The sequence below is a fragment of the Scleropages formosus genome, chromosome 6 (genome assembly GCF_900964775.1).
Source record: "Scleropages formosus chromosome 6, fSclFor1.1, whole genome shotgun sequence".
Lineage (NCBI taxonomy): Eukaryota > Metazoa > Chordata > Actinopteri > Osteoglossiformes > Osteoglossidae > Scleropages > Scleropages formosus.
In genome coordinates, this window is record NC_041811.1 from 3,073,784 (window position 1) to 3,183,101 (window position 109,318).

The window sequence follows — 109,318 nt, forward strand, 5'->3', positions numbered from 1 at the left end:
GTAAGGCCAGAGGGGGAGGGGACACACCCAGGACGGGACGCCAGTCTGCCACAAGGCACCCCAAGCAGGACTCGAACCCCAGGCCCACCAGAGAGCAGGACCCGGTCCAACCTACTGCGCCACCGCGCCCCCCCAAAAGTTTAATAAAACATATAATTATTTAATGGAACAGAAATGCATTAAAAATTTTCTTTAAAATAAATTATGTTGTTTTTCTAATTTTGCATTACTTCAACACTGCAGTTATTTGAGTTAGAGGGTGTGTAGGGGTGACAGAAAGGGTTAGTATCACTGACAGGGGAACAGTTGTACTCTCAGGAGTAGCTTGCCCGCTTTGGTCCCCACCTAATGCTCAGCTCTCATCTATGGCTCCAAGTAGCTGTTTGCATAAAACAGTGGCCACACCCCAGAAACTGCTTCGACTGGTGGGCTAAACCAGGTGAGGGTAGCCGATGGGTCTGAAACCCTCTGTAAGTTAGGGCTTGTCTATCTATACATATGAAGACTGTATCCGGCAGACCAAGCGGAGGAAACCTCAGTGGTTCAATGGTTAGGATGGCGGTGACAGCAAGCGTTGTGGAGCGTTCAGAGCACGACAACACACGTAAGGTGTCCTGGTCATCCACTCCACCCAGACCTATCTCCAGCCATCTCAACTTTTGTCCTGCCACTGGATACAGTTGGAACTGGGAAGAGAGAGTGAGGCTCTATGGACCACAGTCTTCTGGGAGTTCTCACATCCTGAGTTTAAATAGCACTACTCTCATTACAGAGAAGACACAGATCCTCCAGAGACAGGCTGAACACTTTGAAGCCATTCTCAATTGCCCTTCAATCATCAATGATGAGGCCATCAACACGATGCCCCAGATCGGTGTCAATGACTCTATGGATGTGTCACCAGGAGAGGGCAAAGAGAAAAAAGGTTATCAATCAGCTATCAAGTGATAAAGCTCAAGGTTAAGATACTATACCAGCAGAAATCTACAAAGTCAGTGGTCTCATGCTGTTACGGAAACTCACCAAGCTGTTCCAGTCCTTCTGAAAGCAAGCAGTGGGTTGGACTGGGTCCTGCTTTCCGGTAGGTCTGGGGTTTGAGTCCCGCTTGGGGTGCCTTGCAGCGGACTGGAGTCTCGTCCTGGGTGTGTCCCCTCCCCCTCCAGCCCTACACCATGTGTTGCCAGATTAGGCTCTGGCTCCCCACGACCCTGTATGGGACAAGCGGTTCAGACATTGTATTGTAACGACCTGTGTTACTGTTTTAGGAGGGAAATCTTTGTAATGTAAATAGTTGCATTGTGGGGAATAATGTTAAACATGGGTGTGCAACCACTGGGGGCACTTAGGGGAAAAATGATGGGGTGACTGTGCCTACCACTCTGTTGGGGGCAAGAGCTTGGGGGTGTTAAGCAGGCTGGGAAGATTGCCTGTAGGCGCAGGTTCTGAAAGAACCGGGGTCCTTGGACCGAGAGCATTATTTTTCTGGTGTTCAAATAAATCGTTTGTGATAAACGCTGCCTCTCTGTCTTTCTTCACCCCATCCAAACCCATAGTGCTGCAGTATTAATATTATTTGTTACTATAAGGCCATACTATATATTAAAAGTTATTTTTGCTTTAAAAAACTGTGATCTACGCATCTTAGCATAGGTGTGCCACACATCTTTCTCTTTCTCGGCAACAAGCCTCACTCACACGTTAGATGTCTTTGTGACCATGGCATCTCACATTTCTCGCAGTAACTAACTTTTTAAACTTTTCAGTGCAGTTAATAAGATGGCGCAGAGAATGGCTGCCGTGTTGCATGCTCCAGCGCACACAGCAATGCAGTTTTTTGCTCATTTTATCTATTTTAGCTATTTATTTATTGTTTTTAGTAGTAGAAGTAGTTAGTTTAATAACGTATGACAGAGATACACTTAAGAATAAGCCATTCGGTTGCTCACCGTAACCGGACTTTAATTTCCTAAACGCTGACGCTCTGTTTACAAACAATAGAGCAGAGCTCTCTGTCTGGGAGACCCGGCGGCGCCGATGGAAACGCAGCCGGAGAAGGGGGAAGAGAGCCGGCGTCCTCGTACGACTGACTGAGACAGCGAGCCTTCCGTCCTCCATTACCCACCATTCTGCTGGCCAACGTACAGTCTCTGGAAAACAAGCTCGGCGAACTGGGGGCGCGGATTAGTTACCAGCGAGAGACGAGGGACTGCTGTGTGATCTGTCTCACGGAGACCTGGCTCCGGAGAGGTTCCGGACTCAGCCATCGAGCCCCCGGGCTTCTCGGCGCACTGCGCGGACCGGAGGAGAGCGCTCTCGGGGAAGAGCAGAGGAGGAGGTGTGTGTTTCATGGTGAACAAATCGTGGTGTGACCGAAGGAACATACATCTCATCAAGTCCTTCTGCTCCCCTGACCTGGAATACCTCATGCTCCTGTGTCGGCCATATTGGTTACCGAGGGAGTTTACAGCGGTTATCATCACAGCTGTCTACATCCCCTCCCAGGCCGACACGGAGCAGGCGCTCAAGGACCTGTACGGGAGGATCAGCGAGCAGGAAACCGTGTTTATTGTTACTGGGAACTTTAATAGAGCTGACCTCAGAACAATAGCACCCAAACTCCACCAGCACGTAACCTGCAACACACGGGAGGACCGGGTCTTAGACCACTGCTACTCCCCCTTCCCGAACGGCTACAAGTCCCCGCCCCCTCTTCGGTAAATCGGACCACTGCTCTGTGCTGCTCCTCCCCGCCTACAGGCATAAGCTGAAGCGAGAAGCGCCCGCCCTCAGGACGATCCGCTGCTGGTCGGACCAATCAGACTCTGTGTTACAGGACTGTTTCAATCACGTCGATTGGGAGATGTTCAGGTCCGCTTCCGACGGTGACGTCGACGCCTACGCAGACACCGTGACGTGTTTCATCCGGAAGTGCATAGACGACGTGGTCCCGACCAAAACAATTCGGGATTACCCGAACCAGAAACGGTGGTTCAATAGCGAGGTCCGGGCAGCTTTAAGAGCGGGAACCTCAGCGTTCAGCTCTGGAAGTGTGGAGGAGTACAAACGAGCTGGCTACGCCCTCCGCTCAACCATCAGATCCGCCAAACACCAGTGCCCCGCAGGGCTGCGTTCTGAGCCCTCTCCTGTACTCCCTCTACACTCATGACTGTGTAGCTACGCATAGCTCCAATGCCATCGTGAAGTTTGCCGATGGCACGACTGTTGTAGGCCTGATCACTGACAGTGATGAGGCGGCCTACAGGGAGGAGGTGCACACTCTGACACATTGGTGTCAGGAGAACCACCTCTTGCTCAACACCACCAAGCCCAAGGAGGTCATCACACACACACACATCACACATGGACTTCAGGAGGCAGGAGAGGGAACACACCCCTATTACCATCAGCGGGACACCGGTGGAGTGGGTCACCAGCTTTAAGTTTATCGGTGTCCATATCACCGAGGATCTCACGTGGACCAGTCACACTGATGCAGTGGTGAAGAAGGCCCATCAGCGCCTCTTCTTCCTCAGACGGCTGAGGAAGTTGAGGATGAACCAGAACATCCTCAAAGCCTTCTACACCTGCGCAGTGGAGAGCATTATTACTGGCTGTATCACCTCCTGGTATGGTAACAACACTGGCCTCAACCGTAGGTCTCTCCAGAGGGTGGTGAGGACAGCCAGACACATTGTGGGGGTTGAGCTTCCCTCCCTCCAGGATTATCTACAACAGATGGTGTGTGAGGAAGGCACGTAAGATCATTAACGACCCCAGCCACCCCAGTCACGGACTGCTCTACCTACTCCCCTCAGGTAGACGGTACCGGAGCATCCAGTCCAGCACAAGTCGGCTGAAGGACAGTTTCTTTCCTCAGGCCATTAGACTGTTAAATGCGCAGGACGGAGACCAAAAATCAAATCCGCTGTTTTATTTCTCTGTATTCTTTGTACATACATATAGATAGTTTGTTTGTTTATTTATTTATTTATGTATGTATGTATGTATGTAGAAGAGGGGGTGCGGTGGCGCAGTGGGTTGGACCACAGTCCTGCTCTCCAGTGGGTCTGGGGTTCAAGTCCCGCTTGGGGTGCCTTGCGACGGACTGGCGTCCCGTCCTGGGTGTGTCCCCTCCCCCTCCGGCCTTACGCCCTGTGTTGCCGGGTAGGCTCCGGTTCCCCCGTGACCCCGTATGGGACAAGCGGTTCTGAAAATGTGTGTGTGTGTATGTATGTATGTATGTATGTATGTTTCTGTTGTATATTTTGCGAATACAATTTGTATATATACTGTGTTTTAACGTAACTTATGACATACTCTCAATACTGCATTTTCTGGAGCTGCACTAAAGATTTTCACTCTTCTCTACATGTTATGTTGACGATGATGTGACAATAAAGCTTGATTTGATTTGATTTGATTTTAATTATTTTTAGTAAGAGGGGGGTGCGGTGGCGCAGTGGGTTGGACCGCAGTCCTGCTCTCCGGTGGGTCTGGGGTTCAAGTCCCGCTTGGGGTGCCTTGTGATGGACTGGCGTCCCGTCCTGGGTGTGTCCCCTCCCCCTCCGGCTTTACGCCCTGTGTTGCCGGGTAGGCTCCGGTTCCCCGTGACCCTGTAAGGGACAAGCGGTTCTGAAAATGTGTGTGTGTGTGTGTGTGTGTGTGTGTGTGTGTGTGTGTGTGTGTGTGTGTGTGTGTGTGTGTATTTTTAGTAATGTGTCCAAAATGTAGTGCTCCCAGTGCTTCTGAAAGTGTTCCTAAGAGGAAGAAGACTGTGATGACTGACACAAAAGATAGAATTGCTAGATATGCTTTGTAGTGGAAAGTCTATGAGTGTGGTTGGTCACCAGTACAGGATAAATGAGTCGATCGTTATGTATATTAAGAAGCAAGAGAGAGAAATTTGCAAATTTTCACATTCGATGGGGTCTTTTGGCCCTAACCCCCGAATGTGAAGGGGTGACTGTAATACCTTTTTTTCTTGGGTAAAAAAGCAATGTTTCCAGTAATATATTTCACAATTTTCAAGGATAATTTATACTTTGATGTGTCTGTTTTCAAAGATTCCGTGATCCCGGAACATCACCCTCAGAATGAAGAGGTAAGTACAGAATGGAAACACTGAATCATCTGAATTCCTATTGATGCTCCTGAGAACGTTTCTTAAGTCAGGTGGCTTCTGTTGTTATAGTGAAACTTTCTTTTCCCACAGCAAAAGCAGAACAATGAGACAGAGGTTTGCTACACTATCATATTGTACTTCATGTCACAGAAACTGGATATCAACCCCAAGGATGACAATGCCACTGTGTTGAACATCATCCCTGACACAGATTTTGGTACCGTGATGGTATACAACGCATTTTGAGATTCAAATAAGCCCACTTCTCACAGGAAATTACCAATAGAGATACACACACACACACACATTTTCAGAACCGCTTGTCCCTTACAGGGTCACGGGGAACCGGAGCCTACCCGGCAACACAGGGCGTAAGGCCAGAGGGGGAAGGGGACACACCCAGGACGGGACCAATAGAGATACTACCACCAATTACACCTGTGTAATGGCACACAGTGGACGACAGGAATGAAAGAAGTATACAGCTGTCAGGGCTGCTATTACAGGAAGAAATTTCAGGAATTATCATTCTTTTATATAACAAAAGAAGTTTAATATTCAACCAGAAGAGGTCGGAGTTCTTTACAGCTCCTCTGTATATGAACATATGGTGAGAAGAAGAAACTGTTACATAAGTGAAGTCCTTTGAGTTTACTGTAAATTCTTGAATATACAGACATTGAGTTGAAGAAATGTATTCACTGGTTAGCTTCTTACATTTGTCTTCAACCAGGGTTGGGCTGTCTTCATTACAAGTCTAGTATGTAGAACCCGACGTCCAAAAGAGTTGGGATGGTATGTAAAATGCAAGTAAAAAAATCAAAAAAACTGATTTGTAGAAGCTCTTTTACCAATATTTATTAGAAAATAGTACAAAGACAAGAAATTTAAAGTCTGAACTAATTAACTTCACTTAGTTTGGAAAATACAGTGTACACTCACTCTAAATGTTATATATATATGATATGCCTACAATACCTGCTCATCCAAGTCGCCCTGTGACTAATCCCAGAGACGGGACATAAAAGCAGCTAGTCCAATGTACTTGGCCGGGGAACACACACACACACACACATTTTCAGAACCGCTTGTCCCTTACGGGGTCACGGGGAACCGGAGCCTACCCAGCAACACAGGGCGTAAGGCCAGAGGGGGAAGGGGACACACCCAGGACAGGACGCCAGTCTGCCGCAAGGCACCCCAAGCGGGACTTGAACCCCAGACCCACCGAAGAGCAGGACTGCGGTCCAACCCACTGCGCCACCGCACCCCCCGGCCGGGGAACATCAAACTGAAAAGATGCACTCCTCAACCACACTCTAAGACCTCTATGACCCTCTGCTCTTAGATTGTGAATAATAATTTAGATATTGTCATGCCCACCACTTCTCCCCTAATGAGGACACCTGAGGTCAATCAAGACCAGCAAGATTTAAGGCACTGAACCACCACTCTCTAGATGTGGAATTGCACTCACCCTGAGGCAGCTTTTCCCTCTGTGCTCTGAAATCTAGCCTTTTTAATCCCTGATCCTAAACCCTTTGTTTCCTCTTCCTCTTGTAGACTCCTGGATACAACCGCCTGCCTAGCCCATGACCTTATCTTTGGACCTTTGCCTTATCCCTACTTGCCCATTGTCTGACCAGACACCTGTCCCTGACTACAAAAAAATTTTCAGGTGCATAGCTTTACTATGCTCCATATCTTTACATAGAACTACATGTGGGTGGTGAGCCCCGACCCACTTGGCCCAGATATCTGGTCGGTCGCTGCTGCATCCATGTCCATGGGCTCGTGCTGCACGGCAATGTCAGGTGCGTGAGAAGTCGATGGTTGCGGCTCCAAGGCCGCCAGAGTCGATTTTGCAGCCTCCCGGGCACGCTGCTCACACTTTCGCTGAGCCGGTGTCTTGGCAGGTGTCTTTCAAATCCCAGAGGCCTCAGCTTGGTCCCTAAGTGCAGTTCGTCAGTTGCGATAGTACTTTGCGTCGTGTTTGTTGGGCATCTTTGAAATGTTTAATTCGATGATCCGCCTTCGGGCCCCCTACCTCGGTCTAAATGAAGGTTTTCCTGTTGGCCCGATACATGTTCGATAGTGCAGCTCACTAGCGACAAACTGAGGTTCTGACTTCAATGCTATGACATGTGGTTCGAACGTGGTGACATGTAGTGCAATGCATGGCAACTCCATAACAAGCAAAATGTGGAACATTTTCCCAACGTTGCCAGCTAACTCAGGCTGAACCGCCAGCGGCCGTTCATATCTCGTTTGATGTGGTGTTCCTTCCTCCGTCCAACGGTATATGTACTATCCCCCTGTGTCTTTTCATTTGCGAGCAGTAGCAGTGAGAGGGGGTTGCATTTTTACTTGACGGGGTGCATTTTTATGTGATGGTCAGTTCCCAAGTTACCCCCCCCACCTAGTGAGGAGAAAGACGTAGTTCTACATCAAAACCTGCCTAGTCCTCCAATGTTCAATGAAGGATTCTGCATTTGGGTCCAGCTTACCGAGTCCATGCAGGAAGTCTTGAGCCTGCTTCGGTATGAGGGGGATGGGGAGTCTAGAGGAGCCACCACAGCAGAGCCTGCACCAATATCTCCTTCAACAAGCACCGCCACTGTCCCTGGGATAGACCTCTGATTCGCCATGACACCCGATATGACGGAAACCCAGAGAAATGCCAGGGCTTCCTGCTGCAGTGCAAGCTAGTTTTCTCCAGTCTGCCACATGTTTACCTCACTGATTCCAGCCACATCATGTACCTGGTGTTTCTGCTCACGGACTTTTCTTTGGACTGGGCCACAGTGGTATGGAAACATCACATGCCCATGTTTTATGCCCTGTTCAGCAAACGATTTGAGGCTGTCTTTGATCACCCTGTTACTAGAAAGATGGCCAGCAGTCGCCTGCTGATGTTACAACAGGCCAATCAGTCTGTCTCAGATTATGCGCTCCAGTTCTGGACCCTTGTCACTGAAACTCAGTGGGAGTGCACGGCACTGCTGGCATGTTTCCAGCAAGGACTGAACCGCTGGATCCAAGCTGAGCAATTGAGCTAAGCAATTGAGGGGAAGACTGGACCCTGGATCAATTTATAGAAAACGCCATCACCTTGGACAGCCTGGCTAGAGAATGTCTCTGATGGGTCCTGACAGACCCTGGGCATGTCCTTGAAACCCCAAAGCAGATGCAGATCGGTTGAGGACTACTGACCCCTGCTGACTGACAATGCCGGCTTCTGTGGCTGCCCTGGTCACTTCCAGCTGACATGTCCTGAGCGACCCCTAAAGCAACTACTTAGAAACAACAATGGGTAAGTGAGCCCTTCTGACGAGTATCACAGTTCACTGTGCTGATTATGCTATCATGGGGGAGTAACCGGGTAACCACTCAGGCGTTTGTGAATTCAGGGGTGCTCAGTTGCTTTACGGATATAGCTTTTGCTAACTTGCGCGGTATTGACATTTGTGAATATGATGTCACGTTATGAGTCAGTGCACTTGGTGGGCAACCACTAGGAACAGGCATAGCTGAGTCCTGCACCGAGTCCCTGAGACTCCAGGTAGGGGGCATGTCACCAAGAATGTTTCCCCTTTTCCTCATTACGTCCCCTGACAACCTGATCATTCTGGGGTACACCTGGCGCACTGAATATGACCCAGTGTTTTTGTGGAGCACCCGGGAGCTTGTCTCCTGGGGAACACAATGTGCCACCTCCTGCCTGGCACTGCCCTGCAGAGCCACCTCTGTAGAGAGCCCTAAGCCCGCACGGCCTCCGCCAATGCCAGAGGAATACAGAGACTTCAGTAATGTCTTCAGTAAAGCAAGAGCATGTGCCCTGTCCCTGCATTGCCCGTGTAACTGTGTCATAGATCTTTTGCAGGGGATCACCCCACCAAGAGGCCGCATATACCCATTGTTACTACCCGAAAAAAGGGCTATAGAGGAGTAGGTGACCAAGGCACTGGCCTCAGGTATCATCCGACACTCCACCTCCCTGGCTTCGGCAGGATTCTTTTTTGTGGGACTGTTCGTTTGGGAGCTATTCTTTTTTCTATTCTTTTTTGTGTTCTGTCACGCCCTCCACTGCTCCCCTAACGAGGACACCTGAGGCCAATGAAAACCAGCAAGATTTAAGGCACTGAGCCACTACCTTCCAGTTATGGATTCTCACTCACACTGACACAACTGCCCCCTCTGTGCTCTCAAGTTTGTTCTTGTTACACCCTGCTTCTAAGCATTTTACTTTCTTGTCCCCTTGTACTACTCCTTGTGGCCTCCTGGATACGACTACCTGCCTAACCCATTACCTCTTCTGTGAGCCTTTGCCTTAGGCCTGTTTGCCCTTTGCCTGACCATACGCCTGGCCCCAACTATGAAAACCTGCCTAGCCCTCCAACATTCAATGAAAGATCCTGGACTTGGGTCCAGCTTTCCCTGTGCTGTCCGTTTGCCATGACAGATATTTAATATGATGTAATATTGTAATAATCTTAATGATTTATTGCTGATTATCAGTACAGTTATAACTCTGAAAGTATCCTTGAAAGAAAAAATGGTTCATTCTGCACAGGTTTGTTCTTTTGGTCATTATCTGCAGAACTGTCACTGCTGATGGTGGCTGGAGGCCTAATCATACTCTATTTAAAATACAGTACATTACCATTCACAATAAGCTATGTGAAAGAAGAAGTAATAACAAATACATTTTATGCTTTTAGTCATGTAACCATAGTATATTATTTCTGAAGTTCAACTAAAATGGGAAGTAAAATGCAATTAATCAATAAGATATGTAAGCAGTTGGGGGTGTCTCATGCTCATTTGTGAAAAGTCTCCATTCTGACCAATCTGCATCTTCAAGCACTGCATGCAGTACGTACAGTATACTCCCTATATATACTGCATCAAGGGAGTGTGTGTGTCGAACTGTTTTAGTACTACTGCTAATGAAAGCTAGTGGACTCTGCAATATTGAAGTGTTTCATATTAATGAAGTCTTTTTAAAAAAAGTCATACATTTAAAGACATGGAATTGAAAACTTACTTCAGGTTCATGTTTATTTTGATACTTTTCATTGCTGTTAGAACTGATTATGATTGGGTGGGCATATGATTGCATGTTTCATTTCACAAAATAACAATTCTGAAAAGTAAGCTAGATTTATGCATATGGTGAACTTTTACTCGTAATTTTTTTTTCCTTTTTCTTTCAAACTCTTTTAGGACCGAATCCCAAGGTACTGACATAATTCAGCTTTTTCAGTCTGACAAATACCCAGCTGTCAGGCAAAAATGTTTAGTTTTTGAAAATCTGTCTTAAAATATTGATAGAGATTTTATTTAATTAATTTATCTGGCTTTTTAAGATTCCATCATATCCCAGATTCCATCACATCATTCACAAAATCACATGATAAGTGAATGCTGTCATGTATTTACCATTTGCACAGTATTGTTACGGCTATATGTGGTGGCGCAGTGGGTTGGACCACAGTCCTGCTCTCTGGTGGGTCTGGGGTTTGAGTCCTGCTTGGGGTGCCTTGTGACGGACTGGCGTCCTGTCCTGGGTGTGTCCCCTCCCCATCCGGCCTTACGCCCTGTGTTACCGGGTAGGCTCCGGCTCCCCGTGACCCCGTATGGGACAAGCGGTTCTGAAAATGTGTGTGTGTGTTATGGCTATAGTTGATCTTTACTGCTGGCCAGTCTCAGAGACATTCTGGCTTGCGATCACTGCATTTAAACAGTTGTGCTGAATTTGCTCATTGGGGTGGTCCTTCACGTCGGGCTTTTCTCCAAAGCAGGAGGAGCACCCAAAGACAGAGATATGCTATGCTGCAGTGGTATGCCCTGAGACCTGGAAGCTGGATTCCAGTCCCGAAGATGAGTAATCCAATGCGGTATACTCTCAGTCTCAGAGGCTGAATTTCTACCCCAAGACCTACTCCAATGCAACAGTGGAGGACAGAGTTCATGAATAAGACCAATGCACAGTTTTCACTCAAGGGACATCAAATGAAGATCGATATTATGGCCAGCAGAGATGGACAGTTAGTTGAAACTACTTCTCCCGGGGCAGGACATGGCCCATGTAAGATATCGAGATCAATGTGACATGTAGGCAACATTAAGACAATTAACTGCATACCATTTATGAACGTGTCTTTGCACAGTAGCTGGTATCTGAGCTGCAATAATCACATTTTCACTTCTTTTTTCCATTTGTATACTCATCATTGCTGCCTTAGTTTGAGCACAAGTTTCCTTCGGTTCTTAGGTGTGGTAAAAATGCGCTAGCCAGAATCAACTACCTCATGTCAGTTCCTGTTTTCTGCATTTAAAAATTTGCATATTGCATCTGCTCTTTTTTTAGATTTCTTGCTTATCTCTTTTAAAAGTTCTCAATATTTCTGTTTGCTTGAAGTACCTGTTTTCTTTTGTTTTCATGCTGATCCTTTAGTTTTTCATTTTTTTTTTTTCATTACGAGGGTGTTTGGGAAAAGAATCTGCAATAAAAATCTAGTCAAACAAATTATTGCTTATACTTTTTGACTTATATGTACATATGCTTTATTTGTCATTTTTACATATACATAGTACAAATAGTTTGGTGGGAATTAAAGTTTTAGAAAAAAAAAAGAATGTCCCATGAATGAGGCGATGGGCCTACAGACAATAGCCTTTATAATAGAACTGCCACAATATGAAAATTGAACAAAAAAAAACAATAATTCCAAGTTACAATTTTGAGAAATAAACATAAAATTAATACCTGTTTTTTAATACTGTCAAAAAAATGTGCAGAATGAATGAAAAAACATGCAACTTTAAACATTAGAAGATAATGTAAAACTGTCACTCTGAATACAAGCACTAAATGACGGCATGGGCCATTAATATTCAATGGGAGGTTTTATCACCTCTCCATAAAAACTGAAAGGCACTCTCCAGTGAAAAAGAGACTAGATTTATTTAGCTGATGCTTTTCCCCAAAGTGACTTACAATGTCAGTCTACCTACAGTTTTGTACCCATTTATACAGCCAAGAAATTTCACTGGAGCAATTTAGGGTAAGTATGTTGCTCAAGGGTCCTACAAGTAGAAGTAAGATTCAAATGTACGATCTATGGAGTTAACAGCAGCAACTCTAACCACTACACTACCAGCTGTCCATTAAGTGCTAATGGGTTAATCTTTTAATTGGAAATGTGAAAAAACTGCTTCGCACATTTCATGTATTTCACAAAAAGTGTTAAAATATGTGAGCTTATTGTGAGAGAGAACCTTTTATCTTTATCTGTCTGACTGATGGTGGACTGACCAAAGGAGAAGATGGTGGAGGACAGCCCTTCCTTTTCCCATCCTCGAAACAGACTTGAGTGAGTTGCCTTTCACACACTGAAAATACCAGGTTGAAGGTATTTTCAAATCAGAAGTGAAGGGTCATGTCTTTCCGAAATGTGCTGTTCCACAGGGTGGCCAAACCCAATTCTTAGTAAGCCGTTGCCTTGACTATATTTCCCTAACATTGTGCCTTGCTGTTCATTGAGAAATGAGTCTGAATAAAATGTTGCAACAGCAAAACCGCAGTGAAAAACAACACAACAAATCATGCTTATTTTCTTGCAATAAAATGTGGAAATAGCTCTCACCTGAAAATGTCTGGAAGATATTAGAACTTCAACACAGAGACCACAGATACCATAAAAAACAGATCCCACATTAATCAAATCAGTATAACAATCGAAAAACTGGATGGGAAACAGAGGCAAAGGATCACTGGCATCCGTATAGAGCAGGGGTGTCCAAAGTTTTTTTGGTGAGGGCCAAATACAGAAAAATAAGCAAAGGCCCGGGCCACACACAAGAGGTGACATATTGACACATGATTACTGTGTGTATTTCTAACTCACTTCTTTAAAGAAATATTCATTTTCCCACCGTGTTTGAAATCTTCTACACTCACTTGCTATCTTGCGTTTCTTCGGTGCTGCCATTTCTGGTGACTCGTGGTAAATATTTTTCTTTGCTTAATTTTGTTTAGTGGAGAAGCACCTTTTCTGTGACTGGCTCCATCTAGTGTTGAAACTGAGAAGTGCAACAGAGTTGAGCTCAAGCGCCATGTGCGGGCCATATTCAATTATATTTTCAGAATTTGCTGCGGGCCAATAAAAACTGACCCGCGGGCCGCAGTTGGCCCGCGGGCCGTAGTTTGGACACCCCTGGTATAGAGAGTGGGTACCAGTCCCACATCCTTCCAGGGTATATTTTGCATCTACCAGGCTGAACATGTCAATCAAACATAATGGCAGCGTCCTCCAAAAGCTGTCCAAGCGTGACCCTGTGCGACTCCTCCCTGTGATCTCTGTGTCTCACTACGGCATAACAAACTTCATCAGAAGCTGGGTGTAGCATGCCAAGACGGCGGGGAAGGGGGGCGGAGCCCTAGGTAAGGCAGCCACAGCTGGGACTGATTGCTGTCTCTGTTTCTTCCCCGGACCTGTCAGTGAAGAGAGAGAAAGGAGAGAGAGACAGAAACCCCGAGAGACCCTGACCGACACACCCTATCCCTGAGCACAAGCACGCCCGAAGCCCTGATCCCGAGCCCCCAGACGACGCCGCCGTCTCTCGGAACACTGCCCAGACCCATCTGTTCCCCGTTTCCCCGTTCCCTCCCTTCTTTGTCTTCTCCTGTGCACCCCTGTAAATAAACACCTGCTGCAGCCATGCACCGACCTGGGTCCGCCTCCGTCTGTTGCACTGGGTTATCTGGGAGAGGATATAATATAAAAAAACATTTACATATAAACTGTTCTTATGTAACTGTACTTTTGTGCTACAGAATCTGAACTGTTTTCGGGAGCCCGTTTCAGTGTGTTTCCACCTTTGGTTTGGTGTGGTCCACTGACTTGTCCTTTTTCCTATTGGGGATACTCGTAATGGTGCTGCCTGTTCAAAGACATTCATCATGAGCAGTTTACTACATTGTGTTAATAGATACAGATATTACAGAATGAATTTTCCAGCACGATTAAACTTAAATAGAAAGTTTTGCGTTATGGCTCAGCTCCTCCTTCACCACTACAGTCCTGTACAGCGACTGCATTACTGTTGCCAGTGCTCCCAGTCTGCAGCCGATCTCACGCTCCCTCCTCCCTTCACTTGTGAACAAGACCCCAAGATACTTAAACTCCTCCACCTGGGGCACATTTTCTCCCCTTACCTGAAGGGGGCATGCCATCCTTTTCTGTGAGAGAACCATGGACTCACCTGGAGGTGCTGATCCTCATACCAACCGCTTTACACTCGGCTGCAAACCGTTCCAATGCCTGCTGGAGGCATCTGTGTGATGGTGCCAAAAGGACAACATCATCCGCAAAAAGCAAATGTCTGTTTAGATCTTTTAATTACCGCACAACCTGCTGAACAATTACGTTAAGTATGCTGATGGAATTAGTTTTTCAGCATAAGCTGCACTGTCATGTTAGCAGCAGGCTAGAGACAGGTAGGTGGTGGACCCAGTTGCGGGTTGGTTTTAATCTTACAGCGAGGTTCATAGGACTGAACGTAAACGAAGTCAGGGACAGGCGAAGGTCTTGCAATTCACGAACGTCACAATACAGGAAATCCGAAGGTCAGTAGTTAAGAAGAACGGGAAAGAATCAGAAACCGCGAACAAGCAAGGCAAAAACTCTGATACTGCAAAACCACAAAGGTGTTTGCAAGAATCCGCATCATGGTGTGAACTCAGAGCTCCTTATATCCCAGTGGTTCAATTAACTGCAGGTGCTTCGCTCGTTCCCGGGGGCGTGACAGTACCCCCCACCCTACGGGCGCCTCCTGCCGTCCCCCAGGGCGCTGGGCAGCCCCGGTGGTCTCGGTGAAACGACGTGACCAGGTCCTGCTCCAGAATGTCCCATGCGGGCACCCAGCTGCGCTCCTCCAGACCGTACCCCTCCCAGTTGATGAGATACTGTAACTGACCATGACATTGCCGAGAGTCCAGGAGTCCATCCACTTGCACTGGCAGAGAAGGGAGACATGGAAAGTAGGATGGATCCGGAGAGACTGAGGTAGATGCAGACGGTAAGTCACCGGGGTTACCTGGCAGACAACCTGATATGGGCCTATATATCGGGGGCTGAGCTTTTGGGACGCGAGGAGTACTTTTAGATTTCTGGTAGACAACCATACTCACTTGCCAGGATGGAAGGTGACTGGACGGTGGTGGTGGTCAGCCTGGTGTTTGTATTGGTGAGCGCTGTGGCATAACCTGGCCGTCACTGCTCTCCAGGTCTCCTCGCTGTGCTGGTACCACTCATTGACTGGGGGGATCTCCGTCTGCTCTTGAAGTAGGGGAAATAGAAAAGGATGCATTGGAAGATGCCAGGGGGGTGCGGTGGCGCAGTGGGTTGGACCGGGTCCTGCTCTCCAGTGTGTCTGGGGTTCGAGTCCCGCTTGGGGTGCCTTGCGACGGACTGGCGTCCCGTCCTGGGTGTGTCCCCTCCCTCTCCGGCCTTACGCCCTGTGTTGCCGGGTAGGCTCTGGTTCCCCGTGACCCCATATGGGACAAGCGGTTCTGAAAATGTGTGTGTGTGTGTGGAAGATGCCAGTAGTGCCACCTGGCTCCAGCTGCTCTTCTCAGCTAAGGTCTGGTACTCAAAGGCATATGCGGACATGGTCCGGTTCCCCTTCTGGATTCTCATCAGTCACTGTCTGCACACGCTGACACCTGGTGGTCAAACACAGCCTGAAATTGCTCTAGAAAATGCACATACGTGATCATCTCCTTCTTATACCACAGTGCCGCCACCCAGTCTAACACGGACCCCATCAGCAAAGAAATCAAGTATTTGATGCGGCTCATATCTGATTGACATACTTGAGACTGACTCGTGAACACCAGCTCACATTTTAACAGAAATGCCCGGCATTTCTCAGGCGAGTCATCATACCTTTCCAGTGCAGCGAACCGGGGACCAGTCACAGGCAGGAGTGGGACGACTGTCGATGACGTGGGCGGTGTGGCGGAAGTGGTCGCAGGCCTACTCCTGGTGGCAGGCTCCCACGTCATGGCGGTGCGGAGATCAGCAGTCTCTGTGTCAGTTTTTGGAGCTCCTCTGCGATTTGCTGCAGGGAAAGCTCATGTGCATTCAGCAGGGCTTCTTGAGCAGACACTGCTTCCTGCAGACGTTCTAACTCCGCTGGATTCAGGGTGAAGGAAGATTCTTTTGTCATGTTTAACACAAGCAGGCTAGAGACAGGTAGGTAGTGGACCAATTGCAGGTTGGTTTTAATCTTTCAGCAAGGTGTAGGACTAGACATAAACAAAGTCAGGGACAGGTGAAGGTCTTGCAAGGCACGAACGTCACAATACAGGCAATCCGAAGGTCAGTAGTCAGGGAGAATGGGTGAGAGTCGGGAACACGGGAACAAGCAAGGCAAAGACCCTGATACTGCAAAACCACAAAGGTGTTTGCAAGAATCCACATCATGGTGTGGACTCAGAGCTCCTTATATCCGAACGGTTCAATTAACCACAGGTGCTTCGCTCATTCCCGGGGGTGTGGCATGCACTTTAAACTTCTGGTAACATCTGCTATAGCTCAACATGACTGCATGGAGAGTTTCCTAGCAAACTGCTAGGGGTTACTTACTACTGCCAGCACTATCAGACAACTATTCAAAATGCAGCAGCAAAAATGAACTGAACACAAAATGAACAGGCATAAGAAAAATATTTTCAGTAATATCTACCTTTGTCCATGCTGTAAGTAGTGATGTTGATGCTGAAAAAATAACACGTGAAAGCTATAAAAAAGTTGTTACAACTCCATTAAAAGCTGCTTTTGTAAATGAATTGCAATGTTGTAGGGGTCAGTCTTGAACAGAGTCATTACTCACTTGCAGTGAAATTTAAAACTTTTGGTGTTTTCAAGTCTGCAGGATATAACAACTCGTGAAATTATATACTACTTAACTTTATATTGTGCTAGTCTTCAAAAAAAAAACCTTTAAAAGTATTTTATGGATTTTGCAGTTAAAATGTATTGCTTATTACATCTGTCACTCTTGGTGCGCCCAATTACGCATCTAACAACCACGTGCTTGACAACCACCTTGACCCCCCCCCCGATGATGACCCAGGGGATGCTGTATAAAAGCACATGCTCCAATGCACCTGGCCGCGGAACCTCCAATTGCGAGATGTTCTCCTCACCTATCTCTTCTGAGGCTGACTGGTCTGCTCTGTTCTCTGGGTGCAACCCCTTGTGATACAAATTAAGCGAGTTAGCATCAGCACTTGAGTCTACTTTCTTAATCCTCCGCACACTGCGTGACAACATCATATTCATTGTTTATGTAAGAATCATCATGTCTTTGCAAAAGAAATTATTGAAAAAAAAATGTATGCATATATAGGCTTTGCTCAGGCTGTCCTCTGCAAGAGTGGAGAAACTCTGACCTCTGATGAGGACATTGTTGGGAGGTCGAAGAGCACTTTGAGGAACTCTGAAACCCAAGAGATATGTCTCCTTTACAGGAGTCAGGGCCAGAGGCTTCCGGGCTGTCAGAGTCCATTTTCCTGGTGGAAGTCATGGCCACCATGACGATCGAAACATTCCATGGCGAGCTGGGGATCCAAGATGCCATTTACCAACATTTTAATTACTTGTTACACACTGGCTTGCAAATTGTTACTTTCTAGAATGCCCAGGAGGGGTGGGCAACCACTGGCCCGTGGACCCCCAGAGTTTTTCTTCTCCCTCAACCTTCAGTTTGGAGTTTTTGTTCCTTTCCCCAGTGTCCAGTAGGTATACTTATAGCTCTATTATTTTTTCATTATGGTAGCCATTGGTTGACTGTCTTCTTTGTTTGTATCAATTTTTCTTGCTGTATGCCTGTGTTAAAGCGCTCTGTGTCATTGTGTGAGAAGAGCGCTCTATAAAAATAAAGCCACTGAGGTAGTTGGTAAGCTCCATGGTGGCAAAGCACCGGGGTAGATGAGATTTGCCTGGACCCTCGGGGACAGTGCCTTTGAATTGGCAAACTGGGGTGGTGGTCCCTATCTTTAAGAAAGAGCACCAGAGAGTGTGTGCCAACTATTGGGGCATCACACTTCTCAGCCTCCCTGGGAAAGTCTATGCCAGGGTGCTGGAAAGGAGGCTTCGGCCGGTGGTTGAACCTCGGATTGAAGAGGAACAATGCGGATTCCGTCCTGGCCGTGGAACAGTGGACCAGCTTTTTACCCTCTCATAGATAATTGAGGGGGCATGGGACTTCGCTAATCCAGTCTACATGTGTTTTGTAGACTTGGAGAAGGCCTACAACCATGTTCTCCAGGAAATTCTATGGGAGGTGCTTAGGGAATATGGGGTGCCAGGGTCACTACTGCAGGCCATTTGGTCTCTGTACACATGGAGCGAGAGCTGTGTCCGCATACTCGGCATTAAGTCAAGCCCGTTCAATGTGGGTGTTGGACTCCGCCAAGGTTGTGCCTTTTTCCCCACTCCTGTTTGTGGTTTTTATGGACAGGATATCAAGGCACAGTCAATGTCAGGAGGGCATTCTATGTAGGAGTCGGAAGGTGACATCTCTGCTTTCTGCAGATGATGTTGTCCTTTTGGCACCGTCACATGGTTGCCTCTAACACACACTATAATGGTTTGCAGCCAAGTGTGAAGCAGTTAGGATGAGGATCAGCACCTCAAAGTCTGAGTCCATGGTTCTCTCATGGAAAAGGATGGCATGCCACTTACAGGTAAGGAGAGAGAATTTGCTCCAGGTGGAGGAGTTTAAATATCTTGGGGTGTTGAAGGGAGCAAAGGGAGCATGAAATTGGCTGCAGACTGGGAGCAGTGGCAGCAGTAATGCAGTCGCTGTACCATACTGTAGTGGTGAAGAGGAAGCTGAGCCATAAGGCAAAGCTTTCCATTTACTGGTCGATCTGTCCCTACCCTCAACTATGGTCATGAACTTTAGGTAATGACCGAAAGAATAAAATCGCGGATACCAGAGGCTGAAATGAGTTTTCTCCGCAGGGTGTTGGGACTCACTCTCCGTGATGGAGTGAGGAGTTTGGACATCCGGGAGGAACTCAGAGTAGAGCCGCTACTCCTCCACATTGAGAGGAGCCAGTTGAGGTGGTTTGGGCATCTGATAAGGATTCAATTCAATTTATTTTTATAGAGCGCTCTTCTGACGCAGTGACACACAGCACTTTAACACAGGCATAAGGCAAGAAAAACAGATACAAACAAAGAAGACAGTCGACTAATGGCTACCACAATAAAGTACTTTTATAGAGCTATAAGTATGCCTACCGGCCACCGGGGAAAGGAGAAAAAACTCCCAGCTGAAGGTCGAGGGAGAAAAAAACCTAGTGCTTGGAACTCCACTGCCCTCCTGGCTATTTTCTGTGCTGGCCTGCATCCCTTTATCTAAGCCAAGCTGGCCTATCGAGGAGAAGACTGGGACCTGAATCGGTTAATTGAGAATACAGTTATGGTTGACAATCTGGACCAAGAACACCGCCCGCAGCTGCGGCCGATTCCTCCCTTCCTGGAGCCCACCTCAGATCGTCCTGAAGCGATGCAGTTAGACCGGGGTCAACTCGCACCAGAGGAGAGGAGACAGACTGTGGACATTACAGACCAGACTGCCTGCAATGGCCTGCTCCCCAGACACTCACCCCCATTGATAATATTACATGTGACGTCACCCGGATCCATGTAGCTGGCCCCTGTACGAACAACACAAATAAAGATAAACACATTTTTTGTTTGTGCTTTCTTTTTTTCGGATTGTGCCATTTGGAGATAATAGAGGTTGTTTACATAGCATGTGAGATCACGTGTCCCTCTACGACGCCACAAACATTCGGAATTGGGCTCATTTGTTTCTACTACATTTGTGCCATTCAAACCGGAGTTCAATCTCTTTTTCTTTCTTAAATATAAAGGATGTTACACGTGATGTCACCCAAATCCGTGAAGTTGTCCCCTACAAATAGCACAAATGAAGAAAAGCACATTTTTCATTAGTGCTACATTTGTGCCACTTTGTGCCATTCAAACCATGCTTGTACCTCATACTTTTGCTAAAATTTACTGTAACTTTGAAGCTTCCCAATCATGTAAGACCTTGTACTTTATTTGTGTAGAATAATATTTGCTTTAAGCAATTTTCCAGCAGATTTTTATTTATATCTTGACGTTTTCTGTAAAGCTGTGTGGAATTTTGTCGGTCACCCTGTAGGAGGCAATAAAACTCACTCTGAGTCAGAGCATATTTTCTCATAACACTGGCCGATGGGAGAGCCCCTAAGTGGAGGGACTCTCTTCGATCAGATCCTTGATGCTCTTTTTATTCATGCAATCATTTACATATTCAATAATGGGCATTTACATTGTATTTTTCCCAAGCTGGGCTCTGTTTTACACACGTACTCTTTCATCTAGTTTCGTGCCATGTCTTGACTTCCTCTTTTCACGTCACAGCTAGATATTTCCCCTTTTTTTCCTCAGTGTTGCCTCAACCTTAATCTCTCGTGCATGCAAAAAAGTACTCTTTTCAACTTTTCTAGGCTTAAACACATGTGTCAACATACTTTGTTTAGCAATCTGGATTACACACTTTCTGCAAGCACAGGATATATATCTTTGCAAGCAATGGTCACAACGACCCATTTACTCAATCATAGCCTCTAGCATAGTAATGCCTTTAAGTTTAATGCACTTAGTTTAACTCCACAGCTGGCATTGTTTTACAAAAAAAATACATGTACACTGCTCAAAAAAATTAAAGGAACATTTTGAAAACACATCAGATCTCAATGGGGGAAAAAAAATCATGCTGAAAATCTATACTGATATGGACTGGGTAATGTGTTAGGAACGAAAGGATGCCACATTGTTTGATGGAAATGAAAATTATCAACCTACAGAGGGCTGAATTCAAGGACACCCCGAAAATCAAAGTGAAAAAATGATGCAGCAGGCTAGTCCATTTTGCTGAAATTTCATTGCAGCAACTCAAAATGGTACTCAGTAGTTTGTATAGCCCCCACGTGCTTGTATGCATGCCTAACAACGTCGGGGCATGCTCCTAATGAGACGACAGATGATGTCCTGGGGTATTCCCTCCCAGATCTGGACCAGGGCATCACTGAGCTCCTGGACAGTCTGAGGTGCAACCTGGTGGTGTTGGATGGACCGAAACATAATGTCCCAGAGGTGTTCTATTGGATTTAGGTCAGGCGAGCGTGGGGGCCATTCAGTGGTATCAATTCCTTCATCCTCCAGGAACTGCCTGCATACTCTCGCCACATGAGGCCGGGCATTGTCGTGCACCAGGAGGAACCCAGGACCCACTGCAGCAGCGTAGGGTCTGACAATGGGCCCAAGGATTTCATCCCGATACCTAATGGCAGTCAGGGTGCCATTGTCTAACCTGTAGAGGTCTGTGTGTCCCTCCATGGATATGCCTCCCCAGACCATCACTGACCCAGCACCAAACCGGTCATGCTGAACGATGTTACAGGCAGCATAACATTCTTCACGGCTTCTCCAGACCCTTTCACGTCTGTCACATGTGCTCAGGGTGAACCTACTCTCATCTGTGAAAAGCACAGGGCGCCAGTGACGGACTTGCCAATTCTGGTGTTACACGGCAAATGCCAATCGAGCTCCACGGTGCCGGGCAGTGAGCACAGGGCCCACTAGAGGACGTCGGGCCCTCAGGCCACCCTCATGAAGTCTGTTTCTGATTGTTTGGTCAGAGACATTCACACCAGTGGCCTGCTGGAGGTCATTCTGTAGGGCTCTGGCAGTGCTCATCCTGTTCGTCTTTGCACAAAGGAGCAGATACCGCTCCTGCTGATGGGTTAAGGACCTTCTACGGCCCTGTCCAGCTCTTCTACAGTAACTGCCTGTCTCCTGGAATCTCCTCCATGCTCTTGAGACTGTGCTGGAAGACACAACAAACCCTCTGGCAATGGCACGTATTGATGTGCCATCCTGGAGAAGTTGGATTGCCTGTGCAACCTCTGTAGGGTCCAGGTATCGCCTCATGCTACCAGTAGTGACACTGACCCTAGCCAAATGCAAAACTAGTGAAAAACAGTCAGAAAAGATGAGGAGGGAAAAAATGTCAGTGGCCTCCACCTGTAAAACCATTCCTGTTTTGGGGTCGTCTCATTGTTGCCCCTCTAGTGCACCTGTTGTTAATTTCATTAACACCAAAGCAGCTGAAACTGATTAACAACCTCCTCTGCTACTTAACTGATCAAATCAATATCCCAGGAGTTTAATTGACTTGATGCTATACTCTGATTAAAAAGTGTTCCTTTCATTTCTGGAGAACACCTTAAGGGGGAAACTTTCTCAAGTTTCAAACAGAGGTCTTTAAAGCTGTTGGATTGCTAAACTGGAGGAAAACAATGCAGACAGAAGAAGAAGAAGACAGTCACAGGTCAGTATTCATCACTATTCAAATGTAAATAAGCTCCTGTAATGACTTTTATCAGCAAAATGTAAAGCGCATTAATTTATGATCCACAAGTGCATTTGCAGTAAGGATTGCTAAAGATAAAACGAATCTCAATGTAGACGAAGCAACTCGAGTTTGATGAGAAGCCCAAAGACCAACTCAGTGTCACCTGGTGTCACCTGAAAGAAACTCCAGTGAGGACGGAAATGTTCCAGTCCAGAGCCTATATGGTCTCTCTGACTGGCAGGGAGATACTGACAAAAACTGTTCATCAGAGTGAACTGAAGTTGAACTGAGTTGTGATGTTGAACTAAAAAGGGACAAAATTAAGTGATGTTTTCAGTATGCAGTAAAGAATTCAAAGTTTTCCAGGATCAGAGCACAAAAGGCAGGAGTAGGCAGGACAGGCACTCAGAACTGGAATATAAACTCCATTGGAACAAAACTTGGGAAACAGTTAGCTAATGATCCTCAAGAGAGCACAATGGAATGCCAATTAAGAATTTGTGATCTATTCATGGCCGCTTGCTCCTTTTATACCCTACTAACCACCAGACTGTGAACAGGTGCATGGGTCTGTGCTAATGGCACTGTGTTAGGAACCTGGAGAATTGGTGCCAGGAGAACAACCTCATCCTGAACATCAGCAAAAGAATGGAGTTGATAGTGGACTTCAGCCAGAAGTACGACAGGAGCTATCACCCCCTTAAAATCAATGGGCCCCAGTGGAGAAGGTGGACAGTTTCCACTACCTTGATGTTCACATCACAAAAGACCTCTAGGGTGCTGAGGAATTTTAACATCTGCACCATCAAGAGCATCTTGATGGGAAGCATCACAGCCTGATTTGGGAACAGCACCAAGCAGGTTATGCAGGCTATGCAGGCTGTCCAGAGGGTGGTGAGATCAGCTGAGTGCATCATCCACACTGAGCTCCCTGACCTGGAGTTGTCTCACTATGTGGTTTCTGCACACAGCCTTGTGTTGTACTTCACAGCGGCCTGATACAAACCAGTCTCTGCCTCCTGCCCCAGGTAACCTGCTGTGATGAACATGGACTCAGCAGCTGGTTTTATATAAATAGGCCTCAGCTAGGTGAGAAACACTCATACGTGAGGCTCAAAGTGAAGACAGCAGATACTGAAATAACTGCACATGAAACACAACCCAGACTGAAGACAGATATGTAAGAAGTTAACCAGTGAATAACCATTTATTCACTCCAATGTCTATATATGTTCTGATGTTCAGTAACTTACACTAAACTCAAAGGTCTTCACCCCATGATGGTTTCTTATTCTAGTTTTGTACACATGTACAGAGTAGCTGTGAAGAACACTGCCCTCTACTGGTTAAATGTTCAACTTTTTTTTAATAGAGTGATAAGTCCTGATGTCACTTCCTGTAAGAGCAGCCGTGTCAGCTGTTGACTTGTCTCATTCCTCTTGTCCATGGCCATCAGACTGGTGTAGTTTGTGGTGGTGTCTCTACTGGTCATTTCCTGTTAGATGTGGACTTATTTGAAAACTGAGATGTGCTGTGAACGATCACAGTGGTGTAGTCAGTCTCAGGTTTGTTCTTTTGCCTCACTGACTTAGGGCTCACCACAAGGCCATAGTCACCCTTAGGACTGATACCCAATTTCTGTGACCTGGAGAGCACTACAGTGGTGTAGCACACCTCTTTCTCAGAGTTCTGTTCCTGCTTTAGAGAAAAGAAAGTTTCAGTGTAACACCAGCCACCTGATCTCAGAAACATCCTAAGGAGTAACATCAGCAAGTCACATGATTCAGTATTTCCATTTAAAACTTACTTCTTCATTCTGAGGCTGATGTTCTCGGATCGCAGAATCTTTGAAAACAGACGTAAAGCATAAATTATCATTGAACATTTTCAGATAAATTACTGAAGACATAGTTTAAATGAAAAAACTGCACTTGTCTGACTTACAAATCTGCATTGGGTCAGTGACTTGTGCACGAGCCCTGAATAAGATTTAAAAAAAAAGAAAAAATTAGAACACAAAATACAATTAAACTGTCTTTTACTAAATTCACCAGGAAATTTTTACCTCTGATTGGTTCTGTTAATTTTTCCTAAAGAAAGAAAGAAAGCTTGTTACTGTACAGTAGTTCACACAGCTTATCCATCAAGCTATGAGTAACGTACCGTGTTTGAGATAGAGGATGACCAGGACTCCAGTAACCATTAGCACCAATAATCCCCCGATAACTGACCACATGAGCAAACCTGGAAGGCATTTGAAAAATCCAACATTATATCTGTGAAAAAACTCATTAAGCTTAATATAGTAAAGTTTTAATAAATATAGTAATATAGTAAAGACAGTAAATATAGTAAAGATTTTAAATCAACAAACAATTTTACAGTTCTTATTTTTAGTTGTAAATTAGCAGTTTAACAACAAAAAAAAGACAATTCTTTGTAATATCTCACCAGAAAAGAAAAAAATTACTGGATTTTACAGTAATGGTACAATTACAGGATTAAAGCCAGAAACTGAAGAAAGTTTAAACCACACCATACCGCTGTGTGATTTAATATTATTAGTATCACCTGCTGTTGTGGGATGGGTCACACCTGGAGAAAGACCAATAAGACCAGATTTATATGTTCTATTACGTGTACAACATGGGATGAATTACTTCAGCAGCTTCATTCATATATATTTTCCTCTTCTTTTAAACATCGAGAAAGTCTAATTTAAAGTCAAGTCTACAATAAAAAACTATTGAGAAAAAACAGTTTTAAAGTGAAACAGTTTTAAAGTAACAGTTTTAAAGTGAAAAAACAGTTTTAAAGTATCTAGTTATACACTTTTCTGTGCTGTGGTTATTTGTTATGAATTGCTCTATCTCAGCATTTACTTGTCTTTTGTCTTTGTTGCAGGCTGGAAAAGTAAAAATATTGAACAGGGCAGTGGTAAGATTGTTTTAAATTAAATTTACCAGTGGTGCTGCTCTATATGTTGCTTCTCAGCTACTCTACTGCCTCATTGTCTTGCTGTAAAAGAACCAGGAAATGGTTTGCTACCCTGCAGAGGGATCTGTGTTAACTGAAAATGGAAAGTAATACAAAAGAATTGTTTTTATACCTACTGAAAGATGTAGAAGAAAATACTGTTCAGTATACAAACTAGCAAAGGGGATTCCTGCTGACTAAGAAAGAACACAAAAGTTGCTTAAAGCGCAATGAATATCAGTCTTACTGTGCATTATGAGCGCTCAGATTACCAGAATTTGCACTGATAAGCACATGTAATGTGCACCCTGAAATTTGTATGGCCAACTTACATTCATTAAAAAAGACTTTTGGACTTTTGGTTCTTTTACAGCAAGACAATGAGGCAGTAGAGTAGCTGAGAAGCAACATATAGAGCAGCACCACTGGTAAATTTAATTTAAAACAATCTTACCACTGCCCTGTTCAATATTTTTACTTTTCCAGCCTGCAACAAAGACAAAAGACAAGTAAATGCTGAGATAGAGCAATTCATAACAAATAACCACAGCACAGAAAAGTGTATAACTAGATATAGTCTGCTAATGACCAAGTCTGTTATGTAAATGAAAACTAGTTGTCATATTAACTCAGAAGTTCAAATATCACCTAAAATGGAACTCACATAATTACAGTGCACAGTAATGGAGTTTTAGAAAACAATCATGTTTTATTTACACATACACACTTTCTGAACCGCTTGTCCCATACGGGGTCGCGGGGAGCCGGAGCCTAACCTGGCAACACAGGGCGTAAGGAGACACACCCAGGCCGGGACGCCAGTCCTTCACAAGGTACTCCAAGCAGGACTCGAACCCCAGACCCACCGGAGAGCAGGACCCGGTCCAACCCACTGCACCACCGCGCCCCCCTGTTTTATTTTCATTTGAATTTTAATACATATTTCTATTCCATTTTAGATTTATGTTTTTAAGTTATATTTTGCTTTGGGTATGAAAATTTAAAAAAGAAAAATACATAAATAACAGCATATATGTATAATGAAATGAAACTTGAGATTTAAATAAATTTTGGTTACCAGTTAAGACACCAACTTGGCTATTGTAGATTGTTTTTTATGCATACTGAGATATCATCATTAGCATCTTTCAAAGAAATACTTTATTAGCATATACTTTTCCAGACTGGAATAACATAGTGAAGTACACACACACACACACAGTCTGTCAATCCGTCGCAAGGCACCCCAAGCTGGACTCAAACCCCAGCCCCACTAGAGAGCAGGACTAGGCAAGCCTGCTGCACCACCGTGGCCCCCATAGTGAAATAGTGGTTATTCGTTTACTAAAAGGGTGATTTACTTACTGTGTACAAATATTCTGACCCTTCTGCTGCGTACTAAGGAGATCACTTCTTTTTTGTCCTGTTTCAGTTCAACAACACAACTCAGCTCAACCTCTGTCACTTCACTCTGATGGAAAGTTTTTGCCAGTATCTCCTTCCCAGTCAGAGAGGCCATACAGGCTCTGCTCCGGAACATTTCTGTCCTCACTGGAATTTCACTCTGGTCAGTGTAGAAATGACATAGAGTTCCTCTTTGGGCCTCACATCGAACTCGTGTTGACTCTTCGACACTCATGTTCATTTTATCCGTTGCAATCCTTACTACAAATGGGTCTGTGGATCATAAATAAATGTGCCTTATGTTTTGTTAATAATGTCACTAGAGAAGTTTATTCACATTTAAACAGTGATGAAGACTTACCTGTTACCGCCATCTTCTTCATCACACTTCGCTGTGAGAGATGTGTTCCTTCAGTTGAGTTCAATAAAACAGCACAGCTTAAGAACACCTTTGTTTCAGACTGCAGAGGTATTTCTCCAGAAAGTTGTTCTCCAGATAAATGAAATTGGCAGGCTTTATACAGTGTGTTATATTTCACTGTATGGAAAGGAACTTCAGAGGAGTTCATGTAGAAGAGACAGTGATCTCCATTCTGGGCTCCACAGAAAATCTTCACAGCAAATTGTTTCACTAAATTAAATTTTTGAGAGACTTCAATAATAGGTGACATGATTGTACCTGTTTCATCATTGAAAAAAGAGATTGCATCATGTTATCTGATGCTGTGCTCATTTCATCTTAACTGTATTGGTTAAACCAGTGACACTGACAGAGCTTATAACAGTAAATTATAATAGTGAATTTGTAGGTCATATTAAAATATAAAAATCAATTTAAAAAAACAAAAAATACATAGATAGCGACATACCAGCTTTTGTTTCTTCAGGTGGTAATAGGGCTACAAAATTTGTGAAATATTACTATTTCCGTAAAAAATAATGATTCAGTTATTTGTGAGCTCACGTAGCCTTTGTAAATGTAAATTAGCTATGGCAACTTTGTAGTCATTTTATAAATAGAAAAAAATTACCTCTGAGTAATAAACATGTGTATTATATAATGTTGTTTTACAAATGACCTATGAGTATAACAGAATAATATAGTTTTTAAAACAGTCTTTTTCCAGGTTTATAATTTTTTAAAGAGTAAAGACAATTTACCTTTCACCACCATTTTCTTCATCTCACTGTGCTTTGAGATACACTTTGGTCTAGAGTTCAGTCCAACAGCACAGTTTAGAAACACTTCTGTTTCAGCCCAGAGAGATATTTCTTCTACAAAATCTTTTCTAGATATATGGTAGAGACAAACTTTATATTGACTGTTATATTGCATTTTCATGAACGGAATTTCACTGGGGTGTTTGTAGAAAAGACAGTAATCTCCATTCTGGGCTTCACAGCGAATCTGTTCCTCTTCAGATATGTAGATTATTTCAGGCACTTCAATAATTGGGGTCATAACTGTATGTGTGCAGTCATCTAAACAGAAATTGCATTACATTTAAACAGAGCTCTCTCTTAAATAAATTTTTCTGTATAGATGAAATTTATTTCATTTACTCAGAAACAGTGCATGAATTTCACATGTGAATAAAAGGGATTTAAAATACCTGAAAAAGATGTCATCACTCCAAGCTGGAATAAAGCTGCAAAAAGTGGAAAGCAGCAGCTTTCATTCAATCTTCTGTTTAATTTTTTTTTACATTTCAAATATTTTCTTCCTGTTATTTATTTGCTTTTACAAGTACTTTAATTTTTTTATACAAACATACTTATTGTAATATCAGTACAAAGTCCTAAGTTAGAGTTATAAATTAATGTAAAGGGTATATAATAAAAACAGTATTACTTACTCAGTGGAAGAAGCAAAGTGAAGAGAGCCATGGTTACACTATTGAACTCTGCTAGAATGAAGACAGAGAATGAGAACAGCCAATAAGATTAATGGGCTGACATTGCTTTTAAAGTATGCAATATTTGTGAATTAACTTTTTTTTTGTTGTTTTTGTATGGCTAACAAAATATACTTAACATTTTCTTACAAAAGTAAGCAAAAAATACACACACACACACACACACACACACACACACACACACACACACACACACACACACACACACGTTTTCTGAACCGCTTGTCCCATACGGGGTCGCGGGGAACCAGAGCCTACCCGGCAACACAGGGCGTAAGGCCGGAGGGGGAGGGGACACACCCAGGACAGGACGCCAGTCCATCGCAAGGCACCCCAAGCGGGACTCGAACCCCAGACCCACCAGAAAGCAGGACTGTGGTCCAACCCACTGCGCCACTGCACCCCCTTCTGCAAAAAATACAAAACTAAAAATTTCAGTTATGTGTTATGGATTGGGGGGGGGGCGGTGGCGCAGTGGCGCAGTGGGTTGGACCGGGTCCTGCTCGCGGGTGGGTCTGGGGTTCGAGTCCCGCTTGGGGTGCCTTGCGGTGGACTGGCGTCCCGTCCTGGATGTGTCCCCTCCCCTTCTGGCCTTACGCCCTGTGTTACCGGGTAGGCTCCGGTTCCCCGTGACCCCGTATGGGACAAGCGGTTCTGAAAGCGTGTGTGTGTGTGTGTTATGGATTTTCTGTGGGATTTAATCTGTGACTTCATGTCACTCAAGGAGTTTGATTCTTTTTTAAACCATTCAAGAGTAGCTTTAGTTTTGCATTTTAGGTCATTGCCTTGCTGAAGCTCTCCAACTTTCAAGTCTTTTTCAGGCTATTCAAGATTTTATTCAAGTATCACAACATATCTTTTCTGAATTTTATGTTCTATTTTGACATTCTAAATCCCAAAAACCAGAGTTGGCGCCCGAGGTTTGGGTCGGCTAAGCACTCGGCCCCGACCACCGCCCAAATCACAACGCACCGGCCCCTTACGGGCTCTCCAGCAGGTGGTGAGCCCACCGAAGAGCGGCTCCACGTCATGGCTTTGGGTTGAGCCAGGCCAGGCCCCGTGGGCATAGACCTGGCCACCAGGCGCTCGCATGCAAGACCCCCCCAGGCCTGGCTCCAGGGTGGGGCCCCGGTGGCCCTATACCGGGTGGGGTAAACGAAAACCTCTATTTAATAGTCATCATAAGGGGCTTTTGAACCACACTTTGTCTCGTCTGTCATCCAGGACCTGTTTGCCATGGGAGACCCTACCAGGGGCATATAGCCCCAGGCAACATAGCTCCTGAGATCATTCAGGCACTCAAACCCCTCCACCACGTTAAGGTGGCAGTAGAAATGAGTTTTCTCCACAGAGTGGCTGGGTGCACCCTTAGGGATAGGGTGAGGAGCTCAGTCACCCGGGAGGAGCTCGGAGTAGAGCTGCTGCTCCTCCGCATCGAGAGAAGCCAGTTGAGGTGGCTCGGGCATCTATTCCGGATGCCTCCTGGACGCCTCCCTGGTGAGGTGTTCCGGGCATGTACCACTGGGAGGAGGCCTCGGGGCAGACCCAGGACACGTTGGAGAGACTATGTCTCCCAGCTGGCCTGGGAACGCCTTTGGGTTTCCCCAGAGGAACTGGAGGAGGTGTGCGGGGAGAGGGAAGTCTGGGGGACTCTGCTTGGACTGCTGCCCCCACGACCCGGCCCCGGACAAGCGGAGGAAGGTGGATGGATGGATGGATTTTCAATTTTGGCAAGTCTACCAGTTCCTGTCTGTGAAACATCATCACAAAATCATGCTGTCATCACCCAGTTTTTGTGGTTGATGGTGTTTTATAAATCATGAACTTTGCTCTTTTTTGCCACACAAAGCACTGGGCATTCAGACCAAAAAATTTTTGTTTTGTCAACATGACCATACAGCACAAGTTGGTAGGATTCTAGAACAACTGATAAGTGATTCAGTTATCCCTCTCTCAGTTATGACATGTTGCAAATCTTTCCTGTTGACACCTGTTTTTGTGTTTTTTCCTGACAAGTTTTCTTCTTGCTCACCTGCTCAGCTTTGGCGGAGAATTCACACACATACACACACACACACAGAGGCTGAAACCGCTTTTCGCAAGCGGTGTTGCAGCGAACCAGAGCCTAACCCGGCAACACAGGCCCTAAGGCTGGAGGGCGAGGGGACACAATCAGGACGGGACGCCAAGTCATTGCAAAGCACCCCAAGCAGGACTCTAACCTCAGACCCGGCCAGACCCACTGCACCACCGTACCCTAGGTGAGAACCTTTTCTTTGAAAATAAATCTTTTTATGTGTTCTCCATTTCCTGATAATTATTTTTACCATGTATCTTGGGAGGAGGATGTGGTGGTGTGGTTGCACAGTGGGTTTGGCCTGTGCCTGCTCTCTGGTGGGACTGGGGTTCAAACCTACACAAATAGAGAAAGTTGGAAACTGGGCTGTACTTTTTCACAGCACTGTAGACTCACACACACACTGTTTGAAACTGCTTGTCCCAAGCAGTGTCGCAGCAAAGCGGAGCCTAACCTGGCAACACAGGGCACAAGGCTGGGGAGGAGGAGGGGACAAACCCAGAACATGACACAGTCCATCGCAAGGCACCCCAAATGGGACTTGAACCCCAGACCCACCCGAGAGCAGGCACAGGCCAAACCTGCTGCACCACTGCACCCCCACTGTATAGACTCACAAACTATAAAAAGTGTCTGTACTTCTATGGTATCCGATGTAAGATTATTACATGCTTATGCACAATCTATTTCTTTAAATTCATTGTGTGAGTTCTGTGCTCCTTGTTTTATACACTTTGGTAAACAGGCAATGGCAATGTCTCAAGTGGGGTTGCGGATAGCCAGAGCCTACCCACCAATGCTGGGCGCAGGGCCGATGTGGGAGAGGACACACCCTGGGCAGGATGCTAGTCTGCCACAAGGCACCCCAAGCAGGCCTCAAACCCCAGATCCATCAGAGAGCAGGCACAGGCCAAACCCACCTGCACCACCACATCCCACCTTTGTAAAGAGGGCCAAAACCAAAATTTCATTAGTACTGTCTAGGTCCTGATGTTGTGGAATGAGGTCCCTCTGTCCCTCAAATCTACTGAATTCCTCCTAGCATTCAAGAAGGTTCTTAAAACCCCTTTCCTGAGTGATACCAGTGATACCAATATACTAGTATAAGATAAACAAGCTGTGCTTTGTGTCTGCATGAAAAGCTTGGTGTCCATTGTTGATGCACTTTTATTTACTCTGAGTTGTATATCAGTCTGGGATAGGGTGATGCACATTATATTATGGTCTTCAAAAATACTGGAAGAGCAGAATTGCTGTTTCTCTGCTTGTTCCACCATATCTTCTCAGAGATGGACAGTGTATTTCTGTTCAGCAGCACATGTCATGAACATCAGAAGTTCTTAGTCCCTCAGCGCAACCCCTTCGCTCTGTGGTTTTTGCACACAGCCCTGTATTGCAAGTCGTAAAGACCCCGTGCAAATCTTGCCTTCTGCTCCAGGTCACTTCCTGTGATGAAAACACACTCGTCTTTGCAGAAATAGACCTCATCTTGGTGAGAAACACTTGTACGTGATGCTCAGAGTGAAGACAGCAAAAACTGAAATAGTCGCAGCTAAGAATAAAGCACCAGTCCCTTTTCTTCAGCCGACCACAACTTAAGCCCTTAAGAGTATCTTTAAACATCTCACATTGTCAAGATGAAATGACATATTGGAGAGTTGTGCAATGATAAGATTGCAGTGAAACAAATGTGAAAAGGGCTGGTGAACAGTTTTGTCCACTTTCTAAAAAATAAGAAGAATGGATATAGCAAGCATATTTGTGCTTTTCATATCTAAATGTTCACCAAACACATGAATGCATGTCACAGAAATATGGATTTTATATTTTCCTACTTTTTCACATTTATTTCTTTGTTACTCAGATGAGCCCAATTTTTCCAAAAAAGCTCATAGGGGCAAAGGGTCAACCATTTGCAAATATTTCAATTTTTCTAAGGTCAAAAAAGACACACACAAACAATATGATGGTCTCAAGTGAATTTCTGACACTTTGTTTGCAGTTGTGAAAAAGGGGGGTGCGATGGTGCAGTGGGTTGGACCACAGTCCTGCTCTCTGGTGGGTTGGGGGTTCGAGTCCCCCTTGGGGTGCCTTGTGACGGACTGGTGTCCCGTCCTGGGTGTGTCCCCTCCTCCTCTGGCCTTACACCCTGTGTTACCGGGTAGGCTCCGGTTCCCTGCGACCCTGTATGGGACAAGCGGTTCTGAAAATGTGTGTGTGTGTTTGCAGTTGTGAGGCTACGTCTTCGGACGCTCACTAGCACTCTGGCTGTTGATCGCCTGACCCTTCATCTGTCCCTACGAGTTTCAGCTTTGCCTTTCACCTTCAGATGAACTTATCTGCGCTTAGTCCAATCTCCTTTGTGTCCTCTCTTTAGTTTGACAGCTGTGAGGCTCCTAAGGAATGAGTTGAAGACAATCCAGAGGTATCTCACTCAGGATGATCCAGCATTCTTTGAGCACCAGGATGACAATGTACTAGACAATGACATCCAGAAAAGCCTTAGCAGAGAAGATGACACTGGCGTTGAATATGACACTGGACATCCTGAACAAATAAACCAAGAGGATCTTGCACACAGAGCTGAGAAGAGTAAAAAGAGTAAAAATGATTCTATGATAGTATTGTCCCAGCATGAAAAACACATAAAATCAAGTTAACAAATGTAATATGAGAATGTCAAAAATGTTACAAAAGCAATAATTTATGGCAATTCATAAACAACTCCACTATTTAATTATCTAGAAAGTTCAGTAGAGACATGACTGCCACCCCTTATTCATTGATTTATAGTAGACATTTCATTTTAGTAAAGTCTTAAATACACACAATTACACTCTCTGTTGATTAAACAGTTGTATCATATGCTCAGGCCAGCCTAGAGCCTATCCAAAAAGAACAGGAAATGAGACAGGGTATACTCTGGATAGTACTCTGTCACGGTTGTGCGTAGCGCGGACGGACTCAAGTGCAGAGAGTTCGGATCGACGTGCACGGAAGCCGAATCAGAATCCATAATCGTGGTCGTGGGGCAGGCGAGGGTCAGGCGATCAGCAAACGTCGTGGAAAGGGCTAGGCAAAGAACGTGGTCAGGAAGAAACAGGCAAAGGGTCGATGTCGGAATGGGTCGTTCAGTAATATGGTTCGCAGGGAAACAAGGAGGCAAAAGCAAGGTTCCGCATCTGGGCTTCCTCGGCTTCCCTCTTTATAGTCGTTCCCATCAGGGAACGGTAGGTGTCACAGATGTGCCAGATGCGGAGAACGTGACAGTACCCCCCCCCTCCACGGGCGGCTCTGGACGCCCTGGGCCGGGAAGGAGGGCGCCCCCGGGGGCACGGAACCGGGCACTCGGGATGGTCCCTATGAAAAGCGACCACCAGGTCGGGGTCCAGGATGTCCGAGGCAGCTACCCAGGAACGCTCCTCTGGACCGTACCCCTCCCAATCGACCAGATATTGCAGTTGACCTCTCCGTCGGCGGGAGTTTAGCAGGGCTCGGACTGTGTAGACATCGTCCCCTGCGAGGGGTAGTGTCAACAGTGGCGTGGTTTCCACTGGTGGCTGGTGTAAGGACACCCCAACCGGTTTCAGGAGGGAAACATGGAATGTTGGGTGCACTCAGAGGTCAGGAGGTAACTGAAGGCGGTAGGTAACCGGCGTGACACGACGTACTACCTTGAAAGGACCTATGTAGCGGGACCCGAGTTTCTTGGAGGGGGTCTTCAGGTGAAGGTCTCGGGTGGAGAGCCAAACTCTTTGCCCAGGCAAGAACGAAAGGGTGTGCCGGTGCCGGTCAGCCTGACGTTTGTGGCGTTCCGCACTGCGGAGCAGGTGGGCCCGGACCGTCCTCCAGACGTGGGTGCTCTCCTTATGCCATGTCTCCACAGCCAGAACAGGACTTGGAGAGGTCTCACTAGGGAAAAGGACAGGTTGGTAGCCTAGCACACACTGAAAGGGCGACATACCTGTGGATGTGTGAGGCGCGGAGTTGTGGGCATACTCTGCCCAGGCCAAGTAGCGAGCCCAGTGGTGGGGTTTTTGGGAGCAGTAGGCTCGGAGAAACCGTGCAACATCCTGTTGCAAGCGTTCTACATGGCCGTTGGCTTGCGGGTGGTATCCCGATGTGAGGCTGACCGTTACTCCGAGCCGGCCCCAAAAGGCCTTCCATACCCGAGAGGTGAACTGGGGTTCTCTATCGGACACAATGTCTTCGGGGAGTCCGTAGAGTCTAAATACTTGTTCGAACAGAATCTCCGATACCTTGAGAGCGGTAGGCAGCTTTGGAAGGGGCACCAGTCTGCAAGCCTTGGAGAAACGATCTATGACGGAGAGGATCACGGTCTTACCCTCTGAGACCGGTAGGTCCACTAGGAAATCCAGCGCCACATGGGTCCATGGTCGAGTCGGCGTAGGCAAGGGTTGTAGGAGACCCGCTGCCTTTTCGGGGATGGTCCTGGTCTGAGCGCAGGTGGCACAGGCCTGGACGAAGTCCCTGACGTCATCGGACAGAGAAGGCCACCAGAACCGTCCCTGGACCAGGGAGACGGTACGTCGGATCCCGGGATGCCCGGCCTCTGGAGCCTCATGGGCCCATTTCAGCACCGTTGCGCGGAAGGAACTGGGGACATACACACGGTCAGTTGGCCTCCCGGGCGGTTCTGGCTCGCTGTCCTGGGCTTCTTGGATGTCCTGGAGGAATTGCCACTGGACCGGGCCCACCACGCATCCCTGGGGTAGGATCTCCTCTGGGTTGAGGGGCCGTGGTTCTGGGTCATGAACCCGCGATAAAGCATCCACCTTCCCATTCTTGGAACCTGGTCGATAGGTAACAGTAAAGCGGAAACGGGTGAAGAACAGGGCCCATCGGGCCTGGCGGGAGTTCAACCGTTTTGCGGTCTCTAGGTATTCCAGATTTCGGTGGTCTGTGAGTACCACGATGGGATTGACTGCACCCTCTAGCCAGTGATGCCACTCCTCAAGTGCGAGCTTGATAGCAAGGAGTTCCCGGTTCCCAATGTCGTAATTCCGTTCGGCAGGGGTCATCTTCCTGGAAAAGAAGGCACAGGGATAGAACTTGGGAGGGTCCCCTTGCCGCTGCGACAGGACTGCACCCACCCCTACCGAGGAGGCGTCGACCTCCACCACAAATGGCAAAGAAGGGTCCGGCTGTTTCAGCACTGGGGCGGAGGTGAACCGTGTTTTTAACTCCTGGAAAGCCTTCTCCGCCTCCGCCCCCCAAGGGAGTCTTCGGTCTTTGCTTGCAGTTAACGCGGTAAGGGGTGTGGCGACTGTGCTAAAATTACGTATGAACCGCCGATAGAAATTGGCGAACCCAAGGAAACGCTGGAGCGCCCTTACCGTGGTAGGTCGAGGCCAGGAGGTCACTGCACCCACCTTCCTGGGGTTCATGGAAACTCCCCCCTGGCTCAGGATGTAGCCCAGGAAGGAGATTTGGCGTTGATGGAACTCACACTTCTCTGCTTTCACATACAATCGATGTTGCAGGAGTCGTCTGAGGACCGCCCGGACCTGTTGGATGTGCTGCTCTGGGGTCTTCGAATAGATTAGGATATCGTCTAGGTAGACGATGACACAGTGATGCAGGAAATCGCCCAACACATGGTTGAGAAAGGCTTGGAAAACCGAGGGGGCATTAGCTAGGCCAAAAGGCATGACCCTGTACTCGTAGTGACCTAGTGAAGTGGAGAAGGCCGTCTTCCATTCATCCCCCTCACGGATCCGGATGAGGTTATATGCACTGCGGAGGTCTAATTTTGAGAACCAGGTTGATCCATGGATCCCATCCAGCGCCGAGGTAATCAACGGTAAGGGGTGCGGGTACTTGACCGTTATGGCATTCAACCCTCGGTAATCTATGCACGGCCTCAGTCCCCCGTCCTTCTTACCGATAAAGAAGAACCCGCCGCGGCTGGTGATGTTGACGGCCGGATCAGGCCCGCTTCGAGGGCCTCCCTGATGTACTCCTGCATGGCCCGTTATTCAGGTAACAACAGGGGATACACCCGGCCCCGAGGTGATGTGGTACCTGGCAAGAGGTCGATAGAGCAGTCCCAGGACCGGTGAGGGGGCAGTTTGGCGGCGCGGACTTTGCTGAAGACCTCTCGTAGATCCTCATAGTCCGGGGGTAGGACCGGCGGGGGAAGGCCCTCTAAACCTTCCACCGACGTTGCCCGGCAAGGAAGCGTGAGGCAGGATGCGCGACAGGCTCCCCCCCAAGAAACCAGCTCCTTGGTACTCCACTGAAAGACGGGGTCATGTCGTGCCAACCAGGGGTAACCTAAAATGACAAGGGTGTCTGGAGCTCGGATCAGAAAGAAGGTGAGTTTCTCGTGGTGACACGCGCTCGTTTCGAGCACGAGAGGTGCCGTCCGGGAATCAACCACCCCATCACCCAAGGGTTGACCATCCATGGCTTTCACACTCAGGGTGACCTCACATGTTTTAATAGGGACATGGTGCGCTTGGGCAAAGCCTACATCCATGAAACAGCCCGCGGCTCCGGAATCTATGAGGGCGTTCGTCTGCACCCGGCTGGCCCCCCAGGAAAGACTCACCGGCAGACGTAGCTGTCCCCGGTGCTCCCCTGGGCTTGGCTTCGTTTCTGCGGAGATCCCCTGAGGTGGTCGTTCGGGGCACGCCGCACGGAGATGCTCCGGGGACCCACAATAGAGACACAGTCTCCCCACCTGGCGCCGTCTCCATTCCTCTTTCTTGAGCCGGTCTTCCGCTGGGCTGGTCCCCAGGGGTTGGCGACTTCGGCCAAGATTGTCGATAGCGATGGCTGTCTCCACAAACCGGTCGAAGTCCCCCTCCTCACCCCTATATGTGAGCTCGTCCTGGATCCGGGGATTCAGCCCTTCGAAGAAGCAGGTGAGGAGGGCAGGGGAGTTCCAGCCACTCTTGGCCGCGAGGGGTCTGAACTCAAGAGCGTACTCAGCCATGCTTCTACTCCCCTGGGTGAGACGCATGAGATAATTACCCGCCGCGCGTCCCGCGTGCGGGTGGTCAAAAACCGCTTCGAACTTTTCACGGAAAATGTCATAGGCGGTTCTGGGGCGAGTGCGCCACCCAGCGGCGGCCCACGCCCAGGCTGGACCGGTTAATAACGGCAGGACAAAAGCGATCTTTGCTGCGTCCGTCTGATACATGCGCGGAGAACATTCAAAAACCAACTCGCATTGCATCAGAAAGTCCTGACATTGATCTGGCGAACCGTCATACCTCTCTGGGGTCGCGATCTTTGTGACCGTCCCCGAAGCCTCGGGGGGTGTGGGCGGGACAGGCTCAGCAGGAGTCGCGGGTGCACCCTGGAAGGCGGGGTTGAGAATACCACCGGTTTGGAGAACCTGGATTAATCCGTCGACCATTTCTTGTATGCGCTGCAATGACTGGGAATGCGTTCCCAAAAACTTGCCTTGCTTGGCGAGCGCTGCACGCAGGTGCGCATACTCTGCTGAGTCCTGGTAGCAGGCGGAACCTTCTGTCACGGTTGCGCGTAGCGCGGACGGACTCAAGTGCAGAGAGTTTGGATCGACGTGCACGGAAGCCGAATCAGAATCCATAATCGTGGTCGTGGGGCAGGCGAGGGTCAGGCGATCAGCAAACGTCGTGGAAAGGGCTAGGCAAAGAACGTGGTCAGGAAGAAACAGGCAAAGGGTCGATGTCGGAATGGGTCGTTCAGTAATATGGTTCGCAGGGAAACAAGGAGGCAAAAGCAAGGTTCCGCATCTGGGCTTCCTCGGCTTCCCTCTTTATAGTCGTTCCCATCAGGGAACGGCAGGTGTCGCAGATGTGCCAGATGCGGAGAACGTGACAGTACTCCAGCCCATTGTATGGCAATCAGACTGAGATTTACAAACTGCAGGCAATTTTCGAGTCAACAATTCACCCAAACAGTGTATCTTTAGAGAGGGGAAGGGAACTTGCAGGAACATTGGGAAAATATGCAAATTTTGAGGAGTGATTTAAAATTACACTCAGATGCTTGCTTCTTACTGAAACATTCTGCCATGGTACATACAGTAACTTAGCATAACAAAAAGTATAACAAAGACACAAACATGTACAGGTTTCCCTTATATACAGAAGGCTCCCTTTACAGTATTACAAGTAGCAAGCAAATGTAATTTATACCATTAAACTTTCATAGTAAGCTGCTCATTTGCATCAAGAACATCTCAAGATATTTAAATTCAAAATACAGCCTTCCCTTTTCAACAAGTGTACTTTGTTCTTGCTTGAAAAGCTAATTAGTAAAAGGAACTCTTCATATCCATTAATTTCAATGGGAAAATAATACACTCTGAAGCCACAGCATTCACCTGACTTGTTCACTTATCCATTGTCCAGTCCTAATTTTGGACAATTTACTTTGTTCCACACAAATAATTTTTTTCCACTTGTCCCATTTGGGGTCACGGGGAGCCAGAGCCTAACCTGGCAACAGAGGGAATAAAGCTGGAGGGGGAGGGGACACACCTAGGACAGGACGCCAGTCTGTCACAAGGCACCCCAAGTGGGACTCGAACCCCAGATCCACCAGAGAGCAGGACCCGGTCTAACCCACTGCGTCACCACGCCCTCTGTCACACAAATAATATTCTTTTTAAATCTAGACATCAGCAATATTTTTTGAATTGCCAGTTTTCACCATTCTGCACCTGATTTTTCCCTCTTCATTAGAGAGAGCAATAATACTTTCTCACTTTAAATCATAAACAAATGTTAACCTTTTTTTTTTTTTTTTTAAAGTTGCTGTTTTTACATTTTCTTAGATCTTCATGTTAATTAGCTATCAGCAGAAACTTAATTTTCATCCAGGAACAATGGAGGGATTTTGCACTGACATGTCACGTGAAGTGTATATAAAATAGACAAACTTACTGTCAGTGTATTTTCACTGGCTTCAGGAAGACAAAGACTGCATATGACATGTAAAAAAACAAATTAGGAAAGTAAAGTGAAATACAGTGCAAAACAGAGGACCAAACCACAAAGATGAATATGTAAGCAACATCGCTTAGTGTCAAAACAGAACAGAGGGTGGGTATGCAGTTCCCACAATACTGTAGGTGCAACAATCTCTCACAAAGCTGCTTGGAAGAGTTTTTAAATGTTATCTGTAGTCAGTTGTGGGGGAGAGGCAGCCACAGGGCAGGACCAAGGCAAGATGCAGCAAAACTTTTACTCACACTGTTCAGAGATATACAATATCTCTGTGACTTGTCATGTTCTCAGTACAACAGGTGTTGTGTTCTCTGTACAGGTATTCTACAATATCGCTGCAATATTTTTTCTCGATAAACCAGGGTGTGCCCCCTCCCCCTTCAGCCTTGCAACCTGTGTTGCTGAGTAGGCTCCAGCTCACCGCGCCCCTGCTCAGGACAAGCAGCTGTGAACAGTGGTCGGATCATTCATTTAGCAGACACTTTTCTCGTGATTCTTAAGTACAGTTAGTTGTTACTTTCCACCATATGAACCAATGTACATTGCACAAGTAGCTGCATGAAACTTTATCCAAATATTGATGATTCAATTCAATTCACACACACAAACATTTTCAGAACCGCTCATCCCATACGGGGTTGTGGGGAACTGGAGCCTCCCCGGCAACACAGGGCATAAGGCAGGAGGGGGCACACCCAGGACAGGACGCCAGTCCGCCGCAAGGCACCCCAAGCGGGACTCGAACCCCAGACCCACCGGAAAGCAGGATCTGGTCCAACCCACTGCGCCACCATGCCCCCCTCAATTCAATTCAATTCAATTCAATTCAATTCAATTCAATTCAATTTATTTTTATAGAGCGCTCATACACACACACACACACACACACACACACACACACACACACAAACACAACATTGTACTCTAAAAACAATATAAATGTCTATATCCTATAACACAGGAGGTTTGATCAGAACTGTTATATAGCTATGCAGTCCAAATGTCATTGGGCCTACTGCGTTTTCCTTTAACGTGACCATAAGTCTGAGAACAAGCATTTCAGGAATAAAATTTATCAATTAACATTTGAACAGAAACCAATGAAAAAGTTCGAACTTTTGTGTTGCCATTAGTTTAAACAGTGATTAAAAGATGATGATTAATGATTAAAAGAGATGCTTCAAAATAACACAAAACACAGTTTTTATGGCTGCATTCTACAAATCATTTTTTTACTGTGAGACGTTTTCAGCCATGTTGCCAAACCCATAGCTAATAATCAGAATCGAAACGTATCTTTCGCAATTGTGTTTATGGCTATATTAGTATATTGTCTGCATTATTTTAATAATTTTGATGATAGATAGATAGATAGATAGATACTTTACTGATATGCTAGTAGACTGGTAGAACATCTCCAGCAGCTTGCTACACACATCAAAGAACTTGAGCCTCTTAAAAAAGTAGTCTGCTCTGAATTTTTTTTGTACAGCGCTACTGTGTTGTCTGACCAGTCCAGTCCAGTTTGTTGTTTAAGTGTACCCCCAGGTACACCACCTCCACCTTCTCCTCATTTATGGTGACTGGTCTCCACCATGGTCCACCATCAACTCGTTTGTCATGCCGATGTTGAGGTGCAGATGGTTCTCCCCATACAACATTAAAAAGTCCTTCACCAATTTCCTATACTCTGATTCAATCTTTATCCTGAATCCTTTTTGATGCACGTCATGATGGAGGAGTCATCGAACAGCTTCTGAAGATGGCATGAGCTATACCACTATATATCAGTATTTCTTTATATTATATACATTACGATTTGATTAATCTAATACAAAATTCCTTTACTGTATTTCCATTTTTGACATATTTATTTACAGTATTGTATGTGGTAGGTTCTAGAATATTAGGGAAAATATTGTTTGTTGTAAGGGGCTGTGGTGGTGCAGCAGACTTGGCCAGGTCCTGTTGTGTGGTGGGTTTGGGATTCGAGTCCCGCTTGGGGTGCCTTGCGGCGGACTGGCGTCCTGTCCGGGGGGTGTCACCTCTTCTTCCAGCCTTGCACTCTGTGTTGCTGCGTTACGCTCCGGTTTGCCATGACCTCACTTGGGATAAGCGGTTTCAGACAGTCTGTGTGTTGTTTTTTTGTTCTTCAGTTTTTTCTTTTTAAATTTTTGTAATTTTAGTTGGCTAATAAATATATATATATATATATTTCTGTTTTCCGTACCTATTCATTTAAATTTGCCTTTCTATATCAAGGAGGGGGTTTGGCCTGTGTCTACTTTCTGCTGGATCTGGGGTTCAGGTCCCACTTGGGGTGCCCTCCGGCAGACTGGCATCATGCCCTGGATGTGTCCTCTCCCCCTGCACCCTGCGCTGCTGGGTTAGGCTCCTGTTCTCCGCGACCTCACTTTTGACAAGTGATGCCAGTCAATGTGTGTATGTATATCCCATCCTTTCTCAAAGAGTGAAAAAAATACCACTTGTGACATTAGTAGAAACTACTAATAGTAATTTAAAACTGGTTTGCCAAAAGTGCCAAAGGACACGAAGGGATAAAGTACCTCTCCTCCAAAGGCCGGTCCAGTTTAAAATGATCATCAGTGATCTACAGGATTAATGTCATGTTAGAAATGTGGTTTATTAGCACAGTTATACTAATAAAGAGAGGTCTTGTTGTCAGAGAGCCAGGAAAGAAACTTGATGAAGAACAGCCTACAGTGCCAATAGGTGTCATAAACTTACTGCACCACTAGAGGATGGTACTGTATGAGAGACACTACTTGAAAGAGTCATGGTTTTGGTCCTGCATGTTTGTAAATCCTCAGTTTGCCGTGAACCTTTGGTGTTGGGGAATAAAAGAAGTTTAGAAGACAAAAAAGCCACAAATCAGTTAATTGAATGTTAACACTTAATAATGAGCAATGACAAATAAATGCTTAATTAAGAATCAGTACAACTTTAGATATTTTCGCTTATCTTTACCAAATCAGACTTTTGTATAAACAAAACATTGTATTGAAGTATTAAAGCAAACACTTGGGCACACCCAGCTGTGAATCGTAGCGTGGGTGGCATGGTGGCACACTGAGTAGTGCTGCTGCCTCACAGCGCCTAGGTGGTGTTTGTGAACATGGGCTCAATCCCTGCTCAGTCTGTGTGGAGTTTGCATGTTCTCCTTGTGTCTGTGTGGGTTTTCTCTGGGTGCTCTGGTTTCCTCCCACAGTCCAAAGACATGCTGTTCAGGTCCCCCTTAGTGTGTGAGTATCACAGAGAAAGTGTGTTTCACTGGTGTGTGGATGAGTGACCTGTTGTAAGTAGTGTATCTAGTACTGTAAGTCACCTTGGTGAATAAGGTGTGTGGGCTAGTACACTACATAGTATGTGTTGTAAGTGGCTTTGGAGAAAAGCATTTGCTAAGTGAATAAATGTAAATATGCCATAAAAACTCCCAGCAAACCCTCCACCTCTCTTTTTGTCAAGTGGTGTTCCAGTAAGCAGGGAGTGAACATGGTGCGAGTCATTCAGTGGATTCTAGGTTCAAGTGGAATGTACATTAATCACCCACTGAAGTGCACAACCTTGTATATCTTCAGTAGGATTTATTTATGACAAAAATTGTCTACACACACACACACACACACACACACACACACACGCGCACACACACACATACACACAAACACACACCATCTGAACCACTTGTCCCATACAGGGTCGCAGGGAGCCGGAGCCTAACCCGGCAACACAGGACATAAGGCTGGAGGGGGAGGGGACACACCCAGGACAGGACACCAGTCCATCACAAGGCACCCCAAGCGGAACTCAAACTCCAGGCTCATCGGAGAGCAGGACCCAGTCCAACACACTGCGCCCCCCGAATAAGGCAAAAATAATAATAATAATTTGTAATGATTGACAGTATGTGGGTAGAGGGGTTGAAGGTGCAGTGCTAAGAATTCTTATCTATAGTATTCTGTACTCCCTTTTCCACGTGAAAATATTCCAAAAATTGGTCACAGATCTCATATAACACTGTTAAAATTAATTTTTAAAACATGAAACAGCCTAATTATGTCAGGCCTACTAAAAGCACCTCTCGGAGGTGAGGCCAGCACACATAAACATATTTAGATGAAGTAGAAATAGAAGGGGTCCACTACAGGGAAGCTGCAGAATTGCACCAGAGCATATATTCCTAAACCTGTGCTTGGTGCTGATTATCATTCCAAGACAAAAGTATTGACCCAGTTTTGTCCTCAACAATGTTTTTTCTGTTCCGGAGAATTCTGATCCTGGCTTCGACCCTGTTTGTCCTAAGACCACAGTTTATTCAGATCCCAAGTTCTCCATAAAGACTTTGACCCTGCCCATACCTGATCTTGATCCAGACTGTACACACAAAAATTTCCTTGGTCCTGACCTGTTTCTGCCAAATGACACCAATCTTGTTTTGTCCTTCTGTCATTAAAATCAGCACTTGGCTCCATCTGCAGCTCAGCCTCTGAGTGTTTAGAACAAATGATATTTAAATATAAAACTTTAAATATCTGAAATTTCTTTGATCATTTTATTGAATATTTGTTGAGGTATACAATTGTCTGGAAAATCTGAGAGTTGTTGACTTAAAGGAATTTGTTCCCTTTTCTTCTGAGAGCAACAAACAAAAAAAATCTAAATAAAAGAAACCCTCAACAAAGTCTGTGTTGCAGGGTTAAATTACTCTGAGTCCAGCTGACCTTAAAGCTGAACTTGTGGTTCATTAAAAATAAAAAAAAAAGAAACAGACACATGACTTTTAAATGCGGAAATAGTGACGAATTACTATTATTCATTTATTCTATACTTTCAGTTTTCGCATTTCATAAACTTTCCAGAATTTTCTAAAAAGAGATTTTGTTTTGAAAAAAATGCAATATACTTTTTTAAACTATTGCCAAATTAAAATGGTGCTATTTTGCACACCTGAAAGGTCAGTGATGAACATCCTTTTTTCGGTGCTCTAGTTTCCTGTGTATAAGAGAGGAAAATCCCTATTGTCCATATTCACTTAACTACAGTGAAACAGAGCGTAACCATGACTCTCTACATACTGCTTCTCACATTAAGTAAGTAATACTGCTTTTATTATACATTTTAGCTCAGTGGCTCACAAATAAAATGGATTTAAATGATATATCTCAGTGAATGATAACAGTAATGTTTTTTTTTAATATTTTGCAGCCTTATTGCAGGTTAAAGTAACCAGCACTTATTCAGGTATGTTGTCCTTTAAACACACACATACACTAACTGTATACATACATATATGTGTGTGTGTGTGTGTGTGTGTATGTATATATATATATGTCTGTATACAAGAACCTTTTGAGGATTGCCCATTCTCTCTAACACAATGCAATTTCTCTTCAGAAAATTACAAGGGACCAAACATGGCCCCAAAAATTATAGTAGCTGGAAAGATAAACATATTAGATGATGTGACAATACGCTGTGAATCCCAGAATGGAGATTTTTGTTACTTCTACAAAGACCCTGGAATAGTTCATTTCAAGACAGTGGAATATAACACACATTACAATCTTTGTCAGTTTCATATACCTGGAGAACACCTTGTGGAAAAGCTTTCTCTCGAGTCTGACACAGAGGTGTTTTTAAGTTGTGCTGTTGGATTGAACTCAACTGGACGAATACATCTCTCACAGCGCAGTGAGATGAAGAGGATGGTGGTATTGACAGGTCAGTCTTCATAACTGTTAAAATGTACATAAACTTCTATAATGACTTTTTCTTGACAAAATATCAATTGCATTTATTCTCCACAGATCCATTTGTAGTAAGGATTACAACGGAGAAAGACAACATCGCTATAGAGGAGTCTATACGAGTTCGATGTGAGGCACAAATAGGAACTCGGTGTCATTTGTACACCAGCCAGAGTGAAAGTCCAATAAGGACAGAAATTTTCCGGTCCAGAGTCTGTATGGTGTCTCTTACTGGAAAAGAGATGCTGGCAAAATCAGTTAACCAGAGTGAAGTAACAGAGATTGAACTGAGTTGTGCTGTTGAGCTAAAAAAGGACAATAATGAAGTGATCTCCTCAGCACGCAGTAAAAGAGTCAAAGTTATTGTGTCGGGTAAGTAATGAAATGAGAGACAATTAACCAGCGGAGTAAATTTTGGATAATTTTGTCATTTAACTATATATAATTGTATATATACACAGTGGGGGTGCGGTGGCGCAGTGGGTTGGACCACAGTCCTGCTCTCCGGTGGGTCTGGGGTTCAAGTCCTGCTTGGGGTGCCTTGTGACGGACTGGCGTCCCGTCCTGGGTGTGTCCCCTCCCCCTCTGGCCTTATGCCCTGTGTTACCGGGTAGGCTCTGGTTCCCCGTGACCCTGTATGGGACAAGCAGTTCTGAAAATGTGTGTGTGTGTGTGTGTGTGTGTGATAGTGAAGCAGTAAAAGTATGTATTTTGCATATTGACATTATTGGTAGAATAAAAGGAGTGAAATTTGTTTGTTGTTTCAAAGTGTGATAGTTACAGCTGCTGTCTTTGGATCAGAAGGTTGCAGGTTTGAATCTCACCTGCTGCTATAGTACACTTGAGCAAAGTACTAACCTTAAATTGCTCCAGTAAAAATTATCCAGCTGTATAAATTAATGAATAATTAGTTCAGCATTGCTTTGGATAAAAGTGTCAGCTCAGTGAATAGATTTACAGTCCAGTTCCCTTTTACATCTCCTGCAGGATGGGAGGTTAAAAACACACAACCACCATCCAGTAAGTAAAACATTATATTTTCTATTATTGTGAAGTTCATGTTTACTACTAATTCTCATCCAAAACCATTAATGTTTCTGCTGTTTGGGTGCTCAGTATTAAACAATTAAAGCTTAATGAGTTGATATGATTTGCCATGTTTTTTTTAATCTTACTCCAGCTGTGACACACCCTACGGTAGGAGGTGATGATAACAATAACAAGTCACACAGAGGTATCTGTGTCACTTTCTGACTATAACTTCACAACATGAATTCGATTTCTGAGTCTCATATAAATATTGAAAATTATTAGATATTTGTTAATATAATGTAATATCATAATAATCATACTGTTTTCCTGCTGGTTATCAGTACAATGATTATTCTGATATTCTTACAGCATCCTCAAAATGCAAAAATGGTTAATTCTTTACATTCCTCACAGGTTTGCTCTTTTGGTCACTAACTGCAGGATTGTCGCTGCTGATGGTGGCTGGAGTCCTAATCATACTCTACTTAAAATACAGTACGTTGTCATTCACAATTACAATAAACTATGTGGAAGTAGAAGTACTGTAAAAACACTTGCATTTTATGCTTTTAGTCATGTAACCACTGGAACTTCAGCTGAAAGGGGAAGTAAAATGCAATTATCAAGAAGATATGTAAACAGCTGGGGGTATCTCATGCTCAGTTGTCTATGTATTTTTTTCCATACTGACTAATCTGCATCTTCAAGCACTGCATGTAGCACACACACACACACACACACAGGGTGCAATGGCACAATGGATTGGACTGGGTCTTGCTCTCTAGTGGGTCTGGGATTCAAGTGCTGCTTGGGGTGCCTTGTGACAGACTGGTGTCCTGTCCTAGGTGTGTTCCCTCCCCCTCCAGCATTATGCCCTTTGTTGCCGGGTTAGGCTCTGGCTCCCTGCAATCCTCAATGGAAAAAGCGGTTCAGACAGTGTGTGTGTGGGTGTGTGAAGATATACATATATATATATATATAGAGAGAGAGAGAGAGAGAGAGAGAGAGTGTGTGCGTGTAACTGTTTCAGTACTACGGCCAATGAAAGCTAGTGTTTTCTGCAATATTGAAGTGTTTCATATTAATGAAGTCTTTAAAAAATAATCCTATATTTAGAGAAACCAAATTGAGAACTTAACTCCGGTTCACGTTTATTATGATACATTTTATTGCTGTTGTTACGATTGAGTGGTCATGATTGGATGGGAATATTATGATTGTGTGTTTCATTTCAGAAAATAACAACAACAATACTGAAAGGTAAGCTTTACTAAGTTTATGTATATGGTAAATCCTTTTATGTATTTGTTAACTTGTTTTTTTTTCTTTTGCCAAACTCATTTAGGACTGAACCCCAAGGTACTGACACAATTCAGCTTTGTAAGTCTGACAAATATCCAGCTGTCAGGCAAAAATCTTTATTTTTGAAAATATGTCTTAAAATATTCATAGAAATCTTATTTCACTAATTTATCTGGCTTTTTAAGATTCCATCATATCCCAGATTCCAATAGATCATTCACAAAATCACATGGTAAGTGCCAAACGAATACTGTCATGTAATAAATTACCATCTGCACAGTATTGTTATGGCTATAGCTCATCTTTACTGCTGGCCAGTCTCAGAGACATTCTGGCTTGCAGTCATTGCATTTAAACTCTTCTGCTGAATTTGCTTATTGGGTTGGTCTTTTTCTCCATAGCAGGAGGAACACCCAGCGACAGAGGTATGCTATGCTGCAGTGGTACGCCCTAAGACCCGGAAGCTGGATTCCAGTCCTGAAGATGAGTACTCCAATGTGGTATACTCTTGGTCACAGAGGCTGGATTTTCACCCCAAAACTCACTCCAGTGCAACGGTGGAGGGCAGATCTCATGAATAAGACCAATGCACAGTTTGCATTGAAGGGACATCAAATGAAGATGGATACCATGCTTGGCAGACACAGACAGTTAGTTGAAACTACTTCTCCCAGGGCAGGATGTGGACCATGTAAGATATCAAGATCAATGAGACATGTAGGCAACAGAGAATTAGCTGCACACTGTTTATGAATGTGTCTTTGCACAATAGCTGCTCTCTGAGCTGCAATAACCACATTTTCACTTCCTTTTTCCATTTGCATACTCATCATTGCTGCCTTAGTTTGAGCACAAGTTTCCTGAAAGACACCGAACATCGGTTATTAGGTGTGGTAAAGATGTTCTAGCCACACTCAACTACCTCTCATGTCACTTTCTGTTTTCTGCATTTAAAAATTACCATATTGTTCCACCATCCACTTATTTTTTTAAATTTCCTGCTTATCTATTTTAAAAGTTCTCAACATTTCTGTTTGCTGGAAATAGCTTTTTTCTTTTGTTTTCATGCCTTTTTTTATTACGAGGGTAGGTGGAAAAAGTATCTGCAATATTAAAAATCTAGTCAAACACAAATTCTTGCTGACACTTTTTGACTTACACTTACAATTTATTTGGCATTTTTATGTATTTAGAAGATACAGTATATAGTACAAATAGTTCCGTGGGAACTAAAGTTTTCAATCAAAAAAATGACTGTCCTATGTACAAGACGATGGGCATACAGACAATATTTTTAATGAGATTAATAATGACAACTTATATAAAAACTATGAAAGTAATGTTTACCTTTGTATCTTCCTTTTTTTTCTGTAATGTAGATACTCCTGAAAAATCAATTTTTTAAATGTTTTTTGACTCCTTTTATTTGAAAATGAGATTCATTGTAAGGGGGTGCGGTGGCGCCGCGGGTTGGACTGGGTCCTCCTCTCGGGTGGGTCTGGGGTTCAAGTCCCGCTGGGGGTGCCCTGTGATGGACTGGCGTCCTGTCCTGGGTGTGTCCCCTCCCCCTCCGGCCTTATGCCCTCAGTTGCCGGGTAGGCTCCGGTTCCCCACGACCCCGTATGGGACAAGTGTTTCAGAAATGAAATATTCATTGTAAACTTCACAGAAAACAGCACATTTCATTACCCAGTATCATATTCATAGCCTTTATAATAGAACTTCCACCCCATTAATTTTTAAAAAAAATCATTAATTCCAAGTTACAATATCAAGAAACAAAAATAAAAGAAAATAAATTTAGTATTAGATTTTTTTAAATACTGTTAAAAAATGTGTTGAAGGAAGTGAGAAGAAAATTTACAGCTTAAAACATTAAAACATAAAACTGCCACTCTGAATACAAGCACTAAATGACAGTCATGTCATCTTACTGTTGAATGGAAGGTTTTATCATCACCTCATCCTAAGGTCACATACAACAATTGAAATACACTGTCCAGTGAACAAGACACTACATTTACATTTATTTATGAGCTAATGCTTTTTCCAAAGAGACGTACAATGTTAATCTACCGAGAGTTGTTTACCCATTTATACAACCAAGTACTTTTAATGGAGCAATTTAGGGTAAGTACCTTGCTCAAGGGTCCTACAGTTAGAAGTGAGATTCAAACCTGCAACCTTTGGCATTGGAGCCAAACGCAACAGCTCTAATCACTACACTACCAGCTGCCCATTAGGTGCTAATGGGTTAATATTTTCATTGGAAATGTGAAAAAACTGCTTCATACATTTCATGTATTTTACAAAAAAGTGTTAAACTATGAAAACTTATCATGAGAGAGAACCTTGTATCTCTATGTGTCACACTGATAGTGGCCACCAAAGGAGAAGATGGGGAGGAAACAGAGACTTAAGTGAGTTGCCTTTCACAAACTGAAAGGAGGAAGGGAGAAGTTATTTTGAAAGCACAAATGAAAAGTCATGTCTTTCAGAATCGTGCTGTCCCACAGGCCAGCCAAATGCAATTTATACTCAAACATTGCCATGCCTACGCTTTCCCATCATTGTGCCTTGCTGATTACTGAGAAACAACAGTGCATAAGATGTTGCAGCAGCAACACAACGGTGTAAAATACACAACCAAATTATTCGGTGATGCTTTTTTCCCTCAGAACGCTCCTCACACACACAGCTTAATGGAATTTAAGATTCAAATTTGTTGTGTAAACAATGAAAGACTTCTAATTGGAACTTGTGTTTTTCTCAACTTAGGAAAAAACTGAACATTTTCTTAAAATTTTAATTTTTTTTTCTGTGTTAAATTAAACTAGATTACAGGAAACAGATACAAAATACAGTTATTCATATTATACATACATATTATATTGGCTAATTATGAAAATGTTTAGCTGGGTTGATCACTTGTGCTGTTCATGTCAACCTTTCTAGGTTTTACTGTGGATTGAGGCAGCACTTGGATCATTCTTTCTGCAAGAATATGTTAATAATATTTATGACTTCATATTTTTATGCTCTTTGCTGTATATGTATGTATCTAACATGCATGTGACTTTGAATAAAAGCATCTACTAAATGAATAAATATGCCAATGTGAAAAAACAGAGAAGGCTTATCAATAGTAAATGCATTTATATTCTCATGTTCATATTTTTAGAAAGTGGCTGGAAATTGTGACAAGCTTGATTTCAATCAAAAGCCAACACCATTTGAACATCAGTATTCTGGGTTTTAAATCTATAAAAGTCAGAGAAAAGCTGCCCTGCACCATCACACCTATAAAAATATAAATATGGGTTTTTTTTCTTACAATGAAATGTGCAAATAGCTCTCACCTGAAAAAAACATGGAAGATCCATTCAGAACTTTCCAGAAGCTGGAAATGGCCATTTGTGTGTATAAATACGGAGACCACAAATGCCATGAAGAAGAGATCACACATTCATCAAAACAGTATTACAATCCAAAAACTGGATGGGAAACAGAGGCAAAGGATCACCGGCATCTATATAGAGACTGGGTACCAGTGCCACATCCTTCCAGTGTATATCCTGCATCTTCCAGGCTGGACATGTTAATCAAACATGATAGCGGCGTACTCCGAATTCTGTCCAAGCATCCTGTGCGACTCTTCCCTGTGATCTCTGTGTCTCACTGCGGCATAACAAACTTCATCAGAAGCTGGGTTATTCTGGGAAAAGATATAGCATAAAAAAACATTTACACATAAGTTGCATTCTTATTTAACTGCACTTTAGTGCTGCAGAATCTGAACTGTATTCAGAGCCCATTTGAATAACTTGTTTCCACCTTTGGCCTGGTGTGGTTCGCTGGCTTGGTGCGGTCCGCCGGCTTCTTTTCCTTTTTCCTATTGGGGGTACTCATAACGGTGCTGTCTGTTCAAATACATTTATCATTAGCAGATTGCTACATTGCGTTAATATATATTGATATTACGGAATGAATTAGCTAGCACCACTAAACTTACAGATGATTGTGTCCTCACTGTTATGAGGGTCATGTTGGGGTGTCTTAATACTGCAGGCAGGAACAGACAAGATATTCAGACAAAGGCTTTGAACATGCATTCATAATGATTAAATATGTATGAAGGACAGGAGTCTTACTTTTCACTAACATCTTGCACACGTCCTGAAAAGGAGGAAGAAGATTCATGAAAAGAGCTAATGCAAAACACATATGGTTATTAAAAGTGATGCAGTTGTTATACTCCTATGATATAGCATTCTCATGGTGGTCCACGTACTTCGTCGCCAGCACAGGAAGCAAATGACAAGCAGGATAACCAGAAGACTGCCAGTTATCAAGCTTACATACAGCATTGTCCTATGTCCTGCCATGCAGAACAGAGAAATGTCTGTTTAGATCGATTAATTACTTCACAACCTGCTGAACAATTAAATTAAGTATGCTGATGGAATTAATTTTTCAGCATGAATTGCACTTTCAGCTTCTAGTAACATTTGCTACAGATTACCATGACTGCATGGAGAGTTTCCTACCAAAATGTCAGGGATTACTGACTACTGTCAGCACTATCAGACAACTATTCAAAATGCAGCAGCAAAAATGAACTGAACACAAAATGAACAGGCATAAGAAAAATATTTTCAATAATATCTACCTTTGTCCATGCTGTAAGTAGTGATGTTGATGCTGAAACAGAAAAACATGTGAAAGCTATAAAAAAGTTGTGACAACATTAGAAGCTGATTCTGTAAATGAACTGCAGTGTTGTAGGAGTCAGTCGTAAACAGAGTCATTACACACTTGCAGTAGTATTGGAAGCTTTTGGTGTTTCCAAATCTGCAGAATATAACTGCTCATGTAAAATTATACTTAACTTCACATTGTAGAAATCTTCAAAAAATAAACTTTAAAAGTATTTCATGGGTTTTCTAATACTGATCTGAAGTAAAGCAGAAGTGAAACTACCAGAGAAAATATTTATTTGCCAAGAAATGTAATTTCTCTTTTTCATGCAGTGAGTCCCTGTGACTGTATACTTACTAAGGACAGCAGGGGATGGAATAAATAAGTATGGCTTATTACATCATATTTTTATGTCTGTAAGAATCATGTCTTTGTAAAAGAAATTATTGAAAGAAAAATGTATGCATATATAGTTCAAGCAGTGTGTTCTTCAGGGCTGATGCTAAACCTTTAAGTAGATTATATTTATCTATTCAGTTGATGTTCTTCAAAGTAATTTTTAATTTGAAGCTTCTGAGTTTTTACAATAAGATACCTATTCATACAGCAGGGTAATTTTTACTAGAGCACTTTAGGGTTATGTACTTTGCTCAGGGGTACTACAGCAAGGGGTGAAACTTGAAACTGCAAACTCCAAGGACACAGGTAGGAGCACTAACCTCCACAGGTAACATAATGCTAGAGTTGTGGTTTATGAGAGACATGACCATCAACTGAACTCTGATCAATGTCTTAGACTTTTAACAGGAACCTGTTAGATAGCATCAAAATTCATATGATTTTCAAAACACAGTCCAATTGAATTTATTTATCTGACTCTTTCCTACATAGTGATTTTAGTGCCTTTATAGAGTTTAGTAATTTTCAATGGATTAGTACTAAATCAATACATTTATTAAAACTAAAACATGGAATTACTTCTATTTTTTCTTCTTCAGTTACAGCAAGAGAGAGAAAAAAAAGAAAATACTATGTACTCGAAGAATGACACCTCACATAACAAGCAGATATATTTTGGTCAAGCATTTGCTCGGAATAACAGTTTTCTGAGACTGAGGGGCTGGATCCAAAAAAACATCCTACTGTTGCAATTCGAAAAGAAGCTGAATGATCATGATCAGTGTTAATGCACTAGCTTTGCTGTATGACCCTAATGCTGTAGCATTACCCGTATCTCAAAAAAATTACATATCACAAAAGTTAAAGTAACCATGACACTTACAGGCTGCAAGGTAGAGCCTGAGCTCAGCAATGATGGCAGGCTAAGGCTGAGGAGGTGGGCTGGACCGATGGAAAGAAACAGAGGAAACCAATCTGAAGTGAAGCAGAAGTGAAACTACCAGAGAAAACATTTATTGCCAAGAAATGTAATTTCTCTTTTTTGTGCAGCGAGTCCCTGTGAGTCTATACTTACTAAGGACAGCAGGGGATGGAAAAGAAGAAGGTTCTGCGGCTGGGAGAACTGAAGTGAGATGGCTGCTCATATCTCAGCATCATGTCAGCACAAATCGTACATGCGACAGCACAGTCCATCCCCCTGCTCTGCAATCCCCACCTCCAAGCTATGAAACTGTGAATGTCACAGGTCCAGTTGAACAGAGACAAAAAAAAAGACTGAAATAGCAGAAGCATCTGGAGAGTGAGAAGGAGCAGAAACTCGTTACAGCTTTTGGGTTCAAGTCTCTGAGCACAATAATGTGTGTTGCAGTCAAAACTGATTTTATTCTGATGTATTGCTCCTAGAGAGACAAGGAATATCACACACTGTTAGAATGGTAAAGCACCTAAAGAAGAAACAAATAAAAAGCAGTCAACTCAAGGACTACATTCCAGGATGGATGCTATGGACACATCTGGAAAAAAAAAAAAAAAAAGAATGTTTCTCCTTCAGGTTTTTCCTTCTAGTTTTATTGGTTCCCCATCAAATGGTAAAAGTCTTGACGACCACCTGGGACAACAGCACACTTAGCCCCAGTTGATTTGTTGACCTGCTCCCATTCCTAAAAAAAGAGCTGAGGTCACGTAGGTGGTTTGCGGATTCTTAATGGGCGCTTTACTGCTTTTTTGTAAGGTCTGACTAGCGACGCGCATTCACTGGCCAGTTTCCCAAGTTCTGCTCCAGTCCAGCATTCCCGTCCAGGTCTTGTACTCCACCTCAGTCCATGTCTCGTCTCGGTGCAGTCTTGTGCACGTAAACTCATTTCACATACTGTTAGAACTCTCTGTGGTCGCGTTGTTCTGTGCTCATCATTTCACCCATGCTATTAGTTTCTTAATTCGCACTGTGCACTTTGTACAATCTGCTATTGAGGTTATTGTACTTTACATCCGTGTCCATTTCACGTCTGAACAACATTGCTTGCGCAAATAAACAGTTTGAAAAAGTCATCTGACCAAATGCATGAGCATATCTAAGCACTACGATGGAAGCATAATTCGGAGAAGACTCACGTATAAAAGGAATAAACAACTGATGCAAGATTGCCAATCCTTAATCAGCGGTCTATTGTTAATTCCTAGGGAACCTTAGTCACTCACCTGTTTCCTGTGTCTTGTTTGATAAGTGTTTATGTTTTAGTGCCTAGCCTGTCTGCTCCTGGTTCAGAGCTCCAGTCAGGTATTTCGTCATACCCGTATTCAAGTCTCCCTGACAGATTCGTGGTTCACTTTTCATCTCAGTAGAATGCACTGTTTGTCCTGTGTTCTTTGTTTTATCTTTACCCTGTACTTTACTGTTTACACTGTGTACTTATAAATGCGCTTTGCACGTGGGGTCATATATTTTTACGTTCGTGTCCGGACATTACAGCAACTCGTCAGTTTTGTTCTGCCAGTTCGCACGCGACAACTTGAACCGAGGAGGAGTGAAATAAATTGATAGAAACAACTTGAGAATTTCGATTAATCAAAAGCTGATTCAGTAGTTGGCCTGGATCAAAAAGCTGAGTTTTATCAAGTGAAAGTCTGCAAGATGGAAATCCAGAATAGATGCAATAATTGAAAAACCGTAGGGATGCTGAAGGGAGTACTTCTTTTGCAATAGAACAAGTTCTTTTCCTGCCTGTTTGTGGTTGGATTCTCCTCCAACTGGGTTTTTTTTTTCTTCCCCCTACAGATACTCTACCAGTCACACACAATCACACTGGATTGATTTTAGTGCTGCTCCACTAACGGAGACATTGCAAGAGCTACAGTGAAAGAGCACGTATCCATCTGGGTTCTCTTTTGTGATTCTGTACCAATTCAACATTCAACAAAGATATAATGTAATCAGCACTGTGTATCTTAAGGCTCTGTTGTTGCCATAAACCATGTGCAGAGTTTCACTGATGCATTAAGACATGGGAGTGTGGAAAAAAAATACCGAACAAGAAGACACAGACCTTGGACAAATGCTGAATAAAGCCAAGGTGGGACTTAAACACAAAGTAATCAAAGACGATGGACGTAGCACTGTCCATAGCGAGATTTGTATGGAAACTCTGTGATGGCTCCAGGAGACAGTGCTAATGCTATTGTTTTCTAAATCTGTATTGAGCTTATTGTGGTCAGGAGCAGTTTCTTGCGGTAAGACCACCTCCGGTGGGTGTGACAGTGTATGCACTTCAGCCAAATGCAAAATTTTGTTTCTTTTGCCAAGTCCTGCTTAGATGGTGATTAATGACAGGGAAAAAAAAATCACTTTTTGATAGCCCAGAGCTGGCAACTGTAGTTCTCACAATTTTGGAAGACTGAGAAATCCTCATATAAGTATCTCAAAGATCTGAATTTCTTTCCATTTCTTTTTTCGTTTTAAATTGAGTTCTGTGCACATTAACTTATTGCAGCAATTTAAGTACCAGTGTTATATGGTTGTACTTCCTAGGTCTTGTAACTATTCTGGCAGCAGCATTCTGTATTAACTATAACCTGGGTACAGTCTGGTATGGATGGCCTAACAACAGAGTATTAGACTAGTGCAAACTACTCAAAACAAAAGCATGAACCAGTTTCTCAGCATGGCTGCCTACATAAAAATTAGCCTTAATTAAGCCATATTTCTTAACTGAGACAGAAACATGAGACACAAATAACAGCTTTCAGTCCAACAAAACACCCAAGTTACTTCACATACACACACATTGGCTGAAATCGCTCGTCCCAAGTGGGGTCGCAGAAAACCGGAGCCTAACCTGGCAACACAGGGCACAAGTCCAGAGGGGGAGGGGACACACCCAGGACAGGATGCCAGTCCGTCGCACGGCACCCCAAGCAGGACTCAAAATATTTTAACACCACTACCCACCACAAGTACCTCTGTTTTACTGGTGCTAACTTAGTCACCATCAGAGTGGTGTGGAATACCAGGCCTCTCATTAACTGTACTAGTGCCTGCAAAGGCTGACACCAAGTTCAACAGCACAGAAGCATTGGGACTGTCACGACCCCATCTGCCAGCACATCGGCGACACCTGCTGCTCCCTAATGGGATAGCAGATAAAAGGCAACACCAATGGGTCCTCAATGCGGAACCTTAGTATTGAGTGACTGGTGTGGCCTGCTTAACCCATGTTTACTACATCACCCTTTGGATTACCGACTTTCTGCCTGTTTCCTTCTCGACCTTGATTCCTGTCTTGTCCTTTCAACAACGTTTGCCGATCACCAGACCCTCGCCTGTCCGTTGACCATTCTCTTGCCTGCTCCCTGTTTTCCAATAAAAAGGAAAACTCAATCTGCGCTTGTACCTTCCTGAGTCCCACCGCCATGACAGGGACACAGAGTCCAACAAGCTTTCTATCTCTCTAACAAATCACATTCTTTATTGACCCTTCTAATCTCTAACTTTCTGCACCAAGTGATTATTTGCTATGCATTTTGAGTAAATGAGATTAACAATTTCATCAGATGCAACTAAGCAACACAAATTAAATAATGGTTGATGGTATTGGAAGCTACATGTGACTACAGCCCAGATATTTTCTGATCAGTAATTACCTCCCCAATTTATGCAAAGTTAAGTACATTTCTGCACAGAAATGTTTTTCATGTCCAGTCCTGATGACCCAACAGACTACACCTTTTGCTAAAACTCAAGCTCCAACTAGTCAACAGGTTGAAAACCAGATGACTAAATCAGTAACATCTTTTGGGAACTGGAATTTAACAAAAATTTTTATCCTGAGAATGGGACCAGATAATCAATTCTCTTGTAGTTGTTAATAAATGCATCTTTACCTTGTGTACAGCCACCATTGAATCCTTTTCCTCAATGGGTGCTTCCTTCTTCTCCTACTCTGGAGGAGACTTCTTCCCAAACCTGTTCAGAGGGGCAACCATCTATCATCTTGACTGAGGTTTTCTTGGTCTCCTGAACTGAATTTAGTTGTTAACCTTTACCCTCACTCCATGCTGTTGTGATCGTCACTGGGGAGCCTTTGCCTGTACTGCTCTTTCCTGTCTCTGCTGTTATCTTTGAGCCTTGACATCTAGCCTTGCCCTTAATTTTTATTTATTTATTTATTTTTTTGCATCTGCTAATAGTGTATTTGTTAATGCTAGTGTTCAAATTGTGTGTATTTTTTTCATGTAGGAAGGATTTTGCTGAAATCTGTACATCTGTTACTGAAAAAAGATAAGTTGCAAAAAACCTACAATAAGTAAAAATAGACAGCACAAGAAGAATTGTGTTCTCTGAGAAATCCACAAGACGTTCAAGTTACTGTGTGAGAGAATAGTTTATGCTGGCTATTTGGTCTTGGGCTGCAGAAGTCATGTACAAGTGGCTACTTTGAGCCGAGATGTTCTGGCTCCATCTTCTTTTTACCCTATTTCCCTGTCCCTTGTGATATATCCATGTTCTGTCTTTCTTCTGTTGTCATACACATGAATGTCCTCATACTAAGCACAATGTTTTTGAAACTATCTTCATTTTAATAACTAAGTTATGTTATGCTAAAACTTTTGACTCAATCACACCAATCCTTACCACCAGTGGTAAAGCGTATAGAATGTGTGAAGAACTTGGGTGTTTTGTTGGACGGAAGCCTCTCAGTTCTATCTCATATGGCTACATTGACTAGGTTCTGTTCCTTCACTTGAGAAACAAAGCTAAACTAAGGTGATTCCTGTGTAGGCAAGATGCTGAAAAACTGGTTCATGCTTTTGTTTCAAGTAGGCTGAACTATTGTAATGCTTTGTTATCGGTCTGTCCATACCAGACTGCATCCAAGGCTACAGTTGGTACAAAATACTGCTGCGAGAATTGTTACTAGAATAAGAAAATATGATGATAAAACACTGGTATTTAAATCAGTGCATTGATTTCCAGTTACGTTTAGAGTTGATTATAAAATCTTCTTTCTGACCTATAAGGCACTAAATGGCATTGCTCTGGCTTACCTTTATGAGATTATTGATTATTATATTCCAAGATGGAATATAATCCTCCTCCTCCTGGGAAGAGTTCGGTGAGGCCATGGAGGAAGACTTTCGGTCGGCCTCAAAGAGATTCTGGCAAACCGTCCGGTGACTCAGAGGGGGGAAGCAGTGTTCCGCCAACACTGTTTACAGTGGAAGTGGTGCGCTGCTGACCTCAACTGAGGATGTCCTCGGGCGGTGGAAGGAGTACTTTGAGCATCTCCTCAATCCCTCCGACACGCCTTCCGTAGAGGAAGCTGAGGCCGGGGACTCGGAGGGGACTCGTCCATTACCCTGGCTGAAGTTGCTGAGGTAGTCAAAAAACTCCTCGGTGACAAGGCTCCGGGGGTGGATGAGATCCGCCCCGAGTTTCTCAAGTCTCTGGATGTTGTGGGGCTGTCTTGGCTGACACGCCTCTGCAGCATTGCGTGGAGCTCGGGAACGGTGCCTCTGGACTGGCAGACCGGGGTGGTGGTCCCTCTTTTTAAGAAAGGGGACCGGAGATTGTGTTCCAACTATAGGGGGATCACACTCCTTAGCCTCCCTGGGAAAGTCTATGCCGGGGTACTGGAAAGGAGAATCCGACCGATAGTCGAACCTCGGATTCAGGAAGAGCAATGCGGTTTTCGCCCTGGCCGTGGAACACTGGACCAGCTCTATACCCTCACTAGGGTGTTGGAGGGTTCGTGGGAGTTTGCCCAACCAGTCCATATGTGTTTTGTGGACCCGGAGAAGGCATTCCACCGTGTCCCTTGTGGCATCCTGTGGGAGGTACTTCGGGATTATGGGGTTTGGGGCTCGCTGCTACGGGCTGTTCATTCCCCGTACGACCGGAGCAGAAGCTTGGTTCGCATTGCCGGCAGTAAGTCAGACCTGTCCCCGGTGCATGTTGGACTCTGCCAGGGCTGCCCTTTGTCACCGATTCTGTTCATTATCTTCATGGACAGAATTTCTAGGCACAGCCAGGGAACGGAGGGTGTCTGTTTTGGTGGAGGCAGGATCTCTTCTCTGCTTTTTGCGGACGATGTGGTCCTGTTGGCTTCATCGAATCAAGACTTATAGCGTGCGCTGGAAATGTTTGCAGTCGAGTGCAAAGCGGTGGGGATGAGAATCAGCACCTCCAAATCCGAGACCATGGCCCTCAGTCGGAAAAAGGTGGATTGCCCCCTCCGGGTTAGGGGGGAATTGCTCCCTCAAGTGGAGGAGTTTAAGTATCTCGGGGTCTTGTTCACGAGTGAGGGAAAAATGGAGCGGCAGGTTGACAGACGGATCGGTGCGGCGTCCGCAGTAATGCGGTCATTGTACCGGTCTGTTGCGGTGAAGGAGCTGAGTCGTAAGGCGAAGCTCTCAATTTAACGGTTGATCTACGTTCCTACCCTCACCTATGGTCATGAACTCTGGATCATGACCAAAAGAATGAGATCGCGGATACAAGCGGCAGAAATGAGTTTACTCCGCAGAGTGGCTGGGCGCACCCTTAGGGATAGGGTGAGGAGCTCAGTCACCCAGGAGGAGTTCGGAGTAGAGCCGCTGCTCCTCCGCATCGAGAGGAGCCAGTTGAGGTGGCTCGGGCATCTGTTCCGGATGCCTCCTGGACACCTCCCTGGGGATGTGTTCCGGGCATGTCCCACTGGGAGGAGGCCTCGGGGCAGACCCAGGACACGTTGGAGAGACTACGTCTCCCAGCTGGCCTGGGAACGCCTTGGGGTTCCCCCAGAGGAGCTGGAGGAGGTTTGCGGAGAGAGGGAAGTTTGAGGGGCTCTGCTTAGACTGCTGCCCCCGCGACCCGGTCCCGGATAAGCGGAGGAAGATGGATGGATGGATGGATGGATATTCCAAGATGGTGTCTTCATTCATTGGATGTGGGTTACCTTAAAGTACCTCTGATCAATAATATCTCAATAGGAGGGTGTACTTTTAGCAATAGAGCACCTGAACTGTGGAATAGTCTACCAGTTACTGTCTGAAATGTCTCATCTGTCTAAGCCTTTAAATCCTGGTTAAAGACATGTTCACTCAGGCATATTAATAACCAGTGAAATTCTTGTTGGCTTGGCTTTTTCCATCTGTATTAACCTCTCTAATCTCATTAAGTTATTTGCTAACAATTTCTTTCTTGTTGACCATTGTTACCATGTGATAAGACTTGAGGAGGCCAGCCAACCATAATACATTTATTTATTTATCTGACACTTTTCTCCAAAGCAACTTACAATTATTTACCCATTTATACAGCTGGGTAATTTTACTGGAGCAATTGAGGGTAAGTGCCTTGCTTAAGGATTCTACAGCCAGAGGTGAGGCTCAAACCTGTGAGTCTAAAGGCAGTTGTTCTAACCACAACAGTACAGGCTGTACCAGCATCCCCTGCTGAATGTAACTGATGCCTGCCTGCCATGATGGATGAGACATACCTGTGTGAACTAGGACATCAAGTTAACACTAAGATACAATGTCATTATTTATTGTAGCTTGAATTAAGTCTTTAAAATCTAGAATGCCCAGGAGCGGTGGGCAGCCACTGGCACTTTGAGCTGCAGAAATCTTTTCTACCCTTGACTTTCATTTGGGAGTTTTTTGTCCTTCCCTTCATGGCCAGTAGGCATACTTATAGCTTTAATAACTGCATGGATAATGTATTACTCTAGTATAGTCAACAGTTTTATTTGTTTGTCTTATCCCTTTGTTCAGCATTCTGTGTCACTGTGAGAAGAGTGCTTTATAAAAATGAATTGAATGTTGTGTAAATGTGACCAATGACAAGTTGTTTGTGGCTTACGCTGACTCCAAATGTATTTAAGGAGAGAATGCTTTTGTTCAGGAAGCTCTGTTTCCCCAGCACTCGTTTGAATGCTGAACTGCTTTCCAATGATCAGTTGAATAAAAATGAATTACTTTTATTTGTTGGAAAAACCTGACAGCAGTGTGTTTGTAATCAGATTTATGTATTTTTCAGGTGTTTCTCTCCAAGATGATGGACAACTCATAGTAAGGAAAAAAACATTTTCTAAATAGATGAATGGCTCTTTACACACATTCAATTTTCTCTGAGATTTGGGGGAAAAACATCTGCTAAATGAGTAAATAGAAATATTTTCTTTCCATTAACTAAATATTTACAGCTGGCAGGACGATTTTTCTTCAAAGTCTGACCCTTGTGTTTCTAAAGGCAAATGAATTTTGGTGGTAATGCAACTAGCATGTGATGTGCTCATTATACTGCCTTGTATACCATTTCTGAAGCAGGTAACAAGAAACAACAGATAGGCAAAGGAAACATGACCACATAGTTCAGAGTTCATCTCTTGGGACAACAGCTGCTCAATTCTTCTTCACAATGAATTTGGACTACTTTCGTATGTATAAACATTTCATTCTCGTTAACTGTTGTTGAGTCATTGTCAGTTCTTGGTGACCACATAAACAGGGCATTTCCGGATTGTTCTGTCCTCAATTTGTATCCTCAGACTGGAGAGGGTGGATCCTATTGTCACAGTGATTGAGTCCATTTTGCTGGTTTCTTTTTGTGCTTTTCTTCTTTGTTCTCTTACTTATCACTAAGAGAATCCCCTGTTTGTGTCTAAAGCATGATCATCTCATTTTCACCATTTGTCCTTTTTTGACTTGATCATTGTACATACAGGCAGTAATTGTTCAGATATGACAGATCGAGGTAAACCACACTAAAGATAATCAATTAAAATCACTAGCACTTGGATCATGCTTGCTGTTAGGTTCTGTATGCTTTATACCTTGTTTTAAAACTTTTATTTTTATGTATTTGCTGTATTTTTTTGCTTTTAACCTGTTGGCCACTTTAAATAAATGCATCTAATAAATGTAAAAGTGAAAAAATACTAGGTAAGTCTGTGCATTCTGTGCATATCAATAATAAACATACACTCATTTTCAGTTGCTGATCCTTTTGCAAACTGGGTGAAAACAAACTGACAAGTGTGGTTTCATTCAAAAACCAACACTGCTTAAAACACACTATTCTTGGTGTTTGATGTCTAAAAGCCATGCAACTATAAATATTGATTTTCTCTTACAATGGAACATGTACAAAGGAACTCTCACCTTATTCAAAATGCAAGCCTATTTAAAACCAGTATTCTTTGTGTTAAATTTGTAAAAGTCATGCAACAATAAATGTGGTTTTTGTTATTTTAGACAACCACTGCAAAGAAGCTCTCACTTGCATATGTCTGGTAGAACCAAGCAGAACTTTCCAGAAGCTTGTGGTGCAAAAATGGAGATCACAAATGTCATGAAGAGATAAAACAATCATCACAACAATATTAGAATCCAAGATTTGATAGAAGATCGAGGCAAACGAATCACTGGCTTTCATAAAGAGACTGAGTATTACTCCCACTTCCTTTCCGGGACATTTCCTGTAGTTCCGAGGCTTGACCTATCAAAGACAATGGCAGCATACTCCGAACCCTGTCCACACCTGATCCTGTGAGGCGCTTCCCTGTGATCTCTGTGTTTCACCGAGGCATAACAAACTTCATTGGAATCTGGGTTCTGTAGTGAGAGGATAAAAAATAATGAAAAAAATATTGTTTTTAAATATCAGTGAACCTGACACTCCATCATCCAGTAAAGAACTGTATTTAATTGCTGGGAAATTTTAACTGACAAATCAGATCCTATTTGATAATGTTTGTCCACCTTTGACTCAGTGCTGTCCATCGTGATGCAGTTCGTCTTTTCCCTATTAGGGACACCAGCAATGTTGCTGTCTGTTAAATGGCATTCATAAGATACAGATTATTACATTAAATATCAAATAGGGTACTGGAATGGCCACAGATATTAAAAAAAATGAATGTGTCTGCATGACTAAACTTACACATGGCCACACCCTCATTGTCATGAGGGTCACACTGGGGTGTCTCGGAACTACTGACAGGACACAGAGAGAACAATCAGAAAATGGTTATGAACATGTGCTCATATTCATTAAATGTGTATGAAGGACAGGAGGCTTACTTTTCCCTGGCATTTGGAACACATCCTGAACAAGAAAAAGGAAATTCATTGAAAAAGCAAATGTAAAACACACTTATGGTTATTAAAAGTGATACAGCTGTTATACTGCCACAACAGAGAGTCCTTATGATGGTCCACGTACTTTGTCGGCAGCACAGAATGCAGAGGATGACCAGGATAAAAATGAAGATGCCAATTATCAACCATGTGTGGGTGGTGTAGTTAGTAAATAGCTGACCTGGGAAAAATGATGGTGAGAGATGTGGATGAAGACAGTTTTTGGTTCCCTCTTCAATGGTCATTTAACTGTTCTTTCATGAGTATGAGACTCGGAGGCAGATCTCACTCTGATACAGCATTACACAGTTACACTTACTTATTTAGCTGACACTCTTCTCGAAAGCAGCTTACCCTGCTAAAATACTCACAGCTATTCACTGATCAGTTGAGCTGGGTAGGTTTTAAAGGAACAATTCAAGGTAAGCACATTGACTGAAGCTATTACAAGATATGAGATTCAAACCTCCAACCGGAAACCTTCTATTACGAAGAAGGCAGCTCTAACCTGTATGATATACCTACACTGATGAAAAGATGTTGTTCAGTTTTTAAACACTTATTTTCACCTATACAGAACATTAAATTATCATTCTATATCTTTTAATTAATGTACATCCTGCCAATTAAATAAAATTAACTTACAGTGATTAAAAAAAAAAATTCTATCATTAAGAGTGTCCTACCAAAGAAATACTGCCAGGAGTTATTGGACTCTTGACCTGGAGGACATGAAAGGATGGAGTATCAGCATCAGAATTTCTATCACTGATTCAAAGAACAGCAACAAAAAATTAAATGAAATATATGTTCATAATCACAGGGGGTGCGGTGGCGCAGTGGGTTGGACCGCAGTCCTGCTCTCCGGTGGGTCTGGGGTTCGAGTCCCACTTGGGGTGCCTTGTGACGGACTGGCGTCCCGTCCTAGGTGTGTCCCCTCCCCCTCCGGCCTTACGCCCTGTGTTGCCGGGTAGGCTCCGGTTCCCCGTGACCCCATACGGGACAAGCGATTCTGAAAATGTGTGTGTGTTCATAATCACATAGTAATGTGCATGTGCAGATGAAAAATATAACTACAGAGATATTTATCCTTTTATGTGATACCTGTTGGCACTGGTGCTTAAATAAAACATGTAACAGCTTTATTGCAACCAGCTTTATTGCAATTCCATTAGAAAACCAACCAGTGTCTACAACCACTTGTCCCAAGCAGGGTCGTGGCAAAGCAGAGCCTACCTGGCAATAACAGGGAGCAGAGCCGAGGGGGGAGGGGACACACCCTGGACGGGTCGCTCAAACCTCAGACCCACCACACAGCGGACACTGGCCAAACCTGCCCCGCCACTGCCCCCCCCCCATTAAAAAAACTACTTTTGTATAAGAGTTAGAGTCGTGTGGAGGTCAATACTGAATGGAGTCATTACTCACTTTTAGTGGTATTGTAACCTTCTGATGTTCCTAAATCTATAGGGCACAAGAAATCACATGGAATTACATATTACTTATAAAGCCGTATATAAATATACACTTAAAACATCTTGCTCCTTTAGGACTGAAATTAATCATTTACTTGCTTTTGTCATCTTTTTGGCACCTGACTATAAACACTGATCAATATTGACACAAACTTTTTACTACAGGGATGTAGAGACAGGCTAACATTAGAGAAAAAAGAATAAGATACATGGAAGTGACAGATAATTTAAATTAAACTGATTTTCAAGTTATAATCCAACTGAATTTATTTATCTGATACTTTTCTGCTTTGCATCATATATGTCTACTTATCCATTTAAATAGCTGTGAAATTTAAATACTTTGATCAATGGTACCAGAGTAGGAGGTGAAATGTAAACTCAATGTACAGCTCCAACTTAGTAAATGACAAATAAATCAATACATTTATTGAATTGATGGAGGAAATTAATTTCTCCATCACTTTCTTTTCTCTTAAAACATCAAATTACAACAGAGAGATAGCTATTTATATAAAGAATTTCACATGTGACAAGCTACAATTAACAGGAGAAGCAAATATACGGTATGTCAGTTAAACAACTGCAGTAAATAACATTCCTCAGAGACACAGAGGTGATGGACCCTAACTAATGTCCTACTGGTGCAACTCAAAATGGGACTTCAATGCTCATGATCAGCTGTGGTGTACTCACATATTGTAACAACATCTATATTTCAAAAATTACAAGAAGCATAATATGAAGTTACCATGACACTCACAGGCTCCAAGGCAGAGCCCCAGTGCAGCCATGGTGGCAGGCTAAGGCAAAGGATGTAAACTGATACGATGCAAAGAAAGAAAGGAAATTAATCTGAAGCAAAGCAGAAGTGAAACTGTCAGAGAACACATTTATGCATCCATAAATATTCATCTATTTCTAGTTAATCTCTGTAACTGCATACTTACTAATGGCAGAAAGGGGTTGAATTGAAAGAAGTTCTGCAGCTTGGAGCACAGAAACGAAATGACTGCGCATATCTTGGTATCATGTGGGAAGAAATTGTATATATGACTACGTAGTTCTACCACCCTACCCTAAAATCTCCACCTCCTTGAGCTACTGAAGTGTGAACCTGACAGAAAAAAGTCTAGAGGTTGAGAAGTAGTAGAAGCTGCCTGGATTTCTTTGCACAGTAGCAGAAGTGTGTGCTGTAGCTACATTGATTCTTTCAATTGCTTACTATAAGGTTGTGAATGTGAGCAAACAAGAATTGAATAATGATGACGAATATAAATTATTTCAAAATACCCAGTTGTGAGTCTCTTGTGACCCAGATCAGAGTTGATTGCTTAAATTCTGACTCTGAAACACATTCTTTGATAGGTAAAAGGGCCAAAGAGGGAAATAAGGAAAAGAAGTCAACTGAGGGCCCATGATCTAAGGTGGAAGCTAAGGACTGCTGTTTCTGCTTCTGGATTTCCTTATAGCTGTACCTGTTTACTTTTAAAAAAAGGAGCTTGCACCATGGATGAAAGATATCTAGTCAAATGGAGATTATGTTTGAAGAAAAGGGGGGAAGCATGTAGAGGCTTTGAGGCTCAGCTTACCAAGCTGAATATTGTGAGTTTCAAACTTAAAAACCTTGTGCGTTTCGCTATGGAGCACCTAAACTGTGGAATAGTCTACCAGTTACTGTCAGAAATGTCCTGGCTGTCGCAGTCTTTAAATCAAGACTAAATACTTACTTGTTCACTTGGAAATATCAGTAGATAATGAAACTCTACTTGGCTGTGTTTTTTCCCTTCTGTATTAACCTGTATAATCTCTTTAAGTTATCAATTACTAACAATTTTTTCAAGGCTGAGCATTTTTTCTCTTTCATAAGATACAAGGTGGCCAGCCGACCATTGTACTAGCACCCCATACTATCTGAAGCTAATGGCGACCTGCCATGATGAATGAGACTTACCTTTGTGAACTGGGACATCAAGTTAACACTAAGCTATAATATTATTATTTGTTGTAACTTGACTTAAGTCTTTTTAAATTTAGAATACCCGGGAGTAGTAGGCAGCCACTGGCACTTGGTCCCCCGGAGTTTTTTTTCCCTTTAACTTAAAGTTGGGAGTTTTTTCTTCCTTTCCTCTGTGGCCAGTAGACATAATTACAGCTCAAATAAATGAAGGGATAGGGGGAGTGGTGGTACAGTGGCATGGTGGGTTTGGCCTGTGTCTGTTCTCTGGTGGGTCTGGGGTTCAAGTCCTGCATGCGGTGCCTTACAATAGACTCTTGTGTTGCCAGCTTTGCCTTGCTACAATGCTGCTTGGGACAACTGGTTTCAGTATGTTTAAATGCATGCGTAGTATGTTACTCTAGTATGCTGTATATAGTTGGCTGTGATACTTTTTCTTTCCTTTTCTATGTTCTCTGTTACTGTGTGTGAAGAGTGCTCTGTTAAAATGAACTGAATTGAACTGGACTGAATATTGATTAGGGTATTTGCTAGTTCAGAGTCCATAATCTTCTGATTATCAGTCTTAAATTCTGTGACTGAACGATGTGTAACTGAAGAGCAGAGTAAAAACCAGTTCCGTTGAAATTCTTTAGGTTTTCTACATTGTCGATTTGTCTTTGTTGAAATGCATTTTTGTTTCATGTCTAAGGTACCTTTGAGAAATGTTTTTGCTAAATGATTAAATGTAAATATAAATGGAGAATATTCTAATTCAGAGCCTCTGGTGAACAGTTAAAGTACTGGTCACTGAGGGAGTGACAGCAAACACAAAACAGAGACAACACAAGAAGAATTATGTTCTCTGAGAATTGCACAATGCCTGCAAGGTGCTGCAGTGAGAACTTGACCTTCCTCATGGTCACCAGGATGTCAGAAACAAAGCCTTAAATCAGGAACAATGTGATATACTTCTGAACTTACACCGCAAGTAGAAAAATGTGGCATTGTCACACCACCAACCACGTGCCCAGTGACCTCACCTGTATGTGATTCAGAAGGCAGGGTATAAAGGGGGAGGGGGGGAAGGGATGCAGTGGCACGGTGGGTTTGACCAGGTTCTGCTCTCCAGTGGGTCTAGGGTTTGAGTCCTGCTTAGGGTGCCTTGTGATGGTCTGGTGTCCTGCCCTGGGTGTGTCCCCTCCCCCTCCCCCTCCCCCTCCAGCCCCACACCCTGCATTGCCGGGTTAGGCTCCGGCTCCCCACGACCCCACATGGGACAAGCAGTTTCAGATGGTGTGTGTGTGTGTGTGTGTGTGTGTGTGTGGGTATAAAGAGGTTGCCTATAAGTACCAGGTTGTGGAACCTCAACTGGAGAAGTTGTAATGCATGACCAGTGTGCTGAGACTGCAGTGCCTGTGTGCCTTCCTGATCCCTTCCTCCTCCCTACCCTGTGCTTGGTTCATCTGGCCTTTCGGCCCTCAGCTCTTGTGCCCACCCCATACGAAGTTTGAAGATCGAGCAAACATTGCCTGTCCCTGACCATGTTCTTTGTGTGCGCATTGTTGGTATGAAGCACCTACATTTGAATTTGTCGGCTTGGTCCTTGTGTTCAGCCGTGACAGGCATAAAATTGTTTGTGTAATAAAGAGCTTATTTTTACTTGATTCTTTCCTGGTAAGCTTATGTTTCTGACAACGATGAACACTCAAGCACAAACCCATTCCTTACAGCTGTGTAATAGTTTTGACTCAAGTTATAACTGTGCATTTATATTTACATTTATGGATTGGTCAAGTGGGGGGTACGGTGGCACAGCAGGTTTGAGCGGGTCCTGTTCTCCAGTGGCTGGTTCTGGAGTTTGAGTCCTGTTTAGGGTGCTTTGCGATGGACTGACGTCTTATCTTGGATGTGTCCCCTCCCCCTCCAGCTTTGCGTCCTGTGTTGCCAGGTTAGGCTCCGGTTTGCAGCAACCCCACTCGGAACAAGTGGTTTCAGACAGTGTGTGTGTGTGTGTGTGTGTGTGTGTGTTCGTGTGTTCGTTCGTTCGTTCACCATGTGCTTCTCTCGAGGATGATGTACAAGTTGGGGTGAAAATGGGGACGCTAGTAGTATAGTACTAAGAGGTACTTCCTTTGGACTCAAAGGTTGGAGGTTCAAATCCCAGCTGGAGTACCCTGGAGCAAGATACTTGCCTAAGAATTGTTCTAGCTGTATGAATAGATAAATAATTGTACCTAGCTTAACACGGTAAGTTGTTTTGGAAAAGTATTGGCTAAATAAATGAATGTGAAAAGTAAATAGCATTTCACAAATACTATCTCTTTGTCAGACTTCACAATAAATTACACATATATAGAAAAGTAATTTTACAAGGATATGGTAAATATTTTCTTTCCATAAACCAAATATTTTATAATTCACAGTTGATGGGAAAGCTTTCCTCTCAGTCTGACCCTTTTCTTTTTAAGGTAACTGAAACTAGGTTATAATGCAACTAGCGTATGATGTGGTCATTAAAATTAATATGAATTCACCCATATGTCTTCCCTGAAGCAGGTCACTCTAAAGAAAGAGGAAGCACGAAAAAACAGATAAGGCAATGACAAGATGCTTTACACTTCATCTCTTGGGAGAAGAGCCAGACTTTTTATCAGCTACAGATTTGAATAGCTTTCATGTGTTTAAATAATCATATCATTGTCATGAAGTGCAATTGAGTCGATGCTGACTCTTAATAGGGTAATAAAGTGCTTCCGGAATGTTCTGTCTTTTATTAGTATCATGAAGCTGGGGAACATGGATTCTATTGTCACCATGATTGCCTCCCCCCGGTTGCTTCTTGTCCTCTTCCGCTTTGTGATCCTTCTTTTCCAGTTATCTTTATCTTTTTACAGAATCCAGTTCTCATCTTCTCATGATGTATTCAAAGTAGAATAATTTCAGTCTCATCATCTACATTTCCAATGAAAGCCCTTGCTTGATGACTGTATGTAAAGGTTTAAAAATTATTCATATGACGGAGTTTGGTGAAGCACTTTGGAGAGAGAAATTGACGTGTATGAACTAGGAACAATGCAGCACCAAGACGGTGAGGCTCCTACAGTTGGAGACCATTTAAGAACTGTGGTGTTTTTCTGAGTACAAATGGAATATCTTTGGGAAGTGTATAGCGATAGATGCAGATATTGATGGTGACCTGCTTTGTTTTCATGCTTTAAAAATCCTTCACTTTTATATACTGCTTTAAAGGTCAAAGATCACAACTAAAGGCAAGTTGTCATGTCTTGACAACTTCAGCTGCCTCCTGGCTTGTCTTGGGAATCAGAGTCCTTAGGGAACTTTTAATTTCATCCCTTCTCTTTGTCACCCAGAATCCACTGCACTGCAGAGGTGCAGACAGATACAGCAGGGTGAGTTAGTTAAGGAACTGAACCTTATAACCATTGTGATCTGACTCAACAAACTAGATTCCACCTTAGACCACCCACACCTGGGTTCTTCTTCACTTCAGATAAAACTTCTATGAGTCTATTACCCATAAGAGAAGTTACTGCTTCACCAGTGCAACATCAGAATGCACCTTGCGCTAAATAACCCTCATCAGCCTACTTGGAGGCAAAACCTCTGAGTCTGTGACAACACACTGAGCTACAGCCTGATTCAGAAGCTCGGTGTATCTATCTTGGCTGCTGATAATGTTCTCTGTGGTTTGCACCATATGTCTGACTCAGGCTGCACTCTTTAAAACCATATAAACATCAACGTCTACTGTATATATGTGCAGAACACACACACAGAAGTGGGTGAATAAGTGAATTTTGAGAGTTTTCCAACTTTCCCCTCTGCTATCCAGAGGTTGTGAGTTCAGATCTTGTTGCCTTTTGGAAAAACATTTTAATGACTGCCAAAACTTTTCTTTAGCATTGCAGGCATCTACAAAGAAGTACAGATGGAGACCACAATAGTCAGCACACAGGAAGCGAAATTGCAGGGTATCAGACCATGCTGATATTTTTATTCTTGATCAGTTAAAAGACCTGCGCGCAGTTTATATGGCAGTTGCATAGCCCAGTGTGGGTTCAGGCCGCAGGCTTGTCAGGGGAGTGTGACACAAAAACTCAAACTGAACACCAGCTTTACAAGGAAAGGACATCTCAGCACTCTTACAGACTCAGACAACTCTTCCTGCATCTCGATCTTCCTCCAGCCGGTCAGACCACCGGCCCACACTACCCATGATGCTCTCCCCAGCGAGGCCTTATCATGTGTGCCCTTAGTTGGGTGGAAAGTGGAGCTTTTCAGACTGAAACCAGACACAACTGCCGGTCAGTTCTTCTGGGATTTTCTAGTAAACATTCCTTGAGTCTCAGTTCTCCATTTTGCCTCTTGCGCCTGCAGATGCACATGCTGGTGCGCACACACACACACACACACACACACACACACACACACACGCACGCATGCGCCTGTGTGCAAATACATAACACCCACAGAGTGCGTACTTTCATATCCTGTGACGCACTAGTAATGACATATTAACCAAATGTAAACCACACAAGGCATGCCATTAGAGCCCGCTCATTTCTGATGATTGGAACCTTGGTAACCCTTTCAGCCCCACCCCCCCAGAGGTGGTGCTTTTAGCCTGGGTAGCTGTATCTGTTTTCAGGTCCCGCCCCGAGCAACCAGGAGTCCGGAGACCTGCGTCCAGATGCACGGGAGGTAGTGGATCTCACGGAGCTGTAGGCTGCCATAGAACGGCGTCCAGAGAAGCGGCTCGGGGTTCGACTCAAGTGAGCTGTGGCATCTTCCCTACAAGAGACAGACACTGGATCTTTTTAAATGTCCTTAATCGTAATACACTGCATCTCAAACTCTTTCAGTTCACTTTATTTTTTGCTATACACATAAGAGAAGGCGTATCACTATGCAAGAAAGAGGGTTTCAGAGAAGGGGTATTGCTCGGTCAATCAAACCTGATCTCATTGGCCACCTTCTTCTGATAGCGTCTCTTGTCCCACAGACAGAACAGGAACCAGATGAACATCAGAAGCAGGATCACGAGCAGGAAGACCCCAACAACAATGCCCACGATCACACCAGACTTGTTAGGGGCTGGAGACACAGCAGGGGATCAAAGGCCAATGGTCATCATAAGTACACAACACTTTGGGAGTTTGTGTGTTTTAGTAGGCACAACCATTACCTTCCAGTTAAAGGACCAAGGTTTGAATAGCACCTCATGCTGGAGTACCCTTGATCAATATTCTTATCATGAATTTATACAGTAAAAATTACCTGGGTGTATTTATGGCTAAAAGTGTAAAACTGATTATGCACCATGTCAAATTACCTCTGACAAAGGAGTAAAAATAATGTAGTAAATGCTGCTGATGGAAAGGTGAAAGCAAACCTCTCTTTTTGCACTGTGTGAGAGCATACACTTACGCCTGACGACGTGCAGGATGAAGCGGCAGCGAGAGGTTCCCACAGCGTTCTGCGCCTCACACTGGTATGTGCCCTCTGAGCTTTCAGAGTGGTTGGCGATGAGCAGCTCTCCCGTCACACTGTCTGGAAGCATGAAAATGATATGACAGCAGGTGGCACAGTGGTTAGAGCTGCTACCTTCTAAATCCAACTCCAGGCGTTTACCTTGAACTGAAATAGTAAAAATAACCCTGCTGTATAAATGAGAAAATCAATTCAAATGGCTTAGTGTACTAAACTACTTTGTCACCTTACAGAAAGGTAATAATAAAATGAAATGTAGCTAAAACTAATTTCTTAATCTTATAGTGAATGTGGATTATTTAGCTGTATACCATTAACCGACTTTATAAGATATTTTTCAGTTGATATTTAGTAGTCCAAATTAAAACATCACATTGAAAAGGACAAAGAGTAACATCTTACGTATGTCCGTCATGTGTATTTGTGTGTGTGTAGCACTCTCTGTCGTGCTTTCTTTTCGACGCTCACTTTGTGTGACGTTGGGGGGAAGAACCCCAGCACTCCCTTTCTTCCAAACGTAGGTAATTGGGGTGGTGCCTTCAGATGACTTGCAGTGCAGGGAGATAGCGCCCCCTACTGTCTCACTGCCCTCCATCCAACACTTAGGTGCTGATGGCCGCACTGAAACAGGAGAGGGGAGATCTTCTCAAAGACACCTTCCAAAAGAGATAGATAGATAGATAGATAGATAGATAGATAGATAGATAGATAGATAGATAGATAGATACTTTATTAAACCTAGTAGAATGAAAGAGGTGAGTCCCCATTGGACATCTCACCGAGTACCACCAGTGTGACCTTGCGCATGTCCACCCCTGGACCCTTCCTCACTTTGCACTGATAGGTCCCTGTGTGGGCGCTGGTCAGCGAAGAGATGGTGACAGAGGCATCACCCTTGGAGGGGTCGGTGGCGGTGAAGTCCACACCCTCTGCCAGGGCCAAGGTGCCATGTGTATACTTCTGGTTGCCGGTAAATGATATAATCTGCAGGAACAAGGACGGTGGGTGTCCACTAGAGGGAATGAAGACCCCAATCAGGACTCTAGCCGGACCCTCACAACTCTGTATGTCTATTTGCTCATCCCACTCCTCCCATTGTGAAGGCACCTTGGTGACCGTCTCCTCCTGCCAGACCCCACCCCCGTCCCTGCCTCCTCACCAGCTCGTCCTTCTGAGTTGTGTCCGGACTCACGCTGGACCACTCAATGTCCAGTTCCCCGATGTCAGAGGGCCCCACTGTGTATTCGCATCCCAGGGTTACATTATCTCCTTGTGCCTTCTGGATGGTTTGAGGGCCTGTGGAGGTCACCTGCATTGCAACAGTGGCCCCTACAGGCAGGAGGAGAAAATGCAGTGCATTTTTTTGTTTGTTTTTTGCAATAGGAAAATATCTCAAATAAAGCCTTTTTGTTCTCACTGTTTATATATGCCAAGGTTTAATCCAGTGTTGCATGCTAGTTTCAGACTGAACACTTTTTATTGGTATTATAGACACAATCACACACAATCCCATAGAGAGATTGCACAGCAGCAGACAAGAGATTGCAGCGTACAATACAGATGCAGAGTCTACAGATAAAGGAGATATTTTGCCAGCCGTGTCTCACTGAAACGCCCAAGGCCTACCTACCTACACAGAAAGGGAACAAACACACACCAGGCGCAGCTCAGCAGTGCTCAAATTATCCAACTTACACCCACAGACGTCCCCGAAATACTCATCCTTTCAAAAGGAAATGCACATGTTTTACTGCGCTCATTGTGGTTGTGTAATCAAAACTCATGTAATGTACAATAACAATGAGATCCACTGTAAGGTGCTTTTGGGTGCTACTGATGAATGTTTTTTCTCGGTTACAACAGAAAGAATTACAGCACTTACCGGTAATGTCTGGTGCTATATTTTAAATTATATTTGAAAAGTTCTGAAAGATCTAATCAAATCACTGTGGCTCGGTGTGTTTTCAGTGTACACTGACAGGTTATGTGTTAACAGTAGGCAAAAGCTATGAGGTTGACAAGCAGGAGAGGTTACTTTAGGTTAGCGTTGACCATACATTGATTCTTCCATGTACTTCCCTGTGAATCTGCAAGAAACCTTTCACTTCATTTACTTATGAATAACAGCAACATAGAAACAGAAGACAGAAAACACATATAAAACAAGGGTAACTGGACACTGTGTGAAGATAAGGTGTGATCATTTGTAGCTATGTATGAGGCTCCAGACAATATTGTCACACATTGTGACATTTAACTAAATTATCATGTAGATCAAGGGTATATTTTTTTCTAGTGAAAAAAGGAAAAATAAGAATACTTTATCCACATACTGTATTTAAAAAGGGAACATTAGGGATCAACTATAACAATACATTATAAATCCTTGCCACAGTAATGAGCCTATATTCTATGTCTTCATAAAAAAAGTGTTGTTCCATCCATCCATCCATCCATCCATCCATCCATCCATCCATCCATCTTCAATCCCGCTTGTCCTAATAGGGTCGCGGTGGCAGCAGAGAGAGCAGAGAGGCCCAGCCGCCCCTGTCCCCCACAACTTCCTCCAGCTCAGCCTGGGGGATCCCCAGCCGTTCCCAGTCCAACTGTGAAATATAATCGCTCCAGTGGGTCCTGGGCCGACCTTGGAGCCTTGTCCCTGTTGGCCGTGACCGGTATACCTCCAAAAGGAGGCGCCCAGGAGGCATCCTTATCAGATGCCCGAACCACCTCAACTGGCTCCTCTCAATGTGGAGGAGTAGCAGCTCTACTCTGAGGTCCTCTTGGATGTATGAATTCCTCACCCTGTCATGGAGAGTGAGTCCCAACACCCTGCGGCGAAAACTCATTTCAGCTGCTTGTATCCGCAGTCTTATTCTTTCGGTCATTACCCAAAGTTCGTGACCATAGGTGAAAGTAGGAACGTAAATCGACAGTCCAGTACAGCGACCGCATTACTGCTGCCACTGCTCCCAGTCTGCGGCCGATCTCACGCGCCCTTCTTCCCTCACTTGTGAACAAGACCCCAAGATACTTAAACTCCTCCACCTGGGGCAAATTCTCTTCTCTTACCTGGAGGGGGCATGCCATCCTTTTTCGTGAGAGAACCATGGACTCAGACTTTGAGGTGCTGATCCCCATCCCACAGAAACTGGCTCTTAGTATGTGTTGTTTGATAATAAAATTAATAGTTAAATATAGAGTAAATGGTAGTGTGGACAAATACACACACACATTTTCTGAACCGCTTGTCCCATACGGGGTCGCAGGGAACTGGAGCCTAACCCGGCAACTCAGGGCGTAAGGCTGGAGGGGGAGGGGACATACCCAGGACAAGACACCAGTCCGTCGCAAGGCACCCCAAGCAGGACTCGAACCCTAGACCCACCAGAGGGCAGGACCTGGTCCAACCCACTGCGCCACTGCACCCCCCCTGGACAAATACATGTTTTTCATATTAAAGGACTAATTACACGCACACACACATTCGCTCAAGCTGTTAGTCAGAGCCTAAGCCAGCAACACAGGGCGTAAGGCTGGAAGGGACACACCCAGGACAAGACACCAGTCCGTCCCAAGGCACCCCAAGGAGGACTCAAACCCCAGACTCACCAGAAAGCGGGACCCGGCCAAGCCCACTGCACCACTGCACCCCCAAGGTCTAACTAATATAGGCAGTTATTAATACAGGTGATTAAATGAGTGTAGCTCCAGTAAAGTTATAATCAATTATGTTCTGCATATATAATATAGAGAAAGGAAATACTGTTAATTTTAATTTTTTTCATGTTATTTTATTAAATATTAAAGTTCTTGGTAAACTCTCTAACTTAAAAAAACACCTAAGGCATCCTTGGGAATATGCTTTAAATATGTGCTTGAGTAAATTAGGAATACAGTAGATATTATAATAATTGAGATGCTTCCGTAATTAAAGTGCTGCCATGTCTCAGTTTTGAGTGCATCATTGATCAGGCTATTTTCAATACACTCACACACACACTTTCAGAACCGCTTGTCCCATACGGGGTCGCGGAGCCTACCCGATAAGACAGGGTGTAAGGCCGGAGGGGGGAGGGGACACACCCAGGATGGGACGCCAGTCCGTCGCAAGGCACCCCAAGCAGGACTCGAACCCCAGACCCACCGGATAGCAAGATTGTGGTCCAACCCACTGCGCCGCCGCACCCCCCGCTAGTTTCAATATATGTTATTAATTATAAATCATATTTAGATCTTCCTGCTCTTAATTACATTGACATCCCAGGTGGTAAATTGAAAAAGAAACATATAATTTTCCATAGTATAGTCTGTCATAGTATCAAACACAATGTAAACAGAAACAGTGAAGAGGAGGAAACATTCCACATTGTTACATAATAAATCAAAAAGATGTAACTGGACTAAATATACATATACTTTACTGAGACTTCTCAAAGTCACCTGAGCGGATGGGCTTACCTGCGTTCAGGTAAAATATTAGTGCACTGCAGGTCAGAGCCCAGGGGGACATGATAGACACATGGGGCCGCTCCTCTGAAGATCTGTTAGAAGTTGGATGGAGATGCAGATGATGTTCGAACATCCAGTATTATTTATTAATTATTACTGTTTAACCCTCTGACAGTGTTTCCCTAAGCAACGCACAAGGATGCCACCTGAATGATGGCTTTTTCCGGGTTCAACGGTTAAAAGCTCAGCTGTCAGGAATATAGACACCTAGACAAACAGTTTAAACACGACTTCCACTTGTGTAATTCTTCTTACCTCTGTAGTTATTAATGTTGTGCAAAATGGTTTTAAAAGCTTGTGACTTTACATATTAATGGAGCAGAACATTTCCTGGGACAGTTCATTAACCACCAAAAACACTCTTCTCCAAGGTGACTTACATTGTAAGGTTAATACAAAAAGCTACTTTCAATAATTTACTCATTCATACAGCAGGGTAATTTTCACTCTATTAATTGAGGGTAAGTAATACTTTCATCAGAGGTGGCAGGAGTCAGAAATCGATCCGAGGTCTCAATTAGAATGCAGCGTTTCTGACCACCACCCTACCTGCTTCCTTAAGTATGTGCCATTTTAAGAGTACAGTGCCAACTTGTCACCAGGGGATTTGAGCTACCAACCTTCAGGTCATCAGTGTCAGAAATCCAGAACCCAGGAAAGATATTCTTAGGGTAGGGCCATCAGTCTGAGTCTGTGTGGAACACTCTCACCGTTCAAACCCTCACAGGAGTGTTGACCCAGCTGCTACTTATCCCACTCACCACTGATCACCCACCGCTTTGTGGTGAAACAAAACTAGTGTGACGTGTTCTATTGATTATCCTTACCACTTATTTACTATTATTTATCCAAGACAACTTGCAGCATGAGCTTTGTACTGTAAGCTACTTGCGGTGAAATACATAGTTATACCGCAGAGTTATTTTTACAGTGTCAGTTCAGAGTGATTAAAGTCTTACAGCAGGGGAAGGAACCTGGGACTATGGCATAGCTATACAGAAAGACATTTTTACAAATGCAAATTGTGTTGCAGACTGAATGAAAGAAGAATTATTTACCATAACTAATTGTGAGGAGACAAAGTGGGAAAATGGGGAATCAAAAAAGACGGTGGGAACCTGGAAGTAATCAATCAAATCAAGTTTCTTCCGTTCACGTTTTCACAACACAGCATTGTTCATCAAACAAACATTCAAACGGGTGTGCAATGCGGACGTTCTGTGCTCCCTGAAACCGGCCTCTGCTGGTATGGCTGTTGGTGAGATCTGCAGAGAACTGGCAGGGTCTGAGCCTTCTCCCTACCCAGGAACGTAGAGAACTGAGTGCCACACGTGTGACGGAGCCACATGTCAGACCAGTTTTTCCAGTCTGAGAGAAAGAAGAGTGCCGCTTTCCAGGAACATTATTTACATACCAGTAGTACAAGGTTCTTCTTTTCGGATACACTGTGCAAAGCCCCCCTCACAAGGAACACAATTAAAACTCAGCTCAAACTTATTAACGAATACATATGCCTAACCCTTTACTTGACAGTTCTCTCCAAAGCAACTTACCAAGTTAAGGTATTTACAGTTATTAACCATTCATGCAATTGGGTAATTCTAGTGTAGCAAATTAGGGTTACTACAGCTGAATGTGGGATTTAAACCTGCAACCTCCAGGTGCAAAGGCAGCAGCTCTAGTCACTACATTTCAGCATACACACACATTAAGACATATTAGCCCTGAATCCAGGCTGATGTGAAACACTTTCCTTTTCTAACCCTGTTCATGTTTTTCACGTTGGCTAAGCCAGGAGCTCGCTGGCTACACTCAGCTTGTTAGAAAGTACGAAAATAACACGGAACGGCTAGTGACAACAGTGAGCTTCACTGAAACGGCATCCCACTCCTTGTCCACGCAGCTTTTTAAGGCTTTTGTATCCTTAAACACATTTCCCACGTGTAATGAAATGATGAAAGAGGAATTCATGCGCTGGCTAAGAAGTGCAGGCATGTAGGTGGATCCTGCTTCTCCTTTGTCTCCTGCTGACTGAACCACATCCCACATGTCATCGCATAGTGCTTACCTGGTGGTCGGGTGGCAACTCACAGGCCCTGCCATCCTGAACAGTGTGCTAGTGACTTGGATTTGAGGACAGAGACTGTCTCACGTTTTCTCCGAGTGTCTCTAAGAGGGACCTGAAAAACCACGCCCTCTTTGCCCTCTAGTGAGGGAAGTGTGTGGGACCAGATCGCTTTGTTTACAGTGCGAGACTGTGACACATGACCTGTGAATGTTCGGGGAGTGGAGTGGTAACCCCCTCCCCCTCCAGGGTGAAAAATATACTGCCGTTGGCAGGGAGCTCAATGTTGGAACTAAGAACTAAGTGGTATTAAGGCACCCAGCACAGTCCTGTAAAAACTTAATCATTTAACCCTGTGTTTCTGGTCCTACCTAAAGGAAATGGTTTACTTTTTATTTCTATATTATTTTATTTAACAAAAAAAAAAAAAAACTGGATCACAGTGAAACACAGTACACCACGAATATGGAAATGCATAGAGATATTGTCATGCCCCTGGGACGAGCAAAGCCGCGACACCTGCGGACAATTAGGAAGACTTGGGATAAAAGGAGCGCCGTGCCCACACGTCAATGTGGATCCTTGCAATTGCCTTGTGCCCTTGCAGTCTCAGCATTCTTGCTCTTTGTGCTTTGCCTGTTCTCCTGTTTTGACCCTTGCTTATTCTTTACGACTACCGAGTTTGGATTGCCTGCATTGTGACGTTCACGCCCAGAAAGACCTTCGCCTGTTCCTGACCTTGATCTCGTCTTGTCCTTCAAACCTGGTTACAAGAATAAAACCAACCCACGATTGGCTCCTCTACTCACCTGTCTCCAGTGCCTGTGCCTGACAGATACAAGTTATTACACCAGAAATGCAAATATTATAGAAAACAATGTTTAGCAGGAGGGGTCATGAAGCACAATGTAGTTCTTCTTAAATTGGACAAGATCTCGAAATTTCATTATAAGTATGATGTGGGTGAAAAGTTACTTTTTCTAAAGGAAAAACCACATATTTGTAGAGGAAGGTTCTGATGTATACCACAGCAATGAGGTTTTTTGCCAAATATGTAAAAATATCGAGTCCTGCTAGGGGTGCCTTGTGACGGACTGGTATCCCGTCCTGGTGTTGTTGTTGTTATTATTATCATCATCATCATCATCATCATCCATCCATCTATCCATTTTCTTGGCTGCTTAGTCCTTCAAGGGTCATGGTGGCAGCAGGGAGAGCAGAGAAGCCCAGATGTCCCTATCCCTTGCAACCTCTTGCAGTTCAACCTGGGGGATCTACAGTCGCTCCCAGGTCAACTGGGAGATATAATTTCTCCAGGGGGTCCTAGGCCGATTGCAGGGTCTCATGTCAGTTGTCCGTGTCTGGTATATCTCCAAATGGAGGTGCCCAGGGCGGATCCTTACCAGATGTCCGAACCACCTCAACTGGCTCCTCTCAATGTGGAATAGTAGTGGATTTACTCTTGAGTTCCACCCAGATGGCGAAACTCCTCACCCTGTCACAGTGAGTCCCACCACCCTGCAGAGAAAACTTATTTCAGCCACTTGTATCCATGATCTTATTCTCTTGGTCATTACCCAGAGCTCATACCCATAGCTGAGGGTAAGGATGTAGACCAACCTGTAAATAGAGAGCTTAGCCTTATGGACAGTCCATGCAACATTGCAGAGACACGTCAGCCATGACAGCCCCACAACATCCAGGGCCTTAAGCAGTTCCAGGTGAATCTCATCCACCCCCTGTGCTTTGCCACTGTGGAGCTTTCCAACGACCTCAGTGACTTCCACCAGGGAAATAGATTCTGATACTCTGGAAGCCTCTGGCACTGACTCCTGTAAGGGAGGCATATCTCTCACCACGACCCTAGAAGGACAAGCGAGCAAGAAAATGGATGGATAGATATTATTAGTAGTAGTAGCAGCAGCAGCGGTAGTAGTAGTAGTATTATGACAATAATAATCTCTCTCATACATGCACAATCTGAAACCGCTTGTCGCGAGTGGAGTCGTGACAACCTGGCCCCTAACCTGGCAACACAGGGCGCAAGGCTGGAGGGGGAGGGGGCACACCCAAGACGGGACACCAGTCTGTCACAAGGCACCTTAAGCAGGGCTTGAACCCCCAGACCCACTGAGTAGTAGGACCTGGCCAACCCCACCGCGCCACCGCGCCACCGCACCCCCCACAATAATAATAATAATACTAATAATAATCATGCAGCACCTGACAGTGACTGGTAATTAAGCAATTTGTGGATTTAATTACTTTCATGTGAAATCCAGTTAATTGATTGCTGCACTATGTTATTATACAATCAAAGCTATAAAGGTGACAGCATGAGGATAAAAAAAAGACAGCAAATAACAGATGGCTGCGGTGTTTAATAAAGAGGAGACAGAATTATCTCATGGTCTTTGCCGGAAACTGCTGAACTGACACAGTGAGGGTGTCATTGGAGAGACTTCAGTAAAGCTGATCGGCAGTCCCCCCCGGGAGATAGCATGGGGATTATGTAATCTCCACAGCTGGGCTATGGTGTGCCGCCGACAGGTGCTGCTGTAAGATAAGTGCGAGACGAGTGGCGTTGTCTCATCTCAATGTTCATTCTCAGGTCACAACGATTAAGAGGACTGTTGAGGAGGGGGACAAGGTGCAAAACACTGATGAGGAACACAGGTGAGGAATGTGGTGAAATGTCACCACATTTGGACAAAAGGAACACACAGTAGAAAACTGAATTCTTTCATTGGACTGTAAACATACTTTCATTATTGTTTAATTTGACTTTTACATTGTATAATGCAATGCATTTAGAGTATCCGGTGTCCCTGTGTAGGGGCTACCCTGCCTCACACTTACATTTATTCATTTAGCAGACATTTTTCTCTAAAGCAGCTTCCGACAAGCACTATGTAGTGTTATCAGCCCACACCTTATTCGTCAAGGTGACTTACACTGCTAAATATACTAATTACAACTGGTCACTCATGCATACATTGGTGGATGATACTCTCTCAGTCACTCACACACTGTGGGTGAACTTCAACAGCATGTCTTTGGACAGTGGGAGGAAACCAGAGCATCCAAGAGAAACACACATAGAAATGGGGAGAACATGCAAACTCCAGACAGACTGAGCAGGGGTCAAACCAACATCCCATGCACTGTGAGACAGCAGCGCTACTTTGTGTTTTACCATTCCACCATTAAGGGTAGCCCTCCATGACCCTGCATTCCCAGGTAGTTATTTATGATGGATGGATGGATGGATGAAATATATACAAGTTGAACATAATATCAAAGTAAGAACACAGAGCAATATTTTATACGCTGGGTCCTAAAATCACAGATAAGCAATGAAAGCTACTATTTCAAAACAGGAAACAAATTTAAAGATACCATCTGGTGACCAGAACTGGCTGGCCTCACAATAACACAGCTTGACACAGTACCGGTTGCCTGACCAAGCAGTCTGGTAACCCAACCAGGCAAGTTTAGCCATCTAGTGTGTGGTGTTTTACACCAAGAACGAATCCTTGAGAGTTTTGTAAAAGAAAGGTTCCTGCCGGCCTGTAGGGTGTAAGTTGACAAAAGATAATTGTTATTGGTTAGTTCCTAAAAGAAGCGGGAACCGTTATTGCGGCACTATATAATTAACGGGGGTGTTTTCGCGCAAAAAAAGCAGATGAGGTTCCGCGGTGTGAAGTGAGTTTGTGATGCGAGCTACTGTTCTTAATAAACTCTTTGTTTGCACACTTCAAGTGTTCCAGTGCTTTGTTTCAGGGAAACCTCCAAAGAACGGTGTACCCTCCTTTTCGGACACCACAGTTTTGGCGACGAGGATGGGATGTTTTACCGTAAAGAAACAGAGTTATGAGTAACTCCGGTGAAGCCTGGGACAGAGATACTAGTAGTGTGGAAGAGTGACGACGGACAGAGCTGGTCAAAAATGGCTTTTGGGAAGCCCGAGGATTTCCACTTCGACGAAAGTGAGGAACAATTCGACGCTTATTTGGAAAGGCTCGAGCAGTATTTTGCGGCAAATGGATTGGGAGACACCGAAGAAAAGACAAAAGCGGTATTTCTGACGATTGTGGGGAAAAGGACTCATAGTTTGCTAATGGACTTATGCACACCCTTAAATTACCACGCACTCCAGCTACAGGAAGCCGGACTTGCCCGCACTGCTACGGAGTCACGAGTCCGTGATGGTCCCAAAGAAAGTGACATACAAGGGACAGAATTGTTTGCTGTTGACACGAATGTGCACAAAGTAAACAAGCCTTACTGTGTTTATGTCCGAATTAATGTGCGAGTGAAAATGGAGGTAGATACGGGGGCAGCTGTTTGTCATTTCAGAGAAATTGTACCACTGTAGATTTTACAAGGTAAAACTAGCTCCAGCTAACTGTGTTTTGAAAACATACAGTAAAGAGTCCTTAGAGCTTAAGGGTAAAATCACAGTGAGGGTGAAAAGTAAGGACCAAACACACATGCTAGACTTGATGGTTGTAAAAGGTAATGGGCCTTCTCTAATGGGTAGAGACTGGATTAGTCACCTGAATCTAGATTGGTCACGCATAAACAAAGTGACTAGTGAGACCGTGGAGCAGTTGTGTGACAGATATTCGTCTGTGTTTCAACCAAATTTAGGGATGCTTAAGGGAATCAGTGCTAAACTCCATGTAGTGAAAGAGGCGATGCCAAAATTTTGCAAGCCACGCACTGTGCCCTATGCTTTGCGGGATAGCGTTGAACAGGAGTTATGTAAGCTAGAAGCAGAAGGTGTCATCTCTCCTGTCAGTTACAGTGAATGGGCAGCACCCATTGTGTGTATTCCCAAAAAGGACAATAGTGTAAGGATATGTGGAGACTACAAGGTTACTATTAACCCTTGGTTGGAAGTAGAGCAGTATCCTTTACCTCGAACACAGGATTTGTTTGCTAAGTTGTCAGGAGGTCAGAGATTCACTAAATTAGATTTGTCTCAAGCTTATCAACAAGTACCACTAGAGGAAAGCTCCAAAAGATACCTTACTGTAAATACACCAAAAGGGTTGTATATCTATAATAGGCTACCTTATGGGGTTGCTAGTGCTCCAGCCATTTTTCAGAAAATTATGGATCAAGTACTACAGGGCATGGATGGTGTAATATGTTATCTTGATGATATCTTGATCACAGGAAGTGATACGGAAAAGCACATGACAGCTTTAGAAGGAGTTTTAAAGAGATTGCAAGCATATAATCTCAGAGTCAGACGAGAAAAATGCTCTTTTTTCCAAAGCAGCGTATCCTACTTAGGGCATGTCATTGATATGGAGGGTATTCACCGCATGAAAGAAAAGACTGATGCCATAGAAAGGGCTGCTGTTCCCACAAATGTGACAGAACTCAGGTCTGTCTTAGCGTTGTTAAATTATTATGGCAAGTTCATTCCTAATCTTTCCACCCTCATACAGCCCATGACAGAGTTGTTGCATAAAGATGTGAACTGGGAATGGTCAAAGAAATGTCAGGCAGCTTTTGAGAATGCAAAAAGACATTTAATGTCCCATCAAGTTCTGATTCATTTCAACGCTGAGTTACCTTTAGTCTTAGCGTGTGATGCATCTCCTGTAGGAGTGGGTGCAGTACTCTCCCACAGAATGCGTGATGGTGGTGAGAGGCCTATTGCATTTGCTTCAAGGATGCTGACAAAAACTGAGCGCAACTACTCGCAAATCGAAAAAGAGGCTTTAGGATTGGTATTTGGAGTAATGAAATTCCATGATTATCTGTTTGGAAGACAGTTTACCTTAGTAACAGATCATAAGCCCCTGCTGAAAATTCTAGGTCCTAAAACAGGGATACCTACTCTCGCTGCAGCTAGAATGCAAAGATGGTCTTTGATCTTGTCTGCATACAAGTATGAAATCCAGTACAAGAGATCAGAACAGCATGGAAATACTGATGCCTTGTCGAGGTTACCCATGAACGATGATAATGCCATTAGGTCTAATCCAGTGTATAGGGTGTCTTATCTCGAAGAATTACCTGTCACTGCGAACGAAATAGCACAAGAAACGGAGGCTGACCCTGTGCTCAAAAGGGTTAAGGAACATGTAATGTGTGGGTGGCCAAAGCATATATCTGAAGAAGTACTAAAGCCATACTTTTCAAAGAAATTTGAACTTTCCGTGGAAAATGGTTGTCTTCTTTGGGGGTATCGTGTAGTAATACCTGAAAAATTGCATGACAGACTACTGGCAGAACTTCATGACAGTCATTGGGGTATGGTAAAGATGAAATCGTTGGCCAGAAGTTTTTTTTGGTGGCCTGCTCTTGATATGGACATTGAAAATGTAGTTAGTCAGTGTGACGTGTGTCAGCAGCAGCGTAGCATGCCTGCTCCTGTTCCTGTACATACATGGAAATGGTCATCGGGACCCTGGGAGCGAATCCACTTAGATTTTGCTGAGGATCAGATTTTGGTAGTAATGGATGCTTATGCTAGATGGCCTGAGATTGTTCCTATGCAATCAACTACTTCAGCAAAGACGATCGAAGTGCTGAGACATTTATTTGCAGCTTACGGTCTTCCTCAGGAAGTAGTCACTGATAATGGACCCCAGTTTACGTCCCGAGAATTTGAACAATTCTTACTGCTGAATGGGGTCAAACATACTAAATCTCCTGTGTATCATCCTGCCTCAAATGGGTTGGCTGAACGGTTGGTGCAGAATTTAAAAAGAGCACTTGCAAAGAATAGAGCGGTTGGGGGTAAAACACTTCAACACTGTGTTGCTAATTTTTTGTATAATTACCGCAACACGCCTCATAATGCTACTCACAAAACACCAGCAGAGTTATTCCTCAAGAGATCAGTTCGTACGCGATTGTCTCTGATCAGGCCACACTTTTCACAGGCTCTGAATTGTGCGAGCCCTGCTAAAACTGAGGAACCCTGTAGAGTCAGGACCTTTACTGTTGGGCAACATGTTTTGGTAATAAATTACAGGGGAGGGGAGAAATGGTTGCATGGTGTCATTTCAAAAGTGCTGGGTCCAGTCACTTACATGGTTGATGTGAATGGAAACTGTGTAAAGAGACATGTGAATCAGATGCTGAGTAGTAAATCTAGGTGTGACAGGGGTAATGTTGAACATGGTCATGTTCCTGACAAGGGAAGGAACTGGGTTTATGATGAGATTGACATGGATGTTAAGGGGGCAGTGAAATTGTCATATCAGAAAGCGCTGCGACTGATTCAGAGACACAGTCAACACCTGCAGCAGTGCTGCTCTCATCAGCATCATCCTCATCACCGTCCTTCCCCACTGAAAGTGTTTTTGTGAAAGCTCGTCCTGTTCGTAGCAGGCGTGCTCCCCAAAGGTTGAATTTGTAAAGAGTAATAATGGAACCACGGTTATAATGGAAATTGCAACCTGTAACCAACAGAAAGAAAAAAAACAAAATTGTGTGTTGGTTGTTCTGTTGGCGGTTGATAAGTACTGTAAATATTTTGTTCTCTTAAGGGTAGTAAGAGATTGGAAGTTACAGGGGAGGAGCTGTGGTGTTTTACACCAAGAACGAATCCTCGAGAGTTTTGTAAAAGAAAGGTACCTGCCGGCCTGTAGGGTTTAAGTTGACAAAAGATAATTGTTATTGGTTAGTTCCTAAAAGAAGCGGGAACCGTTATTGGCGGCACTATATATAACAGGGGTGTTTTCGCGCAAAAAAAGCAGATGAGGTTCCGCGGTGTGAAGTGAGTTTGTGATGCGAGCTACTGTTCTTAATAAACTCTTTGTTTGCACATTTCAAGTGTTCCAGTGCTTTGTTTCAGGGAAACCTCCAAAGAACGGTGTACCTTCCTTTTCGGACACCACATAGTGAAACTGCTCTCACGCTATGACACACTGTGTGTCACTGTGAACAATGAGAAGGAAGTGAGAAACCTCAGCTTCCAAAAATTAATAAACAATTCCCCAATATCTCCTCTTCCTCCTGAGTGCTGAATAGAGTTGCCAAGGAGTGTTGGCTTCTAGCATGCTTCTCTTCCTCCTCAAGTAGAAAGGAACACAACAGAGCCCTTCAAAATTTTTATGAGATTTAAAATGTCACATTTCATGTATTTCTTTACTTTTAAAACATGTAAAAGAACAACACTGAATAACTGTAGTAAATGTAAATTCATGTTGGTTCCAGGCAGCTGGTAGCGTAGCGGCTAGAGCTACTGCCTTTGGCTCCACAGGTCACTGGGTTGATCTCCAGCTGTAGTACCCTTGAGCAAAGTACTTATGCTAAATTTCTCTTGTGAAATTATCCAGCTGCATAATTAGGTAAATAACAGTAAGCTTGTGGTAATTGTAACCTAAACATTGTAAGATGCTTTGGGGAAAAGTGTCAGCTAAATTAATAAATGTAATGTTGCATAGGGGTTATAAACCCATAATAATGTCTTAGTTTTGGAAAAAGCAGTCTTGTTTGGAAATGAAAAGGCAGTGTGGTAAGGTGCACTGTCACTTTAAGAACAAAAGTCCTGTAGGTTTATGAACCTCTCTTTGGCTGGTGAGTAGCAAATCACTGGGCATTAACCACCTTTTTTGGCCTTGAAGAACGTGAACAAAAACCAACCACTTGACTTCAGAGTGTAAGGTATTTTAATCCACGCGATTCTTCCGTTCCAAAGCCTGGAGTGTAGATTCTCTTCATGCATAGTTTTGTTTTTGATGGTATGTTTTCAGGTTTTTTAAGCAAGGATGTCTGCAAGGTCCTACGATGTTGTTATTGTGGGTGCTGGGTTGTCAGGCCTGAGCGCTGCCCGTCACCTTCTGAAAAAGAACTCCAGTCTGAGGGTCCTGCTCTTGGAGGGCAAAGGTAAGGCATGGTCACATGGTTCCACCATGGTGAAATTCATACATAATGGGGTTTAGGGTATCTAAAACACAGATCTTAAAGTTGCTTATCCTAATATAGGCATCAGGCTAACTTCCACTGTAATTTCAGGACAAGTACCTCGATCAGGGGCTCTACAGCAGGAGTTGGTTTCAGACTCAACACCTTGTGATTGCCGGTTCATAATGACAATTGTATAAGCTGCCCTACAAACAGACATGCTCACTAATTCTGGTAATTAAAAATTAGAATATGGACTCTGTGAAGGCAGGAGTCCATCCATCTGTCCTTCTGAGATTATCTATTTGAAGTTAATACAAAACCATATTCATCCAGTTTGAATTGTTCCAGGAAGTGCACCTAGCTCAGACTCTCAAGGCTTATCTCTCAGTTTTATTACCTATTCTGCAGAATAAAAGATTCAAACATGTATTGTTATTCAGGGTGCATTATTAAAGTGGCACCACAGCACCCCTGAGTAATGACCTTTAGGGTGCTATTATATAAATTATACTTAATAGCATTTATTTACCTGACATTTCTGTGCAAGGTGACTGACAATGTTAGAAAATCAACTTTACAACAATTTACCCATTTATATATCTTGGTATTCTTAAAGTATCAATTTGAGTTAAATACTTTCATGAAAGGTACGACAGCTGGAATGAGAGTTCAACCCAAGGACTTTCTGACTGTAAGATGAAGCAAGAAGTTTTTGATTACAACTCAGCCACTACGCCACCTGCTGCACTAAACCACAGGAGTGTGTTGTTTAAACCCAGTCACCCGTTTTATCCTTCATGGGACAGTGTCCGTGTTAAGGAGTGGTGGCCATGTGAACAGTTCTCCCGGTTCACACGAGAAGGAAATAAAAACCTGTGCAATCTCGCAGATCGAGTTGGCGGACGGACGATGAGTTCCAAACTACCGGCTGCCCAGGGAAAGGATGTGTGGGACCTTGGAGGACAATGGGTGGGCAGGTGAGCCAAAGCACCAGCATCCAACATTCGACACCAAACATGAGTTGGTATGTTCTCCTGGGTGAGTTCATGAACATTAAAGTGATGTTTGAAAATTAAAATCACTGTAGATTTTTTAGCTTTTATCACAGCAATAATAAAATAAGTTATACATTTTTGAGCCCAGAGTTTGGATTAGAGAGGTCACCATCCTGAGAAGGTGTACGAATGAATGCGGTGGAACACGCTATGACTGGTGTTTGATGGTACAGAGCTTACAGGGATGAAAGGTTCGGTGATGAAGAATTTCATGAGACCGGCGCACAGCGGTCTCTATTTCATGTGTATGTCGTGTGTATCTGGTGTATATGGTCCAACCAAACACTTGTGTCTCAGTAGGACACCAATAAGTAAAAATCCTGATTTTGCATGACAAATGACTCTAAACTTCTGCCCTGCTTTAGGAAGAGTGTTACTACCATGTTTGGAACTAATAAACAAATATGAAATGCATGTACTTAAACTTTAATGGGTTTATTATAATAGAGAACAGCTGGTAGTGTAATTGTTAACACTGCTGTCTTTGCATCCAAAGGCTGCAGGTTTGACTATCACATACTACTCTGGTACTGTCGAGCGAAATACTGATCTTAAAATTGCTCCGCTAAAAAAATTATCCAGTTTCATGAATGGGTAAATAATTGTAAGTCAGTTTGGAGAAAAGTCAACTGAATGTTGATAAATGTAAATGTAAGTAATTGGAAAAATTAGTATTCATTTTAATTCTGATTCAACCGTTGTCAAGTTTTTTAATTGTTTAGTATTATAAAATAGTCTTATAAAATAAACGTGAGCCATTAAAAGATAGTTCTCAACTAAACTGGGCACAATTATATAACACAGTTTCATACAGTGAGCTACAAAAGAAATTGTTAACAGGAGGTTGTTCCTGGCTAAGGTTTTATTAGGGCAAATCATTCTTCTTTGAAGATCCATCCCAAACACACACGCACACACTCACACACAGGAGCTGCATGGTGCTTTCTGCCACTGCTGCTAATTAAACGATCTACTGGCCTATTGATCCAAGCTTTCCATCACGGATATTTCCGGAAACGCTTCTCAACTATCTGCCACGAGGCTGTGTGTCCCAGTCCAGCTGTGCTCACGCTGACGTTTTTGCACTTGTTGCCTTGGAGATTTGTCACAGACAGACAGAAGTGTGTTGCTTGGTGGATATGGAGAAACTCGGATGTTCTTTTTGCATTATGGTTGTGACTGTACACTCCTAGACCAACCTCTCAGGAAAGTCTAGTGGTTTCTGGCAAAAAATACAAGAATAATAACCTCCAGCTGAGCCATTTGAAGCTTCCCAGCTCATGGCCTTCAGCAAGGGTTGTGATGTTGGCAAACTGCAATAAGATCCTGTTCCCTTCTGCTATCAGCTCACAGATGTATGTTATGGACCTGATTCGGGAACTGGGCCTGGAGACATATCCACAGTACACTGCAGGGAAAAAGGTGTACCACATGGGAGGTCCACGAGCCAAGGTTCGCACCTACACCAACAGTCTTCCCTCGATGTCTCTGCTCACCCTGCTGGATCTTAAACACTTCCAGTGGCAGGTAAATGGAATGACACAGGTTAGATGAAGCTGTCAGAGGAGTGTGTCATGTTATAGATGAATGGCCTGTACTTCAGATTGACAGGATGTCTCAGTCTCTATCAATGGAAGACCCGACTTCTGCTCCCAGGGCCCTAGAGTACGACAGCATGACTCTGAGCTCCTACATGGACAAGAAAATCTGGACTCAATGTAAGTCAGGCCTCTGACTTGGTCAGCAAGTCTTAGCATGGATAATGTTGGACCCATATATCTGGCTCTCAGGAGATCAGGATCAATGGCTCTGAACGGCATGTATTTTGAAAACCTTCTTCAGTGTTGGGATGGATTCAGCAGTTCCAGTACAATGCAGAGTGAATTCCTTTGGTCATCGTCTTTCTCCACAGCTCTGAGGATGGACATTGAGTTGTGTACCCGCTCTCTCTTTGGTATGGAGCCATCCCAGATCTCCTTCCTCTACTTCCTCATGTACTGCAGGGCTGCTGGTGGGATTTTGCACCTACTGGAGACCACGCCTGGTTCAGCCCAGGAGTCCCGCATTAAGGTGGCTTCTCCCACAGAGGAATGACCTTTACTTTAACCCCCTACCATCTGATTATCTTGACAACCTATCCGTAACCAGCCCTGGTTAGCCATGTGTCCGCCACACTGATCCAGGAATAACACTCTCTTACCAAGTTCCTCAGCAAGGCTAAGTTGACCTGAAAGTTTAGGTTAAAATAAGGAAAAATAAGGCAGTGATATGTTTACCATAAAACAGAAAGTGATCTCTGGGGTTTAGCAGTACAGATTGTGCCACTAAGCTACTTTGGACATCTCAAACCACTCAAATGTCTCAAAGCACTTCCCATTTTCCACCACAGGGGGGCACTCAGCAGCTGTCTGAGAAGCTGGCAGACCAGATCGGGAGGGAGAACATTCACCTGAACTCTGCAGTCTTAGAGATACAGCAAGTAATGAAAATATGACAGAAATAGGCCTAGGAGAAGGAGAATAATATCAGTAAAAAATTCCATCTGTAAAAAAAACATAAAATCAAGGGGATCGGTGTGTTTCTGCATGTCTATGTAGGTGTGTGTGTTTGGGTGTATGAACACCAAAGCAAATTTTTGCTGAAGTTATTAGTTATTAAAAGAAATCTGTGTTATTTTCATGTACAAGAGTATGTCAAATCAAGACAATTTATAGTGTCACACAGCAAACAGCACACACTGATCCTCACCTTGAATGTTGTGTGTGCGTGCGTGTGTGTGTGTGTACAGGGCCCTGAAGGCGCAGTGGTCAGGACGAGACTGGACACCTTTTCCTGCAGAGCTGTTATTGTCACCTGTCCCCCTCACCTGGCAGGTCAGAGGAGTCACTATCTTTTCACATAGCTGTAACCATTGCCATAGAAACAGGAAACAATGAAGGGCATGGAGCCATCAAACCGAGGGGGTCTTACCCCAAACTGGCTGCGTTGCCCCCACTTCTCCTGTCCTCAGACCAGGAGGTGACAGGTGCAGAAATGTGGCACTGAAGAGTTCTTGGGGCTCGTTGTAAATCACAGCAGAGGGTTGCTGGTGGACCTGCCAAGCCCCAGGACCAGCCAGTATCTGCCAAAACTGGAGGATAGAAGAATAAATACAGGGAGCTGCGCACTACTGATGTGCAAAGCCTCTTCTCTTACATTTAAATAGCTTGCAAGCTGGAAAACTAGGCCTGGTCCACATGCATACACAGACACACACATACACTGGTATTGTGCCCACTTACACACTCATGCACACACATCGCTATAGCGCCCACATACAGATTACACACAGGTAGTATGCTCAGAAACACATTCCGGTGTTACACTCACCCACATATACAAGTACACACACACACACAAATCCACACGCACACAGGCAGGCGCTCACACTGGCAGTCTGCCTTGGGGTGGTTTGTTTTGATCTGTCGTATCAGTCCCTCAGTTTAAGCTATTCCATTTACCATTTTTCATAACAAGCAGACTTCCATTTCTATTGCTTTCTCATTTCAAAGATTTATCATCTCTACAATGGATTTATATTAATTGTTCTGGTGCAGACAGCAGAGCCCAGATACAAGCATGTCGGCTCTATCTCGCCTCGAAAGATGTAGACACGAGGCGGCGTATCTATATTTCATATTCAGAATGTTATAAATGCGTGCCGCATGTCCCACGTTGCTGCGTCATGTTTATCATATCGGAACATTTGCCGGGATTCTCTTGTCTGTTTGCGAACGCCTTCCCTGCAAATGAATTTAACCTTTTGTGCGATTTGTTCAGTTCTGCAGTGCCCTCCCACTTCTTATCAGGATGTTTGTGTATGTGGCCGGCTTATGTAAAACCAGCCCAGTCACTTTTACAGTTTCCCATCCACAGCGGGTGAAACTAGTGTCCAGATTGACTAACAGGACCACAGTTCTCTCTTACCAGACAGGCAGGACAAAAGGAATTTTACAGGAATTTTACAGGTGTGCATTTACTGCACCTGCTTACACAGCAGTGTACAAGTTCAGTGCACTGAGCAGCTCTTCAATTCTTCAAGGCATGTGGGGATGAGGCATGTAGTTGTGAAGGGACTTAAAGTATTTTCCTTCTTCTTTGTCACTCTTCATTTGCCTATTTAAGGAACACACATAACATGGGGATGTTTCGGAAGTCATTGTGATGGAAAGTTAGTTAGTTAGTTTAGTTTAGTCATTACTCCCCCTGCTGGATCTATGACTCACCATCAGAGAGGTCCAAAAAGTCAGACTGGACTGTACTCATTTTTTTTTCCCTTCAGCTGCATACATTTAATGACATGCTAACTGAAATGAAAAATGTCTGAAAGGAAAAGGATCTTCAAAGGCTATTAAACTATAAAGAATAAGTAGCAGTGACATATTCTCTGAAAGGTGAACAGAGATCTTTTTGGTATTTTTCCAACAAGATGGGTGTGGTGCTACAGAAAGTGGAGTACAAACTGCAGTTGTCTTTCCTTCTACAAATGGAAATGTAATCTGCTTTCTCAACCGATGCCCCTCACAGGTGAGAATTGCTGACAAGATGTACCTGCTGGGGGACCGTATCATAGAGGGCAACGAGTAACATAGTGTTTAGAGCTGCCTCCTTACACTCAAGGTACACACACACAATCTGAAACCTCTTGTCCCATATAGGGTCACGGGGAGCTGGAGCCAAACCCAGCAACATAGGGCGTTAGGCTGGAGGGGGAGGGGACACACCCAGGACGGGACGCCAGTCCGTCGCAAGGCACCCCAAGTGGGACTCAAACCCCAGACCCACCAGAGAGCAGGACCCGGTCCAACCCACTGCACCACCACACCCCCCACACTCAAAATATCTAGGTTTAAAAACCTCTCTCTTGCTGTGGGACCCTTGAGGAAGTATTTACTCTAAGCTGCACCAGAAAAATTACTGAGCTGTATATGTGGGTAACTCAGCTATGTTAAATGTGTTGGTTTCCTTGGAGAAAAGCATCAGCTAGATTAATATGAAGTTTACTAAGATCACTGTGTAAAGCTGACAGGTCATGGAACAAACAGTTTGCTTCCTTTTTGATGCTCAGCCATTATGTGTTTCTTTCTCGGTTTAGCCCCCTCCTTTTCTTCCAATTGCCTCTGTTCACTGGAGGGGTAAACTGGAAGGGTGCCCTTTCCCCCTCCGGCAACTCACTGCGTCTCTCCCTCTCCAGCCCAGATTCAGTATGTTCCTGCACTGCCGCCGGCAAGGCAGAGGCTCACACAGAGCATGCCCGTGGGTCACATGATCAAGTTCATTGTCACCTACCGCACGGTGAGTGACATTTGCAAGCATTTCCATGTGTTCTGTGATGTGCCTCCATGTTTATGGTGTGTTTATACTCTATACACACACACAATGTCTACAACTGCTTGTCCTAAGTGGGGTTACAGCAAACCGGAGCCTAACCCAGAAAACACAGGGCACAAGGCTGAAGTGGGGAGGGGACAAACCCTGGACGGGACGCCAGTCCACTGCAAGGCACCCCGAGCAGGACTTGAACCCCAGACCCACCACAGAGCAGGGCCTGGCCAAACCCACCACACCCCCTACTTTTTATCCTGTACCTGTGGATATAATTAATTCATGTGTATGCACAGGTATTCTCTACTATACAACACATTTCCTCATCATTCGACGTGGAGCCATTGTAATCCATTGTGTATTTGTGTCAATCTATTCTTTGACATGCTCTGTGTCACCAGATCTTTTTACCTACACAGGCTTTCTGGCGAACAAATGGCTTCTCTGGTGAGATTGTGGTTCAGCCCTCCAGTGATTGCCCTTTTTGCATCACCTTTGATGCCACCAGCCCCAGGGGGAACCCTGGCTTGGTGGGCTTCATCTCAGGCGCACAGGCAAATGACTGGAGCTACAAAACGGTGAGTGGAAAAGCTGCTTTTAGGGGGCCTGGACCAGGCGGGAGTTCCTTCACGGGGAAAGATGAAGATGTGTCACTTGGGCTTGCGGCCGAGAGCATGCTCTTCATCACCTAAAAAGGATTGGCATCTCCGAAAAACGGACGTGACAGCAGCCGTCTGTGGCAATATGTTTCCTTTTTCCTCTGCGGGTGCGCGTTCACTTGTCTGTCGCACTAAAGGACTCGCCTGCCACTGAAGTCAGCGTTGTGAGAAAAAAGGTTAACCTAGAAACAGTTACGCTTGAATGACTCCCAGCAAGTCACACTCCGAAAACTGCCTCCCGTTTTCTCCTGACAGTCTTAGATCACAACTCAGGGCTGCAAAATGTGATATAACACAAAGGACCAGACCCAAGCAGGATACTCTGGATAGTTTGTGGGAACAGCAGCTATGGTCCCGCTGCTATAACCACATGGTCTTTGGTACAAAACTGTTTTAAGTAATAGTCTGACTCTGTATACAGATATAATAATACATAGTCACAAAGGCATGAGTACTCTGGCTTCACATCTTAGTTTTCAATTTGAAAAAATCTCTGATGACTACAAAAGAATAATTTCAAAATGATTAAGTAAATAATTTCAAAAACAGTATTAGTACATTGTCCCTACGAACACATATTAAGTGCAGATTGTTGACTGAGTCGTTAATCACAGACACTCCACACACAAACTATGAAGAATACGAAGGTGAGCAGAATTAAGATGGCCCCAGAATCCTGTTCTGTTTGGGTGCTTTTACTATTTGTGGGTCTGGTGGGTTAGCAAAGGCTGTGTTTATTCCACTACAGATATTAAAAAAAAAAAAAAAAAAAAACTTTAAAGTGAAGGAAGCTTTATACATTTTTAAACTGAAATGTTTGCATCTTAAGGGGGTGCAGTGGCGCAGTGGGTTGGACTGCAGTCCTGTTCTCCGGTGGGTCTGGGGTTCAAGTCCCGCTTGGGGTTCCTTGTGACGGACTGGCGTCCCGTCCTGGGTGTGTCCCCTCCCCCTCCGGCCTTACGCCCTGTGTTACCGGGTAGGCTCCGGTTCCCCGTGACCCCGTATGGGACAAGCGGTTCTGAAAATGTGTGTGTGTGTGTGTGTTTGCATCTTCAGAAAATTGTAACGTTACCGTTTTTGACATAAGGAGCCTAAATAGTGGATACAGAAGCAAGTATTACAGTGTTTGTAACAACTACCTTCCTCTCAAAGGACCCAGGTTGGAGTCCCCTCTCTGCTGTATTACCTTTGAGCAGGGTACTTACCCTAAATTACTCCAGTAAAAATTATCTGCCAGTATAAATGGGTAAATCATAAGCAACTTGTCTCCTTGAAGCTCCTGAAGCTATTTTTAAAAGCATTGAGAATAACAAATAGACAAATAAACAAAACAATAGCAAATTAAGAGGGTAATTTAGCACAAACATACAATTTTGTACACAACTGAAGTCAGACACAGCTAAGGTGAATCTCTCTACTTCCAGGACACAGCATGTGCAACTAACCCACACAGTTGGCATGTCAGTCCAGACACTCTTATGTTTACATGAGTCTTTGAACTTTTCAGTCAGAAAGCTCGAGCTGTAATTTTCTGCAGAGAACATTAAGGACTTTAGGTTTATCGAGAAATTCAAAATTTGTCAGACTCTTGGAAAAACTGCTGCTAGGCGTTGTTGAAGTCTGGCTGTTTGTAATTCAGGCCACATTCAAAGAGGTGTGATGGGCTTTTGTGAATCACTTAATGGTGAAAAGGTTAAGGAACTGCTAGTCACATTAGTGTGACATTTATTCCCAATTTAAATGCCCTTGCACACACACACATACATTTAACAAATCACACTGTCTAGGCAAGTAGATAACGCAAGATAAATTTTGTTTCTTTTTAGGTGGAGGACAGGAGAGATGCCGTCATACAGAGTCTAGTGAAGTATCTGGGCCCGGAGGCCTCAGATTTCATTCACTACGCAGAGAAGGTAGTAGAGCTGGGATGTCTTGCGGCATCACCAAGGCCAAACGACATACTTTTCACACTACTGAAACCTGAGCTTCTCATTAGGGTTCCACACCCTTACATCTGGTGCCTAAAGGGGGATATAAAAAACCAAAATAACAATACACAACACAATTCCCAGGTAAGCATATCAGGTTGAGTGTGTGCGAGAAAAGTGTCAGTCTACAATTTTTGCCAAAAGCTCCCTGGAATGTTCCAGAAGGATTGACGACACCCGACGCTGCCTCGACAGCTGTGTGTCTGGCACCCTGTTTGATTTCTCCTCCTCTATCAGAAAAACTGGTGATCTCTCAGGCTTCATCTAGGACTTGAGCAGAAAGACGGGTGGGGCTAGGGGGGCCCTGGGCTGAGAGCCGGGTTAGGTTGGGGTTGGAGGGGGCTGGTGGTGTTGCTTTTCTAATTCAAATTAACAGTCTGACAGAACATGAATGAGCTCAGTGGTCAGCTTTGTATATCTTCTCTCTTCCTTCCATTGCTTTAAGCTTCATCGATGACAGAGTGTTTGATTCATGGAGCCTCACACTGCAGAGATCATGGGCCTTGTTTACACCGTAAACCTTGCTGTTTATGTCAGAGATTCATTTAAAACAATTATCTTTGTTATGGTTAGCAAATGATCTGTTTGGCTGTACAGTCCATGGGGCAGGTCTGCACCATCACCTAACATTTAGTCGTGGGAGTACTTCAGAATATAAATCAATAATGGCTGCAGAATGGCATTACTTAGCAAGGCTGCAACAAAGAAATATTCTTTAACTGAAAAATGAGAAAACACAAATAGTGAATAACTTTTTTTCTAGAAAGGCTATGACTAAAAGCTTTAGAGTGAATTGAAATTTTCCACCACAAAAATCAATGTACAAAAACACTGTTGTGGTCTTTTATTCAATGGCGCTTTTTAAATTTCCTATTTTTTAGTTAATTTGTTTTCACTGTGTGTTTCTAGGCATGTGCATGGTGACACTTTTCCATTGTATTAATATATTTATACATCAGTATTTCTATTTTTTACTTCTTTTACTGCTCAGTGTTATTTCCATTTTCAGACTTCCTGCCTTGATGGCCCTGTTAATATCGTTATATAACACTGTTAACTAACAAACATAATCTAGCTTTTTAAACACTATCTTCCCATAATCCATTGACTGATGATTGCAGGACTGGGCCAAAGAAGAATACAATGGAGGGTGTCCTGTCAATGTCATGGTGCCTGGGATGTTGACATATTATCACCCCAGTCTTCGCAGGCCTTGTGGAAGGTAGGAAATTTTTGATTTAGGTAGTCATTGTGGAAGGTAGAAACACATGGAGAAAAGAAAGCCTGTGAAAGGCAAGTGGTCCCTAAGGAAGTAAGGTCAATTTTAGAATGTATGTCCGTCTTGTGGAATGTATTTAGCTTGGGCGGAAGGTATGTTGGCCTTGTACAAGGTAGGAAAGCCTTATGGAAAGGAGTTAGAACTTGGCCAAGATTGAAAGGTCTTCTAAAAGGTGGATAGGTCTTGCATAAGCTAGGGTCTGTGGGAGGGTTTGCATGTTCTCTCTTTGTTTGCAGTGGTTTTTTTTATATGTGCACTCACAGTCCAAAGACATGAGTTTCAACTGAGTTGATTACACTGGGGGGGGGGGGGGGGGTGGTGCAGTGGCATGATGGTTTTGGTCAGTGCCCTGCTTGGGGTGCCCTGCAGCAGACTGGTATCCTGTCCTGGGTTTGAGCCCTGCTTGGGGTCCCCCCCTCCACCTCAGCCCTGTGCCCCATGCTGCCGGATAGGCTCCAGTTTGCCACAACCCTGCTTGGGACAAGCAGCTCTAGACATTGATTGGCTGGTTGATTACACTGAATTGCCTGTAGTTTGTGTGTTGTTATGGTGTATTGTTGGGGGATTCACTGTAAATAGCGTTTGTAGGATTTAAAGTCAACTTAGATGAAAAGGTGTCTGTTAAATAATAAACTGTAAGGTGTTTTGGAAAAAGCATCTGCTAAATGAATAAATATAGACAAGGCTTGGGGAAGGTAGATAGGCCTGATACAAACTTGGTAGGGCTTTTTAAAGGTACTTAGTCCTTGTGGAAGAAAGAAATACCTTGCAGAAGATAGTTTTTGTGCAACATCCGTAGGTCTTGTAGAAATTAGGTAAACTTTGTGGAAAATGGGTAAGCCTTATAGGAGCTAGAGATGTCTTGTTAGATTTTGTTGAGTCTTGCAGAGAGCAGTAGGGCTTAAAGAAGGTAGGTAGGTCTTGTAAAAAAATAGATTGCTAGTGTGGAAATTTAATAAAAATGAAATATGAGGGAAGCCAGACTTGTATGCAAAGCACCTCAGTGAAACTAATGGCTTGGGTAATCACTGCTTCATCAAGGGTCAAGTAGTGTTGATCGGGTGGGGTCACTGGAGATCTGGACCATTCTTCAGGTTTTTGAATCACCAGCTGAGACATGGGAGATTGGGTGAGGAGGCAAATGAATAAGTAAAAGGCTTCTATAATGCATTCATGAGCACACTTTCACAGGGGCTGAGCGCTCACATTAGCAAATGTGAGGAGCTGTAGTCTGACAAAGCACCGACAGAGGCTTGTGGGATCGGGATGGTTTTTTGGTGAGGGAGAACATCTGGACTTTGTGTTTTATTCATAGCCCTCTCAGAAACGTTCTGCAGGGGCCCTAGGGTAAAGTGTGTTAGTTATAACAGGCACTTTAATTGGACTAAAGAGGTTCTAAAGGCATCTGTCTGGATTCCAAAAAAATTGTTCTAAAGAATCAAGTAGTAAAAATTCCAAACTGTCTATTGGTTCAATGGGAAAGACAGAGCAAGGGTGTTAATGCTCAATGTCGGTTGCTTAGCGAGGTTCTACAAGGGTTCGAAGAGAATGTAACAATTTTTGCTGTGCTCTGGGAATTCTATAATTAGACATGATGTCAAATTCAGGCAATTATTTTCATATCCAAATTTAAATGTCATATTGAGAGAGGAGAGTATATTCAGCATGGCTGGAGGAGCATGTGTACATTAATTTATTTGTGACTATATCTGGGTTCTGGTAACTTATTATATAATAAAATAACATTATACCACACATCTAGTTGCATTATTGTAAATACTTATTCACTGAATCATACTTCACAGATTATGAATTCCTCTTTCTTTAAGAGTGAATTTCAGATTTCTCCAGTAGCACAAACACTGTTTGGGGGCGTACACTGAGGTCATGGTAAATAAGTAAATAATTTGTGCTAAAACGATTATATTCTGTTGCTATGCAACCAGTTTTGTGGCTCCACTGGCGGATGGTGATTATGTATATTCATTACGGTTTTCTCTCCTTGCTGTTCTGGGCAGCAGGGGTGACACAGAGGCTACAGGGGTCAGCGGTCCTTTGTATACATACCATCGAGTTTTGACCATTAAACTAATTACTGTTAGGAGCAGGTCATAGAGGAGTCTCCCTTTAACCCCCCCAACAATGACAGCCTCCAGATGCCCCTCCTCTCTTCTCGCTCCTCTGGGAGGAAAAAGGTACCAAAGGAACCACCTGCAGAACAGAACTGGCCCTTGAAGGCTCTAACCTTAACACATTGCACAGACTCCCACCCACACACCAAGAGAGTGAAACACAACAAAATCCAGAACTCATGACCAATTAAATTTCCACTCTTGGCCAGGAAAAACACCCAAGAAACAGCCTCAACATACAGAAATCCTCAGCCCCCTCTTTACCCTGCCATTGTCATGTCTAAGGGGTAATTCTACTGTCTACAATGCAGAATTTCCAGTGGCAGTGTGATAATACCCCACGTAGGTTCAATCACATTTCCATGGGTGTCAGAATGCTTAATTGCTTGTAGCTCACATTTAGTCAGATCATTTTTATATAATTTAAAAAAATGAGAAAAAAGGTATGAATTATACAGAGTGTGGCAAAAATACCGTCAGGAATTCTCTCAGAGACTGAAGTCCTATACCTCCAGCACCACTTACACACCTGTATGATTGGATAGTGAACTGTGTTAATGTAGTATACTGATGGAATAGCATACTATGGTCATGTACTTCACTAAATGTATAGTGTACCATTGTCATGGGAGGGGACAGCCGGTAGCATAGTGGGTAGTGGTAGTGCCCTTATATCTAGAAGTTGCAGGTTTGATCCCCATCTCTAGCTGTAGTACTCTTGAGTAAGGTACTTACCCTAAATTTTCCAGTAAAAATTACCCAGCTGTATAAATGGGTAAATAACTGTAACCTTAACATGGCAAGTTGCTTTGGAGAAAAGTGTCTGCAAAGCAAGAGGGGCCGCAGTGGTGCAGCGGGCTTGGCTGGGTCCTGCTCTCTGGTGGGTTTGGGGTTCCAGTCCTACTTGGGGTGCCTTGTGACAAAATGGCGTACCATCCTGGGTGTGTCCCTCCTCCTCCAGCCTTGTGTCCTGTGCTGCCGGGTTAGGCTCTGGCTCACTGCGACCCAGCTCAGGACAAGCAGCTTCAGCCAGTGTGTGTGTGTATGTCTGCTAAGTGAACAATGTAATCTACTAAACTGTTGGAACAGCATGCTATGACAATGCCTTATAGAGATGGGACAGTGAACTTTGCTAATGTACTATGTTGACCAGATGTTGTATGACAATCATTTCATATATTGATTGAATAGTGTACCATGATAATGCAGTATATTGAATGAATAGGGTATGACAATAATGCACTATACTGATGGGATAGTGTACTATGAAAAACTATGATACTCAATAGAATCTTTAATCATGTGTTATGCTGATGGAGTAGTGTACTATGAAAACTCACAATACTGATGGAATAGTGTGCTGTGATAAATAACTATACCAATTAGATAATGTACTGTAACTGTACTGTAGTGCTGGGTTAATGTCCTAATGTAATGTACTACACTGTATGTGTGCCCATTGCTGTGGTGTTAATATCATTGTGCCTGGAGTGCTGCAGTCCCTGACCTGCCATGTTATCCACAGGATCCACTGGGCCGGCACCGAGACGGCCACTCACTGGTGCGGATACATGAGTGGTGCCATCCAGTCAGGTCTGCGAGCTGCCCTGGAGGTCCTGGAACGACTTTCCCCCAAGGTCCTCTCCCAGGAGGAGCTCCAGGAGGCCCAGGCTTCCACCACCCACACCCTACCCCACAGGAGCTGGGATTTAGCCCCCCAAAAAACCTACCTCCCTGTTTGTTTAACAGTAACCACGGTTACACTGGGAGTTGCTCTCCTATTGGCCAATCCCTGTTTGTACAATGAAATGATTGAGCAGGGCTCTGCCTTCCTGCAGAAGTTTGGCTTTTGGTGCTAAGTTTATAAAAAGCATCAGAAAGCAATATGAATAAAAGCTAAGCTTTCATATGGCACTTTTATGGTGTGGGAGGTGTATAATTATGCTTTAAAACTGGCCATTATTTTACTTATTTATTGACTAGAGTGCCAAATCGTTTATCCATTTTGTATACAGAGGCTGTAACCCCGGGCAGCAAGTGGTATAGTAGTTAAAGCTGTTGTTTTGTAATTGAGAAGTCCCAGGTTCAGATCCCACTTCCTCTTGTATCACCATTTACCAAGATACTTACCAATATTGATAAAGAAAAAAATTACCAAGCTGGGTAATAGGGTATATTGATGTAAGTAGCTTAGAACTGTAAGTCACTTTGTAGACGAGCATCAGCTAAACAAATCAATGTAAATGTAGCAAAACAAGAGAAAAATCATTCCAAACAAAAAGTGTATTACTGAAAGCAACCCCTGCAACCCTTGCTGCTTGTTCTCTGTGTAATGAAGTGTGCCACTGCGATCATTTGTACAGTACTTCGATGAATCTTATGCATCATTGACAGCAGGAAGAATGGTCGTTTTTCTGAGAAGCATGAAGAATGTCGTGTTCTGTTGGAAATAAGGGCGATTTGCAGTCATTAGGGGCCTGCTGTGTCCCTGAGCAGAGAGTATCATTTGAGCGCGCCTCTGCACTGAACTTGTGATCACCATAATTGAGAGGCATAAAGAGTGTTAAGCACAAAGACAGATGTGTCTACATTGGAAAAGCCAGACAGAATAGAAATATTTGTGCTGGTTTTCCAGAGGAGTCTAGCATGCCACAGCTTGGAAACAAATTCTGGCAACATTTCATCTTGTTTTGCAGGAAGTTCAAGTGAAGACTTCTTGAGAGAGCGCTTTAAGTTTGTAAACACATTTGGTGCAGGTAGAACAACAGTTTATTAAAGGGATGAGTTGTTGCTGCAGTACCCAACTGACTCAACAAGCATAATGCTTGACAGAACTGCAGGTGGCGTAGTAGTCAGATCTGGCACTATGCAGTCAAAGGACCCACTTATACTGCAGTAACCAAGATACTTAGACTAAAATAACAACAGCAAAAACTGCCAGGCTTTATATATTGGTAAATCAGTGTAATGAGATAAGTATAGACCTATTTAAGGTGCTTTGGACATAGGTGTAAGATAAATTAAATATTATCAACATCAGTATCAACAACAACAACAATAAAAATAATTAGTAATCTCGGTTAAATCATATGAGACTTTGACCACTCCTAAATCCATCACAGCTCTCACCAGAGTGGGCTCTCAATAGCTTGAGGTTCATAAGAAACCCAGTGAGACTGAAGCTTAAGTTTTATAAATTAAGCTGGAGGGCATACACAGAATTAAATGTGCTTAAACCTCATTAAAAATATTTAGATAAAACATTATGGTAATAGAGTATAATTTCTGGGGGAACTTTCTGAACGTGTTACAGTCAGAAAACTCTACAAGAAAGTGCTTTGATAAGGGATAAGGAAGGAATTATGTGGGATCATGACCTGAGACCAACACAGTGTTAATGATGCCCACCTGACTGGCATCTGGAGGAAACACATTCCATGATACCAGGTGAGTGAAGTGAGAACAGAAGCTATATGAATTATATATTATACATATCAGTAGAGGGATCCACACTTGCTGCATTATAGTATGAGTCTAAACTGGACAAGCAGTTCATAAGGAATAAATTAATGTGTTATGCCTGTTATCAATGATTTCATAATGATATATATATATATATATATATATATTAGAAAACATATGCATTAGGTCTAAGGTATACATCATAGCTCACATCATTAACAGGATTTTATTTCAGTATAAATGCACTATAGTTTAAAGACAGGGATTTTACTCTGTTGTATCTCCAAACAATGTATAATCATTGACAACCAAAATAATTCTGTATATTAATAGTATTATTAAAATTCATTATGGGAGTAGAGGGTAATGTAATGATTAGAGTCAAGACCTTGCAATCTAAAGGTTCAGGGTTCAAATGCCACTTTCTACTGATGTTCAAGGTAATTATCCTGAACTGATACACTAAAACTGCCAAGCAATGTAAATCACTGTATATGCATATATGGAAAATAATACTGAAAGAGTGGCAGCAAGAGTGTGTGCATTGGTCATGTTTACATTTATCAGACTCTTTTCTGTAAGGTTATTTACAATTTCAAGTTTGTGAACAAATCTAATACTATAAGTCACATTACAAAAAGCAGTGAGCTCAATAATGGTTTATTATAATGAACCATAACCATTTGAACAATGAAAAAGTGAGAACTCTGTAGAGATGGAGTGCTATAAAACTCATGTTATCTAAGCACCTCAGCAGGTGTTAACTGCAATTCAGGTGATAGAGTTGTTCAAATCCTAACTGAAGGATTAGACAGGAGGGTGTGCTAGGTAGAACGAAGGAGGGTAATTAACTCTTCCTTTTTATAGAGTGGTTACCATCTCGTAAAAAACAAATCCCAATCTAGCAACCCTGGATTAAAGCAGCTGCGCACAATGACACATTAAAGAATTCAATCCTCTAAGAAAAAACAAAATGGGTAGATTTGCACACAATTTGATAAAAATAACTTCACAGGAAAAGTTAAATCAAAAGTGGCTTTTTAAAGAAAGTTCTGCCAAAGTTTTGCATTAAACTGTTGAGCAGTTTTTTTCATTCTGAAAATACTTCAAAAGTAACATTTATTCCTAAAGCAACTTTTATGCCGAGTCGTTTAGGAAGTTCCAGACCAAGAGGCGAGTTCCTCTGCCCGAAGATGAGCTTCTTTGAGCCTTAGTTCCATGGCAACAACTCACTGTGGTAACAGTTTGCTCAGTACTGCTGAGATGACTGGCGATGAGGGATACGTATGCCATCTGACAAGGGTGTGCAATTTTAAAACAGAGGTGTGGATCAGATGGCCTTGAATTAGCCCTGGAAACCCAAGGACATGATGACTCATGAACCACTATGTGAAAGTAGCAACACTTTTATTTATTTATTTTCAACCTAAAGTTGTCGTGCCTTCTTTATTGCTAAAAATATTTTAAAATGTGTTGGTATCTCCCAGGAGTTTAGTGCAAAAGAAAGCAAACAGGCACCAGTTACACTGCTTGTGCATCAGATAGAGCGAAATTGGAGCCCAGAGCTGAGGTGATCATTCCTCAGGCATCTCCCAGTCATCAAGGAGGGACGAGGGGTTTGAAGAACATTGTCATGGTCATCTCCCTATCTTAAAGTAGGGATTAGAATTTAAAGACTTAACTTATATGCATATCACAGGCTTGAGAGGATGGATGGGGTCTCTAATAGATTGTTCTGGGCATCTCACAACCTTGCAGATGGGTGAACTCCACAGGAAATGGTAGATTAGGGATTAGGGGCCTATGAGAGATTATTCTGGGAAATTTACAACCTTGAAAGAGGAAATCAAACCAGCAGTAGATCTTTTTTGGTGCCTCCCAGCGCTGAATACAGGAGTGGGGCTTGTTGGAAATTGTTCTGGGAATCTCCTAACTTTGATGGACAGAGGTGGGGCCTAGAAGAGGTGATTACCTGTGTCTTAGAGCCTTTAAAAGGAAGCTGAGTCCTGCAAAAGATTGTTATGGGTAGCTTCAAGTCTTGAGGAAAGGTTTGGAACCGATAGAAGATTGCTCTGGGTGTCTTGCAACCTTGAAGAGTGGAGCAGGGTTTACAGGAGAGCATTGAGGGTATTTCACAGTAATGAAGGAGAAGGTGGGGCCAATATTATGTTCTCAACATGTCCTAGTCCTAAAAGACAGGTGTACAGCAGAACATTCTGGAGATTTCTACACCTGACTGACATTTCAAGGAGTCAACAGAAAATCATTCTGGGCTTTTCCAAGTCATGGTTGACAGTTGGAGGAAGCTATTTGAGAACGTTTTGAGGATCCCTGCTGTGTCTCTGTTTCAGTCCCATCCATTGTCATCTACCCCCACTTATAAATTCAAAACCCTCGTTATTCAATTGATATTCTACATATACATCAGAGAGGCATACAAAGCGTTCAGTGCTTCTCAGTCCCCCCTCCTCTCATTCCCTACATCAAACTGCCAAACGCTTATGAAGTATTAAGTATTTAAAGCATCTCTCTTTCATCCCTCCACTCCTGCCACTGTCTCTCTGCTTCTAAAACTGTCTTGGGTTCAAGGTGTTCTGCTGTGGGTTCCATGTTGTCTGCACCTATTGATGTGCAGACACAAAAGGGAACACAAAAAGACTTTGACATATTTATAAGCAGTTTAAAGAGAATGAAAGAAGACAAGGGGACATTAATTATAAGAAGGATGATTCACTGGGTCCCTACATATTATCCAGACTTCTGGCTCCTTCTGTCTCTTTGCCCACCCTTGAAGTTAACATCACAATCCTTCACTAGTGTGACGTAGGGCGTTGTCACAGAGGGAAATGTAATTCAGTGAAGACCTATGTACTCCAAAGGACTAGAAAAAGGCCCGGTGTATAGTCAAGGTGAAAGTGTTCAAGCAGCAGATGTAATTTTTTCATTCATCTTTAGATGATTATTATCCTGAGGGGTGTTTACAGAATAAGAGACATGCTCTCAGAAAAGATATGAAGGTAACAGGCAATCATGATTGCCTATGGGGACGTAACACCTTGAAAGATGAATTAAAAACCTTTCAATGTGGAAATGTCACAGAGTCTTAGGAGGAGTTTTTTTAATGTTTAATGTGTTTAAAGTCCCAGTCATTTTCTCTCTCTCTTGCTTCCTTTGTTCCTCTCTTCAATTCCTGTGGCATCTAACTCTAGTCTACACTTTGAGGAATAGACTGGGATTGCACTCTGAGAGGGGGTGCGGTGGCGCAGTGGGTTGGGCCGCAGTCCTGCTGTCCGGTGGGTCTGGGGTTCAAGTCCCGCTTGGGGTACCTTGCGACGGACTGGCGTCCCGTCCTGGGTGTGTCCCCTCCCCCTCCGGCCTTACGCCCTGTGTTGCCGGGTAGGCTCCGGTTCCCCGTGACCCCGTATGGGACAAGCGGTTCTGAAAATGTGTGTGTGTGTGTGTGTGTGTGTGTTTAAAGTCCCAGTCATTTTCTCTCTCTCTTGCTTCCTTTGTTCCTCTCTTCAATTCCTGTGGCATCTAACTCTAGTCTACACTTTGAGGAATAGACTGGGATTGCACTCTGAGAGGGGGTGCGGTGGCGCAGTGGGTTGGACCACAGTCCTGCTGTCCGGTGGGTCTGGGGTTCAAGTCCCGCTTGGGGTGCCTTGCAACAGACTGGCGTCCCATCCTGGGTGTGTTCCCTCCCCCTCTGGCCTTACGCCCCTGTGTTCCCGGGTAGGCTCCGGTTCCCCGTGACCCCGTATGGGACAAGCGGCTCTGAAAATATATATATATGCACTCTGAGAACTAATGTCACAGCCCACCCCTCCACCCTTCAGGTGGACATAGTTTCTCTTCATGTAATACAGTTTCTGGTGGTAATAGTCATTTAGTATGGATGCCCTGCACTTACCATCTACAGTGCCTGAAATACTCAGAGCATTTTCAGAGATTTAAACTCTCCCATGGTCCGAAGAGTGTTTCCCTCCAGTCCCATGCTGTATCCAATCTAGTATTAATCTAGTTAATCATAGTCCAGTTCTAATCCAGTTCCAGTCTAACTCCAATCCAGTCCCAAAATATTTCAAATTCAGTTCCAGTCTAGTCCCAATCCACAACTAATCCAGCTACTGTCCATTTCCATTCCATTCCCAATCTAGTCCCAGTTCAGTTCTAGTCCAATCAAACCCAGTCCCAATCTAGTCCCAAACATCTGTGTCCCATCAGTGCCCAACCATCAGTGCCCAACCACCCTCTGTTAGCATGCCAAACCACAGCTAAAGGTGAAATTCTCTATTCTGTCATCAACGCCACTTGCTGGTTAACAGTATCCTACCTAAATCAGGCCCCACTGAAATAACCTTCCATAGTACCTCCCTGGTTGCCATTAAGACGAAAGCAGAACATGAAAAGGTTTTACTCATTAAGGTGCAGCAGAGACTTAAGACTCTTGAAGCTCCTTCATACGTTCAGATGCGCCGCGGCCATCCGACAGAGAGCGTTCAGGGTGCGCTGTCTCAAATCCCAGACTTACTCCAGTAATAGCTTCTCCGGAAACCAAAATTGCGGTTAATTCCAGGAAGTGGCGGATGGCCTTCCTGCCTGAATTTAGTACAAACATCATCCCGCAGCCTTCTGCCTGCCTGTCCCTCATTTTTATACTCTACATGCTGCTTTGGATAAGGTCGCATCTCTCAAAAATCAATAAAAAAAAGGAACAATA

At 43.7% G+C, this 109,318-nt stretch overlaps 2 protein-coding genes and 2 long non-coding RNA genes across 6 annotated transcripts; 2 read left to right on the top strand and 2 right to left on the bottom strand.

Annotated features, from left to right (window-relative positions):
• Positions 1-28,349: 28,349 nt before the first annotated feature.
• On the bottom strand, positions 28,350-28,901 carry LOC108923622 (uncharacterized). The gene is made up of 3 exons (XR_001965239.1): positions 28,855-28,901; positions 28,612-28,647; positions 28,350-28,480 (listed from the first exon to the last, which is right to left on the bottom strand). It is a non-coding gene; the product is annotated as an uncharacterized LOC108923622 (long non-coding RNA).
• Positions 28,902-45,019: 16,118 nt separating this feature from the next.
• On the top strand, positions 45,020-45,927 carry LOC114910675 (uncharacterized). The gene is made up of 4 exons (XR_003797743.1): positions 45,020-45,068; positions 45,184-45,219; positions 45,373-45,699; positions 45,786-45,927. It is a non-coding gene; the product is annotated as an uncharacterized LOC114910675 (long non-coding RNA).
• Positions 45,928-71,679: 25,752 nt separating this feature from the next.
• vsig8a (V-set and immunoglobulin domain containing 8a) lies at positions 71,680-79,900 on the bottom strand. 3 transcript variants are annotated; one of them, XM_018734420.2, is made up of 8 exons: positions 79,780-79,900; positions 77,661-77,743; positions 74,359-74,528; positions 73,979-74,183; positions 73,668-73,820; positions 73,137-73,259; positions 72,665-72,803; positions 71,680-72,500 (listed from the first exon to the last, which is right to left on the bottom strand). In XM_018734420.2, the coding sequence occupies exons 1-8, from the start codon at positions 79,812-79,814 to the stop codon at positions 72,329-72,331; spliced, it is 1,080 nt and encodes a 359-aa protein (XP_018589936.2). In that variant the 5' UTR covers positions 79,815-79,900; the 3' UTR covers positions 71,680-72,328. The 3 variants fall into 3 exon arrangements, with proteins under 3 accessions (XP_018589936.2, XP_018589935.2, XP_018589937.2); XM_018734419.2 differs by lacking the exon at positions 79,780-79,900 and having other exon boundaries at positions 77,661-77,957; XM_018734421.2 differs by lacking the exons at positions 77,661-77,743; positions 79,780-79,900 and adding an exon at positions 74,830-75,620.
• Positions 79,901-88,355: 8,455 nt separating this feature from the next.
• On the top strand, positions 88,356-103,206 carry LOC108923575 (probable flavin-containing monoamine oxidase A). Its single transcript, XM_018734426.2, has 13 exons — positions 88,356-88,413; positions 88,503-88,635; positions 89,546-89,633; positions 91,058-91,238; positions 91,315-91,429; positions 91,624-91,781; positions 92,101-92,190; positions 92,500-92,584; positions 94,945-95,045; positions 95,495-95,653; positions 97,561-97,647; positions 98,844-98,944; positions 102,659-103,206. The coding sequence occupies exons 2-13, from the start codon at positions 88,518-88,520 to the stop codon at positions 102,990-102,992; spliced, it is 1,617 nt and encodes a 538-aa protein (XP_018589942.2). The 5' UTR covers positions 88,356-88,413; positions 88,503-88,517; the 3' UTR covers positions 102,993-103,206.
• The last annotated feature ends 6,112 nt before the right edge of the window (positions 103,207-109,318 follow it).

Bases quoted from the DNA above. Each gene is read 5' to 3' on its own strand.
- LOC108923575 (XM_018734426.2), top strand. From the start codon at position 88,518: ATGTCTGCAAGGTCCTACGATGTTGTTATTGTGGGTGCTGGGTTGTCA. The intron at 91,430-91,623 runs GTAAGTCAGGCC...CTTTCTCCACAG, and splicing joins CAAGAAAATCTGGACTCAAT to CTCTGAGGATGGACATTGAG. The intron at 91,782-92,100 runs GTGGCTTCTCCC...TTTCCACCACAG, and splicing joins CCCAGGAGTCCCGCATTAAG to GGGGGCACTCAGCAGCTGTC.
- vsig8a (XM_018734419.2), bottom strand. From the start codon at position 77,784: ATGTTCGAACATCATCTGCATCTCCATCCAACTTCTAACAGATCTTCA. The intron at 74,529-77,660 runs GTAAGCCCATCC...TCCTGCCTGTAG, and splicing joins AATATTTTACCTGAACGCAG to GGGCCACTGTTGCAATGCAG. The intron at 72,804-73,136 runs GTAAGTGTATGC...CTGTGTCTCCAG, and splicing joins CATCCTGCACGTCGTCAGGC to CCCCTAACAAGTCTGGTGTG.